Raw genomic sequence first — 128,194 nt, 5'->3', positions numbered from 1 at the left:
CTGAAGGCCCCTTGCTAGACATACAGACACCTGCTCTTGGTAAGAACACTGCACAGTCAAGAGGTGGATTGTCAAACATCACCAACCAAGAAAGTGGAGGCCAGCTCCATTGTCCTTCATTATTTTTGGGGGGTTGTACAACAAAGTGACCGTAAGACATGGAAGCCTTCCTGATATATCAAAAGCTGATTTGGCCTTTGAGATCTACAATGGTTCAGGTTTCTAATGAATGACGGTTCACTTCATTCTTTTGTTTGCGGCAGCTCACTAATCCTGTAATCTGTCGACCTCTACTTAAATCTTTAACCTGACCTCAGACCAAAGTAGTACAGGACATACAAAATAATCAAACTTATAGCTCCAACATCAGTAGCTGACTGGCCGATATGTGGCAGAGCTCCAAGCTATAATTTGAGATGTGTAGCAAAGCCTGTCTTTTTATAGCTCTGGTTTATCGGTCCCAGTGTACATATGTCCCTGTTTCAGCAGGAAATGGTCTAACAATATTTTTACAGATTTTACACACATCAACAATTTTTTTTTAGAAAATTAACCCATAAGAACCCACGATGATACAAGTGTAACAAGCACTTTGACTGTCCCAATTGGTAAGCCCCATCCTTGGGGTTTGAAAATTTGAGCCTTCCTCAGTAATCCTCTGTGATTTTGCAGTCTATGAAGCATGGTCAATAAGTCTGTAATGTTTTACTGTGTTTTATTCTGAAAATAACCACAATTAGCAAATTAAAGGCAACATCATACAATTCAATGATCGGGAAAAAAGTATAGGTAAATCGGTATCAGAATCGTCAACATTGGACCTGTATTTAATTGTTATATATCGATGCTAACACGTGCAGCATCACCTATCCCCTAATTGGAAAGCTCGCACACTTCCTGGTTACATTCAGACTAATCACGCTTACGCCAACGTACATTCAACTACACCGACGTTTCTCTCATCAATATGTGCAGCACAACCAAGTCGTTAAAGGTCTAAAACGGGTCATTGCCGACCGACCCACAAGACGAAGGTTCTTTTTACCTTCTTGTTTATGAGATTTCGTCAGATCATATGGTACTGTCCCTTTAAAGGAACAGCTGATGTCAATCCGGAAGTAACTCTCATCAGACTCGCCTTCTTGTAGTTAGTTTTCATGTTTCCTGTGTCATTGTTAGCTTCTTGTTTAGACCATCTGTATTGTAATTAGACTACGGTGTCGTCTCCACAGCAAGAAAATGGCCGAGGGTGCCGAGGCTGATGTTGACGAGCCTTCTCGTTGTCATTTGCCTGTCATTACTGTTTCTGATCTGCCCACTGTGACTGCAGCAGGTAACTAGAATGCATCATTGCCGCCATTGTTACATACTGAATGTACAATACCCTACCGATCACAAATGAGAGACATTTAAAGCTGTTTTTATAGTGTGGCTATAACAATTAACCTTTTGACATGTAAACAAACGTTTGCTGCTCCGCATTCATTTTATTTTATTTCTGTACAGTTCTTTGATTACATATTTGTCTTACACGCTGGTAAATTACAATTGTATCAGATTACGATAAAGACAATTTACTGTGTGTTTTAATTTGGTTGTTAACCAGGTCGTAACCTCAAAGAATGGCTCCAGGAGCAGTTCTGTGACGAATCTCTGGAGCAGGATGACATGCGACTTCACAATGCAGCCTATGTCGGTGATCTGGACACCCTGAGAAACCTACTACAGGAGGATGGCTTCAGAGAGTAAGGAGGAGTGCTTTGGAAATGAGTGGGTTATGTGTATTAGATTAAATAAACAGGTTTGTTGATGGACAGTTGCTTGCAAGAGCGAGGATACTCGCAATACTATTGTCCCCTATTTGGTGGAGATACTCTTGTTGGCAAATCTGCATTTAAAATACATAATATAAGTAAATGTATCCAGTAAAGCTAGAGTGCAGCTTCATGAATAAATAAAAGCAAGAGTGGGTCATTCCAACATTCTGGTAAGTAGTTTTACTGCAGTAGTAAAAGAAACCTGTGTATTTCATAGATATTGATCCAACACAGTTATTGATCCATGTTCTTGACTTCCTGTCTGTCTCCGTGTCATTTGTGTCGTATTCAACCACGCTTCCATCAACCGCAGTTTGCAATCATAAATTCTCAGCCACAACTGTCCATAACTCCCATCACACTCAGAATTGAGTATTTACCTATTTGTATACATTTGGCTCCAATATTTTCCCTGTAAAAGTTGTCACCAACCAATCAATCATAACTCCTGTCTTTCCTGTCATTTCAGGCGTATCAATGAGAAATCTGTTTGGTGTTGTGGCTGTCTGCCCTGCACCCCTCTGCGAATTGCAGCCACAGCAGGGCACGTCACCTGTGTGGCTTACCTTATTTCTCAAGGGGCTGAGGTGGACCTCGTTGATGTCAAAGGCCAAACGGCGTTGTACGTTGCTGTGGTCAATGGTCACCTGGACTGTGTACGCGTCCTCCTTGAGGCTGGAGCCAACCCCAACGGGAGCCGTCACCACCGCAGTACACCACTTTACCATGCTGTACGTGTTGGTCGGTTAGATGTACTTCAGGAACTCATCCGGTGAGCTTTGGACTGGGTTTACGTAAATACTCAATAGCAGACCTGCACGCTCCACAAATATGGTTGGATCTGTTAGAGAACCAGTATGGTCTGTCATAAATATCGATAGAGTTGTGAGAATAAGTTTACATAATTTGGAGATTTAATAATAATACCAGGCAATGATTTTTAAAAACATGAATTGGGTGCACACATTTGTACATATTTGGGGTTTTCTCAAATTCAGTCAAAATTATACGTACAGGCTGAAATTTCGATTTAGTACATTCCTTCTTAATTCCATTCCAATCCTTTAAAAACTCTTCCTTGTAGTTGAGAATGTCTTTTAACTTGACAAAGTCAAGTTCCATTAACTTCTTGTAAATGATCATGATTGACTGCACCCAGTAGTTTCTGTGTGCCATCATAAAAATGATTAACGCACACTTGCTAAATACAGTGTTTATTTCTGGTATTAAGTACTTGCCTATATAATCAACCAGTATTTTTAATGAAAGGCAAAATGCTTTCTAAAAAGTAGTACAGTGACTAATGTTACCATGTTTCAGGTTTAATGCTGATGTCGACATGGATCATCAGCTGGGTCCCCGGCTTCCCTTATGTGCCCGCACCCTCAGCACTTTAGTGGTGTGTCCTCTCTACATCAGTGCTGCCTACCACAACCTGCGCTGCTTCCGGGCTCTGCTGGAGGCTGGTGCTCAGCCAGACTTCAACTACTCAGGGCCTGTTTGCCACGATGCTCTGACTCGTGGCCCCGCCTCCTGCCTTCTGGATGCTGTGCTACGACATGGATGTGAGGTGGCCTTCGTCCAACTTCTGCTGGACCATGGGGCCAACCCAGTCTATGTTCCCTGGAATGAGGCTGAGATGGAGGCTCCCAACCGGAGAAAGGTGGATCCAGAAGCCCTCAGGGTCTTCCTGGAAGCGAGGAGTAAGTCAAAATGAAAAATGACTGATGATATCACATTCTATTATGAAGTTGGTCTTTCCTCATAACCAAGGTGGGTTAGTTGGCTTAATGGCATAATTTAGCATATTTCGCTTAAATATACAATAATTAACTGTAGTAGCACAGGCTGCTAAAGTATACATAGTAAGAGATTGGATTAACTACTATTAATAATAATAAAAACCTACATTTAGTATTCTAGTCCTAGTCAAATGAATTACGAGTTGACTGTACAGAAAACATGGACAATAATAAACATTCATTTGTATTATAAATATAATATGCTAATATGGCATTCGACTAACTGTCTCTTTGTTTTTGTCAGAATGCCCAGGCAGGTTGACCCACCTGTGTCGCATCAGGATACGCAGAGTCCTGGGGAAAAAACGTCTGCAGCATATACCATCGCTGCCACTTCCTCAACCCATCAAGAACTTCCTGCTTCATCAGAACTAACAGCCTTGCGTCTTCACTATCGCTTTCTTACCATTTTATTTAGAATGGAATATTATATTTTTCATATACATTCAACCAACCTTTCACTCCCCCAGTCAGGGTCTTGTTTTCTTTTACTATTTATTATTGCTTGTATCTTACTAGAGTAGGGGTGGGCGAATGTTTTGCCTCGCGGGCTGCATTGCAAAATTTATGGGGGGCCAGACTAAACCATCAAAAGGTCGTCTCAAGCCATGATGCCAGGTTGTAAGTTTAAATTAAATACTTTGGAAAGAACGGGCGGGCCAGATGTGGCCCCCGGGCCGTAGTTTGTCTACCCCTTCACTAGAGTATACCGTATTTTCCGGACTATAAGTCACACTTTTTTAATAGGTTAGCTGTTCCTGATATTTTATTGTTAGAACTTGCCTTCCAAGATGACGTAATGTCCGTTTTGGTCAAGTAGTTTGTAAAATAAATTCCCAGCAAAAAATGCGACTTATACTTCAGTGCGACTTATGTATGTTTTTTTCGACCTAATTATGCATTTTTGGCCTTGTGCGACTTATACTCGGGAGCGACTTATAGTCCAGAAAATACGGTATTTACTATGTATTCATTATGCAGTGGGACCCACTTAAGTGGACAACCCATCTATGTTGACCAATTTATCAAGCTCGGTGGGCTACCGTGTTCTTATTACTAAAAAGTGCCTGCTGAAGTTGATGTTGACAAAAATAGACATAAAATATGAGATCCAAAGGGGTCGTTTCTATGAAAAATTTAATGTGTTGTTGTATTGTCAACTTCCTCATTATCGTTAAGCAGCAATATACTAACAAAAACTACTGTTTACTGACATAGCATTGAAACGCGCAAAGAGACTTCCTGTTCATTGAAAAGTAAGCTTTAAGACAAAAGTGTGGTCATATCAAACAGGATTTTTCAACACCAATGAACAAAATGCGAACAAACAACTGCCGTAGGTTCAAAAATCTTTATTTTAGCCCATTCTCCTTATGTCGCTCACAAAAGTATCAGCATTCACAAGTTTTGGTTTCAGGTATGTCAACAAGCGCTTATATCTATTTCACTCAGCCAGTCCGAGGGTCGTCGACTTAAACTGGTTCTACTGTATAAACCCTTCAGTCTCGGTTAGTTAGTATTCAATATGTCTACATTTAGTATGCATTCATTCTATACAACTTCACTGACATAAGCAATCAATAGCAGTGCAATCATGTAAAGTAAATGCCTTTTGTGTCCTGTGTTTTACTCCAACATGTGGCTTAGAAGAAGTTTACAGTTGTGACAGAATCAGAAATTCTGCATGTCTTACAAAACCTCATACGACATTGTTATTGATAGAAAAGCAAAAGAGCAACTGTCGAAAATTGTGCTTCGACTGAATATCTCATAGAATTTTGCTTTGTATACTTTATTTCTGTTCAGTAAACCAATCTTAATCTTATATTATCCTGTGTATGGTTTTATTGGTTGGTGTTCTACATGAGCAGGTTGTGAAGTTCTGCCAATGTAAGTTTATTTTTTCCTACTTTACTAACAAATGTTGTGGGGAATGAAGACTGCTATTGCTCATCATAGTATTATCTGATTCTGGTCTTGTTAATATTACCATGCTCAACAATTTGTGTAAGAAATAATGCTCTGCTTCTTCCTACTCCTTTTCAGGCAAGCTGAGCCGTGTGAGTGCAATCTTGTGATCAGGGCAGCTCCGGGCCAAATTGGGACTCAAAGCAAACTTTCATTTGGTCGTCTGGGGCCAGGATCAACATGCAGTCGCTGTCTCAAAAGGCAGCAGCTGTACCATTACACCACACCACCAGGGTCTGACAGGTGAGTGGGGGAATTTGCCATTTTATTCTGCAGGGCGCTGTCAATCACTGTGGTACTGAGCGTGGTCTCAGATACCTGTCTCTATTTTTCTATGTGTGAAGGGGGTGGGCCTGGATGTGATGTTCCTTAATTTAACTTGTTGAGCATTAATTAGCAAAAGAATACCATGCCGAAAAGAGCAACTGTCAATAATTGTGCTTCGACTGAATGTCTCATTCAATTTTGCTTTGTATACTTTATTTCTGTTCAGTAAACCCATAGTAATCTTCTATTATCCTGTGTATGGTTTTATTGGTTGGTGTTTTACATGAGCAGGTTGTGAAGTTCTGCCAATGTAAGTATTTTTTTTCCTACTTTACTAACCAATGTTGGTTACTATTACCATGCTCAACAATTTGTGTAAGAAATAATGCTCTGCTTCTTTCTACTCCTTTTCAGGCAAGCTGAGCCGTGTCAGTGCAATCTTGTGATCAGGGCAGCTCCGGGCCAAATTGGGACTAAAAGCAAACTTTCATTTGGTCACAGCAGCTGTACCATTACACCACACTACCAGGGTCACCACAGGTGAGTGAGGGAATTTGCCAATTTATTCTGCAGGGCGATGTCAATCACTGTGGTACTGATACCTGTCTCTATTTTTCTATGTGTGAAGGGGGTGGGCCTGGATGTGATGTTCCTTCATTTAACTTGTTGAGCATTAATTAGCAAATGAACCAGACCGTAAAATCACAGATCTGGTTTTGCATAATTTCACAATTTGTGTAAAAGTATGTTATTGACTGGTTATTGTATGTGGTTCACGCTCAGGTATGTTGATTAAATAAACACAATACAGCATTTTACTGGCCACTGGAATATTCTAAAATGAAAAATCTTTATTAATGAGATATATTGTTAGATATTACAGTCATTAGCTTTTCCAATTGTACCGAAACTAGTGAACAACATAGGCACACTGTATGATACTCTTCTCAGTTCATTATAAATGAATATCTGACAGGTACTTGGAACATTTGCTTTTGTTTTGTTTTTCTCCTCAAAACTGGTTCTGATCAAGCTTGTTTTATGTGCCTGTGAAACAAATTGCCCAACTTCCTGTTAGACATCTGTTGCTACAAGGTCTCTAGATGGCACTGTCCTCCTTTCAAGTGCTCACACATCTGCCTTTTTTGTTTGGTCTGCCATCTCTTTCTTCCCATCTCTTTTTCTGCTTGAAGGACTCAGCATCTGTCTCTAGGGATGTATTTAGGGCGCAGAAAACACAAACAAAACAACAACGCTGCTGGAGTGCTGAGTGAGTGATTAATGAACTACTCATTATTATACTATTATAGAAAAATGTGTTTTCCACAAAACTTTCTGGAGGGATGCCGTAGGTCAAGGAAAAGTTTGTGTGAATTCCGATAACAATGCAGAACCAGAAAATTAGTCAATGTTTTACACCAATTGCCACCTCAACAATATATTGCTACGCAGGTAACCACTTTTGCTAACTCTTTTTACCCTTATGGTTTGGCGCCACAATTTTGCAACATATTTCGACATCAACATACATAGTAGACTGCTCTTATTGACATAAAAACTTGCAACTTTGCAAACACCGGCAAAGAAGGAGCAGCCAAAAAGTATGGCTTAACTGTAAAAAAATATTTATTGTCTCTCACCAAACTGCCCCCTGTAGTGCTGGAGTGCAACTGTACATACTGAAATGTTTAACATTGATGCACTCTTACATTAAATAATTAACACAAAAGTGGAACTAGTTTACAAATGATGTGATCATTTTGGTTATTTCTCTTAGGTGCACGATTATACTAGGAGTTAAGCTCGGAGGAAGGAAAGAAATCCAAAGAGAACAGCCAAGACGGCGACAATGAGGATGCTCAAAATGGATGATGAAATACAGGTATATGTTTTTTGTCCCATTGTGATATTATTATCACATACGTATTATATTATTGAATGAGCTTGGTTATTTTGCATGCAGTACTGTACACTGTACTGTGTACAGTACAGTGTACTCAAAAGTACAAAGTACAGTGTCAACTCAAAAGTAAACTTACCAACCGAGGACTGATGTTGTAGCTCCAAGCTTTCAAGGTTATGAACCTTTCTTTCAGAAATCTTTGCGTTTGTGCTGTCAGGCGCTTACATTTGGCTTATTACCATTTAATAACTGTCATGTGCCTTACTTCTAATGATCTCATTCTGAAGGCATTGCGGAACTCATAGTTTCCCCCAGTTGCGGCATCCTTAGAACATACACACACATGCTGCAGGTATGCTGCAGCTGACCTGTTGAAATTACACCTTGAAGTCCCCCTTTTCATGGCACACATCAAGGTCAGTGAAGTTTGTCTAAACAAATACCGAGCTCCCATTTGTGAAAATCATGATGACTCAACCGAGTTTGTCGTTAAGCGGTCCAAGAAAAATAGTCTCTTTCCGTTTTGAGCTGGTGTCAGGTCAGTTCAATGGGAACGCTTGGGTGTGGATGAATGAGCCTGAAAATAATCCTCATTTTTCATCCTTGTGTCATTCTGTAACCTTGCACATGGGGGTTACCACCTCACATCCAGATGCACTTTTCCTACATGGAGGGTGTCCCACTCTATAAAGCACTTCATCGGTACTTCCTTCATCTTTATTGATCTAATTAAGAAGTACACTTGGAAATATTGAGACTTTCTAAAAATGTGCCTTAATTAAAAACCTCAAAGCGGCTTAATGAGACTTAATTTGACTGTTTTCCAAAGAAGCCGGTAATAGTGAAATGTGGCAGGAAGGATGTGAAGTGATTGCCTCTGTAATTACTCTTGCAGTCTGTTACATGGCTCTTATACACTTAATTGGTTCCCTCTCATTTGACTGATGTTTAGTTATTGTGTGTGTAATAAAGCTTGTCTGGTATGGCCTTTGCCTCGCAGGAGTAATGATGCTTTATAAACAAAGAGAAAAGTGTTCGAAAACAGCTGCAGACAGGGTTATGCCTTTTAACAAGTACTATATCAATGGTGTCAATGTCAACTACAGTACATTAGAAGTAATGATCAGGCATGATGAATGAGTTAGGCTCCTGAGGTTGAAAACAAACCCAGAATGACTGCTTCGAAGGTTCTGCTTTGGCTATTTTAATACCGCAATTAAAGTCAGAGAAGCGTTGCAGGTAGTATGGATGTACAATAACTGTTGATTACATCAGACCGCGGACAAATCATACGCATATTGAGGAGCATGCCGTCAACCAGTCACATCAAAGTGTTCTTTAAGTCTCCAATTACCCTCACATTTATGGTCTGTGGTGGGAAGCCAGAGCACCTGGGGAGGAGCAACGTCTTGTGGAAAAGCCCCGACAGGTTTAAATCTAGATCCCTCTTTCTGGGAGGCTAAATTGTCTCCAGTGCTGTTTGTACACATTTCCCAGTTAGCATACAATATGGTGCACTTGTTGTTGTCTTTTGGATGAAAATGCGTATTAGTTTTAATCACATTTTAGTAATTTGTAGTAGTTTTAAACCGGTTTTAGTTGACAAAAACTCCATGAGCACAACAAAAATAGAAACATTTGCAGTAATTTTACATTCATTCATACATTTTCTACCGCTTAACCTCACAAGGGTTGCGGGCATGCCAGCTGTCTTCCGGCGAGAGGCGGGGGCCAGCCAATCACAGGGCACATATAGACAAACAACCATTCACACTCACATTCATACCTATGGACAATTTGGAGTCGCCAATTAACATAACATTTGGAGTCTGGGAGAAAACTGGAGTACCCAGAGAAATCCACATGCACATGGAGAACATGTAAACTCCACACAGAGATGCCCGAGGGTGGAATCGAACTCTGGTCTCCTAGCTGTGTGGCCTGCGCGCTAACCACTTGGTTGCCGTGCAGCCTGCAATTTCACATCAAAAGTCAAAACATTAAGGGAAAAAAGTCGTAATTTTACAAGGACACTGTAATATTATTCGGAAAAAAATAATGTAATTTTAGTAGCTTAATGGTGAAATATTAAAGGGGACTGACAATGCTCATTTTTCGACTCTTTGTATGGAGTTGTAGTCTCCTATAGAACAGCTACACACAATAACCAGTACAGAAAACCTTTTAGATTTTTCAGAATCTGCACCTATTCCAGTTGTATTTCCTTTGATATGTACTTCCTGCCAAGACGATCTGTTTTAATATATTCCATGACACGCCTCCGAGCATTTCCACTCCGCTGTGGTTGGTCACACACGTGCTTCCTAACTATGAACCACATAAGGAAGTCCGTCCACACTGTGATGTCACAAAGGAACAGTTTTACCACGCCCCTTTCAAACCAAGTGTTTTGAGCCATCAAAATCTTTTAGGGCTAACTTCCAAATGTACAAACCTCATTATCTGAAACATTGGCATCGTTTAACATGAGAATACAACATTCTAACTACATTTATAGGTCAGAAAAGTCGAAAAAGTATAACAGGTCCCCTTTAAAGAATACAGGTGTTGAATACAGGTGTTGTTTCTTTACGTCCTATTATGAAAAACAAATAAAGCTGTCATTTTTAGAATATTTGGTTGCAGCAAAAGTTATAATGGTACAAGAATAATGTCAAAGTAGAAGCTTGGTGGATTTTATATTCCAGCAAATATGGAAACAGCTGTAATTTGATGAGGCTAAAGTAAATATGTTATGAGAAAAAATTTGCATTGCAACGTATTATTAACACTCCTGCTCCTGAAGAAAATTAATGTTACTCCAAAGAGGACAACATAAACAAGGGCATACAGTATGTTTGGATGGTGAGCCTATAGGGATTAGTTAATGGCGTCATGACAATATCCATTACAATAAACTATCCATGTTTAATTACTTCCGGGGAGTACTCATGGGAAGGATTTTCCGCCACCAAGAAGACACTGGAGTTAGGAGGGGTGAGTCCGGGCTAACTTAGTCATGGAACTAAGTCAGAGGATGTTGGTGTTGAGGTGGGGCTGGGATTCCTCTTCCTCCTCCTAATCCATGCCCCTTTCTCAAAAAGAGCCAGAAACCATTCGGCAGCTTCCCAAACCGCTGACAACATAGCCAAGCCGAAATCTCAGTTTAACAGAAGAGAGAAAAAGAGGAAGAGAGTCATTGACTGACCACCACTGTGGGAAGGCTGTAAACTGTGCTTTCCTGAGGGCTTGGGAATCCCACACCAGAGCTGAAACCTGCGGGCATGGAAAATGGGGTTCTGTCTTCTCCCAAGACACCAAACTTAAGTCTGAAAATAACATTTCATCACTTGATGAGAGGGAGTTGGCAGTAACAATTTTATCAAGTGTTTAAACATTCAAGCATTTTATGTGGATGTTGTTCCATTATAAATGTTTGGGGACGAGTCACCCCTGTCTTCTTTGTTAGTCGATACTCTTCCACATATACTCCTCAGGATTTACACACATTTCCAAAATCCATCTACAATTATAGAAAAATGGTGCAATTACTTTTCAGAAGCTTGTTCTCTAATCCCTTTGAATGCCCAGTCAAAAAATACACATACCCTCAAGTGAAACATGCATCCACCATGTGTAAGTAGTAGAAGAAGCCAGGTGGTCAGAAGGGAACCACAAATCAACTTGCACCACAAGCTTTACATTTGTGCCCCTGAGCACATGAATCTTCTTAGACCTAATGATCCCATTTACTGTCCCACATGCAGGTCTCACTCCATCAGCCAGAAGAACCCAGTCACTGCTTCAAATGGTGAAAACCTCTCCAGTAATGATGCTTGTATTATACAAAAGTATGTGTGGTGCACACTGGAAATGCATGCTTGAGGTCAGAGACAGATATGTTGATGTTTCATCAAAAAAGAGCATCACAGGATTTATTGAAGAACATACTGTACCTGCCATAGTCATAAAATCATGACTGGCCTGTTTAAAGACCCAGGCATTATCAAACAGACCTTCTGCACCATCTCCTCCACTTGGGTTCACCACTTGGCTTTTAATAATTTATATATAATGTTTAGGATCTTTTCAAAACTTCTAATTTTCATCAAACATGGGTCGCAATTTCTTGTTGCAAGAGGTCTTGCTTGTGCAGTTCAACAGTCTTGCTACACTCAAAGACAGAAAACCTTTTTACCTTTTGCAAGAGTATGGCTGCAAACTAACCTACCATGGAGCCACCAGATAAGGTTCCAGATACCAACAATTTGACAGGAATGGTGACAAACACGACTGAGTTCAAGAAATAAGTCATAGCAAGACAAGAAGGTGGTGTTTGTGTGACTTCCCCTTCTTGTCCTCCCTAGTTGCACATCGCTGTTTCTGCCAACATAGTCAAGCCATTGAAGGTTAAAGTGAAGTCTTTCAGTTTTCTATAAAATATGTTTGTCTTGATATTTTTAAATGTCTCATTTGATTGCATTATTTCATATTTTTTTCTCTGGTTTAATTGTTGGATAAGTGGGAAATAATGAGCAGTGTAGTCTTTACATAATGTTGCCAAACAAACACAGAATACATACTGCAACTTCATAGTAGGGCTGAAGCGTGTGGGCTTGGATAAATGCTGCATTGCATAAGTGTGAAGTCAACTTCCTGTTCTTGAATTTCACAGAGGAGGATGCGGCTCCTGTGGTTTCTGATGGGCTTTTTTTGTTGTTTTTTTTTTTTTTTTAGAAGGATGCGTGTTTGTATAAACTATGGGTGTAGTTTATAGGACACAGTCGAGATCTTCTGCAGGAAATGTATATAGATGTATAAAATTAAAGTAATGAGGTTTATAGGATAGCCGAGACAATCACGTACGTTAGATTTACGCCTCCAGAGATATTTTTAGTACATCTCTGCTACCCACACCCACTCAGGCTATACTGTAGTTCACCTCTTCTCCAATGAATGCTACATGTAGGAAATGATAGAGGACGCTATCTACAGCACACCACTAATAGGAGATACATATAGTATAGTTTTTAGCATGAATAAATCAATATATCTGAGATAGAGTACCATTTGCTCCTGCTGCCAAGTAGCAATTAGCTCAACCCATCTCTTTAATCAGCTGACTGGAGGAGATACCACAAGATGCTTCCTCTCTCATTTTCTCACCCACTGCCACACCCACTCATGGTGGGGGTTGTGAGGTTTTCTAAATCTGCTGCAAGTCGGTAACAGGTGGACAGGTGGTGGATTCCAGTGCAGCTCTTCCGATGTGTTAACATATAACTAAACGACATCTAATCATGTTTGTGGAACAAACTCACTTGCCTTTCTACATGTTTTCGGAGAACGTAGCCTCGGAAATATGTTTTAGATTAGCAATTTAGTCAATATTTCCTGGGAAAAATTGGGCGTGACTAATTGTTAAAATATGAGAAGATGAAAAGGAATTTGTGGCTTACTGCACACTAGCATATCTGACAAAAACAATAACTCTACATTTTTAATAGTGTTGTTTATTTCCAGATGATGTTGAGCAAATGGATTATGATGAATCACGCATGGACATGCAGCTTTATTAAACATGGTTCAGTAAATGCAAGTTCAAACTGTATGCTTCTCACTCAATCACAATAAAGATGGCAAAGAAGTTGATTTAAAGCAGAGGTGAGTTTATTTCCCTTTGGAATTAGCTGATTTGGAGTGTTTTCCAACAAGGGAACAAGAGTGGGAGTTGGCCTTGATATCTTGCCTGATGTATAAAATATGTAATATATTTTATACAGTATAATATATTCCGTAAATCACCACCTTATTGTGGTGGTGCGGTTTGGATGGCCTAGTGATCGTAGGAGCTATGTTTTGTCCAAAGTTATATACCCCTGGTAGGGTGTCCCCCAAGGAAAAACAGGTTTGAGGTAACAGCTCATACAAAGAGTGATTCAGAAGACCCGATGAGAAAAATCAAAAGGCAAGACCATACTTCTCCCACACGCGGGACACCGGGATCTCGACCTAGAGCCAGACCCGGGAGACCTGGCCCAGCCAAAAGAAGCCAGATGGGGCTGAGCTGTCAACTGATCAGCACCTGGTGATGAGTTGGATAAGATGGTGGGGGAGGATGCTGGACAGACTGAGTAGGCTCATAGTGAGAGAGTGCTGGGAATGTCTGGCAGGTCTTCGTCTACATCACCGGGGCTGACTGGGATATTGAATCCGAATTCCATGTCAGTTGCAGTGTTCTTTTGGGGTGTACTCCGGGACTTTGTCACTAATTGTGTTCATCATTTTTATGGACAGAATTTCGAGGTGCAGCCAAGGCCTTGAGGGGTTCCAGTGTGGGGGCCTTAAGATCTTGTCCCAGCTATTCGCAGATGATGTGGTCCTGATAGCCTCATCACACCTTTGGCGTTGACTAGGGCAGTTTGAAAATGAGTGTGAAGCTTCTGGGATGAGACTCAACACCTCCATATCTGAGGAGATGGTTCTCAGTCAGAAAAGGGTGGATTACATGCTTTGGGTTGGGAGTGAGGTCTTGAATCGGTGCAGAGTCTGCAGTAATTGGGTCACTGTACCAGATTGTTGTGGTGAAGAGAGAGCTGAGCCGGAGGGCACAGCAAATTTACGGGTCGATCTATGTATGTTCCCACCCTCACCTATGGTCATGAGCTTTGGGTCATCACCAAAAGAACACGATTGCTGACATTTTGTCCGTAGGATGGCTGAACCCATCCGACTCACCTACTGAGACTACTGCCCCCAAGACCCGGACCTGTGTAAGCGGAGAGAATGGATACCTGGACATATTTTTGTAAGTAAATATACAGTGGAACCCCAATTTTTTGGGGGCCTGTTTTTTTGTAAGATTTGGTTTCCCATTAAAAGTATAGTCTTGGTTTTTGTACACTGTCTTGGTTATTGGTTAAGCAAAGCATCCACATGTTGGTGTCTCGGTATCTGGGAAGAATGGATGGTGATCCTTAGACACTAATTCCATCTAGAGAATCCTTGAATCATTATTTGAACACACAGAATGATGAACAAATTTGGTTCTGTCTCCTTACTTCCTCATCGTGCAGCTCACACTGATGAGGCCGTTCAAGCACACCACTGATGAGGCGTTCAAGCACACTGCATTTCCAAGTGTGTGTGTGTTTTGTATTAGAACTTCCAAGTACTCCACTGTGATGCCAAAGAAAGTTGCAATTTATTGGACGTGCTCAGAGCAATCGGCTTTGGAGGTTCTACTTTTTGACGTCGTTGTTATTACTATTAATGTAGCTTGTCCCAGAACATCGTAGAAGGTGATGGAAGTGTATATTATTGTGTGATTATGATTAGGAACCTTCATGCTGCGGATTGATTCAAACTGTTTTTGTTTCATTTGGCTATCATAAGACACACATCGGAAATAGTCCTGTTGTTTATTAGTATGCACTGTATAAACATTTCAGATCTTGATATTGTTTTATTTATCACATCCACTTGACATGTGGTAATGGCTAACACATTTTCAGATGAAAGTGTGTGCTTGTGTTTGAGAGCACAGGAAATTTCTGACAACGATGAAATGTGTGGGCATGCAGTGGTGTGGGTGCAGAAATACACTGTAAGATGGCAAGGGTTTTATAGACATGAATTAGTCTTGCTGGGTGTTTGTTTGTGGTTGGGTGTGTTTGCGTGTGTGTGTCAAGCTCGGTGAAATGTGTCCCACTGTGGGCCTTTTCACACGTGCCTTTGTGCTTGATCCCAACACTTCTATATTGTTGTATTACTACGTCTTCCCTGACTTTGTGGATTATTTCCAGTCATTTTGGAGGCGTGATCTCTTGAATGAAATGACATGTATTTATTACCATAATAAAGAGTTAATTATGAAGGCCATGATCTGCCATGTGTAGGAAGAGTTGATGAGAATCTAAAAATGATGCCACGGGTGTTTTAGAAAATGTTCAATGCTTTTTACAGCATCTCTCTACTGAATATGGATAATACCAGTCTTCATTTTTTTAAAAAGGTTTTTCGCTTCCTCAGTTGCTCTTCCAGATACTTCACAATAATAAAACATTCTAAATTAAAGGTCATGATAATTTTATGAATTCTGCATTCCACATATTGGCTTTGAGGATATTTATATTACTGTGTGGATGAAGAAACATATGAGCAGAAAACATAACTATCACCCAACAAACAAAAGTGGCTTTCTCTCTCTGTCGCGTCAGTGGTACTCAAGACACTTTATAACCACAACTTTCATCATCACTCATCAGAGCTGAAAAAGACTCATCCAGCTGTGGTTTCTTGTTTTAAATTTACTGCCACGTCTGTACCCAAACAAGTCCTCTTCACTAGGAAGAAGACAGAAATGCATGTCAACAAGAACTTTAGGGCATTTTAATGTTCCCAGTTGTGGTTTCATACTGTGAGACATTCTCCAGATCATTATATAACCAGCAATAATAAAAAGATGTTGCAAGTGTGTGCAATGTGATCAGCTCTCAGCTTTAAATGTTTGTTTTTATGTTTGTTTAAAGTCTGTGACAGTATTTTGCTGGGTGGTCAGAGATTAACTTGTGTCTTGTGTGTGCATGTGTGCAAGCAATCACAGTTTTTCAACAATATAGTATGAATAATAAGATAAACAATATTCATTAATTAATCATACTGTAATTGAATGTGAAATAAATTAAGTATTTCCAAGCAAAAAATAGCCAAATAAACGAAAATACAATTATAAGGCTTTCAGAAGATGCATTAAAAAACGCTGTAATAACACGTATCTCACAGTGGTCACTATGTGTCAGTAATGTTACTCTTGTGTTCGATGAGACACGTAAGCACTGGACCTGATTGCCGCAACAACAGGCTTTTATTACAGCTTTGATTATCCTCACAACAGGAAAAATAATCCCAAACACAAGATAGGGTTGCAGCCATAATGCCAACTTTAAACTCAACTTTGAACCCTAGATGTTGATTGCTGTAATGATGGCTAAACTATAGTAGTCTAGATGGCTCTAATAGCATTGTGGCCTTTAGAAATAAGGAATCCGACTTCATGAAATCACTTATCGGGTCTAGAATCAATAAACCACGATAAATGAGGGGTTACTGTACACCAGGGGCCTCAAACATGCGGCCCGCAGGACACTAGTTTGAGGCCCCCGCCTTGATATGAAAGTTTAATGTTAGTACGGCCCGCGCAAGTTTGATATGGATGCTGTATGGTATCATGTACCCAGAAAAAAATATTACGTTTGATTAATGTTCATGTTAAAGGTTAAATAACTAATAGTTATATAGTTAATCGTTAATAGTTATCCTCCCTATCCGTGTGGAAGTGGTAAGTTTTTGGCTAGTTTAAAGGAAATAACTTGAAGGCTACCGTTTAAGGCTACCGTTCTGAAAAAAATAATTTGTCTACCCATATGTGGTTTCTTAAGTTTTTATTATTTGCCATTTCATTATTATTATTATATTTATTTATTACTGATTGATGGATTTTCTTTATTCTTGATTTGTTTCTTTATTTTTCATCTTATTTTGTGCAGAAAAATAAAAATTAAGATATTTGAGAACAGTGGAATGTTTTATCAGAGGTTTTATTGTAGAAAATCGGAAGCAAACACTGAAAAAGTTTGTATATTTTTCTGTTTTTAATAAATGCGTTTTTTTGGGGGGGGGAAACCTGATGCGGCCCAGCCTTGCCCAGACCCTAGCTCCAGTGGCCCCCAAGTAAATTGAGTTTGAGACCCCTGCTGTACACAGAATTTGACATGGTATTTAGTCATTTTTTAATGAACTGCACATACTATACTTGGATGTCAGATAATGACTATTAATACCTAATTCTGGTGTATGAGAGTAACACTGCAGTAATGTTGCAGTATCCATATTTTGTCCTATTCCTAACTACACAGAGGCGCACATAAAAGAAAATGGCTATGACTATCTATGGGTCATATAATATTTTGCGGAAGTGTTGTCAAATTTAACAGAAATGTGTAATCTATTCCAACCTCTAGCGTTTGTCATCTTCTACAGATGCCAAAGTGTCCCTCTCGGGGGTGAGAGGTGAGAGTTTTCTCTCATTTACTGACACAGGAGTTTGTTTTTGTGTGTGAGTTATGGACTTACTCAGCTGCTATGTTCGTTTGTGGAGATCACAAAGGCCCATACTCTGACTGGGAGACTTCTTCGAAACTGTCACACAACAACTTCTTTGTTTCAGAGAGACTTTAAGCAGACGACTCTTTACACAGTAAACAGCCCACTTTCCCCACAGCATTGCGGACACTCTAACATTTCAATCCCTGACTAAAAACTAAAAGCTCTGAATCCAAACATCGTGGTCACCAAAATCTGGGATATGTAATTCTCACTTGAGCTGCTTTTTCACAAAAAGTTGATTATTTTCTCACTTCTGGGAATTTCAGTTGTGATTCCTCCAGAGAACTTTGTGGCCGAGGATGTTATGGTTTTTCGTGCAAAATCCTGTTAGTCTTTGAAGTGTTTCAAAACACTTGGCATTGTTCAAGTGTGAGAATCTAGTGTTCTTTCTTTTATGAGTGATGCATTGTGTTGTACAATGAAAAACACAATGAAAAAGTGGTCCGTTTATGTCGACACACATAAAGGCCATTTGTAAGGGCTGTTTGATTTGTCAATCAACAGTGAAGATATTCCTAAACCTTAGATGACCCACTAAAGATGCCACAGTCAATTTTACATCATTAGAAAAAAAAATGAAGCGGCCAAAGTTTAACCACCCACGGGTGATAAAATTGATAAAAAGAATAAAGTGGAGCCTTGGTTAGTATAGGTTTTGGTTAGCATGTGTATCAAAATTTTGCATCAATTTGCAAACATTCTCCAATTAGCATACTATACAGCAGTGGTTTTCAAACTGGGGTGCACACTGCCTAGTCATTTGTCATTTTTGCAGACCAAAACAAACATGGCGACATACGGGACAAGTTGCTAGTGAAGTAGTGTTACTTTTCATCATGTTATTTCACTTTCGGGAATAAAATTTATATTTAACATTTCATATAAAACTAGAGATGGGCGGGTGAAGCTTTGAGGCTTTCCTTCAAAATGTACCGGAACAGATTCGGAACTTTGCTGCTTCACTGAAAAGCAATATTAGTGACATCTGGTGGAAGGGTGTCAAAGTCAAAGCAACTGTGTCACTAAAATGAGTGAAACACAGGTCACCATTACACATAATACACAAACAAACTCGCCAATGCTCTCATTACAAGCCAAAATAGTTCAATAGCTTGGTGGTTATCATATACATCTGCATGTAAAACTATAGTTGTAAACTATAAATACGTGTTTTGTGTTAACATTTTTGGCATCTTGAAACAGATTAATTGGATTTCTTTTGGGAAAAATTAATTAGGTTGTAGTATGTTCCAGTTAGAGTTGGACCTTCTGGAACGTATTGACGCTAAAGGTGCCACTGTACAAGGACAACAACTATCCTCTACACATCAGTAAATAAAACACATTTTGAGCTTTTATAAAATATTCACTTGAATCAGAAAATCTAACAAACCAGCATTTATGTTAAAGCGCAAAAATGAAAAAAAAACACAAAAATAATGCCCTTTGGACACCCCTACAGTAAAGGTTTAGTGTGGACACAAAACAGGACAAGAGGACAAAGCAGGTCACAGTTGGACAAATTAGGCTGTAATAAACATGGGACATTATCATTCTCCTCAGATGATGCTCAACACATGGCTTTGTTATTAATGAATGAATGTTGAACAGCGGTCTCACCGTTACTAGGCAAGAAGGGTTTTACTTGTCTTATGTTAAAAGAAGACACTGACATGAAGCGTGACGGTACATTAGAACACAAAGGTGCACTCTGACAGAGTAGAATTATGGAACAGACGCAGCTGCAGGAGCATGTTGGCGGAAAGCAGGTGGAGGTGAACTACTTTGTGGAGGAGTGAGTAACACACGCAGGGGTTGGAATGGTAGATCTGTGCATAAATCACACAGCAGCACGTGCTGCTGATGAGCCGCATCATGAGATGCAGAAGTCAAGACTTTTTTTCTATCTTTCGCTCTCCTTTTATCCTTCCTTCTCTCTCTGTGCTCAACCCTGTCTGTCTTGACTTTGATTGCCTTTGTTTCATGCAAAGCCGGCGTGTCCATAAGGAATAGATTTTCAGGACTTCTTTGATCCTCTTGTTATGATTCTTTTATTTTCTTCAGTCACATATCCTTCTCTCTGCAGAGCTCACCCGACAAGATGCTTTCAATTAAGCAGCAAGGCTGTGGATGGAAAAGGCGGCTGAGTGATGCTGGACATGCTGGTCCTTCACCATGACCCTGGGTGGAGAGGTGAGTGAGATGTTACAGGTGTGAGCAACATGCATCTGTATCATCTGTCTTTCTTCTACCTGTTAGCTTGTCCAGATGCATCCACAGAGACGTGTATGCACCTTTTGAAATATAAGGGATGCTGGAAACCCATTTGTTTGCATGCAAATATTTATGATTTAATGTGTTGTTATTGTCATATTTGGTAGATTTTTATTAGGGGTGTCGAATCGGCAATGTACAATCACAGCCGCAAGGAGAACAACCTACCCTCCACATCAAAACAATAAATAAAAATAATAAAACTGAAGCTGAAAACCAGAAAGTTGAAACTGAAAACCTGTGACTGATACGTCTGTACAATGAAAATTTATGGCCAACTTTTACTTTGGTTTGCGTACATTTTCCAGTTTGCGTAGAATATGGTCCATGTCTTGTTATGTTATTGATACGCTACATGAGTCCACCTGTGTTCTTAATGTTTTATTTTCATCACAAAAATGTCCTTTTTAGCTTGGTAATACATGGAAACTTGGAAATCAGCTCAGTTGCCCGTCTATGATGTCATCAGCAGTTGACTCTGTAGTACTCTGCTAACTAACACAGTTACTTTACAGTTGATCACAGCTTCAAAATAACCCACAATTGAGCCAAACCACGCCAGCACTTTGAAAAGAAGGTGAGAAACACTATTGAATTCAATGAATAACTCCTAGCAAAACACACAGGTAATGTCAGAGTGGATTTCGCTACCGTCTTTGTCAACAATCACATCTTCAAAGTAATCAAAATAATGTTAAATGTTGATTCGTCATTTGTGTGTATTCATATACATTTTTTTATTGATTTCCACCTGTAAAAGTCTAGTTGTAAGATGGTAAAAATTTGTTTGTGTTAACATTTGTTGGCTTTCTGGAATAGATTAATTGAATGTACATTGATTGGGTTAGAGTAGGTTTCAGTTAGTCGGACATTCCGATTAATGTTGCTAACCAAGGTGTCACTGTATTTTATTGTTCTAATACTTGTTTCAGTGTTGTTGTTTTTTTTTTTTTGCAATGCCAAGTTTTTTTTCAATACCAAGACCAAGAGCAGGCTGACAAGCACATTACGAACACAGTTGGACTCATGCAGTGTATTAATAACATGAGACGTTTGTTTGGGTATTCAGACTAGTTTCTTAGGTGCAAAGTTTGGCCGTACTATAACCAAGACAGTGTACGAAAACTGAGATAAAGTTAATAATTAATGTAATACTTTTCAGCAAAAACCAGATGGTACAAAAACCGAGGTACCTCTGTACTTGCTTTTGCCAGTAAAATAGTGGCAATAGGGACTAAAGTAAACCTCCGTAAAGAAGAGTTGGTATTGTGCAGTGGAAAAGTAGCATTACTTAACAGATTTATCCATTGTTCGTCTGGGAAATATGATAATGTTTTCACAGTTAGTATATTTATTGTGCTTTCTTTACTTCTATAAGTGTATATTCAGCAATGGCTCACTCATCGCTTTCTGGCAGCAGACCTTGGGTGGCCGATTTTCGCCTGATTTAAAACAAAAATCTGTCTTTTGTCTGAAGTTATCAGCGTATGGTTTCTGGACCTCACAGAGTGCAACAAGTGAGAAACACAGAGGCTTTAGGAAAACCTCCGTTAAGGTCATCTATGGCAGCTGGCATTCAACACGGCCTAAAATAATACACAATCCATCCCTCCTGACGGCCATCAGTACACACTTGTACAGTCATGGCAGGGTAATAACACACGCTTGCATTGACATCTCCAGACAGTGAAAAATAAACGGAAAGAAGGGGAAAAGAAGATACATAATGAATTCCAGTGCTCTGAGAGAAGGGAAAGCTGACCCGACCATCATACACAACAACATCCATGCACCGAGTATTATTGCGTAATAAAGGACTTGCAAGGCCTTCGAAGTTGAGACCTCTGTGTGTGCAGGCTCCCCAAGTGTCACTGGAGAGTTTGCGTCAGGACCCTGAAAGCAGCAGTCATTAAAATACCTTTGAGAATACGGGATGCTTATCAAATAATATGAACCACATTGCCCCATCATCCCCCCCTTGGGTAAATGGGGAGTGAATTCATGGATGGGGTGGATATCTGTACTCTTTTTTTTTTTAAGTGTTCTTTGATCTCTGGACCTTGAAACATATTTCTGGGAAAATGGAAAACATATACTTTAAGCACGGGAGAGCTCTAGCTTCTGTATAGTTCATAACCTTGTCTACACGCTGGATGGTTTGAATACGACAACATTTTGCCAGTAGATACAATAAAACCCTGAGTGTAGTTGCAGGTCCTGATTAGACCTCAAGACAAAAGCAGCACTCTGTAAAAACACCAATCATCATTTCCTCATAATAAACTTAGATGAGGATGAGAAGTATTTTCCATTGTGGTCCTTTTTTTTTCCCCAGCAACAGAAGGCGAGGGCATCAATTTATAAGATGGGAGCCAAGGTCATGCAAATCAGTTCATTCCTCCTGGTGGTGTAGCATAATATTTTCATTCTTTTACTTTGACTGCATTTGTGACATACAGTACAGTAAATTGGAGATGATGGTGTAATTGGAAACACAAGACAGTGGGCTGAATTTGAAAGACATCTCAAATTAATCAGGCGCCTTATTTTCATTCAGTTTCTGAAAATGTTTCAGGTGTATTTAGTCGGTTTTATTGTATCAACAATATAGATTTATGACATAACGCAACATGATTATTAATTACAAAACAGCAAAATTCAGTTTGTGTGGTCACTTCTTGCTATGCAGAATTTGTGCCACAATAATTTAGTCACCAAAGCCCACTGAAATTGCAGCAGTGCTTTGATTAGCGTATTTTTCCGTTGATGCCAAAAATTTACACAAAACTTTTCTTGGCGTATGCATCCTGTCACGTTATTAATACGCTGCATGACTCCAACTGTGTTCATAACATATTTTAATCACATAATGCCCATGTTCAGCTGCACAGCGGAGGAGTGGTTAGCGTGTAGGCTACGCAGCTAGGAGACCCGAATTCAATTCCACCGTCTGCCATTTTTGTGTGGAGTTTGCATGTTCTCCCCGTGCATGCGTGGGTTTTCTCTAGGGACTCCGGTTTCCTCCCACATTCCAAAAACATGTTAGGTTAATTGGCGACTCCAAATTGTCCATAGGAGGGCAGATAACTTATCTGGCTTACAGCCACATCCATATAAGGAAGCCAGCCCCTCTGTGACATCACAAAAGGTCAGTTTTACCACGCCTTTTGAAACCAAGCGTTTTGAGCCATCCCAAATTTCTTTCAGGTCTTACTTCTAAATACTCAAACCTCATTATCTGAAACTTTGGCATCATTTAACACGAGAACACAACATTCTAACTACATTTATAGGTCAGAGAAGTGCAAAAAGCACAATAGGTCCCCTTTAGTACTCCATACAGCATTTTTGGGATGATGACAAAAGATTTCACATTCAATTCAATGGTGAATGCTGCTCTGCATTAAATATAAGCTACATATCAGGACAAAACATGTCAACCTGCCCTGACAAGATAATGAAATGCTGGAACTCCGAAAGGTAATTGTTATGTGGCGTCGTATGTGACATAACAGTAATATTTCTGCAACACAAATAAACATGTTGTTAGTAATGTTCTTCATTCAGAGCATTGACGCCTTTTGTTGTGCACTTTAATCACGTATTGCATAAACCGGTCTGGAGTTCAGCAGCAGCCTGACACTGCTGTCTGTCTTTGCCATTTCCCTCTGATGTTCTCAGGCACCCCGCCCTCAAATTCCTCTCCAATGCCTCATTCCCTTTTGCGCTGGGCCAGGCTGGCTCCCCTGGGGCACATCTTCAGGAGGAAATTATTTTTCATTGCCACCAAAACAGAGCGACTCTCGCCAGTTTGGCCTTCGTCCCCAGGTTGGAAGGTCATATTTCCTTCTGCCCAAGAGGGGGCAGCTATAAGAAACCCCGACTTCAACCGTCCACTGTCCTGTGGCTCTCGAGCCTTTGTTCACTCCGCAGAGCAACACTGGGTTGTAGATCATTGTAAAGCTCCTGAATTGACTTCTTTAAAGCCATAGGACTGTCTAATCCATCTTCACTGAAGCCACTAGTGTGTTAGTTTTTCAACATAATTACCCTCAAATGTATTGTTTTTAGTATTCATACCTTTAAGGATTCTCTAATGAGCCATACATCTCCTTTCTATCACACATTTCCTGTTCAGGGTTACAGCTGTGCTGAATTCTATCCCAGGTGACACATAGTTTTCTTTTTGAACAATTCTTCCTTTTTGTCTAATCAAATTGTGTCTAAATTTAAGATAAAAATGTATGTGACTTTTGCTTTGGGAATGTAGTGACTCATTAAATTGCTTACAATTTGGTTCTCATGTGTTCAGGTGACTCAGCAGAGACTCCACTGACTTCATTGATCATCGTTGCCACGGAATGTAGACCAAAATAATTTACTCATTGCTTAAAACACAAAACAAAACAAAAAAACAGATGTTTTCCTTGTGTGCCTTTTGGGAACCACTTGTTTTAACATACATGGTGATTCTTAAGAATGGTTCCCAAAAGGCTCATGGTAACCGTTGTTGGTTTTCATGAAAGATCTGTTTTTGAAACATGAGTCACACTGGCTCATTGATTGATGAACCTAAGGATTAGGTTAGGGCTGTGGCGATTTTGAGTCGCACAGGAAATGGTCATATACACTTTGGCTTGCTCAAGGAAGTGTGCTCTTTTATTACAAAGCTAGTGTGAGCCTACAACAGCGATTTCAATCTTGCGGAATGCTTCTGGCTGCCGCAACGGTTTCAGTGTGAGCCTGTGGTAAGCAAACCAACTCTTACTCACAGTGCAACAAAAAAGTTAACACATAACATGAGTCATTACTGTTAATGTGTTGCATTAACATACTGGACACCTATTCAGCCGGTTGTTCTGTGTTGTGTAGTCCGATAACATCTGCCTTTCTACATTAAATGTACGTAAATTTTATGAAATCAATTTATAAATAAATTTGTTCCGCTTTTTTTGACTGATGACTAAACAAATATATGAAGGCATATGCATGATGCGTAGGTATTAGAAGGACATTGTGTTTTCTTCTTCTTACTTTTTGTATCCTTCTCTGTTTCATTTTGACTTACTCATTACACCCACCCACCCGTCCACCTTCTTCTACTAAATGTTGAATCACAATGAATCATTGATTCTCATTTTTTGCTCATGGATGTTTTTTTCCAGCTCCTGGGACTCTAATTTCCTGTTTCTGCTCCTGTCAACTGATTGATGTTTATGTTTAACAATCTGTTTCTATTTTCCACGATTTAGTTCTTTGCTCCTCCAATCCTCCTCTTTGTATAACACCCCCCCCCCCCCACTCCCCCCACTCCTCTACGGTCCTGCTTGCTATTGTCTTCATGAAATGTTCCAAGGTAGTGAAGGATAAAAAGGGGTTTATTTTTTGGCAGCGGTTGAACCAGTTAGAAAATGGTAACACCTCCAATATGCCTCTCTAAATCCAACACACACATCAGGTTGGAGGCTGTAAAGCCCGGGTTGATGAGCTGATTATCAGCTCTCAAAATTTCCATCTCATTTCCTATCATTCATTTTGGAAGCCATACTAGTACTACGGCATAGTTCACACTAGAGGTCGATATGTAAAGACATATGCCATGCCATGTGTTTTGTGAGTTAATAGGTCAACCATATTTGCATAGACTCCTAGAGACGCTTTGTTCCGCTTACTGGAGCAAATACAAGGTGGAATCAGTTCAAACTTTTGTTTGGGATAAATTCAAATATACCTCAAAAGCAATGACCTTATTTCCTACTTTATGAGAAAGATTTGAAGGAAGCAGGTTTTTACTTTGGTTTTTAGTATTAATTTGTTCCAAAAAGTTAAACGAAAACCAAGACAGTTGTTCCCACAGCTGATGTAAATTAAATTGATCCCTTCCAGACACACGAAAATATGATCAAAAATACATTTTTTAGGGAATAATTATAGTTTTGCATGCAGAGAACAATTTGAAATGATTATAAATGATGAATGGATGGAACTTGTTGTTGATGTGGTCTTCCCGTACATCCTAGTGAAATCGAATTCATTTGTATGTCTCATCTTTATGGAATTGCTGGGATTCACAACTTTTAACTATGCAGCAGTCACACTCAGAAAGTGTGACAGCATTGTGTCGGATGCTATTTTTAGGCACTTGATTTCATGGAACGATACAGTACTGGGCAAGCGGACATTTGTTACTGAGAGTACTATACGAATCCTGAGGAAATATAAGAATCCTGGTCCTAATGAAAACTGATATTTGACTGTATTAGTAACACCACTCTTTATGATACAATTTCATTACATTGACAGTGTTGCAGACCAACAAAATTGCAAAGTGTAATATCGGCCCCGTCCACGTGGAAACTTTCCTGGAATTTTTTTGGGGCCAATTTAGTAAATAGTTGCATCCAGACAGGAATGGATCACTGGTTGAAAAAGATGTAATACACAAGGCAGACCTACGTGTGTACACATGATACACCAAAACTAGAAGCAAGAAAAAACTTATGCGCATACGTCTTTTGTCTTTTTCCAAGGCTCATCTTCATTTACGAAGAATTGGAACTACTTCTGCGAGTCATTTTGGAATATATGACAGGAGTCAGGAGAATATTGGCGAGGGTGCGTCATGCCAGTTGAAATATTCAGATACAGTATTATGTTGACAGGTCTGGTCATGTGATGGGTTGGTGACATCATCTTTTTCGTGTCCACTGTCTACACGAAAATGACAAGCCAGCGTTTTCTAGCTTTAACATTCTGGAAGGCATTAAAAAAAAAAAGATTGTTTCAGGGCACTCAGAGAGCCGTTTCAGTGTGGATGAAAGGCAGGTGACATATTTTCTAAAAATTGATGAAATTTAGCTACGTTTTCTGGCGCTGTTGGACAGTTTTCTGGTATTTGGGGACTTAAAAGTGAAATCGCATATTGAGCTGCAGTTTCTGTTCTCACTGAGCAGTCACAAGCCTTTCCACTTTCTTGCAGCATTTGTTATAACATAATTTGAAAATAATATGCAAATTAGCCAGTGACACCATCTAGCAACATCTAGGACAGCCAGTAGCTACTTTTCTTACTCAGACGTTAGCAAGAGTGATGAAAACCAGACACTTACCAGGCGATACTCAAATGCGAGTGTACGGATAAAAACTATTTTATATTACAAAATGCTGTCTATAACCAAAGACACAACTTCAAAAGAAAGTATGTTCATAAAGCATCACAAAGATGATTCCAAAAATATAACCACACACGAACCTCAGGTCAAATGTTTATGTTTTGTAATGTAACCAATACTTTGGGGATTACAATGTGCCCTATAAAGTTGCAAAAACCACCATTGGGTACGATGTCCCCAGTTTTACAAGACTCCATCATGGCAAGCGTCAGAAGATGAACTGAACATGTTTTTCTTCTTCTTTGGCTTTTTGGCAAGACGCATTTTGGACATTTCCGGGGAAAACAGAGCATTTGGTCACGCTGGTGTTCCACTTGGCATTTCATATTCAGTTGGTACTACTGTACTGTACTGTACTTAAACTGTAGAGTTAACCAGAAAGTGGAACACATTTAAGCCATCATCCCTCGGATTGGCTGACTCGGGTCAACATAAGCGGTTGTCGACATAACTCTTATTTTCAAATGTCTAAATAGACATCCTGGGGTTGAGGTCAGGGCTCTCAAATGTTCCCACATCAAACTCATCTAAACATGCTTTTATGTAAACACTGGGGCACGGTGATGGGGGACTATGGGGTCCCATGACTGATTAGGTAGCTGACTAAGTGGCATGAGTCAATATTTTGTAGTATTTTGTAGTATAGTATTTTTAGAACTGTACACAACATAAACACACATAGAGCAACCTTTATTCAAAACAACAAACGTCACAGAACTTATTTTGCTTTAAACTCACTCTAGCCTCATTGCTAATGTGTGTTGTCCAGTGGTATGTTATGGTGGCGGAGGGGCAATGGGGGGGCGGGGGGGGGTTGGCGGCTCTCCCCCACTCCACTCATGGAAACCAGACGTTTAATTGTTCTCAGATGGTGAAGCGTTTGGTGCAAGATGCAAAGTGTGACTTAGCTGTGCTCTCAGGTCGGAGTTGTACAATATGCCAATAATTCAAAACGTGTGCACGTGTAAATGAGCGTGGCGGGACATCAGGCCGGGGGTCAGATAGTCGTCACATGGATAACATAGAACTTCTGGTGAGCGTGTTCAATTTTTTTGAGGTGTTATTGACTGTTGGGCTGTCAGTCAAACATACGAGAATGTTCAGATGTTATCAACCATAAACATTAGCATTTACTGTATCTGCACCCTAGGCAAGATTTTATATGGCGCTCCCCTCCATCTGCAATTTACGTATGCTTACAAAAGAAATGTAATCACAATGTTGTTTTCATTTACTTTAATTTATCAGACAACAGGTCACCCAATTTACATGCTTAACCAATTTCAAGAAATACAAAATAAATACCTGCAAAACAAAAATCTTGTGATTAAGTGAATAAATAATAATAAAACATCTGATATCCAAAAATTAAAATAACCACACATTAACTCTATGTATAAGCTGCATATACACTACACAATAACTACATACCAAAATAAATCATCAAAAAACTATATATATATATATATATATATATATATATATATATATATACCAAAGCTACAAATATAAATATATATATCATTTATTGCGGTTAATTGGTCCAATACCTGACAATAAGTGAATTTTTTGCAAAGTCGACAAAAAATAAATGTTTTCGTACCTGTTTCCAACCTTCTAATACAGGGGTGCTCACACTTTTTCAGCATGCGAGCTACTTTTAAAATGACCGAGTCAAAATGATCTACCCACTACAAAAATGCAAAACATCTATTTATTTTCAAATGTATTGAGGATTATTTGTACGTACAATGTATGTTGATGTACCTTACATAACCAAATGAGCCAATATTGCAAAACACACATAATTAACTATTAATTTTTTTTGTAATTACCTGAGTTTACTTTGATGACTTGCACTGAATTGAACCAGCCAGGGATGCATAGTCCGGACAGTAGCTGCTGATAGCCAGCCTCAAGCACACTTCCAAATGTTTATCAGTTATGGATAATATCCGTATCATAATATCCGTATAATATTCCATATCCGTATGGAAGTGATATGTTTTTGCCTTTTTACTTGGTCCAGCTCCTTCACTCATTTTAGTGACCATAAACTTTAGCGAGGGCTTAAAATCTAGCAATTCGCCGACTAGCTTAGCACTTTGCATCGTTGTTTACGCATGAGCGGTGACCTAAAGGTCAAAATTCAGTTGTCATCTGACTGGTTGTCCTGTATGTCAATCAAGTAACGGGGATGGATGATAGGCTGACATCGTAAGTTCTGCTGCACTTAGAGACATTGTTTGATTTGATTGGTCGCCCGAAGGGCAATATTCAGTTGTCATCTGAATGGCTGCCCTGTATATCAATCAAGTGACGGCATTGATGCTGGGATGATATTTTTTTAATGTCACGCCGCGATCGACCAGCGATCGACCAGTACCACCTCCGCGATCGACCGGTAGATCGCGATCGACTTGATGAGCACCCCTGTTCTAATACGATAACAAACATTATTAGAACCCCTAATGCCCTTCTAGTCATCTTTAGACTGGTACCCAATATAGTGGACATTCATTCATTCATGCTGCCCGCTGTGCAGCCCCTTATAATCGACTAACCATCAATTCATTGTTGCAGCTCTAGATTGGTTATTGTAATACGCCTTATACAGTGATTAAAATGGTAAGTATTACCAACTGATGGACCTAGTGCACTACTTTTTAAAAGTATTTCATTATTCACTATTGTTGTCTTAGTCAATTGAGGTATTTCCATCCATCTATTTTCTATGCCGCTTATACTCATTAGGGTCACGGGGCTCGGACTGGTCGATTTCAGGTATTTATTATAAGTCATTTGTCAAACGACTTACAAAGGATCTAGTTTTCATTGCATTGCATTACATGAAAACAGCAACATCTTTTTGAATTCGTTCAACTCCATCAGGTTACTTATTCACAACAGGTATATAGTAGTGAGAATGTTATAATATCAATAGCAATCCACACCTTCTCCATTTTTCCCTTTGCTAAGTGTATCCACCCCATCATAGACACATGGCATCTGTCACCAGAATGGACACAATAATATACTGAGAAGAAAAGAGATGATTGGATTATCAGATAATCCCCCAGTTACCCATAGAGGACATTGAAGAAGCTCTCTGTTTGCATTCTTTGCTTTGTCTCTTTGGTCTGGCAGCACTCAACAATGTAATCACCGTCTCAATCCCTTGTGCTCTATCCTCAATTCAGCTCCGGAAACTTTGTTCCATCGTCTCAATTTAGGCACCATGTCCCATCCAGCGCTCAGCCTATGAATGCAGATGAAGGCATTCCTTTTCAGTGTGAAGTTCCATCTTGGACAGAGTCCTCAAGCAGAATGGCTGAACTGGCTGAAGTTTTGTTTCCTATTCAAATCTTTACTCTGAATCAAAATGAGAAGCACCTTGATGACCAACAAAGAGAGATGAGACCATGACGGAGATAGCAGCTGGTCCTTTGGAGCCTCTGCAATGACCTAAGACACCTTTGTGTGTATCAGTGTGTGCTTCTGTTCTGGTGATTCCAGTGGAGCCTCGGTTTTCATAGGATTTGTTTTCTTGGTTATCATACAACCAGTCGGGCTAAAAAAAATAGCTTCAGAATCGAATGCCCAAACAAAGCATCCAGCCATTGGTAACTCAGTCTATGTGAATAATGCGTAGTGGTTCTTTGAGTTGAGACATTATAAACAGATTCCAGCCAAGGGAATCCTTTAATCATCTTTATTATGTTTGTGTGGGTGGTTTATTTGTTCATAGGACACACACAGAACAATGAAACACATTTGTCTCCTTTTTTCCTCCTAATAAGCAGTGTTTGCTAGGCACTGATGAGGCATTCGAGAGCATTTTGTATTTCTGAGTGTGCTTTCAAAACAAATTAAGTAAAAAATTAAGTATGGCTGCAAAAAAACGTTGCAAGTCCCAGAAATTTGATTAAAGAGGTGATGAATTCAGGAAAGACGATTCAGGTAGCGTCTGTTAACATCTGTTAACAGCAGAAGGAATGGTCTAACAGAAGCACATAACAGATAGTGAGAATAATGAATGTTTGTACTTGCTGCTGAAGTTTACAATAAAGCCCAAGTGGGGAAGTATACAAATCTAAGAGTCCACTCTGTAAAGTTTAAAGTTAAGTATTTAAGAGACAGGAATGAAACCTCTTCCGCCCCCTCCCCATTTCCCTCCACGTATCACCATGTTCACTAACATGTCTTCAGTAAAGGTAAAAGTCAAGATAAATGTATAATTTATATGTATTTTGCTTTGTTTCCTGCATCTACAACTTATTCTATGAATTATTCTCAATAAAGTGTTTTGTGTTCATATTTCTGGATGTTTTGACTGGATTTATATAACTTTTTATAAGGAAAGTGTATTCGTTTTTTGTTTTTGAATCAGTTCTCGATCGATCTTTTAGAAGAGATTACTAATGTAGATGAAGGTTCCACTGTACTTTATTAAGGATGTTTCATAAATCAGCTGGATTCATCCTGCTATTATTTTGCCTGAATTAATCAAATTTAAGCAACTGTCACATTATTGATTGTCAGAAAAAAAACACTTAACTGTACATTTAACTATATTGAATTGTACAATTATGCATGCTGGCTGCGCTGCGACCATTTTGCTTGGACCTCTGTAAGTGACAAGTTAAAGCTATTCTGATTCTGATTAATCTTGTTCGGAACGTTATTTTTATTTTTATTTTTATTTTTATTTTTATTTTTATTTTTATTTTTATTTTTATTTTTATTTTTATTTTTATTTTTATTTTTATTTTTATTTTTTTTAAAGTGTCCATTGAAGTGTCCATTCTTTTATAGTATGTTTAGATTCACTCTTTTGGTACCATTACTCTTTAGGTACCCCAGCCAAATGTGGGATCAAACCAAAACCTAGTGTGTGTATCGTTATATAATCATATAGTCTACTAAGACTAATGAAGGTCATTAGAATTAAACATCTTTGTCTTGATGAATGTAACTGTTGAGTTCAGGTCAACTTATGATGTACACTTTACACGTGCACATGATGTAAATAACACCTGTTCTCCGTGGTATATATGTGGTTTTATCAAAGTGGGGGTCACATTCAACATTCAGCTCTTTTGCAAGCCCAGCGAGAGGGACTAGTGCCCCTGTAGGGGTGTTTGCTTTGGGCCCACTTTATACTCGTGATGCTTTTAGCAGACCTGCGCCTGAAAAGCAGACAGGAATGAAAACAGTGCTGCTGCTTAGCTTTAAGAAGAAATTCTTTATATTTTATCATAGTCAACCTAAACTGTTGTGAGTGCAGGCAAATAACCTTTGCTGTGCTGGCACTGAATCAAGGCATTTCTCACATGTTTTTCATGCAGTTAGATAGCACTCAGACCACATACTAGTCAATAAAGTGCTGTAATACTAATGGTTCAGGTGACAATCTGAATCCCGATCTTTCGTATGGTCAAGGCTAACTTGTGCTCTGAGCTATCACTTCAATGTGCCGTGACACTCTGATGGCTGAGTGCGGATCAAAGAGCTGTTTGGGGCCTAAAGATTGCACTTGGCTGCTATGGATCTCTCACAGCTGCCAAGAAGGATCCCAGAGGCCCTCAGAAACACGATGATTATCATCCTTGTGCACAAACAAACTAGATGTGCATCACTGAGCAGAACCCTGGTATGAATGTCTTTTGTTGCTAGTGCAGTGAGGTCAAGAGGATTATACGTTTACACATGCATGCCTGTGTCAATGCAATTTGTAAATGCTACAAACGGTGAATAGATAATAGAGTGAAATCTCTAAAAGTGGTCATACATGACTTGGTCTACATATGATTTGTTTCTCTGAGTGTGAGTGTAAGTCGGAGCTTATACCTAGTACACCTAAGTCACTTACACTGTATACACAACACAATAAAAACATATAAAATACTATAATAGAAAAATTAAATACAAGACTAATAAATGAGGGACTCCTTATTTCCCCGAGGTTGTCTTGTACACTGGAAGGGTCGTTACAAAGGAGGGAGAGACAGGTTTATTACTTAGTTATCATTGTGCATCTATCACATGTTCAAAGATACTATTATCCTTCCTAATGTATCCATATTTCTTATATTTCTATTCATTAACAAAGCCAGGAGCAAGCAACATGACGCCTGTGTAGAATTTTTAACAGTTTATTGTACAAAAGCAGCCCTCCTGAGCTGATGAATTGTGGCGCAGACAATGAGGAGAGGCAAGCTGTGACAGGCCAGTTCTGAGCGTCAGCTGGGAGGAAGATGGTTTTGGCAGTGAGGAGGCAGAAGGTTGTGACAGGGAGGAGGACCTGCCTCTCAATGGTCCGGTTTGTCTGCTGCTCTTCATCAATTTTACAAAGCATGCAAACGGGCAAAGAGCCTTTAATGCGTTAAGCCTATTAAAAATATATGATTTATAGAATGACAGATGGGTTATTTGAACTTTTAATGACAAAATAGCTCCATTCAATTTAACAACATTTTTGTTTTCAACTTTTGGGATCAAAGTGCATTAAAGTACACATATATATATCACCCTGCGTGACTAAAAGCAACATATTTACATCTTATTAGGGGAATTATGGTAACATAATAACTTACTTTAAAGTGGTTAGCGTGTAGGCCACACAGTCAGAAGATGGGAAGACCTGGGTTCGATTCTCTCCCCATCTCTTGCTCAAAGACAGCTCGGATAGGCTTCAGCATACCCCACGCCCCAGTGAGAATAAGCAGTGTAGAAAATGGATGTATGTAATCTAGCGGATTCAGCTGGAGTGTTTTTTTACACTGAGAAATACCATCCATAGCTTAAATATGGATGGTATTTCTCAGTGTAAAAGTAGATAATTATATATAATTCCTCCACTTGCACCATTTTTTACAACAAAAGAAAAGAATGAAAAGTGAAATGTTTTCAAAAATGAGTACAAATACTGTAAGGGAGACAACAAAAAAGGAAAAATAAATAATACCTTCAAAATGCAATAAAAAGTGTAAATGCGTGACTAATTGTCATTAAATTAGTGTCGACAGAATCCAAGGAAAGAGCTTCAAAACAAAAACAAATGTAACTGAATACTTTGGGTATTAAACATATCTTTCATATTTATTTGAAACAGCAGAGAAGTTAGTGTCATGTAAGAAGAATGCTGGTGTAATTATACTTTATATTGTTCCATCATCATCTTTTCATTCATCACACACCCATCGTCATTTCTTTCTTAATCACAATTAGCAGACATCATTTGAAACGCCCAATTGTGTTTTTTATTGACACGAAACCACTTTAAACTTTGTCTACAATTAACTAACAAACCACACAATTACGACCCTTCCCTTTATTTGTTCTTACTTCTCCTCACAAGTTTCACCTGTCTTTGTTTGAGTCAGCTGCTTCTGGTGGAAAAAGAGCTTAGTTTTTGTCTTTTTCTTTTTTTCAACAACAGCAAACAGATTTGCTGTAAATTAGCATTGTAGTGGACTTGGTCAAATGGGAAACACTTGTGAGCAAACATCCATCTTTGTTTAATTACACTTCATGCACACACAACCTCACATGCAGAATAAAGCATTTTATTTGCTGTGATTACTTTGAAATGTTTTTTATTTTACATATTTACAAGTCAATGGTGGGAAACATCATTTGTGTGTTGAAAGAACATGATTATGTGGAACATGTTAGCTTTTTCTGCATTTGGCCCCTTGAGCACTACAGAAATACTCTATATGGAGTATAGTTGATCCCTGCGTTTCACATGCAGGGGTTACCTCCTGGGACAACCAGCAAATGGAAAAAATCAGTAATTGGGATGCCCATAAAATGTGTATTTTTGACACATGCTCCCTCCTGCTGGCTTGACATTGGCATTCTCCCCTTTTTCATCAACATTTGCAATAAAAGTGACTTATTGGACTTTTATTCTCACTATTATTTCAGTTCAATTTTTTCAGTTTTCTTTTTAAATAACGTTTGCTAATTTTCTGCTCATAATATTTTGACTTCATTCCGTTAAGTTTTTTCCAATCAAATTTTCCAAAAATTAAAATTTTATTTTTCCTAATATGAGGGCTTTTTTCCAATTATTGGCTATTACTATGACATTATTGTTTCCTCATAATGTTGCAAGTTCATTCTTGTAAAATTGCAACTTTTATTCTTAATATTTTGACTTTATTTTCGTAAAATTACAACTGTCTTTTCCATTCTTTTTGTTGTTTTCATGTAAATCTTGTACCTCTTTCTACAACTTTTTTCCAAAAATTTGAACTTTATTGAATTTATTGTTTTTCATAGTATTAGAATATTTTAAGAATGTATCTTTCTTTATTATTTATTTATTATTACTATATTATTTTTCATCATAACATTAACATGATTATCATAAAATACATTTTTTTTCATTAGATTACAACTTTATTCTCTAAATACTTTCTCTAAATACTCTAAATACTAAATACTTTATTTTTGCCACATTACAGTTAATTTTTTTTAAAATTTTTGCTTTAAAATTTTTTTTTCCTGTTAGATGAATGTGCCAGGCACCAAAAACATTAATAATAAAAACAGCCATGTTCCACGAATGGCCCCAGGGCCGCACTTTGGACACCCCTATTTTAAGACGATCAAAGAGCATTGATGAAAAAAATAATAAAACTATTTAAAATAGAAATAAATTTATATATATATATATATATATATATATATATATATATATATATATATATACACTATATATATATATATATACACACACACATATATTTAAAGGTTACCAAAAAATGACCGGTTAATGAAAGTGTTTTTTTTTGTTCATTTTGCCAGGATTTTGTAGCTAAAGGCGGCAACCCAAATATTAGAAACACCTTTTAATGTGACATAATGCACTCGCAATAATTAACTTAGTCCACGCCTAATATTCCTTTTTAAAGATGTTTTAAATGTTTTTTTTCCGTTGTATGTAAATAAGGGTGAAGATTGGTGTGTTTACATCACAGTTCGGTAGATAAAATAAATTAATAGAGGAGATTAATAAAGAGATTAATAAAGATTAATAAATAGAACTAATGCAATATACTGAATGGATCCAACAGATTAATGAATACAATAAATAAATACAGTAAATTAATGTATAAATAGATACAAACATCCATTCAGAGGCGCCTTATAATAAGCTGTAGTAAGTACGTAAATAGAAAGTAAGTGTTTTGTCAATATTAGCAGACTTCAGCAAGGGGGTGGGTGTGTGTGTGTGGGGGGGGGGGGATTCTATAATTGGACACGTGTTTTTCCTTCTTGTTGTCATCTGGAGATCAAGATCCTTTTGTAATTGCTTTTTTTTAAATAGCGATATGCAAGGAGGGGTAAAGAGTTCTTAAAAGGCTCCTTTCAGACTTGAGAACAGAGCAGAAACATGGAGGCCCTGGAAGTATTTAATGTGCAGTTTGAGGCACCTCACCACTTGTCCACCATCAACAACAACCTCCCGGCGCAGTGGCAACATCTACATTGAATGATGGAGGACGTGCTGTTTGATTTAGAGCAAGATGGTGCCACAGATTTTGCCTTTTGGGGTCAGATGGACCAGAACATTCAGTTCCAAACTCAGCTGGACACGTTCCTGCTGGACTGCACAGCAGCCAGCGACCAGCTGTCCCCCTGGTCCTCCCTGGGCTGTCAGTCCATGTTCCCGGAGGCCCAGCTCACCTTCACGGACCTCGACGTGCAGTCCCCCGGCGCGGGAGTCTGTGTAGACACGGACGGTTTCTCCGTGGACGACTCCGTGGACGTGGCCAAGCGCCAAAGGGCGCGCAGGCTGGTGTCCCATCAGCCCTACAAGGTGCAGAGGCACGCCGCCAACATCCGGGAGAGAAAAAGGATGCTGAGCATCAATTCCGCCTTTGAGGAGCTCCGCTGTCACGTCCCGACCTTTCCCTACGAGAAGCGCCTGTCCAAGATAGACACCCTGAGGCTGGCCATCGCTTACATCGCCCTCCTCAGGGAGATCCTCATGTCGGGATGCGACCCCAAATCCTACGTGGATGAATGCATGAAGAACGGATACAAGAACCAAACCAACGCTATTTGGAACACCAGCGGTGAGCCCAGCATGCACCCAGTACCTTAATATCATAATTATGTACAATACAATAAGAACTATACGGAAGTTATGCCTTTAAAATTAGCACTTTGATTAGAAAATGTTAAAAACTATTTACACAGGTTAGTTGTTCATTATTTTATTATTAATTAATAATTAATAATTGCTGGCATAAATTATTATTATTATTATTATTATTATTATTATTATTATTATTATTATTATTATTATTATTATTATTATTATTATTATTATTATTATTATTATTATACTATCAATACTACTACAATTTACATGATACAATTTACACCACTGCAAATCAATGTATAAAGTGGCAAATGATGTATACAGTTCTTGTTAGAGTATCCATAAAAACAGATAAAAAGCTGCTTTCATACATCAGCTTTAACACAAGCCAATGTTGAAATAATAAAAAGGCTTTTATAAACACAAACTTATCAGTATCATCAACTAAAAGGTCATACAATTACAAACAAAAGGAGAAAATTGGCACTTGGCCAAGTTTAAAGCAGTGGTCCTCAATAGGTGGCCCACGGGACGCATAAGGACCCGCCAACCAAACCACTTGCATATTATTAAACGGCCCATTGACCTAATGTAATTGAGGGCCCCTGGTTTTAGGGGTGGCCGGACACTGCAAACTTTGGTAGCATCATGAATATGTTCCAGGTCAGACTCTGAAACTTATAGTATAACTTTAACCAAATCAGTTTTTCCCATACAAAAATCCAATTCATTTTTTCCAAAAAGTCAAACATGCTAACACAAGACATTTTTATAGTTTTACGATGACAGTTTTGCATGCAGAAACCAATTAAAATACATATAAATATATATTAATGATGAATAACAGGGATAAAGGAACATTTATGGTTGCTTCACTACAAAGAACTAAAGTCAACCGCTTATGCCTGACAAGATTTCCGCTTCCTGATTCCATGTAGCTCAGTTTTAGCTGCTTTATGTATTGCTGCTTTTCAAAGCAATTGCCATTTCAAGCAGTTTGCATTGTATTTGCTGCACACGTTCACTTCCAGGTGTGTTTCCTTAGTTTATCCATGCTCTTGTGTTCTTATTGCCTCCGCCGACTTAACAAATTCTAGTCTGAAGTCTCTTCATGGGACCATTCAAGATGAAGTGGCCATTCTTGGGCCCATATAGAACTTGTTAAACAGTCATTAAAATGTATCAAAACTCATGTGTTTGTCCTGCTTTTGTGTCCCTCTGCCCCCAGATCTGACAGCCCGTCTCTCGTGGATAAAGTGGGATTAGTTCAGGAGCTTGGGGTACCCCGAATGGGGTTGATCTGTCTCCATGTCAAAGGCAGGCGGCCCGCTGACATGATGGACATCTGCAGACTTCTCACTGGGTTGCACACCTCAGGCTCTCTCAAGCCCCAAGCACTCCTTTCGCCTCCGTGTCTTTGAATATTCTAATTTATTGTTGACTGGTCATTGACAGCTGTTGCCAGTGGGGCAGGGGAGGGAAGAGCGTAGGCATTGTTTCCCCAAATGGATGGCACTTGTCACCTTGGAGAGAGGGGCGCACTGGCATGAGGCTGAATGACTTCCAGGGCTGCTGCATCCAGCGTTCAAGTGTTTTCCGCCCTCTCATTCACGAGTCTTCATGTCCATGTGTGAGAAAGAGCCTTGATCATGTAAATGAGATGATGTGTTTTAGAATGTCAGGTGCAGTTTGCAAAGACACCGATATGGCTGCTTATGTACAGTTTGTTTGTTATTTATGTATTATTTATGTATTTATTGAGCTGCAGTCTTTGCTTATTTATGAAAACAAATGTGTGGTAATTTATTGTCTTTTAAGTGACAGAATTATGTTTTGCGTCTGCAGTTTTCCCTCATGATTTTGCATATTTGCAAATGCTGATACACTGACCAGAGATCACATTATGGCTGGTTGCACAACATAATGTTATCCAATACAAGAGCTGTATTAAAAATTCTGCCTTTACAAAAGAGGTCAGAGGGTATCTATTTAACAATAGTTGTATGTCGCAGCCATTCTACACAGGAGACATACATACGTACGTATTTCAGTGAGTGACCATCAACATAAGTAGGGGAGGAACGTAGATTGGTTAGCTGTCTTCAAATTGAGGTTCCGGTGCAGCAACCATCACACTGCTCACCTGTCAACCTAACACTCCAACCTTCCCTCACTTGTGAACAAGACTTGAACAACATACTTGAACTCCTTCATGTGGGGCAAGACCTCACTCCCACCAGTAGGGTACAATCCACCCTTTTCCGGCCCAGTTCATTTAACCCAGGTCTTCCCGATCTCCTGGCTGTGTGGCCTACATGCTAACCACTTGGATTCTGGAAGTTCTAGAAAGTTTTCTGTGTGGGTTATTGTGTGTAGCTGCTCTATAGGAGTCCATAACCGAATACAAAGGGTTGAAAAATGAACATAATAGGTCCCTTTTAGTACGGATTGCTTGAAGTGATCTTGGAATATCCTCGGGGATAAATAGACTGGATCTTGCACCAAGTTCTCAGACTATCTGGGTCTGTCCTATCTGGTCTGACTGGTGAGTGTCCTAGCTAGTCTTTCAACATGAACTGATGAAGCCTGCTCGGATGAGTAGCAAAATGTCTTCTAAGACAACCTGAACAGTCCAGTCTCGATCGACTCAGGTGTTTAGAATTGGAAATCTACAATTCTCCTTCTTAGGCCTTCCATGTGTTCCTTGGACTTTCCCGGTTTTATGAGTATTGGTCAACCCAATGAATGCTGTCAATCAAAACATTTTATCCTGTCAATTATAAACTACCAGTTGCAGTTGACCATGATCACAAATTAAAAGAAAAAGAAAACAGCCCATGTGCACAGGGACAACATGTAAACTCCATACAGAAATGTTCAAACAGAAATAGAACCCTTGGTCTTCTGACTGTGAGACCAACATGGGTATGAATAAGACATTCAAGCCCATGATGAGTGTAGGTACAGTATATAAACGTATGACTGCAACTGCATGTCTAATACATTATTTTAAGACCATCATGCCTTGCTATCAATGCACAAAAGTATATATCAAAAACAATACTGAGATAACATTGTTGGTGAAATACAGTACTTTTGGAATATTGTAGTTTTTTCTGTACTTTTTCTGCACCAGCCCACAGGTGAACTTGTCTGATGTATAAAACAGACCAAGGGAGTAACCAACATACCCATTCTTTCTCATGCACGTGTCATTTTAGTGCTACTAATGGGGCCCTTTGGAAACATTTAAGAAGCAGCCCAGTTATGAAAAGTGCACTTAACATAGTTGATGTGTGATGCTAATGTATTCATGCTTTGGGAGCTTTGGTGTATACTGTATATACATCTTTTTTTAATTCAAGTTAATTTCAATATGTTACAGCATACTGTACATCAATCCGTGTCAGCCAATCACAGGACACATAGTTTTGGGATGAGTACCCAGTGAAAACCCATGAAAAAACATCAAATATTGTATATAGTGAAAGTCCCAAGGACCTGTGGCTGGAGAGGCAGGTGAGGCAGGGCCATCCATGATAAATAAATTAAACATTTATCCTCACGCGGGTTGCGGGGGTGCTGGAGCCTATCCCAGCTGTCTTCAGGCGAGAGGCGGAGTACACCCTGGACTGGTCACCAGCCAATCACAGGGCACATATAGACAAACAACCATTCACACTCACATTCATACCTATGGACAATTTGGAGTCACCAATTAACCTAGCATGTTTTTGGAATGTGGGAGGAAACCGGAGTACCTGGAGAAAACCCACGCATGCACGGGGAGAACATGCAAACTCCACACAGAGATGCCCGGGGGTGGAATCTAACTCAGGTGTCCTAGCTGTGTGGCCTTCACGCTAACTACTCGGCCTATTTTACGAAATTGTAGTTGTTAATATATATAATGTATAATTCATATTTGAAATACATGTTTTAAATAAGAAATGTTACTTATTTTATTGATTAAATTATAAAATGTTAAAATCTGTCAAATACTTGAAAAAATTAAGTAAAAATGGCTGACTTTTATTATGTTCTGATCATTAAAGAAATGTGAGATGAGAGTGAGTGCACTTAGTGGTAACGGATGGTAATTTGTCAGCGTCATCATTTGCAGAAACATTTATCATCCAACATGACTTTATAGATCCCATATAATGTCTTTAATGGAGGTGTCATCATTTCATCAGAAATGTCATACAAGGATGCCCTGCTGTACTCCACCTTCTCTGAAGGTGGCTGCCGTCCTTCAAAGTGGCATCAGCTAGAGTCAGCAGCGAGTGGAATGCATTCAAGATACTTTTAGGAATTTGACTGCTAAGATTGAGAATCATATATTCAAGCTCCACCCTCGGGCATCTCTGTGTGGAGTTTGCATGTTCTCCCCGTGCATGCGTGGGTTTTCTCCGGGTACTCCGGTTTCCTCCCACATTCCAAAAACATGCTAGGTTAATTGGCGACTCCAAATTGTCCATAGGTATGAATGTGAGTGTGAATGGTTGTTTGTCTATATGTGCCCTGTGATTGGCTGGCGACCAGTCCAGGGTGTACCCCGCCTTACGCCCGAAGACAGCTGGGATAGGCTCCAGCACCCCCCCCCCCGACCCTCGTGAGGGAAAAGCGGTAGAAAATGAATGAATGAATGAATGAATATTCAAGCGCAACAGAAGGTGATCAGACTTTTACAACAAAGTATCAGAAGTAGCCAGCCAAGTACTTCACCACATACCACTGGAAATGAGTACTCTTTTTTTATGTACTTGTTGTTTGTTTTTGACCAAAGTTTTTAAATATTAACATACTTTACTCATAAATATATATGCAAAGTTTGTATATCAGAGAATAAAACACCACACTATCACTGCGATAATTCCATTGGATGAGATATAATACGTGCAGTCAAGAGGAAAATGTTGAAGGCCAGAATGAGTAAGATCCTTCCAATCTGTGGAGCGCATCAGACTTCTTTTTTTCATTGAGTTAGTTTATTGATTTAACATCCGACAGGCTTGTACTGACAAACACTGCGAGGCAGGTGTGTTTATCGTGTCAGTGTAACTCTGGAGTCTGTGCCCTGCACTTGTAAATACAATTAGTGCATCACATCCTGTTGGAACAATTTACGTGTCTGCTCGGAAAATATCTCAAACAGACCTGCCATAAGGTCACTTACGTCATATTTAGTGATGTATGTCAAGGTTTTCCATTGGAGTAAGGCCATAAATGTGTGTGGTTTTATTTAAAAAAACAACTTAAAGCTACTGTGAGGAAGAAATATATAAACATAAGCCATTTTACATTGTTTACCTTGAGCTCAAATGTATTTAAATGCGTATTTTGAAGTAGTACAAATACATGGGATCAATTATTTTTAGTGCCAAATGACAAATTAACAAAATACAAAAAAAAAAAAAATGGGGACAGGATCAAACCCATGCCTCCTGCTTTGAAAGGCAGCAGCTGTACCATTACACCACTAGAACTGACAGGAGAGGAGGTGGGTTCTGCTATTTTATTCTCTTATTCTGCTGCCTACTGTAAGTCATATTTTTTTTCCTGTAATGCTCATTTAAAAATGCGCCCCCTTGTGCAAAATGGAAATCTGTAGTGGTTACAATTGCAGTTGCATGCTATTATACTTATGAGTCAACATATTCATTCTCAAAACCTTTTGAATTTTGAGGAAAATAGCACGTTTTCATTGACAAATATATAAATCTTAAGAAATGCAAAACCCACTAAAATCAGTAGATAATAATTCTTAACAGAAATTGATATTCCTTTCAATCACGCAAGGAAAAATGTGACATTGAGGTCAGCCAATTTGGAAAATATCTGATTAGCAGCAAAACATCAGTGTAAGCCAACCACATGCATATTTACAGTGCTGGCAAGGTTTTACATATTTCAAATGATAAATCATCACCTCAAAGCACGAAAGCTACATACAAAACCTGTCTGAGAGTCAATTTTGAAAAGAACGTCTGCCTCTCAGAAGGAAGAAAAATGCTGACTTGCTCAAATACTTGCACCAAGCTCCCATCACCATGGTGACCAACTGTGTTGGCACTTTAAAAGCTGTGAAACCCTTGTTAAAGAGCTCACCTGCTTTTCTCATTACAACTCTTCACAAGCATTTCGCCTCAGTGAGTGTGTGCGAGGGAAAAATGTGGTGTCGTCTTTACAATGTGTCTTGGGGGTCCGCATTCTAGGACGTGGGGGGCGGGCATGCATTTGAAGCCATCTCGGATGAGCACTGGAACATTAAATAATTCCCTCAGAGGATTAGAAACACGGGCCTCCTGGTGATGAGGGCAAACACATTACATGGAGAGAGGTAAACACTGTCAGCCTCCCAAGCTTCTATGAGGTGTTAGAAATGTGAGCTCAGAGGGACGTCAGTCTGACTTTTAAACAGCTTGGATATTCACTTCGGGTTGCCTTTTTTTACTTCATACAGACTTAAATGTAACATCATGAAAAGTGTCACTTGCAAGAGTTCGACAATTGTACAGCATCATGCAAATATCAATGACCAGGCTTCCTAATCCCTAACCTTAATTGCATTCCACATTATTTTTGACTGTCGGAAACAGGAAGTCCATGGAAACACTGCAAAAAAGAGGTGCAGAATCTGGAAGATCTAGAAAGCTTTCTGTACGGGTTATTGTGTGTAGCTGCTCTATGGGAGTCACAACTCAATACAAAGTAACGAAAGTGAACATGGAATTTTTTTCTGTGTCAAGAACAAATATATTATTCCCTATGGGAAAATATGTTTCAGTTTTCAATAGGGCTGTCAAAGTTAACATGTTAATGCTAACAGAATGTTAACAGAAGTTTCCTTTAACGGCTGTTTTTTTTTTTTTTTTTTTTTGACGCGCTCCTCCTCTTGGACCCTCAGCCCACACCTCAGTTTGATTGAAGCACATTCCTAGGACAAATCGCAGCTCACATTAAACATTCAAAAACTAATATAGTTCCAAAATTGATATCCTTTTTCATAAAATGTGATGTAATTATCAAATCCTTTACTACACAGATATTTCCCATACTTATTATAGATAAATAGATATATTTCTATCTGCAATTAAATGTGATAAATTCTGAGTTAACTGTGAACAAAAAGGTATCGATTAATTAATTAATCAGGATTGATCACAATCAAATATTTTAATCGATTGACCGCCCTAGTTTTCATACAAGTTTTTCAATGGATCCTTTGGTACTGTGGCACCACTGTATATCAAGGATCCGTTCCATTCAGACCACAATGTAGGGGTGTCCAAAGAGCAACATGGGGGCCTTTTGTAGCAAACATTAATAACACAAAGCTGACATACAATACCTCTGTTTTCAAACGCTCCAATTTTTGCCAAAATTATGCATTGTTTTTTTAAACTATCGTACAATATTACACATAACAAAGTAATACATTTTCCCTGTATTTTATCATTCTGAGGAATCGCCACAATCTTGCAAGCTGTACCCATCATTACCTGTCCTATTTGTCCAAATGTCCTTCAAAGCACTGTATTTAAAAATACAAGACGTGAGGATATTTTTGGTGACACAGGTGACAGTGAGTCAGTGACAGTGGACTGTAAAGCCTCCCCTTTGTTGACATCCGCTGATCTTCACCCTGCTTTTCCGAGCACAATCAGCAGAATCAACAATGCCGCTGTTTGTCTAGTCGTCTTCTTTTAGGCCTCTCCCCACCTCCAAAGGGTCTTGGGGCTCAGATTTACCTCACAGTAGCTCAACTCCACTCAAGCCACCTGGCTGATATGTTGCAATGTGAATGTGGACCCAACTGCAATACTAACCTTGGCACCAGGGTCACAAGTGCAGAACTAATTACACTAGGTTATTTGTGCAGGAGGCTGCACCAACAGCACCCAAGTGCACAGTCCCTTGTCATTTGTTCAACAAATTCACTCTCACCCCATCAACAAGTCCTGCACTCCTCCCTCCCCCGTTCCCTTCTCCCTCTCTCCAGTTTGGCTGAGGTAAAGTTCAGATCCTGGAAGCAGGACATGCATAATGAATATAATTGCCTTATAACCAAGATAATTGTTCCAGAGACACTGTTTTTTGTAACTGTCATGTCAATAAAGTGTATTTGAGCTGAGATTGGTTCCAATGCATCTCTGTGCATCCTACGTAGTATTTACATTAGCTTTTTTGTAGCAGCTAAACAAATGAAATTTTTCAGTATGCATGCCTATATTTGCCTGCAATGTATTTCTTTTCCTTTGTTATCTTATTTTGATATTATGTATTTATTCTTAGTGCTGTTGGGCTTGACACTGCTGAGGATGATGGAGGAAAGCCCTTTGAGATGTATTTGAAGTGCCATATAAACTAAAAGTTCTGCAATTTTGGTAGACATTTCATGTGAATGCAGGCAACACTGACGCCAACTTCTAGTGCAGCACTTGCAATTGCTGGGAAAAAAAAATACTTCTTCTTCACAGAGTGGTTTTAACCAAACATGTAAACATTACTGCCCTCTGCAGCCCATACCCTGAACACCAGCTCTGACCTTAGCAGGGTTGCATCCCACATCGTCCCAAATGAGATGCCAATTATGTCAATGATCAGTTATGAGATGTGTGAAATATGAACTTTTAAAAATTGCCCATTCATAATCTCACAGAGGAAGAATCTCTCGGATGGTGACACAATCAAGACCAAAATGTACTGGTATTGGTACTGGTATGGTGAAGGTGACTGCTTGGTGGAGGGTTAATCTTGATGTTACGTACAGTATTTAGGGATGTTGGTGCATGTTTATGCGTGTTTAGGAGATGGGGGTTATTCTGCCCTATCCCTCCAAATCAAAGTAAACACTGACAGTGGGGGTCCCTGGTATCCCAGGCCCCATTCCACACAGGAGACAAAGCAGCGAGCAGTGAGTCTGCATCACATTAAACAAAGCCTAAACGCTTCAAGCTGCTACACACTCCCAATTAAAGCTTTATGAAAGGGCCCCTAATGCGATTTCAGAAACACCTTGTCATCAGCCGCTAGCAGGGAAGTGTGGCCATGAATGAATGCTGCTCCCGCAGGGTGGTGTAGTCGTCTATGGTTTTATTGGCCAATATGTACCTGCCTTTTGTTTCATGTATTATGGAGGCCTCTCCTCAATGCAAACTCCTTTTTTATCATGACTGCTATTGTTAATTAACTGACAGTTTTGCGAGTTCATATCAAAGGAAAGCTGGTGGCGCAGTTTATGAGCGTACAATTAAAGACTAAAATACACATTTTTGTTTTTAATTACAGTATTGTTCCTCGGACATGAGGTAATCCTTTTTAACATCTTGCGTCAACGGATCTCAGAATTAGCTTTGCAATCAAGGCTGACGTGCGAGTTGTTGATCTGGACCGACTTGTGAGTCACACTTTACTGGAAACGAATGCGCAGTAAAAAAAAAAAAAAAAACATCTCTGTTTGCTTTTTGCTCACAAATTCTGACACCAAAATGCCTTTGCGAACACGAAGCACAAAAGGACACGCAAACTAAGACCAAATGCTTTCTCAATAAAAAAGGAAGTACACAATTTGTGTCTTGGCTAAAATTGGTTAGAACTGACTTCAAATAAACAAGTTCAGAAGAGTTTATAAAACAAACGTAAATTTCCAACCTCAAAGAACACAGTAATACCTTGTAACAAGAGTATTACCATGATGACATGTACAGGTATACAAATTATAGTACCAAAATAAGCAAGCACATTCTTGGATACCGAAAACTAAAATTATGTTAAAACTAGTAGATCTTAACTTTTGGTTGTCAAAGTTTTTAATACAAACTATTTGTTTTTGCACATCAGTTTGTTGTGTATGTTAACCTGTGGTAACAATTTGTTGGATATAATTTGGACAACCAAAAGTCAACAATCCATTACTCCAATTGTACTAATTTATCAGTTAAAAACAAATCACACTCCTAAGTTAGTAAGTCAGATCACATATATTGTGGTTATACTTTATTGGGTAAGATCATAAAGTATAACTTTATGTTTGTCTATATGTGCTCTGTGATTGGCTGGCGACCAGTCCAGGGTGTACTGCGCCTCTCAACCGAAGACAGCTGGGATAGGCTCCAGCATACCCCCGCAACCCTAGTGAGGATAAGCGGTACAGAAAATGGATGGAAAGCTGACTTGTTGAAGTGTGTTTGTTTACGGTGTGTGGTTGCGGTATGGATATAAATAGTTGCTCTAATAGCTTCTGTGGGGCCACAAGTAGCTTAAAGAGTGATAGATAGTGTATTCCGAAGAATGAGAAGCAGCTGGAGGCTTCCTCTGCTGAACATCTTTGGTGCATCTTGAACCACTTACACACACACAGTGGAGAGGGCACGCATGAAGAGACAGGTGTAGGTAATCAGGTGATAACGTATACAGCGCTCGGGCGCTCACATTTGCAAGAAGACTTTAGATCCTCAGGCCAAGATCATTTGGGGTGAGCGCCACAAGCGTTTGTTGCGGGGGTTGAAGTCCAAGTGGAATCGAAGATTACTGATGCTGGCGAGCACATGGACAGTAAGATTCCACTCATCACACTCTAACAAATCATCTCTTCCATAACGTCACTCACATATGCAGAAGCCTCTGTGTCAAGTTCAAAGTCTTTCCAGAATCATCCTGCATCCCTTTGCCCTCTCTGGAGATTTTTTTATCCCTCCTTTCTTTCTCCCCATTTATCTCCTCTCCATTTTCTCATCTTTCAACATCAAGTCTGAAGCTCAGGAGCATCTAAGTCTAGACGTGTAAGATGGAAGTACAGTGTCCTCTGGTATTTTTCATCTGACGGAGCATTTCGTTTTCCGCCATGTGGTCTTTTTTTTGCTTTTCGCTAATTTCTATATTTAAAAAAAAGAAATCCTGATAAAGTGGTTAGCACAAAGGCCACACAGCTAGGAGACCAGAGTTTGATTCCACCCTCGGCCATGTCTGTGTGGAGTTTGCATGTTTTCTCCGGGTACTCCGGTTTCCTCCCACATTCCAAAAACATGCTAGGCTAATTGGTGACTTCAAATTGTCCATAGGTATGAATGTGAGTGTGAATGGTTGTTTGTCTATATGTGCCCTGTGATTGGCTGGTGACCAGTCCAGGGTGTACCCCGCCTCTCGCCCGAAGACAGCTGGGATAGGCTCCAGCACCCCCGCGACCCTCATGAGGATAAGCGGTAGAAAATGAATGAACGGAATCCTGAAAAAAACTTTCCATCACTATCAGGATTTTATCTGAGCCACAGAGACAACCTTCTCTCTGTCCCATCAACACATGGAGTTACTGTACTGACACCTATAGGTGGGAGGACTGGATGGTTTTTGGTGTTCTTAGGTTTTAGTTTTCCAAAAGGTTAGAGCAAAAACTCTCCCATTGAAAATAGTGTAATAGTGTAAATCTACTGACAACAACATGATATCTGCACATACACATACATTACAAGAATTTACATTTTGGACATTTTTTTCCAAATCAAACTGCATCCTTTTTTTTTGTCTTTGCCATCAAGATAGCACACTGAGTTCACACTTTTGCCAAGATTTTGTCTTTTAAAGATTGTGGTCAGCTAATCAGCTTTCACTTTAATACTTGTTTGCAACAAATTGCTTATTTAAACATTTACTTGTCTCACTCCCATTTCTTGTTTTTACATTTTGAAGCTCTTTACAAAACTCGCTCAGCTCAACAGTGCAACGTAAAACAAATCTTGCAGTTTTTTAACTGCACTCAAATATTTGATCGGGAGTGTATCTAGTAATATCCAAAATAAAAGCTATGGTATATTAATATTCTGCCTTTACAGAGATAAAGTTTCTGGCAGTCTGTCGTATGATATTGAAATTAAATATTACTGTGATCGTAATCGTAGTGGGGTAGGGCGATACTGCAAATGTTGGTGTCATTCAATATTATCCAATCAAAGCAAACTTTGTTTATCAAGTCTTTTTCCTAAATATAAAATGCAACCAAAAGCTCCTTAGAGTAGTAAAAACAATGCACCCGATAACCTCCCTCCCTCCCTCCCTCACACACACACACACACATACACACATATACTCACTCTGAGGAACGCTGGAAGATAAAAGTCATAAATAAAATGATAATAATAAAACACAGACATTGTAAGCATGCTGATTAAAAGTAGAGCAATAATAATAATCTAACAAAAATAATGTACTTTCATGTATTTAGTTTTTTATGACATGTTGTCTTTTTTCTGTATGTTCATGGTTGCCCAAATCTTGCTGGCTACAAAACAAGTTTAAGTTTTTCTAAGATGATTGAATGATTTGGGGGATTTGGACTTCCATTTGTTGAAGATTTTAGTCAAACTTATTTGTGATGCATTTCATCGACCTCATATCAATACGATGCTGATGAAAAAGGAAAGAGGCACAAGCACCCTTAAGGGCCTTGAACTCGAACTCTGAAGATTACGGTCAGATTCCAATGGCTGAATTAGATTAGGGATGCATTTCAATCAGTGTGAAACACGAGGAAATCTGTCATTCTCATTATTCACAGCCTGCCTCTTTGAGTAACACTTTGCTTACCATTGCCGGCCGGCAATGTGGATGGAAAAGCGGAGGTTGGGGGCCCCTGCTCTCTCATTTTGTTCTTGGACGTGAACACAGTATCTCAGAGACACTGTGCAGAACCCCCCTCCCTCTCCATGGCATGGAGGGCCTCCTAGGTGTCCAGCAGGCAGGACTGCATAGTGCGTACTCGTGGAAAGTTGATGTCCTCTTCTTTTCGTGCAATGGACAAACAAGCAATGTTCCTTACTTTCATGGTTGCATACTGTATGTGCATCCTGCCTGGCCAAAACCCGAGCTGTCAACTTGTTGTCCAGCGCTGCTCTTAAGGAGTCAGGGAGTGAAGTTTACCAAGGTATTTTCTCACAGCTGCACCAGCTGGCATTCGTTACAGGAAACATTACCTGCATAGAAAAGTAGAAGCAACATTTGGGCCATACTGCAAAATTTGGTACTGAGCCAATGACAAGTAGATACAGGGCCTGTGCTACAGATGCCGATACTCTTTTTACATTACATTTTTCCAGATCATTGAATGATTTTGCATTGGAGCTTACTTATAAACAATTTAACAATATGTAAATATACAAAATAATAGAATTATTCCCCTTGATTACATACAATTGTTTGAGCAAAGCAGAGCAAACCTCAAATACAGCAAAAAAAAAACATGATTGCCTTCAAAGGCCTCCCGTGTCCAAGTTCTTCCCTGAGCTGATTTTTGGGTTGTAAAAATAATACTTTAAACATGAATCTTCCACACTTTCCACATTATTGATATTTTGATCGATCGGTGTAATATGGAGATGCATTCAGGACCCATTCAAAACCTCTGAATAAGACTTCAAAAAATTTCCAGCATGTCCCCTTGGGATCTTTAGAGTAAAAAACGGTTGCAAAATGTACATTGTCCATTTTCCCTGGATGTCTACTGTCAAGATCCATACATTATTGAGATGGTTTGGTCGAACTGATGTGAAAAGTAGAGTGGAATTCATCTCCATTGCTTCCCCGTGTACAACAGCTTGATGAATAACTGAACTCAATGATAGACGTAATGAACACAATGAAATACGTAATATAGTACCAGCAAAAAAGAGCAGTTAAATGACCACCAGATTCGAGTTACATCCCAGCATCGTATCGACAAACCTCAAGAGTTCAGTCAGCTGATTCGGACAAAGTGTGCATATTGGCAGCAGATGAAGTCAGCCTTTATATAATGCAATCCATGTGTGCTGCTCTTTGCAGAAGAAACATGACATGTCAGATGAAGAGGTGGACCTCTGACAAACAGCATGGCTGCATGGACACCATCCACTGGAGGTAAATCTGCAGACGTGCACGCTGTCCTCGGTTAGTTTAAGGCCACTTCCTGTTTGACTTCCACATTATAGGTACCCTGAGACCTGATAACAGCAGAGATCAAGCATCTCCATTTTCCTCTTACCTCAAGAATGCATGTGGAAAGGAGTCTTATGGGTCTTTCTCTCCCTTTAAGACCTTTAAGAGCATTTATTTACATTACTTACAAACAATATTTCATCTTTTGCTGTATATATACTATATATATATATATATATATGTATATATGTATATTTCATTTCATTTTCTACCGCTTTTCTTACAAGGGTTGCGGGGGGTGCTGGAGCCTATCCCAGCTGTCTTCGGGCGAGAGGCGGGGTACACCCTGGACTGGTCGCCAGCCAATCACAGGGCACATATAGACAAACAACCATTCACACTCACATATGGACAATTTGGATTCACCAATTAACCTAGCATGTTTTTGGAATGTGGGAGGAAACCGGAGTACCCGGAGAAAATCCATGCATGCACGGGGAGAACATGGAAACTCCACACAGACATGGCCAAGGGTGGGATTGAACTCGGGTCTCCAAGCTGTGAGGTCTGTGCGCTAACCACTCGTGTATATATATATATATATATATATATATATATATATATATATATATATATATATATATATATATATATATATATATATATATATATATATATATAATTGAATATTAAGCTCTCCTGTGTCCCAGGCGTATTCTCTGAGTTTATAAACAATATAACAATATGTACATTTAATAATATAAACAATGCAACAATATAAACAACACACGGGCCTCCCATTCCTAGCCAAAAGTCACTTTAAAAATATCTGTCAAATACAACAACATGGTGTGAACACCAAAGTCGAATCCATAATAGCTGTTTTTGACTGCAGTTGACTTGACACAAGCTCCCCCTCCAACCCCAAAAGCCCTCCCCTTCCACCCTCCACAAGTATTTAGCATCCCAAACCAGAGTAAGGTTTCCAAAAAAATTAGGAAAAACTTCCTGCAAGAGGAGGAGAGGCATGCCAAGCTTCAGTTTGAAGTCCGTCTCCTTTTAAGCCAAGGCGCACTTCGAAGCGCGCACAGTCCTCCAAGTTCTCCATCTTGACGGATACATTTTCCTCACCACGGCTTCAAAGGTGGACACCGTTTTCTCCTCTCCACCCTTGCATTTCTTCAAGAAAGAAATGGAAGAGGGCTCCAGTTCCCCGGTGTCCCCGGTGGACAGCCTGGGAAGCAGCGAGGAGGACATGGACCGCCAGCACAAGCGCTGCACCAGGAAGAGGACACCCAGCAAAAAGTCCGCTGAGGACAGCAGCAGCAGCAGCGGCCTCAGTCCGGGGCCCGTGAAGCGGCCCAAGAAGCCGAGTCCGACCGGTACGCAGTCTTACGAGGAGCTCCAGAACCAGCGGGTGCTGGCCAACGTCCGAGAGAGGCAACGGACGCAGTCTCTCAACGAGGCCTTTGCGTCTTTACGCAAGATCATCCCCACTCTGCCGTCGGACAAACTGAGCAAGATCCAGACGCTGAAGCTGGCTTCCAGGTACATCGACTTCCTGTGTCAGGTGCTGCAGAGCGACGAGATGGACAACAAGATGTCCAGCTGCAGCTACGTGGCCCACGAAAGACTCAGCTACGCCTTCTCCGTGTGGAGGATGGAAGGCGCTTGGTCCATGTCTACCTCCCACTAACATCTGCGCACCTTCAAGGATGCCCAAAGCGGTGAGTTCCACACAGATGACGAAGCCAACAGGTTAAAATAATATGATAAAATAAAAGAAGTCCTTATGTAAAGTATAAGTGACTATCTTTATGATGTTCTGTGTACCCTTGCTGCAATACGCTACATTTTAATTCTGTCCAGATTAATTAATTCCTAGATTAACAATAATGAAAATGCACAAACTCAACCGGATCTTGTTTTGCTTTTTTAATTTTTAATTCCTATTTCCTACCATAAATAACTGGGCTGCACCAAAATACCAAAAATGCAGCTGCGCTTTGCTGTGTGCACACCACAGGAATGAGCATGAAAGTGCTGCACAATAAAAAAACAAAAAAAAAAAAAAACAAAAAACACAGGCCCATATTAACGGGGGTAATTGGGACATTTTGTTTTTTGTATTTTGATGTTTAAAATAGGAAAAAAAACCCATACACAATGTTGTGCACAAAATGACAGAAAAAGCTATTTTTGGTGAAAATTAAGAAAAATATATTTAAATAAATGTAACCTGAATTAATAGTGAAAAATATTAATTAAATACAACTTAACTTTAGAGGTTCCTCAAAATATTTTCCCCCCCAAAAATTTTGAATGTGATTTTTGTTATCAAAATTTAAAAAAAACTAAAAAAAAAACTAAAAAAAATATATGAAATGCCATACTCATTTCACCTTTGCTTTTCTTGCAGACTGTCTGAACTCTCCAAAATCAAATGGATTATTGAGCAGCCCACAAACCTGAGTGGCATTGAGACGTAATGTGACACACACACGCACACACACACACACACGTGTGCATTGAGGAGTGTGTGGCTGCAGATTGACCACACTGCCTCTGGCAGGCTGTTGTTGAGCTGTTGAAAGAAGAAGAAGAAAGCAAAGCGCTGTGGTTGAGGATGATAGCTCGGATATTCCAGCAAATCTACATGAAGGATATATATTTTGTTCCCCAAAGACTTTAAAACCAAAGTATATATAAATGAATGCATATTGTACATACCTGTGTAAGTGTGCCTATAGCCTGCAAAGGGGCCAATGCATCATTCGCAGACATTCTCTCTTTTTGTACATTTGTGCTTATTTATTAAAACATATTTTTGAACAAAAAGTAGTGTTTTGTTTCTTCATCTGAGTAGCAGCTGCGGCTTTGTAAGCACGTGTCAACAAAATGTATTTATTTGCAGGACTTTTTTGGATCCTGCCTGATAGCTGCAGTGTTATTAGCTTCAAAATACCCGCATGGTTGTTTCCTGCAGCGTGTAGGAAAGTTGGGGGGGCGATCATAAAACTCGGCTTCATTAAGAGTGCAGGAAATTCGAGCCAGTTTCAAACTCGGTCATATAAAAAAGCTTGTCTGCTTGAATAACCGGTAATCATTTCAAATGCCTGTGGGCCTTTTAATGAGCTGAGAGCCCCAAACAACCAAGATAAGAACAACAACGTTGGCTTTGCAATGAATTTAACTCTTAAAACATTTTTCTTCCCAGGCTTTGATGCAATCTAAAAACCGCTGTGAAAGGACTTCATTGTTGAGGTGAGGCCGCTGGTGTGACTCAAAGTCTTTGCTTTCACAATTATCTCAGATCATTCAAAGTGGGTTCATTGTGACCCAATCGCCAGCAGGGATCGACACCTTGGAGATGCAATGAGCAAAAGATACATGGATGTTCACTCTTCATAGTTGAGGGTTGTCCAAAGGGGTGGCCAAGAGCTGGCATTTTGTTTCTAAAAGTACAATTAAACAAGAAAACAAGCTGGCAAAAACACCAAAAATGTGAAATGTAAAGAGAGAAAGTTGAAATGTTATTATCAATTATTTAATAAATATTGCATTTATGACATATATACATGAAAATTTGCATTTGTTAATATTTAATTTAATTAAAAAACAATTCATTTTCATTTTTAATATTTTTTTTAAAACATAGCCCTCAATAGAAAGCTTTATTTCCTCCAATATTGTTACATACAAGCAAGTCGATCAAACCCCGCACTTTGTACCATCCACCTGTTTGTGGTTCTTTCAAATCCACATCAATAATAGTTGTGATATATTTCCATTTCGGGTCAATTCTGTTGTGTGGATTTGTTGTTGCATTGTGGAGTTTGTTTTGTGGCCATTTGCAGTCACGGTGTGGCGTTCTTATTTCTGTTCTTGTTCTCTTTCTTGGCCACTGTACAAAAAAAGAAATGTATATTCCAATGTCTAGTCTTATGTGAGTATTATATACTAAGTGTGTATAAGGTCCTACAGGAACACACATTTCTAACGATGAATGTCATAAGTCCGTCTTACGATGTGTGAAACATTTACACGTGAAAGGATGTTCCAGTGTCGACTTTGGCGCGGTGGTCTAGGATGCCGCCGGATGCCCCGCTTATCCGTAGGAGCCCGTTTGATACCCACTCATTATCCCGAGCCCTCACAGCTGAGCAGCATACAATCACCCGGGGCCACTGCTCTGGTGGGGCGAGAGATCCAGATGTTTCCTGTAAAATCAGACGGAAAAAGCTACAAAACTTTAATTTGCAGTAAAAAGGAGAATAAAGTAAAGGTTTACATTCTGTGGCCCTCAAACAGCATTCTGACTTCATCGGGGTTAATAGCAAATATTACCTTTACACCACAACATGTTGGAATGGTTTGGCTTGCCAGCACATGGAATGGTTCATTAAAACTTTATCATTACTTTGCATGACAAGCGAGGTTATACACCCTGAATGCAAACATTAGATTTTGATTCCAAAGTACAATCACGTCACAACGATGGATCACATGTGTCTGTAGTAGCTTTTGTGTATTTATAAAACTTGTCCAGCAGGCATACTGCTGCGTGTTCCATCGCTTTTGCAGGAAATGGAAGGAAAAATTCATCCATCCTTTATGTAGCCTGTGCACACATAAGTCACTTCGAGAATGGAAAGTGTCTTTCTGATCAACCTCTGACGGTGTCCATGGCCTCAAACCTCGGAGGCCTAAATTTGTGTCTATATGCAGAAAACGCTTCTCACACATTAGCAGGATTTGCCAGCCGAAAATGAATGGATTAAGACGTGAAGCAACACATTCTGGCTAGTGCTGAACAGCACATCTTTTGTTTTGAACACTACTACACACATGAGGAATTGTGAAGGACAGGACAGTAACATAAAAGTACTTTATTTTCCATTACCGTCATCCCTTTTAGCGTATTTTTCTACACTTTGGCGTACTTAGACTTTATGTGTGAAGGATGTACACTATTAACACTCCATTTCTCATAATCATGTACTACAGCATGGCATTGCATTTTGACTGCCAAATTGGAACCCCAAGCAGAATTCTATCGTCCTCACTCTGGGCCAAAACAATAACAAATTAATCGACAAAAAAATTTCCAGGGCTGCGGATCAAACCCACAACATCTGTCATAAAAGGTAGCAGCTGTATCATGACACTGTCAAGCAAGTCCACACATGTACCATGCAAGAACGCTCATAAATATTTAGATTATGTTGATTTGCTTGCATTTTATATCAGCATTATATATGCAAGTAAATGAGAATTTGCTGATGAGAAATACTGAATGCGGTTTTATTTTCATTGCGTTGAAATCCCTCGTTTATCGCTGTTAAGTGGTTCCAAACTTGACCACGATAAGTGAAATAGGAGTCCTTATTTATAAAAGGAACAATTATTATAGTTAGACGACTTTCATTATGAGTGCCCTGTAGGGCAGTGATTTTCAATAACTGTGCCGCGGCACACAAGTGTACCGTGAGAAATTGTCAGGTGTGCCGTGAGGAATTATTCAATATCACTTTTTTAATTAACATGTATTCATAATTTTCTGCAAATACGTATTATGTCATTGTCGTGTGTCATTGATGTAAAGACTGGCAGAGCAATGTAATATTCGTCCGTGTGGCAACACGTAGCTGATTGCCTCATTCCTCTAATAGACTTAGTGATGCACGTGAGAGGTAGTGGTGACATTTTGTAACATTGTTAGTTAAATTAGTATGCAGATCAAAAGGATCTGCTGTGGCGAGTCCGTAATCACGAAAAAGCTGAAAGAAGCAAATAATGTTGGTTATTGGTGTGCCGCAAAATGTTTCCAACATAAAAAACGTGCCGTGGCTCAAAAAAGGTTGAAAAACACTACTCTAGGGGAATATATATAAAATACAAAGACTCCAAATAATCCAAAAGTCAAACCCACTGCACACTCAGGACTACATTTATGTGCATTTGATTAATGTGATCAATTCTCTTGTAAGTAATCATTGACAAATGATATCTTGCACTAAAAAAAAATCCAATGGGATATAGTCCACAAAGTCAGGAAAAACGCAACAAACCAGCAGTAAAGCAGTGATGCACGGGGCGGGTGTACACCAGTGGGGGCAAGGAGAGTGAGGAGGAAACACGCCCAAGTCCAGCATAGTATGGTACGCCCCAATTTAAACATCAGTGATGTTTGCCGAACAATAATTACAGTTTTGCAAGCACGGAGCAGAGATGACATCATCTCAACTGGGGAATATTTTCAAGGCTTGTTATAAAAGCAACAAGCAATCAGTTGCATAAACAAAACAATTCCTTGTGCTTTTAGGTTAGATTTGTGTCTGCTAGACAATTCGTTTGTTTTTTTTTTATTGCATCAGTGTGATTCTTTTTGGCTGCAGAACTTGCTTTCAGTTGTGGGCGAGCAAACCTTTCCCCTCAGCTCATTAGCAGCCGTGATGGCACAGAGGTCAGCAGAGTTCACAAGGTCACACTCGCTCAGGAGCCGACTGGCTTTTGTTTTTACTTTTCCTTCACTACCGTGTGAGACCACCCCACAGAGAAGGTGACAGGAAATGAAGCCAAGAATAACATGCAGAGTTACTTCATACTTCTGCTGCTGTACTTGAATCAGGAGGCATCCAAAATGCACTAAAATATTGGGACACATTGTCCTTTACCAGCAGGAAGTGAATATAGAAGAATCCACAAACTCATCCAAACTCAACCTTCTTTCATCAATTGGGTTCCCATCCCCACTGTCAAACATGGAGGTAGAAACATTCTGCTTTGGGGATGTTTCTTTGCTAAAAGTACAAATGGCCACATGCCGTCTACACTGTCAGGAGATCTGGAAGGTCTGTTTGGGCATCTCTCTTTGAAGTGTGCATGTTCTTCCTGTGCATGAATGTTTTTTTTCAGGTGGCCCATTTTTTGCCCACATTCCCAAAAAATGCATGTTAGGTTAATTGGAGACACTAAATTATCCTTTGGTATGAATGCGAGTGTGAATGGTTGTTTGTCTGGCTGGCTGGCTGGCTCGCCCAAAGCTGAGGACAAACGGCATGGAAAACGAATGAAATGTGATAATGGCGGATTGCCATGTAGACGAGTAAACAGCTTCTATCTGAAAACAGTGACTTCATTCGCCCAGCCGCATCACGTGACCAGAAGTGAGTGATGTTGACAAGCCAACATAATATCTGAATATTTCCACTGGCGTAACTTACCCCAGTTGACATTTTCTCTTATCCTCCAAAATGACTCGCAGAAGTAATTCCACTTCCTTCTCAAAGATGGACACATCTTGGAAAGCAGAAGAAGATGGACTCCTCCTTTACATAGCTTGTAAAAGAAAATAAATGACATGTTTTTAATGTTCTCTTTAAGTTGTAAGAACATTTATCACCCAATTTATACGCTTAACAATTTTGATGTAAACAATGTAAACAAAATTATGATATGTATATATGGAAGATGGATGGGAGTTTGCCCAACTGGTCTACATGTATTCTGGGAGTAAAGGGTTGCTGGCATGCTACTATGTGCCATTTGGTCCTTGTACTACCCAGTAGTTTCTTCCGTAGGCTGGCTAGACTCACCCTAAGAGAGAGAGTGAGGAGCTCAATCCTTTAGGCTCAGAGTACAGCCACTGCTCCATCACATCAAGAAGGAGGTAGAGGTGACTCGGGCATCTAGTCCGGACGCCTGCCTGGTGAAATGTTCCAGGCATGCCCAACTGGGATAATCTGATGGACAACATCAACAAGAGGACGAGAGTGAGGCCAAAACAGGGAGGTTTCTAAACCTTGAAATGAAGCTTGATAAGGTGTCACGAAACAGAACACTTATTATAATCGCAGTGCCACCAAGAAAATGACACAATTAAACACATAGGACAGCTAGTACTATGGGGAATAATAAACAACCATTTTAACACTAAACATGTAACTTTTTCCAAAAACAAGCACCACAAAGCATCCGGCATCACCCAGACTCGCCCTTCATTGGCGCTCAGGTAAATTGAGTTTGTGACCCCTGAACTAAGCAAAAAAAAAAAACAATGTGATTGACTTGCTGTGGTGACCCCTGATGGGAAAATCCAAAAGCCAACTATCACACCATTGTGATTCAAATACTGAAAGTAAATAAATTCCTTAATGGCTTGATGCAGATCTGTTCTTTCTTGGCCTCTGCAGCAACATTTTTAAGAAATTGGATGCCCCACTCGGGCATCTCTGTGTGGAGTTTGCATGTTCTCCCTGTGAGTGGGTTTCCTCCGGTTTCCTCCCACATTCCAAAAACATGCCAAGTTAATTGGCGACTCCAAATTGTCCATAGGTATGAATGTGAGTGTGAATGGTTGTTTGTCTATATGTGCCCTGTGATTGGTCCAGGGTCCAGGGTGTAATTTTATATATTGTATTAATTTTTTTAAATTTAAAATTTACTTAGAAATTTTATTTATTTATATTATTTATTTATATATTTATTTATGTATTTAAAATTAATTATTCTAATCGTATTTTCTAATTTATAAACATGTAAATTGTGTGACATGTTATCTTACAAGTGAAAGACTACAGTGAAAACAATGCTATTCAAATCTGGCCTCGGGTGCCACTTTTGAGTACTCGATAAACATTTTTTTTTGTCAAACCGGAGCTAAGAGCTTCTTTTGGCTGTAACAATTTCCAAGTATCTTCAAAGGTTTGATGTCAGTGCATGTGTGAAACACCAGACTAAACTCTAAAACAAGCGAACATGTGCAGTTTCTCAAACATACTATGGATCAGAAGCTGCAGTCACACCGGTGGAATGTACACTGGAAAGAACAACGCTGTCTGCAGACTACCTCGTGTCCTTCTACGCTGTTTCATTCAAAGTCTAGAAACAGAACATCCGTGTGTTATTTTCACATCTGTGGGACTTGACTATTTTTATAGCAATATCCATTCATACTGTCCTATATACACCTATTCCACGCCTCTTTGTTGATGATCCAAAAGTGATTGTAATGACTAATCTGTAATTAGTTTTGCTGGCCAAAGCAGCATCACTCATTTAGACACTGGAACCTGAAATTAAAATGTGCTGTGATGAGTCCAGCTGGGTAGATGCGGCCTCTCTATGCACACGTGTGGCTGCGTAATGATAGAGAGAACTGACAACGACAGACGCTGTGAGAGGATGAGCGAGGAGAGATAGATGCCGCAGACCAGAATGTCACCGTGAGGAATCAAGAGGGGGGAAAAAAAGATAGGGAGGGTTTTTTTTGGACCGTAATTCACTCCTTTGTGACATTTCAGTCGTTTGTTGTGGGGACACGGCCACCGTCTTTTAGGCAGACCTTCAGGAAGGAGGAAAGTTCAGCTGGCAGGGCTCCACCTTTTCTCTGACCTGACCTTGTGGTCGGGTCACGGGGTTACACGTCTCTACATGGTAGAGATGATGGATGTGTCCACACGTCCATGAACTAAAGGTCTGCTTGTCTAAAGCATACTGCATGGGGGGGCCATAAAGTGGGCACATTCTTCAACACCTTTTCAGTGTCTGGATGAGTGCAAATAGAAAGTGTCTTTTTCTCTCAAGGGTCTTCATGTTTCTTTGCTTTTTACACAGTGCAGTGTCCCACACCGGACTAACTCCTTTAAACAGTTTCAATGGAAGTCAATCCTGATGCATTAATTTTTTTTTTTTTTTTAGTAAAAATAGTGTTAAAATTAATGGTTGACTCTAAATTACCATTTGATCTCATATTAAATCTACTAAAAGTATTCCTCATCATCCAAATACTGTACAGACCAATTATTTGTTTTCTATGTAGTATAATGGAATAATTGTATAATTGAATTAACAAATAATTCCTGATTAATGTGATTTTTTAAAGTATATTTGAAGCCAATTATAACTGTGAATGATGGTCTGCTATTATTTTTTTTACATACAATTTCATTTAGAGTTTTTAATATTCAAATTGAGGCCAATACTTTTTTGGCCCTAATCATCCTTCAAAATGTTGTACTTTGCAGGCCAATTAAAAAAAACATTTTCAGACTTAAGCAAACTGGCTGCAAGAAAATTAGCTGCAGGCCGCAAATGGTCCCCTCCAGTTTGGACTTTGGCCTTTGGATCGATTTACACAAACTTTGTAGTGCACAATTGTTACTGTTACTCTCCTAATTCACAGTTTAAACAACAAAGCAGTGGAATGTGTGTTTATTTGACAGGAGGTAAGGCAGAATTTGGTTTTATTTGCTTTTGAAATGTTGTCTTTGCGTTAGTTCCACCTCCAACAGGGATTCTCGTGTGTTTGTTTGAGGACAAGCTCAAACCTTTGACCTTTCCAAATGGGTGGCTCGTCCCTGCCAAAGCTACTGAATGGCCTCTATCTTTCTCCATGGATAGCAACAATATGATTTTCTTTGCCTTTTGTTCCCCTCACGCCTCAAAGCTTGTAAACTTTGTACAAGTAGACCAGCATCAATGATTATTTACCTTTTTCCCTGAGCTTAAATGATAATGGTAATGGTTTTATTTGATTTGAACATGCATCAGATTACAATTGAGTGCATCCCATAATCAGTTCACAGTTCCACATGTCCAAAAGGAGTAGGAAGAAGCAAAGCTTATTAAATCCTACTCCTCCATCTGGTACGTTTACAATCAGTAACTGTTACATTTGTTCACTTCCTGCTTTCCTAATATAGTTTACGTTTTTTTTTTTTTAAATTTTGCTTTGTTCCATATTGAAATGTTTTTTGCCACCTTATGTTGTATATTTGTAATATGAGGCTTCCGGCTCATATTTTCATCTATTGTGATTATAGGCACTTTTTGCGACCTTTCTGTGTTATTATATTCAAGAATGGTCACCAGTAGATGGGTTTGCTATCTTAAAGTCATCGTGACACCAAAACACAAGTTATCTTATCTTTTGATGTGCAAAAAAACATTGAAAGTCATATTTCCTGTATTATATGTGTGCTTGAATGTTGACAGACTAGACAAGGAGGTGCATTGTGAAGAACCCTCCCACCCAAAAATGTCTGTGGCCCGTGACTGTGTTTTGATGAGTCCGGTTGTTGGAAAATGTCGTGGACATGACTGAAACCAAGATGGCTGTGGTTCTGAAAACCGTCAGAGCGGCCGTTTGAAAATCATAACTTCATTTCACTCGTATTTTATAGCTGTTTACTGGCGGATGACAGCAGCATGGCAAAAACGTTTTGTTTAGTGAATACTTTGTTGATTTTTTTCAACATTTTTTGGTGTCATGAGTATTTCTATTTGTTCTATTTGTTTTGTATGTGGCCTTCGGTGGACAATGTTTGGACACTCCTGTGTGAAGGGATTTTTAGTGTTGATTTTATTTAGGTAACTTTTCTACTTCATTGCTACAGCAGCTTTTTGTAAAAAACGGACTTCAATTTCAATATTCTGTGTACTGGTATTGTACAGTACAGTTTCTCTTTCAATATTTGCCATATACGATGAATCGTTGTTGTTGACATAAACAGATCCCACTGTACGTGAACATAAGCCCTTTGTCTGTGTAATATGTGGCCTTTTATTGTGGCCAGGCAACACACCTGTACAATAATCTATACATACAATACAATAATACTTACATATAATTCCACAATAGTGTTGTGTAATCAGCATGATTATATGCCACACCTGGTGGATAGATTATCTCGGCAAAGGAGAAGTAATACGAATACAAGATAGTACAAGACACTGTGCAGCCACGACCTCGCCCCAGAAAAAAGAATGTCAAATAGAAAACAATATGGATAGAACTGACAGTAGGACTTTGAGCGCTTGATCTTTGTGCTGATATATGGCAGAAGAAAGACAGACAGGTACAGTAGACATACTGCATCCAGACATAAGGATCATGCAGAGAAAGAACTAGAATCAGTGCAGGCTGCCTAAAAAAACAGGTCCCGGTCCTGACTGGACTGAACTTCAAAAGGATCACAACACAAAGATATGCTTCCTCGTAATTAATGGAAATTATAAGAAAATGAATGTTGCCCTTTTGTATGTGTGTGTGTGTGTGTTTTTGGACATTGTTTTAAGATGGACCGCGGAGCCAGGCAGACAGTTTAGCCAGACAGTGCTAGTTTTGGCTCCGTTGGAAAAAGTAAATCATTCAACAGAAGAAAACCCAAGTCTGCTGCTGTTATGATAACTGGCACTGCTGTGAAAAAGGTTCTGGGAATATTGAGGAATGGCTTACAAAATAACATATATGCCCCCAGTATGCAGTATACACACACCGACACACACACACACTCACTCTAGGGATGCTCCAATTGATTGGCCACCGATCAGTGTGGGCCAATTTCCATGAGGTGTGTGATCGGCATACGCTGATAAATGCCTTTCATTGCAGATCTCAAAAGCCAGTAACCCGTGGCTCGCACTGTTGTCGCCCGTAGTAATCCCTGCTTGCAGTGTAGTGTCTTGCCCTAATGTGGAACTGTGAACTGATTATGTGATGCACTCAATTGTAATCTGATGCATGTTCAAATGAAATAAAACCATTACCATTAATGTTGTAGGTAGTGTCCTCTACCCACTTTCCTTCATATTGTAAGATGAGATTTCTTTTTCATGACATTTTGAAATGAGGACATTTCATTTGAAGAAGGGGAAGAATGTAAGATGAGATTTCTTTTTGTGAAGATTTGTTTTATTTGATAGATGGTTTTATTTTATTCTATGACTTATTCAGACAAATGATTTAATTTCCTTAAAGGTAAAATTTAAATACCAGAGAGTTCAAGAGTATGTGCTACATAATTTGATGCACCTCCCCTTTAAGCTCAAGGATAGTCACGGGATGTAAAGTGACCAATCGTTTTCGCTATGTTGAGAGTGCAAAGTTGTTGTTGTCCTCCTGACCATGAAGAGATTAAAGTAAGTGAGAAACGGAGAAAGGTTGTCCCCGTGCTTTCCTTAACCCACGCCCGTGAGTATTCCAGCTTATCAAGTTAAGGCTGGAAGAAGGCAGCGTTACAATATTTTGAATAAAAAAACATTAATATGGCATTTCAAGATCAAACACATGATGCAATCTGGTGAATTTTTGAGCAGTGATCATCAGCCAAATGGTAGCTGAAGCAGCCAAATAGACGGAAAGCACTCACCCATATCTGTGTGGCAGTCAGAAGTCGAAGCAAATAACCCCCAAAATAATTGAATGCATTGGATGAGATGACCAGCATCTCCAGACCTTAACTAGAACTGTGCCTGTGGTCTTCCATTTCCTCACTAGGCTCTTCAGAGTGGAACCTGACAGCTGAAATCGCAGACCTAGCTTTTATATATTTCCCCTAGACCATGATGTATAACAATATTTACACTCAGCTCATATGATGTTTTGAGGCTACCATGTTGCTACTCTTCAGCTAAGATGCAACTTGCAATTGAACACCTTGAATACCCTTTCTCATGATTGGCTTCACCAATGCAGGTCAAGGTGTATGCAGGTCAAGGGTCAATGAGCTTACCAAACAAATTTTGTTCCAATAATTAGTGTGGGTGACTACATTTATGCACCTGCCTACTTTTGTTTAAATAATTATTGCTCACTTTCTGTAAATCCTATAATTTTCACTTCACTTCTCATCTATCACTGTGTCCGTCTTCTATATGATGTATTTAATGGAAATTTTTGATTCCAACAAACAGTCATTTATAAAGGGAAATCCTAAACTTTTTTAAACCACTGTACTGTTGTTGCGATTGTTGTTATTACTATCTCCGTTATCATTGTCGTTGTTATAATTTCTTTTGTTTGTATTTTTGTATGGTGTATTGGTGTTTCTTCTCTTTTTTATTGTTTTCTGTGGATTTTATTTGTCCTTGGGTGTTGTGGAGTTGGATTGGGGTGGAGTTGGGGGTGTCGTTTTGTGTTTTCTGTCCTTTGTTTCATTTCATAAATAAATCAGATGGGTCAAGTTCATGAATTGTAAAATTCAAATTTAATATTGTCTCAGGTTTCTGGAATTACTAAAATGTAACAGGTGGCATATAAAATGCATTGTTTTCTACAATCAAAAGTCTACAGACAAGAACATTTGGAAAAGTACAAATACAGTAGATCCCGGCTTTTTGCGGGGGTTACGAAGTGGCACGAACAAGCGTATGGCAAAAACGGGGAGTAGATAACTGAAAAATTTGCATGCCCTTCATGCTCTCTGCTGCTTTATTTGCAATAAAGCTGTCTGTTGTGATTATATGATTCAGCAACATAACCCTCTGCCACTGTGCACTCAGAAGCCAACAAGCTAAATGCTCAATCCGGGTTCACATTGGAAACGATAAAAGTATTGGTATGCACCACTAATGAGTGATGATGTTTGAGGATCGATAAAACAGATGGACCGTGAGTTACAGTCCAGCATTTGGTTGTCAGGCTTCAACGAGCTAACCCTGCTCAAGTCAGACGATGTCACGTCGTTCCGTCAGTTCAGATAAAAACTACAAAAATAAAATATATTTTTTCCCCGCATATTTGCGAGGATCCACTGTATGAGCGTGAATATGTGAAGCAGGATTGGTGGGTAAAGGCAACAAATATCTGGTGCCACAGGAATGAAAATGTCTACAACTTGTCATCATAGACCAAAAGATTAATTCATAAAAAGCACAATCAAACAACAAACTGAAACCAAGGACTGCAAATGGTGCCTTCAGTGACAAAGGGCCTACGACACGTAAGAACGCATTCATACTTGTTATAGAATATAATCATTTCTTTTCATATATAACTCTACTATGAACAGACAGTAAATACACAATTGTATACAAAGTAGAAACATTTCCCACAAAAACCCTCAGTCCACAACAGCACGTTATTTTTCCAAATGTCAGAACCCTCATCTGTCGCAATGTAACACACACCAAGAAGGCAATATAAACAAAATATACAAAATGATAAAAAATACAAACTCAACATCACTCAACATCCCTGCAAAGACTGAGAAAAATGGAAAGAATGTCATTTGTCATAAGCATGTGGCACGAATATTGAGGGCAGTCATGTCCAAAAGTCCAGTAAACAACAACGAATGTCACGATGTGTTTACTGACAATATTCATTAAGCCTGTGATGACAATGTAGGTCACACATAGGAAAGAAAGTAGCTGCCCAAAAAATGGAATCTACAAAATAGCTACAGACTGTTACATCATAAAATCAAAATAAATGAAATTCTGTATTTGTTTGTTGATCTAAATTTTTTTTTTAATTCTGGGGCAAGGACAAAAAAACCTCCCCAAAACATGGGAAATGTGCTGTGAACTGCATAGACGTACACACACCTGCCACGTGCTCTAACACCTGACATTTGGGGAGCAGATGTCCAAGCAGCTGTGCTTGTGCGGCCTTGCTGCACCCCTCTGGAAACTCTCTGGTGGTTTGGTCCTTGTTATTATGGAAACAATGTTGTCAAAAACTCACATTTCCATCCTCACATGTTGAAATATTCACGGGGGTCTCTTTTTAACAAGATGTTGACATTAGGTGAATTGATAAGTGACATTCTACACAATGCAAAGACAAGATTGTACTTTTCACAGGTCTTACAGTACATGCTACTTGACATTTGCCCAACTTAAATGTAGTTTGGGGATTTTAAGACTGAAATGGATGGCTGGATTTCACCTTCCAAGATTAGATACAAATGAAACTGAAAGGAGAAATGTGCTGCAGGGCATTAAAGGTAAACATGCTAAGTCTGTGCCACTAACATGCACACATCTTGCGGACATTTTAGATAATAATGCGGTCGGATTGGATTTAATTGAACCTGTTTTAAGGCATACTGTACTCAAACTATTCATACTAGTTGAATAATAGCAAAACTAAAGGCACAAATGCATTTCTTTAACGGTCAGTAATTCCGGAATGAGAAAACTTACAGACATGGGAATGGAAAATGTTCCATTCTTTCCAATAGTTTGAAAATTCCATCCTTGATGCAGAATCAAAATGTGATGGATGTATTTGGATGGATGTGTGGAATATTAAAAAAAATACAGCAAAACACAAACTGTACATGTTTTTGACTGGCATTCTAAAAAGTACCAAAGAATATGGATTTAGTTTTTGAAAAGTACTGGCACTAAATGTCGAAATGATGGAATATGAAGGTAGTACTGAGTAGATAATATCGCTGTTTTTGCTAACCATGCTGCGCACAGTTAATGAGAGAATGCACCAACACAGCGTGTCCACTTGCCCACCATCGCCAGACAGCATCTTGGCATGACAAGAGCACGGTTGCAGTAGTGGTAATGCGATGAAGATTGTGCTGTGTGAGTACACTCTCATACAAAGTCTCAGTGCTCGAAAGCCAACAAGGCCTCTTTACAAGAGACCTTCCTCTTCCATCGGTTCCTCTTCAGCCCTAGAGAGGGAAACATACATGAATATAACTCTCTTTCAGAGTATATAACATACACATGTACAGTACCTCACAAAAGTGAGTACACCCTGGATGAAAACGCGTATTGAGGAGTGCATTATTTTCTCAACTCTCTTGGAGTTCATCAAAACAAGGCAGACTGCCAGGAATCCTCTTCCACTCCTCTATCACGACATCTGATGGATGATGTCTCCTTGCACTACTCCCATCTACTGTTTGAGGATGCACCACAAATGTTTAATAAGGTTTAGGTCCATCACCTTTGACTTCGGCATCTTCCACAAGGCAGTGGTCGTCTTGGAGGTGTGTCTGGGGTCCTTGTCATGTTGGAATACTGCCCAGTGGGTGGCTCAGTTTACGAAAGGGAGGCATCATGTGCTCTTCTTCAGTATGTCACAGTACATGTTGGCATTCATGTTTCTCTCAATGAACAGTAGCTCCCCAGTGCCAGCAGCACTCATGCAGCCTCAGACAGGGGACCTCCGGATTCATTCACGTGTCTAAATTTCAGACTCAGTAAATAGATGTGTATCATTGTGAAAGATTAATTGATTTTCCAATTAATTGACTAACTATTTTGGTATTTGATTAGTTGTTTTTTTAATGAAAATGAAATTGATCAACACTTTTGCCTCTTTTCTGATATGTTGTGGGCGAAACCAATAACTGTGTGACAGTTCATATTGATTTGATCCATTTAGAGCTTAACCGATTAATGCATTAATCAAAACAACAAGCGTCAGATTAATCGACTAAGAAAATAATCATTAGTTGCAGATGTACTATCATGTGAATAAATTATGAAATTATTGGTTTGTTTCATTCATAATTTCCAGGAGATTATAGTTAGGTAATGTATATAACCCTTCTCATAAGAAGGGTTGGAGGAGGCCATTCAAATGTTTTCCGGGATGCGTGGCCTACTGTGGGCTCTCAAATAAGCATCTTAGAGCAACTTCCCTGGAAAAACAGATTAATCCATTTCTTTTTTCTCTCCAGTTATTCATAATTTAATCTTTTACAAAACAGAATAGTGGTAACAACACAAAATATTTTTCCGTACTTCAGTTTTTTTCCATTTTCCATACTTGCATAGGAACCCTGCCCAGATCATGACACTCCCACCATCATGCTTGAATGTGGACAAGACACACTTTGAATCAAATAGTTGATCGTGGTCTCACTGACAGACTAACCTCCCCATCCCTTCAGTTTCCGCAGCGATACTGGCAGCACTCATACATCTATTTTCCAAACACAGCTTCTGGATATGACGAAGAGCACATGCACTCTTCGGTTGACTATGGCGAGGCCTATTCTGAGTGAAAGCTATTCTGTATGGTCTTGGCCAACATGCTGCAGCTCAGTTCCAGGTTGTTGGCAATCTTCTCATAGCCTAGAACATCTTTATGTAGAGCAACAATTATTTTGGTCAGATCTTCAGAGAACTCTTTGCCATGAGGTGACATGTTGAACTTCCAATGACCAGAAAGTGTGAGAGCCATAACACCAAATTGAACACACCTGACCCCCATTTGCACCTAGTCACATGATACCAGGGAGGGAACATGGCTAATTGGGCCCGATTTGCACATTTTCACTTTTGGGTGACTCACTTTTGTGAGGTACTGTTATTTTGATGCTATGAATTCTGTAACTACCAACTTTAAAATGAATAAAGAATACAATTATACTTCATGCTACCAGTTAGTACCACCTACTTCTCTCCAATGTGCTTGTTGGCAACAGATAGTGAAGCCATAGCAGAGACAGTCTCAGCCTCCTCAGCATCACGCCTTAGGGATTCGCTCAAAGAGCATCCAAGCATGGAGGCCGAACGTTGTAATGAGCGCCAGTATTTACCTGCCACCAAGACAAAAACAAATTAACTTTTTTTGTGTTCGTCTGTAAGCCTTTTTGTACGTGTAGACTAGCTACTTTAACATGTTATCAATCAAGTACATTGGCAATGATGAAGGAAAAGGAAAACAATGACTCACTGTGAGCTTCAAGAACTTTCTCCATTGAGTGGACAGCATTGGTGTGTGGTCTTTGATGCAACACATCATCTGAGATGGGCTCCAACTGAAACAGAACAAATATAACAAAATATTTCTGTGTAAGAGCTTTGTTCAAATCAGTTCTTGGTTTACTGAAGTTATTAGAGACGGTTGCGGGGTCTGCTTAAACGTTAATGACTGGGAGCATTGGCTATGTACTGCGGGGGAAATAATTATTTGATCCCCTGCTGATCAAATAATAATGATGTTATAATGATGATCAAATAATGTTTTCCTCTTTGCAAAGATATGAACAGTCCATTACAGTCTGGTTGGTGTACCTTCACAAAAAATCAACAAAAAATGACAAAACAAACATTAAATTCATTCATTCATTTTCTACCGCTTATCCTCACGAGAGTCGCGGGGGATGCTGGAGCCTATCCCGGCTGTCTTCGGGCGAGAGGCGGGGTCCACCCTGGACTGGTCGCCAGCCAATCACAGGGAACATATAGACAAACAACCATTCACACTCATATTCAGACCTATGGACAATTTGGAGTCGGCAATTAACCTAGCATGTTTTTGGAATGTGGGAGGAAACCGGAGTACCTGGAGAAAACCCACGCATGCACGGGGAGAACATGCAAACTCCATACAGAGATGACCGAGGGTGGGATTGAACCCTGGTCTCCTTGCTGTGAGGTCTGTGCGCTAACCACTCGAGTGCCGTTCTGCCCAAACATTAAATAAAGATTATGAATTAATTTGTATTTGTTATCTGATCTGCAGGCAAAACGTGACTTAGTACTTGGTGAAAAACTCATTGGTAAGGTCTGACGTCAGATGTTTCTTGTAGTTCAAAGACTGTGCTTATCTCAGGAGGGATGCTGGTCCGCTCCTCTTTTTGTTTCCTTGGTGTCTGTGGTCCCAACTTTCCTCCATTGAAGAAATATGAATGGCTGAGTGAAGGGAATAATTAAACTACTTAGTATGCTTCACACACAACCAGTTGGTGGGGGCCTGAATTGTTGCTAATTTGCATGAGATGAAATACTAATTTCACGCAAACACATACAAATTAAACCTCAATCAGCATGGGATTAATTAATTTTTTCCCTCACTGTAAGTGAGATGTTGCGTGGCAATTTTTAGACATTGACCAAAGTACCAACTAGTAACCTCAACTGAACCTTCAACTGTTGTCTCCAGGTCACGTTTGAATGTGAACCGCAGGCCAAGAGGTGGAGAACAAACTGAAGTTGCTGACACAATCAAAAAATGGGCTGCAGTTTCACACCTCAAGAGACCTACTACTTTATGACAAAAACTACAATACAGTCTTTGTACTGTGACCCACCCCAAGGACACACACACATGGAAACTGCGCGCACACACAAAGCATACATGAAAACTCTGGACCGCTCACACACACACACACACACACACACACACACACACACACACACACAAGGACAGCACAGTTAAGCTAACAACACTATCCAAACTGTAGGTCACACAGCCTTTTCTCTCAAAGCACCTTCCCAACTCGGAATCATTTAATTTCCCCTTTGGCAGACACAACACTTTTGTCACTCATTTCCAGTCATGCATCCCGATTCTAATCAATCATGACCCCTGTGGACATAAAAATAAACCAACAGGAGCAAACAAAGAAGACTCTTGTGCGGATACTTGGAAGTTGGTATGCAAGAGCCAAAAAGAAGAGGGAAATGTCAACTGCTTTCTTCAGCCAGGTCAGAATATTTCTTTTAATTTGAACAAATAACATGTGGGAGGGGTCCTTTGGGGAAGAAGGAAGAGGCAGTGCAGGGAGAAGGATACTTTAATCCTGCTGTGTCACGCCAAGCTACATCATGCATACAGGAATAGACTGGGTACTGGACATTGGACACACATAATGTGTATAATTCATATCCAATTATTAAATATTTGCCTGAAAATCTTACTCAGCATTAAAAATCTAAGTAGGTTTGCTGTCATTCATTTATTCCACCGACATATTGATTCTCACTGTAATCCAGGGTGTGTATGAATATGGGATGTGTCATTTTGTTTGTAAATACAGGAGGATTGAGTTTTTTAAGGGACCATCCATGGGGCTCCCCTAGCCTAGGGATGCCTGTTTTTATTATATAGACAGTTTGACAGGCAATAATAAAGGCAACAATAACTGAACGAAGGCAGATTACTTAATTTGTAAAAATTGTACTGCAATACAGCAACATTATATTCACAACTTGGTAGAACAGGCAATCTAAACTCATTCAGTCCTAGCCATTTTTCAAAAGCCGTCCCCGTTCTTGAGCTATATAGAGATGGTATATACCAAAAGAAGGATTAGACTCTCATCTTTCATCAGAAAAAAGCTTGTTTCTACCTTTTTGTCCGTGCTTTAGTAATCAGTAGTACAACATAGGTAAGTTTCAGCAAAATATCAGTTCTCAACAAAAAAGGGAGAAAAAAAGGCTTTAATATTATTATATTATATTATATAGGCTATTAATATTTCACACATAACATTCACTTTGACACAAATTTAGCCATATATATTTAGCCAAATTAATAATAAACAACGATGCCACAAAATAAACAGCACACAAAAAATGTATGTTTCATATAAAAATTATTTTCACATTTGCAGCTGAAAAGTGTGAGTGTACGTTTATGCACAGTTGTGCACACATGTACATGTGTTAGAATTTCCCTTCAATGCGTAACCTCCTTCACGCTACACGGCGAGATGCCTTTTCACTTCCTGGTTGCATGGCGAGCTCTTAGAAAATACCCTTCTGCCACCTTGTGGCCGTTTTTTTCATCTTAAAACTGCACCAACATTTCCGCTTCTATTGTGGAATTGCATCATCACTTATTTTTGCCTCTTGCGCAAAAAAAACTAAACTAAAAGATGTATTGGGTTGAAAAATACATATAAATATGTCTTTGGTAGCGAATGAGTTAAATGGCAAAACAGTATCCAATGTAAGCATTTTGTAAAGTTATAAACAGTGTATATATGCTATTGTGTAATCATTATTGTGAGATGCCAGAGTCATGCATATTCGTTGGAACTTTCAGTGCTAGTTTCTAGAAAGTAAGAGTGAAGTTGTAACTGTGCATCATCCAAACCAAAGCCTGTTTATGATATGTTGATGTCATCCATCAATGAAGCGCCCATATAGCCATCACATGTTGTGCAACCTCATTTTAAAAAACTTTTTTGCCGAATGTGCCACTCAAGTCAAATTCCTCCAACCACCCGAGAGTTTCCCTAATGTTCTCTTTTCTGAGCCTTCAGGCAAAAGGCAAAAACGACACACAAGCACCCCAGCCGGTGAAAGCCAGACTAACCCCGCTTGTCTGAGCTCTCCGTCAAACGTAAGGTCAGGGGTTCTCTGGGGTTTTGTGGCATTCACTTCAGAGAGGGGTTGCCTGTCTGCTTGATTGGCAGCTGGGCCTCACGCTTATAAACTTTAATGGCTTATGTCAGGGTCCTCCAGGGGCCCTCACCTGGCAGGAATGGCAAACGCATACGCGCATACATCGTCCACGGTGACATCAATTCATAGTTGATATGAACTGAAGTCGGAGTGGGGAACAATGGTTTAGCGCCACCATATGACACTATTTTTGGAGTGACTGATGTGACTAGCAAACAAAGCTGAGACGTTACGGAAAGCCACAAGCTAAGAGGAGTGGACTTAGGAGGAATGTGCGCCGGTATAAACATTCCACGGGGAGGCTGAAACGAAAACAGTGGAAAAGAGGAGGGATTTCACTTGTTCAGCAAAACAAAGGTGCACAAGGCATCCATTGTTTACTGTTGTGGTGATGTACATATGTTACCAGTCACCAAAACCTGTTGATTATGTCATGCTAACTGAGCAAGGTAATGGTGTGTGTTGTGTAGACCTGAGGATCTTTTCCACTTGGGACAGAGCCTTGCAGCCGAGTTTGGGGTGGGGGGTGGAGGTGGGGGGTGGAGGTGGGGGGGGGGGGGGGGGGGGGGGGGCTGAAGTAGAATTGTCAGGTGAATTTAAGCGTCTTACTGTAACTGGAGTGAAAACATGCTGAAAACCGCCTGGACAGCTGGGAGCAATTAGCATATTAGCCTGTTGTTTATCAAATAATTGCTAAGAACCACGTATTTAAATGGGGCCAACATATGTTGGCTAGCAATCATTAATTAGTCTGAAGTTCACAGTTGAATCTTGCCGCTGCCAATGCATCATTTGTAAGCTATTTAGCTAGAGAAGCTTCACAATTACGCACTGCACTGGTTGGGAGGTGGAGGGGCAAGTAAAACACCCGTAAATTCTGATTATAACATGGCTAACAATAAAGATGCTAACCGCATAGAAAATTGATAAATAGATGAATTATTCAGACAATTGCCAAACACCAAACCTTGAGTAGAGATAGTTGTAATGGATCAGACTTCAGATAACACATCTTAATTTATTTGATTAAAAATCACAACATGTAAGGCTCTTAAGTGCTACATTTGAAGCGCCATCTATTGGATCTGGTTAGTCATTGACCCACCTGGCCCCGATGTTGATGTACTGTTCCAGCAAAGTAAAAAAAATATTGCACTTGCCAGAGTTAAAAAAAAACAAAAAAACAACCAGACCGCTAGCTCAATACACCATTGACGTTTTCCAGCTACATTCCACGTCCATTACGGAGACCTTCGCTGATATTATGATAACGACGGCTTGCTTCCTGTTGTTTTGATATGATCAGGGACATTTTGAGGCTCTCTTTGGTTGCCATCCACTATCAAAGCTCCAGACAGCTGAACGATCTGCCTTTTATCACAGCTGACATCACTCGTTGGCTTGGAGTCAACTGGTGGGAGTCAAGAAAGCTATGGGTTTTGGCGAGTTGACATTGGGTTAATTTGCATTGGTCATGGTTTCACTTTTCTTAATCAATGTTTCTTAAAGGTATTCCGTAGAATGTCTTCTGTTGCATATACGCCATCAATGGAGAAAAAAAAGCACCTAATACAAAGAATGCAGTGAGCCTTTCCAAAAACCTTAGTACAGTCTATAGACTAAAATCAAACACCACCCCCCCCCACCCCCCTTTCGACTTTTAAGATGTGAAAGGTACACAGGTCCTTCAAACAATACATAGTTTCCTCCCTCTCGACTTCAAATGATTCTTGCATTTCCCTGTACTATGTGATCCCCAGGTCTGGGCCGACCCCACTGAAAGAGGTGTGAGTGTAACTGTTTTCAGATGTGGACCAATGGCGGGGCCCTGGGTGCACGGGTGAGCATCCTGCAGGGCTGAGGCAATTGACGCTCAATGCCTCCTGCCTATTTTCGCATTTTCAGCTCTCTGTGGCACTCATCCAATGACCTCCTTCAAAAACCCTGCCGCGTCTGGTGCTCCTCAGGCTGCTGAAACCTTAGATGCACACCCCCTGATCCACTTCATTTGTTTTTGCAGCAGAGCAGTGGCACGGGAAGTCCTCTGTACAACTTTTTGGAGAGCAAAAAGCCAATGCGCTGCACCATTGTCATGGCAGATTACCTTCACCCTTTTTTAATGAAAACTAAAATATGGGAAATTTACGATAAACTATATAAACCAGAGAGCGATGGGAAAGAAGGTGGAAAAAATAGTTTCCCAAGCAAAACAAAAGAGTTGACAGGAATGGTGGGTGTAAACATACTGTAGATGGGTCATAGATGACAGTCGATACTGCACATATTTATGTACATTCCATAAAAGTTGTTTAACAAGACAATCCAATGAATACTTTGGTATATTTTGTATGGCATTTGTAAGTTATCATAAGTTTAGAAAATAGCCAAGTCCCGAACTTCTGCCAAGTAGGATTCAATATTAATAAATTGAATATAGTTGTAGTTAGAGCATACAAAACCTGTTTACAACCTTAAATTTTTTTTTACATTATACATACTACACACATACACCCCTGACTATATTTGACATGATAAGCAATAAACATACACTTTGACAGTACAGCTAACTTTCCTTACATCACATTGTGCACTGATTGTACGCAGGCTATGGTATCTCTGTGACACAAGAACACACCATTTTACCAAGGTGTCAATGTGTGTGTGAAAGGGATTGCCTGATTAATTGCTGGCCAAGAGAGATGGTAATTATCCGGTTGTCTGGTCCACAATTTGCATGAAGTTCAAGACCATCAATACAGCTATGCATTAACTAAACATACTGGAACCTTGTTGTGGGTATAAAGGTGGTTATTGATGACAAGTGGAGGGTTATATGTAGTTTTAATACAGTGGCTGTCTCAAGTATTCCCATCTTTCATCTTGGTTTGTTCGGTCCAGTCTTGGGTTTTTGAACTTTACTATGAGAGCAAATAAACCAAACTTAGTTTGAACCGGACTGAAAATAAGCATAGAGGTTGGACTAGTTTCCATAGAGAGCGGACACCAATACTTTCCACATCCATCTCTCTCTAGATACATGCATACATATACTAGATCTCAATATCTCTAAATCTATTGAAGTGCCAGTTGGGTCTTCAATCTGTCTTCTACCACAGGACAGTAGTTGTTGAACAAGAAAATAAGTTACATAATCAAGAGGGAGAACATGAGCCGCTGCAAGAAACCAACCTCCAACCTCTCCATCAGCTTAAAGAAAAAGACGAGGCGGCTTCAACAAGCAATTCCGTTGGGAGTCATGAATCACAAATCACAGATGTTCAAATCCAGAGTCCAACCTACACACTCCCACAATTAACCTTCTGCCTGTGAGTGTATGGAGGATAAGTGCGTGTACGTGTGGGTGGTGCTGACTTCCTGTCAAAGTGAAGAATTCGATATGTGTGTTTGACTCCAACAAACGACTTTAACGTTCTTCATTCTCTGTCTTTCTTGCTGGTCAACATACAGCATACTATTTCATGTGGCTGGGCTAAGAGAAATGTATAGTGTACAAGTAAATATGACCGCTTATGAATAATATGGGCCAATATTGGCATAACTTTTGATATTGGTTCATGTTGTTCTTTCTGCTGAATGTAATATTGGCATGTAAGTTAGAATACCTCCATGCATCCATTTTCTAAGCCAGTAATTCTCACTTGGACCATGGCCAATCACAGGGCTCATATAGACAACAACCATTCCCACTCACATTCATACCTATGGACAATTTGGAGTCACCAATTAACCTAGCATGTTTTTGGAATGTGGGAGGAAACCGGAGTTCCCGGAAAAATCCCACGCACACACGCAACTTTTTCTACAACTTACATTGCAGTATTTGCCTGAAAGAGCATCTATTATGCTCAGAAAACCTTTAGATTTTGCATAATCTGTACCTATTCCAGCCGTATTTCCTTTGATTTGTGCTCCCTGCCAAAACGGTCTGTTTTAATTTATTCCACCCATGGCCCACCTCTGGGCATACCCACTTCACCGTGACTGGAGAAGTGCTTCCTAACTATGAACCATATAAGGAGGTCCTCCCCTCTGTGACATCACAAAGGAATGGTTATACCACGCCTTTTCAAGCCGAGTGTTTTGAGCCATGCCAATCTTCTTTTAGGGCTCACTTCCAAATGCGTGAACCTCATTATCTGAAACTTTGACATCGTTTAACATGAGGTAAAGCGAGGAAAAAGCATGATAGGTCCCCATTAATGTCTTATTTAGCAGTTTTTATTCGTGAAAGGAAGCTCAATATGTGCATAACATGTACATTAGTTTGAAGGAAGAGCTGTTGCTTATAAGGCTGGCATCAGTAACAGAAATGAAGTGCGGGACGATATCCATGATGTCCATACAGTGGATGTGCATCATTTGTCATCTCCTGGGATAACTACTACTTCTACTTCTACTAATATGCAAAGTGGGTCTGAAGACATGGATCTTCCATCTTACCTCATTACCAAGCAGAGCAGAGACGCAGGCTTCAGACGCATCACAAATGGCTGTGAGGTCATGACCTCCCTCCAGGGCAAGTACCAACCGACCGCCCGCCAGGCCCATCAGCTGCCTGGTCAGGTAGCCAAAGCCTGGACACACAGGAAATGACAGCAAGGAGAAGGAAAATGTATAAGTCAGGGAGGGGTGCAGTGTTACTGAAGCTCTTACTTCCTTTTTGGATGTTGATCAAAGAAACAAGAAAGAAAAAGGGGGGGCTCAACATAAGTTAAAAGAAGGCGAGGAGACAATCAAGGACAGGAAGAAAGGTGGATTTATTGGAGTGCTAAAACATACCATAATATGAGGCAGGTTTACTGTAATGTTAATAGTTATATTTGGCCTTTTCTTTTCTTTTCATTTTAATATATGTATTTAGCCAAACATTCTACTCCATCAACTGTACCCCCATCCCATTTTCCTGTAGTCCCCTTTATAATGGGCACTGGCATCAGATTACAGCAAAATATGAAAAAAAAACATAAAAAAAATAAAGTAAACAATTACCGCACCAGAATAAGGTCATAAATTATGTAAATGATATTCAAACCCGGTACATTTTGTTAATTGATCAGTACTCACATTTGGCAGTCAGTTTGTATCCACCCAGTGGTGGAGCATGTCCTTCCACTGGATCAAAACCAGAAGATACCAGAACCACATCTGGTGCAAACTCATTGGCAATAGGCATCACTACAGTCCTACAAAAACAGAAATAAATAAGATATTTTATGGAAATGGGTATATTTTATCCTATGTAATGCTGCTTATACTATATACAAATACTCGAGTATCGTGATTTCATATTGACACCAAAGATAACCTGCTACACAACATATAATATGAAGTGAAAGTCTGAAGTCAAGTCACTTTGAATAAAGTTCAGCCAGATGATAACTTTTTCTATCATTTTTTCTCTCAGGTCGTACTTTTCCTTAGGATTTCATTAACAGTTATTTTTGGAGTTGCAGGATCTCTATTCATGTGAAAAGGCAGGCTGAGCGATACGGCTACTGACAAGGCCAAACATAAATTCTTCCAAGATACACAACATTTCCTGAGAAAGCTGTCACTCCACCCTTTTCTAAGTGCAATCAAAACCACAAAATCCGGATCAGCAAATGATGAACAAAAAAAAAGAAGAACAATTTATGATATGCCTATTTCATGGGGGGAATATTGAAGTTGGTCACTTCTATAATTCTGTTATATAACTCTTGCCAATTGAGGTAATTGTCACTGTTGAATACACTTAAGTGTACACATATACACACGCGTAAAGATGAAAAAGCACAGTCTCTCTCTTTTTTTTATTACTTTTTTAACCACAAACACACACAAAATGAGCATCTGTTAAGTACGATGTACATGGTAGAGAAAGTTACCACATGTGCTTCTAGAAACGGTCATTTAGAGAATTGGGAAGCAGTAATACAAGATCCTTAAGGAGCACCAGGACAGTTATAATTGCATGTGTGTAAAGTACAGGAGATACTTATAAAAGTAGATGGGTGTGGTGAATGACAACTGTGTACAAACATGTCATGTGGCTTGCAGTGGGGGACTTTCGCGGACAATGGCTGTTTTTTTATTGGCCCGCGGCATCTTGAAAAAATCTAAATAAAAAAAAAAACAAAACACCAACAGCGAAAACGGAACCAGTATGAATATGCGCATCTTCAAATTATACCATGAATGTGATAACAGGTACTATTTTCTTGATTAGTATAATGGTTGGACTGATTGTTCTCTTAGACTTACATAAATGTTTTGGGGGTCTGGCGGATGTGTTGTATAGTGGTAGGGCGTGAAGGAGCCCCACAGGGTTGCAGTGCAATGCAGTCACCACGGTGATGGTTTGCTATTTGTAGGTGAGACGCGTGTTCTTACTCTGGGGGCTACTATTTTTCTTGGTTGTTAACCAGCAAATTATAACCCTTAACTGAGCAGACCACACCCCCCACCACAACATAACATTCATATCTACATGCAGCTGGAAGACGGTAGCATTAGAAACCTTCTGGATACACAGATTGCTTGTTACCGTGAATCTGGCAACGTTACAAAATAAAGTGTAGAGAAGATTAAGTATTAGAATGGGTGATCATAGCAAGAAAAACAGAAACAATACCACAAAGAGAGACTGAAGACCTTTTGAAAACCATTTTGATGTCAGCTGACTGATGTCATGTGACATCGACACAAACCGAGACTAATAAATCAGACAGTTTGATACCGATTCATGTATAGTTGTTCACCCAGTAAACAGCTGTGATAAAACAGTTTTTCCTCTCAGACTAATATTTGCATTAATGTGTGAGTCTAAATGGCTAGAGTGATGTACGTATAATGCCACGAATAAACATAAGATGGTTCATTAAACATGCCGAGTCAAGACCTACAATGGCTCAATACTTTGCAGGCAGGCCCAGGAAAGGTTACTGGTCTCGGAAATAAAGGGTACAAGTGGTTGACTGATCACTGGTGCCTAACCCTAAACCAGTTCTATACACTAATGTCTACAAATGTATAATATGAAGAAATAATTATAATTTAGGAACCATTATTCAGATAACCCTGTAATATTGTAGTGTTAATGGATCATGCATTATGAAATACCACAATAATAATCCCTTTGAATGGTTAATTCAATCAGGCCCACTTAATAAAAGTGGAGGGTGCAGCCAACAAAAAGTTAAATAGTAAAGCTTGAGGGCTTCCCCCTCCGTTCATAAAAAAGAAGAGAACAGGAGACGTGAGAGGGAATGAGAGTAAAAAAAAAAAAACCTCACACACGCACACTTCAAAGCCATGTCATCTGGCTCTGAGGAGAGCTGTTTTGAATTAAGTTTAATTCTCCTCCTCTCTCTCCTCCTGATGGTGAACGAGCAAGTGAAAGGAGGTGAATGAGAGTGAGAGAGAAAGAGACAGACAGAGAGGGTGTTTCTGGTATTCATTAGAACCAATATTCATATCTTTTTTCTCTGAGCTTTCTTGGGGCTCAAACGTGATCCCCTGCTAAAGCAACGTGGCACAGGCCGGCGGTAGAAGGAGACTCAGGCTGCGAGGTATGCATCCCAAAGAGAGGGCAGGAAGACAGGATTGCAACATAGTTGAACAATACTGGAGTTTAGAGAAAATAAACTGGTCTAATGATTCAGAAATTGCAACTACTCGTCTGAAAATTAGCCAGATTTTATTAGGTTGGAGCAATCGTTTGATTCATAGAGGTACAGACTCGAGACCACTGTATCGAACAGTTGCACACCTAATATACACATGGCTATTTAGTATCAGAGCCACTTGCATGCGATAGTAATGTGTGTGAAAGATCTATGACCGGTGAGAAAGGTTTGTTCCTGTCCTCCGAGGCCTATAAATTGTCCAATAATGCAACTGCCTCCAGAGACTAATGGGGTCTCGGCCTATACACATCCAATTCATGTTCTCCCTCCCTGAATCTGTTTGGCCTTCTTCCAAGGAAACTTGTTGCAGTAAGCAACCCAATAAACATCATAAAAGTGCATCCATATGCTAATTCATTCAGATGGACAAATACTGACATATATGAAATTGGTTGCAGGTGTTTCATAATTGAGTATATCTTTGACTTGGGTGACACAGTACACCTGCCTGATACGACTAAGAGTAATTGGTGCATTTATATGTAACATATGCTTTTGGATGCATAAATGTGACCAAAATGTCTGGACATATTGGACACATCTGTTTTTTGACAGTGGAATATGACTACTAATTTACTCCAATGCAGTACAGTACAATGCAGTACAACTGTGGAGGTGGACAGGTGATGACTGCATCACTGAGATGCTATCTGTTTTCCCCATTCCATGTTTTCGTCATTGTACTACTCACATAATGTATTAATACTGTACAAAAAATGTCAACTATGTGTCTATGGTGTGTTCTTGTGAGTTTCACTTTAATCTCCATTATGGCTCGTGTGAGGCTGACTGTTCAGGTAGTGAATGTGAAAGTGAAAAGTAAAATTAAACTAGGCATCATAAAATGCTCAAAAAGTGGCGACATCAACACTGGCTGCATGCACAGTCCACTCCGCTCAAATGTCGTGACCTTTATCTAAGATTGTATTCATGAACCCGTGAAATATTGTAAAAATCGACAGTGATAAGCAGCATAGCGGCCTCATTATTGAGACTTCCTCCTCTCAATATGCCTGTATCTCCATCCTTTGCAACGCCCTTGTTTAATTACATTCATTCATTGAATTCTTAGATTGAATATTTTTATTACTGTATTTTATATGTCCTTCATGTGTTCTGTGTACCATGTAGGTGAGACGTGTTCATTTTGGTGTAAATCTAGTTTATAGTTGTATTTTATTCAAGCATACACAATATGAGCACATTCTCATTAAGAGGAGAGATGAAGATCACAAAGGGGTCTGGCGTGCATTAAGAAGATATCCTGCGCTTCCGGGAGATAGCGTGCATAAAGCGTCTGAAAGACAGCAGACTGTTGGTTTGATGTCTTTGGTTTGGGACAGATGGACACAGGTTTGTGGACTAATCATTTTCAAAGAACGCAGGAACCAAAATACTTGTGCTGTGCACTTTGTGTAAGGTTATAAATACCCTAAGACATAAGACATAAGACCAAGCATGTGTTACAGGAGGACCTAAACCTATGTGGATGGCCGGCTAATTATTCCCTCATGCTTTCTATGACAAGGAACCAATTCAACAACATTCACATTTTTGGTCCAAATCGCTTTCTTTCTGAGACAGATTCTTACCTGAAAGCTGCAAGGTACTCTGCATCACCCATGGGAGGTTCAAGTCCTCCAGTAAATGCCATGTTCACATTGAAGCCCGTACCGGGGCCGCTGCCAACCTAAAGTAATCCACAAACACTTCAGTCGACTAAATAATAATAAAGACATACAAAGGCGGCTGGTGAACAAGTGTGTCACACTGGTACCTCTTCGGGGGCTCCACTTCCAGGGAAAAAATTACCGTCATCGTATCGATGCAGTGACAGGTAAAGAACATTGGGGTCAGTGTAGAAGGCCTGCTGGGTGCCATTGCCATGGTGAACATCCTGGTTGTATCAACAAATTTGTATATTATAATATAGCAGTTAAAAAATATAATGCTGAAGGAACTGGCTGACAATATTGAGTTATTACTGCAACTAGTGTAAGGGATAAGCATACTGTATCCAGACATTAGTCTTGAACCATGACAGGTGTTACTTTTACATATATATTGCCAGTCCATAATATCACTTATTTACTTGAAAACACTTGCTAAAGAACATAACAGGTGCTGCAAATAATACAGTGTGGAATATAAATGCAGTGTCCACCACTTGTTATGGGTTCCAAAAAGTGACAATGTGGTGCCTATTAAGACTTGTGTTCCTTGTGTTTCTACATAAGAATGTTTTAATACACTTGAACCAAAATGTCCCCGTTGTCTGGTGGCAGCGTGGCACGACAATGAGTTGGCGAACAACACTCCACAGACACAGACAGACAGAGGAAATGAAAAGGCCCTTCAAAGGTTCCTGAGAATAGCCATGACTGGCCAGGGACGCGCTCCACCTAGACACAACCACGACTTTGTCATACACGCTTCAAAGTACTTTGCACGACATGTCCTTCAACTATGTTGCGAATCATCTATTTGTGATTTTTTTTCCTATGGTGACACGCTAGACAACAAATAAGGGATAGTTTAAAGACTTTTAGAGCAGCACCAGAAGATTATCAGTTGACATTAACAGTGTAACTATTAAAACACAAGACAATAAAATAAATAACAAACTGTATATTATAAATGATCATAATATAATTTGAGTCATTTCACGTTTAGCGCAGTTAATTTGTTCCAGATAAGTGGATTTCTGCAAAGTAGGATTCCTTATTCATGAATAGCATATTTTCGTATTTAGAGCATAGAAAACTTACTTACAACCTTCTAAATATGGGTTTTAACATTATTAGAACACCTCAGATATTAACTAAAACTCCTGTAGTCAGTCATTATCAGTGTAACATTACTGACACCTAGTGACCAGTGTAAAATACTACATATCAACAACATGCTTTTGAATGCAGCTTCCGATTGCCTTATATTTGTATGTTACTTCATGTAGCCATCTTTAAAATGCTTCATTTTAGCCAGAAATATGTGGAATTAAAAATAAATAAGCATATTTTTTACATTTTTTTGCCTTGATTCTACACTAAAATGTCTAATAATTACAATAAGAACAATCAAGAAGATGTGAGCTATGACAAAAGTCACCAAAGTAAAGGGAGAACAAAGGTTTAAGAAAAATCCAAGTGGCAAAAACAAAACGTTATCAGACAAATTCATTAGTTTATATAGTTTGTGCACATTAATGTCCAATATTGCAATAAAAAAAAGAAACAAGCGGTTACACTGATTCTTTGCCACATCATGATTCATCATGTACTTTGATGATAATATTATATAAATAGACATGCACTGTCCAATTTTCACATTTTCGTTGTTGTCCGTGAATCATGGCTGGTGGTTTTGTAACACGCAGGCCACTGTGTTTTATGTGGAACTTACCCAGTCCACAATGAGGATCTTGCTGACACTGAGCCTCTGCTGCAAGAGCTTGGCTGCTATGGCCACCGAGTTAAAGTAACAAAATCCCCTGAGGATGGAGACAAGTGAGAAATTCACTTCATTTGGCTTTCACACACACATAATCAAAACGTTCTACTCTTTCTTAATAACACGCTTAGTAGCAATACAGTATCTAGACAATGGAACCTGGCAACCTCAGAGCAGTTGGAACATTGTGGGATATAGGCTTGGTTATATTTGTGATGTACTTACATAGGAGTGCTCTCCTCAGCATGGTGTCCAGGTGGTCGCACCACCGCAAAACCATTCTGTCAGAGAATGCATAAGTTATTTACACAATTCACTAGGACCCTGGCACACACATTATGCATGCACACACACACACACACAGATTTTTAAAGGCAACTGTTTAGGGGAAGGCTGCACGGTAGAAGAGTTGGTAGCGCACAGGCCACACAGCTAGGAGACACAAGTTCGATTCCGTCCTCGGCCATCTCTGTGTGGAGTTTGCATGTCCTCCCTGTGCATGTGTGGGTTTTCCACCCACATTCCAAAAACATGCTAGGTTAATTGGTGACTCCATATTGTCCATAGGTATGAATGTGAGTGTGAATGGTTGTTTGTCTATATGTGCCCTGTGATTGGCTGGCGACCAGTCCAGGGTGTACCCCGCCTCTCGCCCGAAAACAGCTGTGATAGGCTCCAGCACGCCTTGAGGATAAGCGGTAGAAAATGCATGAATGAATGAATGTTTTGGTGGACTCCCACTGCTACATGGGGACATTAGATAAATGTCCAGGGTGATGCTAAGCGAGGCAAGATGGACTAATGGTGTTGAGCCAGCTGCTGTGGATTAGTGGCTGGTCGGGAGATTACTGTTGAGACAACATCACCAGCTGCCTTTAAAGTAAATTGTAGAATGTAGTATGGACATGGGCGTATAAAAGACACTGGTTACTGTGTGTATTTACTATATGTAGTGGGGAAATACCTATGCAGTGAAATGTTGCTAGAAAAATAATAAAAAGCGAGTGGTAAGGCACAGCTGCAAGTGTGAGAAGAGACGATTTATGGCATCCTGTGGAGTTCACAGTTGTTGGTGCAGGTGGAATTTGGCTCTGGAGGATCTTCAGATGACCATGTGCGTGTGTGTAAGTGTGTGTGTGTGTCTGTGTTTGTGCATGAATGTGTTAAAATCAGGATAGGTCAAGGGCAAATCCATAACTGAACTTTCACCCTTGTCATGCACATCTATAACCCTGAGAGACTCTTTTCTCCTCTCGAAAGTGTGCGTCCACGGTCCATTTTCTTATTGGTGAAAACAGCAGTAATTTAACAATAATAATATAATATTATGACTTTAAAAATCCATCCATTCGCTATGCTGCTTACGTATATGCCCTAGAATCGCGGGGGTATGCTGGAGGCTATCCCAATTGACTTTGGTCGAGAGACAGGGTACACCCTGGACTGGTCCCCAGCCAATCACAGGACACATATAGACAAACAACCATTCACACTCACATTCATACTACCTAATTCATACAATTAGGAGTCCTCAATTAATCTGACATGTTTTTAGAATGTGGGAGGAAACCGGAGTCCCCGGATAATGGGGAGAACATGCAAACTCCATACAGAGATGCCCAAACTGAGAATCCACTTGTCCACCATGCGGCCGAGTTTAAAAATATTCAAAAAATTACAATATTATGGGCACAAAGAAATGAAAACACAGATGTAATTTTACAAGAATAAAGTCAAAATATTGTGAGAAAAAAGAGAAAGGTGTATTTTAACAGGAAAAAGTGGCAAATTTATGTGAATAAACTCGTTATATTATAATAAGAATTGTTGCATAGAGCTGAAATATGAATGCAAAATGTTTCCTTTTTCAAGTCGCAATGTGAGAAACAAACAAAATAATAAAGTTTGAATTTTTGTCGGGGAAAAGTTTGAGTATTATGGGAATTAAGTAAAAATATTATGTGAATAAAGTCATAATATACAGCTGGGATAGGCTCTGGCACCCCCCGCAAGCCTCGTGAGGATAAGTGGCAGAAAATGAATGAAGGAATGAAGTCATAATATTACCAAAAGAACAAAGAATATTGTGTTTAAGGAAAAAGTTTAAATATTTGGAAAATAAAAAAAATGGAAAAAATGGAAAAAAAAAAAGCAAAGAAGCTCGAAGTTAATAATACTAATATTATCCCTTTCACCTACATCACAAACCTGAGATGCAGTTTTTTTTCATGATAAATGTCAGTGGCCCTCTTTTCATTTTTCAATATGTGGCCCTGACTGGAAAATTCCAATTCACTGTGGAAGACCAGACTATTATACTAGGAATCTATCCGGGCTGCACAGTACACTACTGTTTCTTTGAGAAGAACAATTAGTCTGCGGTATGTGGGTGCTAAGCTAATGCTAAGTGTGAAGTCTGCTTTGCAGGTGGCTGCAGCGTCGGGCCAATAAAACCAGCCTGTTAGTCTGGACCCGAAGCGTCTGCAAGGGCCCTTGCAGCGTGGCAACCTGCTGGGTTCAAACAGCACGTCCGCAGACAAAGGAAGGCTGGCTGGTAGGCACCACGGGACAGGGGTGGCTCTGGTAGTGGATTGTATTCTTTTCTTTTCTTAATATGTACAGTAAATGCCATAGTTGAAGATTGTACCTCAAATGATTTATGATACTCCACATGTACAATGAAAGCAATTAGATTGACTTTCCTTTTACGTATACACTGATTGGTGACCTGTACAATATGTTATACAATGATTCATTTTATTATTGTGCTTGCATATTGCATATTGACATTGAATGCCATCTGTACTATTTTTGTTGTTTATAAATGAGGCAGATAAGGGAAATTTGGATCTTGAAAGAATTAAAACAGGAGGCAAAATCCTGTGAGAAAATATGTGAGTAAATCAGAAGAATCGTACCATAATTTCTGGCATGAAATGAGCCCAGTGGCTTATACAGCGGTGCAGCTAATCTATGGCTATGTTGTAATCTCCTTTATTTCACAACTTCTATTAATGAACTATTAATAGAAGTTGTGAAATAAAGGGTATACTCTGCCCCTCATTTTTCATGAGCCAATCATGAGCTATCAGTGCACTCACAGCAAACCTGTCAACCAGTCGGAAATTGCCAGAGGTCATAAGTCAATACAACAGTCTGGCGCATCTTGAAAAAATGCTAAACTCATAACACAGCAATTTAACACTCAAAAGGTAGACCTAAGAAATATACCAAACCAATACAAGTTTAAAATAAATAAAAAACTATGTCAATGTCCCAAAATGCATTGCATTCAAGCAAAGCATCCATTGCTACCTGCTGAGGTGCTGCATTGATGTCAGCCTTCCTCTGGGCTTTGGGCTCCTCTGGTGGACAGAGACAGTATTACAGTGCCATTGACCCATCAATTCATTTTCTATGCCGCTTGTCCTTCAATGAAATGCTGTGCTCAGACGAAAAGCATTATGGAAAAATGTTTAAAAAGTTTTTTTTTTCATTCATTAAACTTTGTATTGAGTGATGACCTCCTTCAATTTCCGATGGTTGTCAAGACTGTCATGAGTAACACGAAAAAACTTTTTGCTGCATAGAAATGTAATATTAATGAATACTTTGCTTAAAAATGTCTACTAGGGAACCACTAATGTCGTTATTATAAGCAATTTCAGGGTCCAAGATTGATATAGCAGCTATAAAAAATAATAAGTCAGTCATAGTAAGTTTCTCCTGTGACGCATATCTGAATGAATTAACCTTCAGTTCTCCTGATGCTACTTTGAAGACCAGCTCCACCACAGAACCAACTGCCAGACGAGCCGCGCTGGATGAATGGACCTCATTCCAGATGGTGTCACTGTCCACCTGCAAACAAAAACACACGAGAAGAGTTGAGGAGACTTTTCTGTTTTTATAATTAATGATTGATTATCTGATAATGTTTTGGCTCTTCAGAGTCCACACAGAGATGCCCAAGCAGAGGTTCGAACTCAGGTCTTGTCTGACCTTCGAAACAAATTAATAACAAAAACCGAGATACATTGGTATTTAATTCATGAACATTAGCAGGTTCTGATTCCTGACTAGCCCAAGGTGTACCCCGCCTCTCGCCCGAAGACAGCTGGGATAGGCTCCAGCACCACCCGCAACCCTTGTGAGGATAAGCGGTAGAAAATGAATGAATGAACAAGCCAAGTGGAAATAAGAGGCTAGCTGTATCACTAACGGGTTGTGGGCAGGAATTCTAGGCCTCATGAAGAAAAAAAAACCACATTGCCAAAATGCACCCCCCCATGGATCATGGGGCCCTACATACAGTGCGTATTGTTCATGTAGGGAGGGGCAGCCCTGTGTATATTTCTTTCACCAGTTGAATCTGAATAACGCTGAAGGCCGGACAACCCTCAGCCCCAATCCCAACACCACAACACATACACACCACATAGCCTTGACAGATTGTATACAGAGTGATGTACGTGATAATATACACGGCCTCCATCAGGCGGGGCCGATAAACACAGGGAAGAGAAGCTGGCAAAGGAAAAGAAGAATGAGGAGGAATGTGTGTCATTGTGTTTGGACTGTGCACATGTGCCGTTGTTGATGCCAGGGTTCTGTTGCGGCTTTCAGAAGTAAACTCACGGTCCTTTGACTATGAGAGCTGATGCATGCCAGCTATGTTGGTCTATCAGACCTTTTCCTGAATATTTTTAAATATTTGACTTGCAGAGAGTCAGATGACACTCATCACCTTCAGTCAGTCCATTTAGTAAAAAATGTGATAACTTTGCTTTTCTCTCTCCCCTGTGGTTGGTTTTTCCGGCCTCCAGAGATACGGTAGACAAGGGCACCATTGCGCCTTCACATTTACTGTATCTGCTCATTATTGACAGTCACTGTTGTCACCATAAGAGCATTACTGTTGTTGATACGGATGTTGTTGTGATCCTCCCCAGTGAGGAAACCCCTCTATCCTGTTTTTTCTAGTTACCTTACAGTATGTTGTTTTACTGTCTCCAACTGGTTGAGACAGTCAGCCACCCCACAGAGCCTAGGTTCTGTTTGAGGTTTCTTCCCCTCATGACGGTTTCCCTTTAATGTGTTTAATGCTGCCGATACCGATAATCCAAGAGTGAAATCGTCCAATACCGATCACATACATGCAGTCCAAATGTTTAAATGTACTACTGGCTATATTAGGGGTCACCAAGCTTTTTTCTTGTGAAAGCTACTTTTTACTAAATGAAAATGGCCAAGAGCTACTAATTTCGGTCACATTTTTAAATTTTTTTTAATTTCAAGTCAGTATGCTTGTTTTACCAGAGCATTAACAAAATGCTGGTATCCACAACTCAAGTTTTGTATTTCACAATGTATTTATTTGTAGTCTTCTCACATTATTAACTGAACACCTGAATGAAAACCACCTATGCTGGGCCCCTCCAGCTGCATCTGAATCGCAGATGCAGCCAACCCCCTCTTTCCGGCACTTGTCCGTCAGCTGAAATCAGTGTGCACAACACGCGTTTCAATCGCGCTGCAAACGCTCACTTGTCACGGTCCAATTAAGCTGTGCGCCCACATTGGACAGCCGAACTAAGGAAGTGTCGAGACTGACGTGCACACTGTGCTCTCACGGAGTCAGAAGTGGTTGCAGTGGGTATGCGCGTTGCATGTCATCCGGAATCTGACACAGCCCCATACACCATTAAAGTTAGTGTCTGAATGCTCCCAAATCTGCACTGAGGCTTGCAAGCAGAGCGGGTTGGGACCGGGGCTTTATAGCCGCTGCCTGATGGATGATCACATCGCAAGCCTCTAACTCACCACACCCTGCCAAGGGCTCGCCCCCAAATGCCGCCACCAATCTAAAGCTTTTAAAGGGCCATGCTGGAGAGACATTTTTGAGGCCCGTTTTGCAGGGTGCAAAACTTATATCACTCCCGATATTGATGCCATCCTTTTTCACTGATATCGTCTGATACTGATCGTTGGCCGATCGATCGGAGCACCTTAACTTAAAAAAATAATAATAATATTTTTGACTTTATTGTCATAATTTTTTTAACTTTTATTGTAGGTTTCAACTATCTTACAACAGACACAATAATCGCTAACATGGCTACTGTTGCATAACCCATACCAAGCTAAAACTCGAAACCTCCAAAGTCACTTCTTGTCACAACACATTGTAAAAGATGTGGAGGGCTCTAATAATGTTAAAAAACGCATTTGAAAATAAGGAATCCGACTTCACAGAAAGTCACTTACTACGGTTGAGCCTGAAATCAACCAACGGCAATAAACAAGGGATTACTGTATGTTGTTTTGCCTAAAACACAATATATTAAGGACATATATTCACAGTTGAGAGGCTGAAACCGGAGGATGTTTACATTTTGAAATGAAAACAAAAATTATCAATACCAGAACAATTGTTGATTAATCGAATAATTGATGAATCACCACTTCACCAATTAATTATTGCAGCTCTACTAGACTTTGCCTCCTCTTTCATCACAGGTAGAAGGGTCAAGGCAGGAGCATCCAAGAGACATGAAACAGCACATGCATGTAGATGATACGCAGCTCACATGGGTATGCGTATGTAGGAAACTGCAAATTGTATTCAAATCAGGTTGTTGAGCACCAGCAGTAGAAGACTATGTAAGTGTGTATCAGGTACAAAAATGTGGGTGCGTGTTGTATGATGGAATGATGCTTCTCCACAGGCTGACAGCCTAATTTCAGCCCCCTTCCTCTGTAAGCGAGCGTGTGCATTTTGTATGCATGGTATGACAGGAAGACAACAATTTCACCCCATTTGCCATTATAAACAGCAGAACTGAGCCCTGGCTCTTCTTGTTCCCACCAAAGCAGCCATAAAGGCCTACAGAAGGGAGGGGTGATGTTTAGGAGAGAGGGGCTGAAAGTTCTTGGATGTATAGAGAAGTCGGAGTCAGCTAGTGCAAGTCTGCGAGTACACATACACATATTTACACAAACACATCCCTAAATACACAAACAGGTAAAAGCTATAGAAGCACGTAGAAAGTAGATGACTTCTAAAATAATATATCCACAAGACATACACACAACCATGTTAATGTGAATACACACACGCACCTAGTGTGCAGAAAACATCTGGTTCCAATTACAAACACAGCGGAAAGGCAAGCAACAGCTTTTGTTGCCTCTGGTGCTTGAGGGGTGGTGTTTGTGCGTGCGAGTGTGGTAAGATTGTGTGCGACTGTTTGGTGGAACAAGAACAAATGGAATTATTATTCAGGCAGGGGACACAGAGTGAGTGGGTGCATAGTACAGTAACTAAGTTTATTTGTGAACAAAAAAAAGCAGAGCAGAGCCAGTTGGATATCCTATTAGTCAATTAGATGCTGTAAAAACATAGTTTTCCACTGAAAACACTGGTGTGACTAATGGTAATTGACTTGTAATGATAGACAGACTAACACACTTATAGGGCATCTTACTAAAAAAGCAATGACTTACCCCAATGCCTCCACACGGTAACCTCACAAACATCGGACTGGCAGAACCTGACAAGGAAGACCATAAGGATTAAAACACCGGGGACGGTGCAAAAGAAATAGCAAACTTGAACATCTCTCTGGTTTTACATGCGCTAATGGTTGACCCCTAAAACTCTGTATTTGACTTTCTGACCTGTCAATCTGTCAATTTCGATGTAGCACTGTTTATATTTGCAATACAGGCGCCACTATGTGCTTCATTACAGCTTTATGCTATCACAGTTCTCAAAGTATACTAATAGTGTGTATATATATTATTGCTTTTTGGTGGTTGACTATTATTAGTAAAAAAAATACCTATTTTTGCCAATTGTATGTACTTTTGTACATAAGTATTAAAAACTCTAAATTAATTAAGTCAGGTGCGATAGGATCCAGCATACACGTGAGCCTAGATGGTATTGAAAATAGATGGATGGATGTTGTCTTTGTCTACTATATTGAGTAATACAAGTGTAAAGGTGATCATACGGATTCTTATTTCATGTCTAGAGTCCTGTTAGATTTAGAAGGTTGTAACCAGGTTTTCTATGCTGTAACTATGAACATTTTCAATTTATAAATGAGGAATTATACCATTATCTTAGTCGGGTCTGGAACCAATTAAGCACGATAAAGCAGGGTCACTGTATTGCCCACCGCTAATGGAAGCCAAGATGATCATTAGAGTTTGTCCTTTAAAATAAGTGTCATCCAAATCCACTATTTAAAACCCCAGTCACCATGGACTCATCTTGTGGTTTACCTTAATTATTCTACATCGGAGTATTGAAAATACCCCACCCTCCACCCCAAAAATAGCCAAAGTAAAACTGAACCTCCTTATTTGGAATAATTGAATACATCAATGTGTTACGCACAGTCCAGTTTCTGTCGCAGTGGGTTGGTTCCATACAGCAGAACATGGTGTTCAGAGTGGACTGTCTGTAGTTCCTCCAATGTGGCTTTCCTACTCCGGATACACTGGACACGTAAAAGACAAGAAAGACAAAAAAAAAAAAAGACAACATTATCTCTTATTACTAAGTATCTATGAGCAACCTTTATTCAAAATGTGAGGTCAAACCAATGTTCAACCATATAGTAACTAGCAAAACACTGCCCTCTATTGGTGAAATCACCACTTTACTCACTGGATTTAAAGTCTAAAACGTTTGTTTTTAGTTGGTAACCAAAACGGGTCAAAATAGAAAAGTATGAAGAACTATTAACAGTGATAATAAATTAACATGGAATTTACCAAACCAAGTCGAACAATTTATTATGTTTATATCAGTTAATTTTCAAGATGGTTAGCATGTTGGCCACACAGCCAGGAGATTGGGAAGATCTGGGTTCGAATCTCTGTGTGGAGTTTGCACGTTTTCCCCATCCCCAGGTACATTCCAAAAACATGTTAGGTTAATCGGCGACTCTAAATTGTCCATAGATATGAATGTGAGTGTGAATGACCAGTCCAGGGTGTACCCCGCCTCTCGCCAGCTGGGATAGGCTCCAGCATAGCCCTCGACTCGAATGAGTGGTATAGAAAATGGTTGGATGGAGATAAGTTTTGACGCCCATGTTCTGACATGAGAAACTGTTGGACTGGTACCGTACCAATTCTAATCTCTGTCTCCTTGACAGTAATACTAAATCCATACAGGCCACCTTTCTGAACTGTGGTCTTACCTCACAGTGTCCCCTTAGGCCTGTTTCCTGTAGGCGGGACCAGATGCTCTGAATGCGACCTGCATGCTCTGGATGAGTGTTTGTGTTACCACACATACATTGATGCTTTTGCATCAAGGAGTCATACACCAGACCTGAACAATAAACATAAGCACATGGAAAATTGATGCTGTGGGTTATTAATTTTATTCATATTTGTACTAAATGTATTATTATTGAGTTCAATATAGGTACATTGGAATCTGTAAATTACACTGTGGTTTGGATTTCTTTCCCTCTACAAACCTGTAGTAAAACGTGGCTTGGCAGTTGGCTCCTGCACCATCATGGGGAAAGATGAGGAGGAGGCTGGAGATGACTGGGCCCGAGAGAGGGGGCGATGGCCTGCAAAGCTCACTGACAATCCTGCAGCTTCCATTGAGGCCCTGTAGCTCCTCAGCTGATGGATGCGCTGCTGCTCCAGCAGCAGAGCTTGCTGCATAAACACACACAAACACAATGATAACATTGTGGACAACGGTGAGCCTGTACCAACTGTTTCTTGCCATTAGATGGCGCCTTGAGCACAGATTCACATCATGGTGAAGCTTTCTGGTTCAAAGGCACACAAGTTGATAGAATGCAAGGGAAAATAAAATGTATGTTATTTTTAAGTGCAAGTACTGCAGAGCAAGTTTAGTGGGTTGGCGAGGTGTAGTGAATGTAAAACCAGGCTTGCCTGTTCAGCAAAGCTCGCTTGGCTATGAAAGCGCTGCTGTATCACCTTGTAACTGATTCGCCATTTATTGAGAACATGGGAGTAAGAATAATTTGAGCAGAACTATAATGGGAGTGGCGACTTTTAGCATTCTAGCATTCTCTACACTACATTGCAATATTAAATATCAACTCGGCCATGTTAGCAGACGTGTATGCCACAGCAATCCTTGCATGAAAACTCTGCCCGTTTCTTCTTTTATTACAATATTTGCTGGAGGACTGGAGGAATAAGCACTCTGAGGTATCAATCAGCTGCAACAAAACTCTTATTTGTTCTAACAAAAAGGAAAAACTGTCACAAGGGAAAAGGTCGCCACAAACATGTCAACATTGCCACCTAATGGTCACAATGTGATACAACATTTGGTCATTTAGAGCAGTAAAATACCTGTATGACATTCATTCATTCATCTTCTACTGCTTATCCTCACGAGGGTCGCGGGCGTGCTGGAGCCTATCCCAGCTGTCTTCAGTGGGACGCGGGTACACCCTGGACTGGTCGCCAGCCAATCACAGGGCACATATATAGACAAACAACCATTCACACTCACATTCATACCTATGGACAATTTGGAGTCGCCAATTAACCTGACATATTTTTGGAATGTGGAAGGAAACCAGAATACCCACGCATGCAAAACTCCACCGGGGGGGGGAATCGAACCAAGGTCTCCTAGCTGTGTGGCTTGTGCGATAAACTTGAAAAAAGAGTGGCGTTGCTGCAATTAATGTATTTTTTTCAATATATAAGTGTTCGACCAGTCCAGGGTGACAGCTGGGATAGGCTCCAGCGCGCCCGCGACCCTCGTGAGGATAAGCGGTACAGAAAATGGATGGATGAATAAGTGGTAACATATCGAAATTGTGCAATGTTGAGTGTTGCTAAATGAAAAGACAAGTAGGGTATAGTTAGTATAATAATCAGTGTTAAGTTTCGCATTTACACGCTAAGCATTATTCTGCCAGCGGTCCTCCCTCGCTCGATTGGCGGTGACTGTGTTGCTTTGGCAGTAATAATCTTTTTCAAATCCCCATAACGCTCCATAATAATTACTTGCTCATCTTGTGTAAACTGGCTGGGATTGCTTTGTTTTTGAGCGGTAGTAGAATAATATGACGTCAAACGCCTCCTTTAATATGAATGTGCACTGAGCACAAAGCGGAGAGCCGGACTTGACAAGGTTAATTGATAACAACAGTTGCAGTATTGTTTATCTTTTTTGGGGAACTTTTTGGATTGTGTTGAGCTGCTTCTTGAGCACAAAGGCCGGGTTTGTTGAGCCACTTTTGCATTATACCGCCTTAGTCCAGCTATTTGTATTTCATAGTGACTCATGTGGAAATGGTAATATCACTCAGTCATTAGTTAATCCCAAGGTCATTGTATGAGAAAACAATACACAGAACTGCTGCTGATCCTGTTTTGTCTCATATAATAGCACATACAGTACTTAAATGTACATTGGGGTGCTCTTTGGACTTCATGAGTGCATCAGTCTCACCAAGCAAGCGTGTCTAGTCACACTATGGGCGCCACGGTGATAGCGAGAGGTGTGTCTGATTGAATTTGGCTGAGGACAGCAGGGATGGGCTGGACCAGACAGTTGAGGACCAAACGTTATACGTGCAAGCCTAAAGATTGTAATATTATAAAAGTAATTATATTTTGATCTAAGAGCAATTACAGCAAAGTCAAAATCAATTGTTTGCTTTTTCAACTGTTATAGTATTTGAACGCATGCATGTGTGGATGTTCATTTGGAGTCTGGTTCAAAAATAGCAGACAGGGGGTAAACATGCTGTGAAACATGACCAAAATATGGACAGTGTAACCCGTTTAAGTCAACATTCAAGATGTCAACATTCGAGATAAGCAGTTGCCGACATACTAACTGAAATAGCCATTGTTTGCACATTGTTGATTTTGCCAGAGACTTAAGGATTTTTGAACCTAAGGCAATTTGCTGACATTGTTTTCCTCCATTTGTACAAAAGTTCAATGAGCACATTTTATTAGTTGTGGAAAGGGAGAGGAAATAACAGCTGTAAAAGAAGAAAGGTCCTATGCCAAAGCTTTGAAAGTCAGTGACAGTTCCTTTCCTGTTACCTTCCTATCCTGTTATCTTCCTTTGTTTTTATTTATTTTCACATGGGAATTTTGCAAATCATGCAAGTAATAATGACTTTAACATTACACATGCTAATAGAAATGGACCAATAGTTACCCCGCAGGGGGACATAACACCAGGTCCAAGCGACAAATCTTATCTTATTTTCTGCACTTATCAGCAGAAAAAATGATAGAAATATAAACAAAGTACCCAGCCATGTACTATATTACTTTTTAGTCGGGATGTAACAAGGATACAGTCACAAAACCATGCAGTGGGGGTTTGAAGTGCTTATTGTTCCACAAATTGGCACTAAACAATATCAATGTTTACACTTTTTGAGACGAAATAAACCGGTGTTGTAATAATATATAAAAATAATAATACATTATAATGTCTACTTTCACTTTGTAAAGTGGCGTAATTCATACTGTCTGTTATTAATGCATGGACACACACTGTGGACACAAATGTATGTTTTTCACCAGGACGGCAGGGGCTGCCAGTGTGTCTATTCTGTGTGGATAGCACACAACACAAACAACACCGAATAAATGCACGACACAAGAAATACTTGCTACTACACCACAACTTGCTAAATATAGTGATCATGGCGCAAAATTGTCATCATGGATCTCCTCTTCGTATGAGATGTGTTATGAAGTGGAGTCAGTCTCATGCCCCGAGCAGACCCGGTGCTGCCATTATTAATGTTGATGGTGATTAATGGTAACGGTGAAGATTTGTGTGTTTTCATGTGATAAATCTAGTAATTTGGATGTGACCAGTGATAGTGACCAGTGACTACAATGAACTGCCTGGCAGCTGTTCATTTTCAATGGAATAAACATTCACACATCACTCCCTGATGCTGGGACACCAAGGTTGGTTGGATTGCAGGGTTTAAAGTGTGTGTAAAACTCTTAATGTACGCTTCCAACAATGCCATGCGCACTACTATTTCCATATTAAGTTTATTATCAATCATTTTGATCTTGTGACTACTACTACCCTACTTTTTAGTAGTAAGAAGTACAAGTTGGGGCCGAGGCGAGTTGGTCGACTTAGATGGGTTGGCGACATAAACGTGGTTAATTTAAACAAAGACGCTGACTGGGACACTGCATAATTCAACTGCAAATAAAATGGGCGAACAGTTAAATAGAGGAGGGTGAGAGCATCATGGTTTATTGTCCATCTGTCACTGCTCCCACTGACTTGCTTTAGAAATCCTTCCAGCATTTAGCAGTGAAAACATTTCCCTCTGGGCTTTAAAAACGAATATGTTACATAACAAGGCAAGAGTTAGTGAGATGGGATTTGTTGGGATACTTTGAAAAGCAGATTGAACTGCATTTCAACTCCCATCATACAATATGCTCTCTCAACGTGTCTCTCCAGTCTGTGCTTACCTGTCGGAACAGGAGCTCCTGTTCAGCCTGCCTCTCCCTCTGCTCCCTCTCTTCTTGCTCTTGAGGGTCGAGGGGTTCTTGTTTAATGGTCAAAGAAGAAGATGAGGAGGAGGAGGAGGATGAAAGACATTGGTGCTCCCTGAGTTCTTCTTCTGTCTCCTCTGGGTGACTCTGATGATGCCTGGATGACACGGATGTAGTGGAGCTGACAGCTGAGCCTTGATCACTGGGTTTAGACATCATCTGTGTGAGGACGATACAAAAGGAGAAATCTGACTATCCACTAAATTATGAATCAAATAGTGTTTGAAGCGTGACAAATGAAATATTGTAAAAAAAAATATGTAACTGCAAAGACATTACAGCAAGCTGTTGGTTATGGAGAGAGTTCCTAGGTGCACTGCATCAAAATCTAAACTAAAAGTAAAATGTATATATATATATACATATATATATATACATATATATATATATATATATATATATTTCAAGAAAAAAACAATTTTACTAACTAAAATTATTGTTATGATGTTATGATATATGTTATGTCTTTGCTCTTTTTTGTTTCCCCAAATAATTGAACTTTCTTCTTAAATAAGCATCATAAACTCTTTTCCCATAATATTTTTACTTTTTCCCAAACTAATTTTCAAAACATTACAACTTCATTTTGGTTTTGCTTCTCATTATAATAAGGCTTCATTAAAAATAACATATTTTTCTTTAATATTTCAACATCTACTCTTATGTGCTTTTTTTGCACTACAATGGGACTTTTTTCTTGTAAAATATGGGCTGTTTTTTTTTTCATTTCCAACTCAATTTTATTGTAATTTTTCTTCTGGTAATTATGACTTTATTGTCACATTTTTACTTAATTATCATAACATTATAACTTATTCCACCAAGAATACTGCAACTTTATAATGTTTAGTTTGTTTCTCATAATATTATGACTTTTACGATGGATATATTAGTCCTTTTTTGTTAGAATAGCACTTTTTTTCTCTTAATATTTTGCCTTCATTCTTGTAAAATTACTGCAGATTTCCCCCCTTTTTTACTTTTCTTGTTAAATTTGTAGAATGCGCTGTGGGCCTTTGCATACAGACTTAGCCCACCAGTGCCTTTTCCACTATACTTTTCCACTATTTGGTCACTACTATGGCCGCCCCCTTCTTGAAGGAACCTCAAGAGATTGACGATAAAACGCACACAGCAGCACATCAGCATTCATTGGGTCATTGAAAATGTTTTTAAAAGCTAAATGGCCTTCTGGATGCTTCCATGAAAAACTATGACAAATATGTCATACAAACCAAATACCATTTGGTTAAAGTTTCTGGTGGTTATTAACATCAGAAAACCCAACCAAAGAATTTGTTTGCTTGAAAAAGTCCTAACAGAATCCTTGTACACTATTCTAAATTAAGTAGGGGTAACTTGTCCAGGCCTGTAAGGAAAAGAAAGAAAATGGAAAAACCCTTAGCTTAAATGATAGGAGGGATTTACAAAAAAAAACACAGGAACTACAGAAAAAGGTTTGTTTTTTAAAAATGTCGGTGGGATCGAGGTCTCTGTCCCTGTCATTGAAAAGCTTGCGTAGATCAGAATTGGACTAGATCACTGTTGATGCATGAAAGACACACACACACGCACACAAAGACGCACACACTTGGCTGGCATATTGCCCAGGGAACAGTTCATTGACGTCAGAGAGCAGGCTCTTGCCTCATCCTAGTCCCTCTTTTCCAAACAAACTCAAAACAGCCATTCAGTCCTGCTACATTGGTTCTCCCTCATCCTCGCTACCTCTGTTTTCTCTTTCTCTGCTCTCTCTTTCATGCACCTTTACACCACAGGCAATAATAGCAGCCGCTAGAATGGTGACACTAAATGATGCAGTTAAACCAAATAGAAACAAAGCAGACCTATGAATCCTATGAAAACCAAGGCCCCGCTGTAAAATCTCCAAAAGTCTCAAAGCAAAATTTATCTCAATCTCTTGGAATGAACAACAACAAATATCAGGTCTGTATTGAACTACGGCTGGTAGAGTGACCTGCTTGTTTCTTTATATGCTGGGATAGGCTCCAGCTCTCCACAATCCTGGACGGATAGGAAAGGATAAGATGGAGATGTGACCAAGAATATTTGCTATTTCAGGCATTCTGGGTGTCAAATGTCAAGTCAAAAGGGATATTCCAACAATAAGCAATAGATTCAATTCACTATTCATATAATCAGAATTTTTTTTGTGTGTAATTAGGTCTTAATTTTCAAAATATGTGTAAAGAAAACAATAGCATGGATATTTCCACTGCCACTCCATGAGAGCAGTTGCGCAAAAACGCAAGTAATTTATTCAATTAATCAGTTTTTATTCTGAGTTGTCTGGACAGTATAAAAGCAAAGTGACTCAGTGTTAAACAATATATGTTCATGAAGCCAACAAGTAATTCAGTCATTTTGATCATGAGTGTACATACACACACCAACACACACGCCCACTATGATTTCTGTGAGTCACATTTCCTGGAAGACCATAGACGGAGGCAGCTTTGCTAGGAGCACAGTTGCCATGGTGACAAAGAGAACACATACAAGAAATGCTAGGAGTCTTTCTGATTGCAGGTCGTTTCATTTTGCTACTGAAGGAAAGACAGGACTCACAAACATTCAGGATTTGAACATCACTCACTTAGACATGGTTCTAAAACAAAGATGTAGCTTTTGCACATAGTTGGTCTCCAAGGTTGGATTAGAGGGCCTAGCTCATGTTGCAACATGGTAATATACAGGATCATGAAAATATCCCAGTTCTTGCATGGCCAGCATACTCACCGGACACGTCACCCATTTAACATGTTTGGGATGCTCTGGATCAGCATATATGACAACAACCTAATCAACTCCATGCGGGGGAGATGTGTTGAACTGTGTGAGGGAAATGCTGCTCACACCAGATACTACCTAGTTTTGAGAGCCCCCAGTATAGTAAATCTGCACATTTTATGTGGCCTGTTATTGTAGCCAGCCAAGGGAACATCTGTGCAATAAACAGGCTGTCTAAACAGGATTTTCATATGCCACACCTGTAAGGTGGATGGATTATCTTGGCAAAGGCAAAGTGCTCACTAACATGTCCGTATTGTGTGTGTGCATACACTTTTATATGGTATTATTTATATATGGAGTGACGGATGAAGCCATACCTTGTTGATGATGTGTTGCTGCTGCTGGAACTGTTGTTTGTGCTTTTCCAGAAACTGCTGGTGCTGCTGCTGGACCACCAGCTGCTGCAATGCCTGGGCTTGACCACACTGCTGTTGGGGTAAGGGGGCTGATTGGGTTCTACCCAATGGGTGGTGGCCTCGCACAAGCTTAGAGATCGACGATGACGGTAGTGGGAGGCCGCTTAAACCAACTAAACCCATGGGAGGAAGAGAAAAAAAATGCTAAATGGTTTTATTTGTGATATCTGAGGTTATTGGAAGAGCAATAAGCTTGACTTATAAGGATTTAGATGTAATTAAATATAAATATGAAGCAATTCCGCATTGAAATAAACCGAATGGAGACAAATCTGACTATTTTATCTTGTAATGTAGAACACTATACAATAAACTGTACAAATATACACAAGCGACTCTTTAGGGATTGGGAGAAAGTCCAATTCTGTACATACAGTACTACAGTGACTACTGACCCATTGGACTGTGGCTCTGTTCCAACAGCACCATGTGTTGGAGAAGGGGAACATGACCAGCTGTGCCCCCTCCAGCTCCCTCTCTGTCCAGACCTGAAGATGCCAAGTAGGGGGGCAAGTGGGCAGTAGGCAGGAAAGGGGAGGTTAAAGGAATGCCCCGCTGCAACGCAGACAGTGCCAGGCAACTCTCAGGATCTTGATGTCCTGATATTGTCTAAAAACATTTAGACACAAGGAGCAGAGAGGAAATATAACGCAGACATAGTTGAGATGCAAAGGAAGTCATATCAGACATACCTAAGACTGAGAAGACTAGCAATGAATAACCCTGACAAGAAATGTTATTTCTATGTCCTGTGATAAATTCCATGTTTTGGAAATGAAAAGTATGAAAAGAAACAAGAATTTCTATTGTTTATTTAATATAATATCAGGTGTACTTACATTGCTACCCGGGCATGTAGCTGGCAATCCGAGGGTAATGTTGGGCAGCGAAGGGGAGGTGTAAAGCGAGAGCTGGCTGACTGACCCATCCCTTGAAACCAACCGTTGAAGCAAGGACGCCTGCATGGAGACACACATGGTTTTTGCACTCATTAGTACGTTAGGCAGACACTTATTTATATACATACACTTGTACTCATAAAGACAAAACAGATGGGCAGTCAAGATGGTGTTACCTCTCCTGGGCTGCTGGACATGGGGATGCCATTCTCATGGGGGATGTTACTGGAGCTGGTGTTGGGGGAACTGGGACCAGAGCCCGGTGCACTGCTGCATGCAGACTCTGGGAAGAAAAACACTTTGCTACCTTTACAAATGGCTTTAAAGCTACTTTTAGTATTAGTTATGCACCTCCCTTTGATGGGCATTGCATATCCATCTTCTTTATAAATGAGCGTCATCATCAAAAACATAACACCAAAGTCATATACAACTCAATGATGCTCACCAGCAATGTCCAGGGAGCGTTTCTTTGCAGCAGGGATGGGGCCGTCTTTCCTACGCAAGAGAGGGCTGCTACGGCGCTCTGTCACCTTCTGCTTTAGTCTGGAACGAAGCTTCAGGTTGGGTTCAGATGCTGACCATACAGAAACAGAACCGGAGGGAGGATTTAAACCACAGTGAGTCAAACATGTGGCAAAAATGATTGTTGATTGTGGCACCCTTACTTGACAAATACTGTGTATTTGTAATCAATGTGTATTTGATGAATGTCGACCAACTTATCAACTTCAGCTTAGTTTGTTTACATCAACCATGCGCATAATGTTACTTTGAAATATATCACATATTCAAAATTCAGTGCTCAACATGTCTAAAAAGTAGCAGGAAGAAGCCAAGCTTCTACATTGCCCACAACAGAGGAATAGAAGTAAGGATTCACTCCAGTACCTATGTGCCCTCATCAGTGGGGGTTTGTTTGTGGGTATTTACTCTGACTAATGAGGAATTTGTTGTTACAAGAGAGGTCATCACTCTGTAGCAACAAGAGAAGCTTTTCTTGACCACAAACATCAATGTTGAGGCTTCCAAGCAATAATAAGTAATAATAATAATCACATACACTGTACATTGAAATAACATATATGTTTGGATCTGCTTTGATGTTCCATGTATGAATTCACTGCGACCGGTCAAGGGTGTGCCCTGCCTCTCGCCTCCTCGGGTTTAGACACACACATCGAAAATGTATGGATGAATTCAGCTTGGGCTGGTAGCTGCAAATGGATCCCCCCCCAAAAGTGGATTTGCGTTGTACTGTACAGCTGTAATGGCGGCTAGTCTTTGTCATTGTCCAAGCCCCAACAGAAGGAGGTTTATGCGTTCCTCCACTGGCTTCCTTCTGCTTAATTACTTGAAACTGGACAGTTTGACCTTCAACTCTTCCCACAGTCTTGAATGTAACAGATTCACTTTTAGAGTTTGATCCGTCCAAGACAAGTTTGTCCTGAAGCTGAGAAGAACAGATCATGACTTTGTCTTCGGGGGTCATGACTATGTGTCTCTATGCTAAAAAGCAATACAACTAAACCCATGAAAGCCAATTCTTCAAAACAAAGCCTCTCTCTAAGTTGAAATACAAGACACAGTGTGTTAGCGGCAGTGGTGCTGGAGGAACTGGAATTAAGTAAGTAGCATAAGTAAATGTAATGTGTTGTATGAATTTGTGAATATCCGAAACAATCAAATAATAGATAGAAATTTCCAAGAATCATTTTTGGTGACTCTAAATGCAAACACGATATTCAAATTACACAATCAGGTGGCTCGGTTGATCCATGATTCTACTTCATTGGTTCAAATTTGACACTTTTTTAAGTCATGGCGGGCTATTTTACAGTCGTAATAAACAAACAATGGCATACAAACACTCAGAAATACACATTGTGCTTGAATGTCTCATTGACTTGTTGACCGGGAACCAGTGGAAATGTTGGACACACTTAGAATATGTTACGAAGGATGCTGACTGATAGAAGAAAAGGAATAAACAACAAGAATAAAATGGAGAAGGCAGAGTCAAGGTTTGATTTGTGCATCCCTAGCAATTAAGGAATGGAGAGCCAGAAATTGGGAGTGCAGGGAAGGACAAACTACGTCCATGGAAAGCAAAGTGGAGGATTAAAGAGAGGTCAAGGGAGGCAGACTGATGAGGAAGGAGAGTGTGCGTGTTGGCCACTTGCATCCCTGAGTGTGTTATTCTCAGGACACAGTGACTTTGACGGGTGTTAATGCCGACTGGGCAAAAGCACACCAGTGTGCACACGTGCAAACACAGTCTCTACAGAGGGCCCAGACTGCTTTTATTGCTGACATTGGCACGATACTCACATCCATCGGTCTCCAGCTCTAATTCTCCACCTCCCCCTTGCCCTTGGCATAACTTTATCTTCTCTTCATTTTTCAAAACTGTCTCAGCAATACTTGTGCTAAAAAATAATTCATGAAGCAAATAAGGAATTTTCCACATTATGTTCTTCTCCTTTTGAGTGCTTTACGGGATTGTTGCTAATGGGAGTAAACATCCATGATACAAGTACTAATTATTCATTTGTCGTACATTCAGCAGTTTTTAGTCTGAATGCAACCGAGGTGGTGTATGTATTTAACTAATGCATATTCTACAGTAACCATGTAGAATAACTACTATTGGGGCAGTTATGCCTAATGTAATTTATTTGCATGACAGCTTAATGAATATATATTATTTGTTATTGTCAAATGAACAATCCCCATTTTATCTAGCATCTGCTCTGAAAAAAGCTAATAAATTATAAATAATTGTAAATACATTTAGGTAAATGCTTGTCAAAAGACCCTCCCGTAGGACGCAAGGTAAGGTGTCAGGGGAGGTGTGCAAGGTAGGGTCATGTTAGTGTCTCCATTCACGGTTAAACGATTCTGGTGCCAGCAACTGATACAATGGTTTGTACAGATTCTTCTTCTTTCTCTTTGGGCTTTTCCCTTCGGGGTCGCCACAGCAAATCAATCTCCTCCATCCAACCCTGTCTTCTGCATCTGTCTCTCTCACACCAACTACCTTCATGTCCTCCTTCACTACATCCATGAACCTCCTCTTTGGTCTTCTTCTATGCCTCCTACCTGGAAGCTCTAAACGCAGCATCCTTCTCCCAATATATTCACTATATTTCCTCTGGACATGTCCGAACCATCTCAGTCTGGCCTCTCTGACTTTATCTCCAAGGCCTCTAACATGTAATGTCCCTCTGATGAACATATTCCTGATCCTATCCATCCTGGTCACTCCAACGAGAATCTCAGCATCCGCATCTCTGCTACCTCCAGTTCTGCTTCCTGTCTTTTCCTCAGTGGCACTGTCTCTAGACCAAACAACATGGCTGGTCTCACCACAGTTTTGTATACCTTTCCTTTCATTTTAGTTGAAACTCATCTATCATATATCACGCCTGAGATTTTTCTCCACCCGTTCCATTCTGCCTGCACACGCTTCTTCACCTCCTTTTCACAATCTCCATTGTTCTGGACTGTTGACCCCAGGTACTTAAAATTCTCCACCTTCTGTATCACTTCTCCCTGTAATCTCACTCTTCCAATTGGATCGCTCTTATTCACACACATATACTCTGTCTTGCTGCGGCTAATCTTCATTCCTCTCCTTTCCGGGGGACAGATAAATAAAAAAATATTATCAGCTTCTGATAATAAACTGTATGTGCCTTAGGGGGTACATGGCAGAAAATGCTTGAAAACCAATGATTTAGGTGATATAAGTGCAACCTCAGAACCAGTGCTTGACCTCTTTGACAAATGGGAGCCCTGTGCTGCTTGAGTCATGTGGAATGAGTCATGCAGGAATTTCAGGAGGAAGATACATATGTACAAATCAATAGTTTGCTGAAACTCATCAATGGACCCTCCCAGAAATGTCAAACAGTATGGAGGTAATTTACTGAACAGCTTACACAGATAGGGACAGATAGGTGCATACAATTCAAACCATTCACCTTGTACCTGTGTTAAATTTAGAAAAAGTCTATTTTCCTTGAACCTCACATTAACATACTGTACATAGTCATCACTGTGGTTTCATGCAATGGTTGTAAACAAAGCACTCCAAAAAGATGGAGTTGACATTTTCCCCTAGATAGTGACAGCTAAGTATGCTTTCCGGTGACCTGAGCTTGTTCAAATCAGTGGCATCCATTACTGGCTGTTTACAAAACCCATTGTGATAAACATGTGGTGGGTGGAGAAACAGGTGGAATTTTTCTCATTTGTATAATAAATATTTAAATACTGTGTCCAATATGCAACCCATGAGTGGGCCATTGTGCCCATTTTGAAATCCATTATCATCAGTATTAAGAACACCAACGCAAAAAAGCCAAAGGCTACACTAAGATATGATGCATGAAATGTTACAAATATGTTTCGTTTTGCATGAGCACAAGTAAAGAAGGCTTCAAATTGATAACAGGCTAAATAGTGTCTAAAAAGCAACAGTCAACAGGCAAGGAAACAGGAGAAGGCAAATGTGGGTCTAATACAGGATGAGTGCATACGTACACAGTCTGTGTATCTAAGTAAGGCCAATTAGATGTTTGTTCCTGACAATGAGGAATTAGTGCATTGTCTGACAGCTATTACAGACAACTGCTCGTAGGTGCAATGAATTGAATCAATTCAAATGTCAAAATTGCGCGTGTGTGTCACTGTGACAGTGACCGAGAGAGTTGCATTGGCCATACAGACTTCCTGTCGCTGCATTCAAAGTGGTTCTCTGTTTGCTCTGAACCATCATAGTGAAGCCTCTCAGCTGTGGACAATGCACGCCTGTTGTAGTTTGCTGTATGTCTGAGCTCACTAGACAGGAAATAATTCTCACCATATCTATAATTTACATGAACATGGGTAAAATGGGTCACCACGGGCAAGAATGTCATGCATGACAGTGCTGCCCATCAGGGTATGACTGTCCCTGGTTCCTCGATTTCCCGTTGAACACAGTTGATTGGTATTCCCATTAGATTTTATCTATCCTTGTCCACTGTCGAGGCTCAAGTCATAATATACAGCTGCTGTCAGAAGCTTACATATGTTCACCACATTATTCTTGCACCATTACTGATTATACAGTGATTATACTACATACATCGGGGCCCGCCAGTTGTACCGTTATACCCCTCCTAGTTTGCATGAATGGTCTGTGCAGTCAAGACTCAAGACAAGCAGTGCAACAAACCCATAAATGTTTAAGGTGTAAGCTTGGTTACACGTGTGTGTGTGTGTGTGTGTTTTTTGGAGAGTCAGATTGGTATCATTACTCACTAAACTGCTCAAAGAAAAGGTCAATAATCCTTTGCATCACAGACACACTGGATTCCTGAGTTAAATTATGTGCCTCACAATTGCTATTGAACAAATCATCCCTGTAATCATGGTGCAGAGTACAGAGGTTGGCCTCTGTCTGTGACAGATACTGTATGTATCTATTTGTTATAGTGCTAAAACAGCCGCAGACAGTAAGTGTAAAAATTAATAGAAATAAGTGCCAGCAACCTCTACATCCCTTCATTCATCCATTTATTGCATCAAAGCTGGATGCTCATTTACTCTACCAAAAATATTCACACTAATCAAATCCCAAATGCTAAAGGTTTTAACAGCACTTGACAGGTTTGCCATTTCTCATAAAATTCCAAAGGAATTGTAGCTTCAGATTTTCCAGCACAATTTTCACCTACCCAAAAATTGACTTTTTCTGCATGGTCACAATTTGGCACTCACGTAAATCAACGCACATGAACATGGTGATACAACAACACTGCTGCACATTGCCTAACTTAAGTGTGCTGCAGTGACAGCAGAGTATGGAGGGTATACACAGTTTTTATTCTTACTTAAAAATGATGCCTTATCTTATTTATAAAACCATACCCGTGGTGGAAAAATACTGTATAGTATGGTAATTAGTAATCAAAATAATGTTTATGAGCAAATATCTTGCATTAAGAACAAAACTAAAATGATTTAAATCCTCGAATTAAACTGAAAGTAGTGATTAATTACCTGTTTTGCGTAGTGGGAAGTCATCTTTTGAGTCGTATGCACCTAACACTGGATGGTGGTACGCTGACAAAGCTGCTTGGGGAGGCGAGCTTTGGTCCAAAGAGCTGTGTTGCGTTTTCCTAGGAAAAAAATGAAAGGTCAATAAATTTGCAACACTTGGATTTTTTTCTGCTGGGTATAGTATATATATGTTATGCTTGACGCCCGGTTCCAGAGAGTTTTTTTTCCAAAGTACTTCCTTATATGGGCGTGCCCGGGTACAAGCTGGAATAGGTGCAGATTCTGGAAGATTTAGAAAGCTTTCTGTGCTTGTGCTATCTTGCGTAGATACGGATATTCCCCAAATCCTAATGGTTGTAGGTTGTTGGTTGTCAGCTCGAAGTTCCAACTCCCTCCGCAGATGTTCAATGGGATTAATTCCCGGATACTGGCAAGGCACCGTCAGGATTTGAATGGGCTTCATCTTGGTCATAGGTTTTGGGTCATTGTCATGCTCCACAACTCATCTTCAGGGTTCAGGCTGAGGCCAAGGGGTTCTCTTCCAAGATTCTAGAGTATATGAGCCCATTCATTGGTCCCTCAAAGCAGTGAAGTCTTCTTGCAGCAAGAGATTTTTAACCTCCACGTCTGACAGTTGGAGTTTTGTGGGGTCATATTTGGCATTGCACTGTCTATAAAAATACAGTTGATGCCAAAGAGCTCCAGATTAAACTTGTCTAATCACTTCCTTCTCTGAATCATTCAGGCATTCATTGTCAAACATCAAACGTCAAACACCCAACTCCTTTGAGATCATTAACAACTACCCCTGTGTACTTTGAGGTTGATCTCGCACCTTCATCCATACCTTACAAAGGGGTGGACTTCCTTGCCAAATAAGTCACAGTAACTGAGAAGGGAAGGTAGTGGAGCAATGTGAAGACAATTGGGGAGGGAAAAGACAGAAAGACAGAACTTTGGGAACAGCAGAGAAATGTTTCCTCAATTCTGACACAGGCTGTCCCCTCCTTTGCCAGGTTTACTGCTTAGAGCAACATTTCAAATGAACAAGAGGTTCCATTTTTCTATTTCTCAAACACTCACAAGGGTGAAATATGTTTAAAAAGAGTCAGCTGTCAATCACTGACAACAAAAAGATTTTCCAAGGCAGTTGGAGGACTTACCTTGAGGAAAATGTGGAGAAGTTAGAAAAACAACGATTCACTGTACATACAAAGTACGTCCAAGACACATGCCAACATGGCAGGGGTTCAAACTGCAGGGTGTGCCATGTTTGCAAAGTCATTCATCCCAGTAACTTTTATATTTAACATAACCCCTGTGGGGCAGGAAAGTTGCTTTGATAATGACAATAAAAGCCAGTACAGCGGACCCCTTGGCTGACTCAAGTCAACATAACCGGTTTCTGACATAACCAAAACCCAAATAGCCATCCCTTGCACATTTACTTGTGACTTTCACCAGAAACATATGCAGAATGGGCGATAGTAAAGCTGTTTACATACTGTATGTATGTACGAAATCTACGTATTCAAGGGTGACACTCACCCATACCAGTAACGTGGATCATTGGACAAACAGTGGTTTAGGTTTCGCTGAGCCAAGGCTTTCTTCTTGTTCAGGACAAACTCTTGTAGTCGCATCTTTACCTCTGTGCTGGCAACCGCACCTGAGAAGGCAGAAAAGGCACAAATGATGCACTATTTACCCAAAACACTCACAGATTTAATGTATAGTACAAGTGGTTCTACTGCTTTGGAATCAATACAAGGAATGAAAAATCTCAGCCACTGAATATGAATTCTTATCAGTGATAGTTACTTCCATGTGTCACAATGCACAGATTTATGAATAATGATAAAGTGGTTTCAGCCCAAATGACGAATACTGATTAATTCAAAAGAGTGATGATTGATTTTACATCGGGCTCTGTTTTCGTGGCGCAGCGCAATGTGGTGCAAGGTGGCGGAGCATGGCGTACCCCGTGCAGTGGTAATTTTCATCTAGCGCACCACTGTTTGCAGCCAATTTGGTAATCTGGTAGACTGGGCTGTGCCGAGATTGGCGCAGCGGCGCACTAGGGGTAGGTGGCCCCATTTGCAGCTTGGCACAGTGAAAATTTCATGACAAAACAGTGCGCCAAAGGCATGCTGAAAGCTTGCCAGCTCCCGACCTGGTATATTCTTGGTGCAGGCAAAGCACACTCGGCTCAGGCGTAAATTTGTAACATCATAAAAACAGATTCATATTGCACATGTCAGCAAAACTTCGCAGGCAGGGTTTTCAGAGTGTCACGCCCATTTCAATGCAATAAAAATCACAACAACCATTTAATGTAACCAGCATGTACATTTTTGTATTAATTGTCGCATCACATCTGATGCCAGATCAAAAAGGTCACGCATAATGGGAACTCTGACAGCAGCTGAAAGTACAATGCCAAATATTGCATAATTATATGCAAGGAGGATGAGGAGGAGATACCGAGAATATACCATCAAAGGTTCTTCTATTTGATGATGACAGAGCAGGAATGCAGGTGGATCACAAGCACGATGCCTGGATTAGCCTGCTGCTTTGTTTAATGTAATTGAAAACAGATGACATGTGTCCCACGCGCATTGTGGCCTCTGATGCCCAGTCCAGTGGGCCCTGCGCATTTAAAGGCAATGAGAGGCATTTATTTGATTACACTCGGCTGTGTTAAACCCCCTCAGGCCTTCTCTCTTTCCTCTTTGCCACTTGCGCCGGTGGGAGGAAGGGAGGCGTGGGTGCGCCGGACTGTGGTATTCACAAAAATTGAGAAGTGCGCTTGCCACACCCCGCACCTGCTCTACACCTACACCATGCTTGGTCTACAAAAATAGAGCCCATAGTGGTGAGAATATCGAGGTCAGGGTTTGCACCCACGTGCTTCAACACAGCGACGCCATGGACCAGGCAGATCACCTGATACGTCAAGCAGTGAGAAGGCCAGGACGCAGATGTGGAGGTGAAAGAGAAAGATTTGGCAGAAGACAAGAAACCCTTCACAGAGGTGCTCATGGGTCTTGTCAGAGACGGGTGGGTGGTATAGGACAAGGCCAGGGACATAAATATGATGAAAAATGATTCCACTGTCTCTCTTGTTTAGAACCACTAAAAGAACCTTCTGGAAACATTTACCAAGATTTTAGCAGAATAAAGAACTTAGCAGTGAAGTTATTTGTATTTTGCATGTGGGTGATCTAAAGTAGTGTGCTTGCAGTATTTCATGACAGCTGAGTCATTTGAACCCATGATTCAGATGTACAAGTTTTCTTCAGCGATTTGGATACACAATACAAGCTTTTCAACAAATGGCTGGGCTGTTTTACAAGCGCTTACATTTATGAGTGTTGCATCTACAGTGTTAAAAGTTGAGCAAAAACTTCTGAATGATTGTAAAACACTGTAACTTTCCATACTGCCGAGGGGCAATTCATCAATTAAGCTAGAAAAGGACTATGGAGATACTTAGCAGCAACCATTTTCACGACACTCAATGCTTTGATGGGTTTATGATATGCTAATCCATTTTTATATTCGATAAATCCTCTTCTCATTTACTGATTTGTTTAAGCTTCTGAGTGCTTTCCATCCATCACAAGCTTACACTTGTAATTTAATTTAACAAGTGGAAATGTTTAAGGACAATTTAGAGTCTCCTAACCTAACGTACATATTTTTGGAATGTCAGAACATCAAAATTAATCTTAATTAATCTGCTCACTTTCTTGTCCCCTCTCCTTGTTTTTGAGCTGCTGGAGCTTGTGTTCCCGGTGCTGCTTCTCCAACTCCATCTCATTACGCTGCTGCTCGATCTTCCTCTGATGCTCCAACAGCTCTTGCTGGTGCTTCAATGCCAATAAGTCCTGTTGGTTCTGTAGGACAAAAAGTGTAAATGCAGATAAATAGACGATAGAGCATAACATGAGCAACACAAATCGATGACTTTAAAGCTAATCGAGAGGACTTGGACAGCACTATCCTTGAGTGCAGTGATGAATAACAATGATGAATGAATACTACAGTGGAACCCGTTTCAGTCAACATCCCTTAGATCGGCTCAAGTGGTAGTTGACATAACCGAAAATATTCATTGCGTCCATATTTACATGAGGAGAATGGGTTTGCGCATTTTCCTCCAAAACCAGCATCAGAGCCTGTTACGAGATGACATGGACGTGGAATGGTTATCTGAGGGAAAGTGGCCCACCTCAAAGTGCTTATTCGCCTCTGCTCTTCAAAGTGAAGCAGTATTTGGGCTTGGGTAAACAAGTAAGCAAAAAGCACTTGATGAATAGCTACGACCAACGCAGTTCTGAGGTCATTCATGTTATTTCTGATGTAAACACAGGTTGCCTGTGTGACGCCACAGCATACTTGGTCGCAGGCAGTGACATTTGGGAATGTAAAACTACGGTTATCTGCATCCACAAACATAACCGTATTTTTCTCCAAATCTACACCTTGCTGTTGTCAGGCAATCTGGTTCAGATAGTTTCATCAAATATGCATCAAGTAAATTTTAGAAAGTATTGTATTTCAAATCATAGCATAGCCCAATAAAACATCAGAGTACTTTATTGATTTATTTGAAACAACTGCATATCATTTAAACAAGGTTTCATTAGTTTAGCTGCTTTCTACTGTACTCCAGTTAATGATATACAACACTTCAAATGGCTGAAGCATCAACGTATCAATTAATTGATCTGAGAATCAATTTTACAACCTGAAGATCTGGTATCGCAGGTATCAATGTTTCAGTATCGATCCACACATCACTACTCTCATTACCGAGAGGCACAGTAACATAAGCTAATGGAACTGCTATATCTGCCCGTGACCAAAATATACAAAATACTGTAAGTATTACATACCTGGTACTACATGGGCACAGCATGTATATAAAACCAGAAAACTGTGTTGGATATTTGTGTAGGTGTTTAGCGGGCTCTATCGGTGGACTAAGTGAATCCCATTATCTGCATTGCACCTGCATGCAGGTGTATTTGTGGGGTGTGGCTTACATGGTCAGACCAGGAAGAGGGCGGGATATATTGCCTGCAGCTTGTTCGACCACGACGAGTGCCCTCTAAACTGCTGCAAACAGCAGCTTTAAGCAAGCTAAAAAAAAGAGTGCTCTCAATCCACTCTCCCCGTCATGACCTCACCTTGATATGTTCATGCAGCTGGGCTTCATGTTGCCTCGACAGCTGTTCATGCTGCCTCTGAAACTCTGCGATAAGTAACTGTCTCTGGAGCTGCTGCTTGTGTTTGAGAGCCACCAGCTCCTGCTGCAGCTGCTGCGCTTGGTGGTCTGCAGAAAGGTTCACAAAAATTGGCATTAGAGGCTCCATAGTACAAAGTACTTGGATGCATTTTAATGACAAGACATGAAGTCAGACCAGGAATCTTCATCACTTACTAACGACTGGCCCATTGCCTGGCTCATCAGAAGTGGTGGATGTTGGTGCTGTTGGTTGTGGTTGGGGATGTAATCCATAAGGGGTCTGTTGATGGTGGTGGTCAACCAACCGCAGGTCCATAGGGAGGATAGTTGTGGCCGTGGGGGGCACCTGCGTGGGCAGTGCTGCTGTACTCACGTCAACTAGGAGACAGGAAATAAAATAACTTAAAATATTGGTTCTAAATTATTTTCTGTCATGCCCCCCTGAATGAAATACTATTGATAACCCGGAAATATTTATTACCAACATGGTTCAAGCGTGAATAAACACATTCTGCCAACATCTGCCAACCTTGTTCACTCAGTAGAAACAAATAGGAGACTTTAACACAGGTTATGTCATCTGCCTTCAAACTGCAGCTTAATGCCAGCATTACAAGTCATACTTGTTGCTTGCAATGTTGGCACACTCGGGAATTAACCCTCTTTTCAGAGTTGTACACATTGTGTAAGAGCATTAGCCAAAAAAAGACTAAACAGAAAGTGTGCCAGTGATTACAGTGATTAACATAGGCAGAAATCATCTGGTTTCTTGTGTGGTGGCAGAGAAGTTGCCCGGGAGCACATTATAAAAATATAGTTTAACAAGGAAATTAATTACAACAACACACAAAAACAACAGAAACAACAAACAAAAAATGGAAAAATTAAAAATAAAGTCAAAATATTAACAAAAATAGATATTAAAAAAGGATATAATCAAAAAGACAAAAACAAAACAATTATATTCTAAGAAGAAAAAGAAGAAAAAAAAGAAGAAAAAACATCACAAATGTATAAAAATAATACAAAAAAATAATTTTAGTAGCATGGAGTATAATTATTAAAGAAGAAAGTTGTAATATTATGAGAAACAAACAATAAATTAATTTTGTAATTTGTAGAAAACTAGGTTACAATATTGGAACTAAAAGTTGCACTATTATGGGCATAAAGTCATAATATAACAAGAAGAAAATATACAAATATTATTAGTGAAGAAAGTGAATATTAGATTTTGTTTTAAAAAGCAAAGGCCAACTTTCATATTAATAATACACTTTGTCACCTACACACAAAGCTGAGATGTTGTTTTTTCTGTGAAATATATACAGGTATAACTTATTTGTCTTTATGTGTTAATTGTAGATAGAGCCTTCATTTTTATTTTTCAGTATGTGACCCTTTGCGGCAGAGATTTGCTTACATGCATACTGTATGGGCTTACTAAGTATGAATGTATTTGTGTGCGTTTTTTCCATTTTCAGCGCAATACCGACTAGTGTACAGTATGTTTGTGTTCAAGTTGTGAAGCAACTAAGCTTACTAGTATGGGTGTCTAAATAGCAGTAAGGGATGTAGGGTGCCATGGTAACAAAAAGGATGCTCTCTCTATTAGCGGGCATACAATGCAAAATAAATGCAAGTTGTTATTTTAAGATACAATTAATGCATATTGTTTTCAGTGTCAGCAGGTTACAATGTTTTGTAGACACATTGATGACGTCTTGATTGAATCTGCTGGATGCTCAAATGTAGTACACATTTATATTGTGTCGACATTAACAATGACCACTTTCACATTAGAGATCGTGGTATTACAAATTTTGTCCTGAGGTTTCCAATACAGCTTACCTTATTGCAGATAAGCTGGAGGGTTTGCATTCTCAGTACTGAAGATAATGATTTTTAGATATTTTTGATATTGGCTTTCTTACCAATATCCAATACGTTGACATTGTCCAGCACTTAATTTCTGACACTGAAATCAACCGATACAATACAGGCAACCAATACTGGCAGCAGCTCATCAGCTTCTGTCATATCTTTTTTTATGATGTGACAAATGAATGCTGTTTGTGCAAAGTAAACTACTGCACTCTGCAAGGTAAGTTATGAAAAAAGTTATTTTAAATAGCAAAAAACTGCAAAAGTCACAACTAATAGTCAACTAAAATTGGATGTCCTCCTATGATCAGCAAAAAAGATTTTAATAGTTTTAATAAATTGACAAATAAGAATTCAATTAAATAATGCTGTCAACAATACAATTTGTAAAGCTGCACATTTCCATGTTGCACAAACATCCGTATAAGAACAAAGTGCAACATTTGAAACTCTAGATTAATACAATCAGTGAAATTATCAATTGGGCTAATTCAACACATTTCCCATTGCTAATTATTTGGCTGTGTGTATGCTAACTACGTGTGACTGACTTTATTCAATTAGATATTTGTTATAGATATCAGAAGTATGAAAAGAAGACGCCTTAACCCCCACCCACACACACAGAGACACACACTCAAATCTAGCAAGCTTGCTCTGTCATCACTCGCACACCCATGTTATTATCGGAAAAAAAAGATACCAAAATGAACCGATTTTTATGCCAGTACCATCAAACGATATTATGTTTCGTAAATTCTATTACGTGCATGTAACTTAATAGAGCTGCTAAATCATCATCATATTATTTCTTAGTCACAATGATAATAAAACTATTTAGTCACTATTTCTCCAAAACCAATTTAAATCACAGCAGCTTTCACACAAACCATAATGCATCAACACAAAAACATGAAAACATGGGTGTGCTATTTGCCATGAATACATATGTTTTTAGTTTTTAGTTATAACTGAACATAATTAAAGAGTTTAAACAAAAACAACTGAGTTGAGGCCAACAGTCTGATTATTCTAAATAATGTCCCATCATAAATTCTACATTTGTGCTTGATTTATGAACCTTCAGATAAAAGCCTCCTGTGTATCGTTCAGTTTCTCCTGATCAGAATCTGATCCACAGGGAACCACTTTGCCTCGTGCCATGCCTCCTACGTACCAGTCATCAATACCACAAAACCATTGGCAAGCATCTCCGGCCTATCCTGGATGTCCTGAGCACTCCGGTGACCAATGAGGTGCAAAGTGAGTTGCAGTTACTTGCGGGGGTAGCCAATTGCATTGTTGGGACAGTACAGTATTTCAGGGAGGGAGGAAACTTGACACCCAGCAAGGAGAGAAGAAAGGGTGCGGCAGGACCAGACATGCTGGTGCATCAGTCTGTGTGTGCTGTAAGGGTGTGTTTGTGATCTTGATCCCAGCCGTAATTAGTTTTTTGCTTCGTCCCTAAGTTTAAATAAAGCCTGTGTTTAATTGAGGTCTGGATTTTTGGGGTTTGCATGCTGGTTTGATAAGTCAAACCATAAGAAAACTAAATACATAACACTTGGTCCTACAAACACTGTCTGTCACATCAGGAGAAAACCATACATGATTGTTAAATATTCACTTCTGTTGAAGAATTCCCAAAACCTTTCTGTGGATTTTCACAGTGCAACACACAGCTTAAAGTTAACAAGAGGACAGCAGGCACATCGTAAATGCCCTCAAGGACAAATGCCCTCAAGGACAGATACTGTTGGTTTTTTTTTTAATTGCACAAACTACATGACTTTATATCTACATGTGGCAAAAGAAAAACACATCAAACATGCTATATGTACACTTCAGAATATGACTGCAGGGTTGCAGAGAACCTGCATGACATCATGTCAGACATAAACTTCAGAAGACCATCATAGCAAAAACTCTAAATGGGTTTTGTTCTTTTGTTGGCTATTTCTGCAAAAACCAAACATATCTATCACGTCGTTATAGACTGGACTTGTGCTATTCTCTTGCATGTTGACGTGGATGTCTTACTCCTGTGTGTGTCAGTGCTCCTGAGCACGGCTACTGCCCCGCCCCCTTTCGTGCATAAAGGGGGGGCAAGCCCCCATAAGCATGAAGGAAGCGACAAGTTCCAGTGTTGCCAACTTGGCGACTCTAGAAGGTAAATCTGGCAACATTTCAAACCCTCTTTGTCCTCTTTTTTTAAAAAGTGAGTAGCAAAAAATCTAGCTACTTTTTCTGGTGTCGTTGGACAGTTTTCTGGTATTTGGGGACATAAAAGTGAAAGTACCTATTGTTGTGCAGTTTGTGCATTTGCGGTTGCTTCTGAGACAAAGTAAAGTATTTTTGAGTTGCTGCTGACATTTAAAAACCCTCTTTGAAATGGGGTACTTTATTTCATATTTAGTTCTTTTGGTATTAGCTGAGGATTTGAGCATACAGTAGCTAAAGATTTGTTATAAAGAAGATTGATGATTACATTTTCCAAAAAGAATGGACTATTTTATTTTTATTTTACAATTTTGCACACACATTTGATTTTGTCTAAATTTACTTTCTGGAAAAAAGATTGGGAAATATATCATGCATTAAGATATCAGGATATAAGTTTTGGTGCATATCGCCCAGCCTTACCCCAGTCCACGGAAGATCCAATCCGAAAATAATTAAAAAATAATATCAATCAATGCATTCAAATGGTTAATCGAAAGGCAAATCAAAACATGGTGGCAAAGCCAAAAGGGATAGTGGATAGACCCTAAAAAAATAATTTGTTGTGACATCAAGTAGCTCAGGGGTCAATACAAATTGACTGAAGTTCCATCAAACTCAAGCCTAAACTTCCATGGCACTGATCAAAATTACAGAAAAAATACTTTGACATTACCATGGGTTGCATCCCAATGTATCTGCTCCTACGTGCAAAAATGGGGAGAATCGCAAGTGACACACACGTGGCTCACACAGATTTCCAATCCTGCAGACAGCACGCAAAGCCCGTAAGAAGTAAATTGGGATGCTAATTATTTTCTGCATGCAGCAAAATCTTGCACGCAGCCAGGTCATAAGGGCGAGGCAGAGAAGCAGTGCGTGTGTCGCAAGTTTAAAAGTACATTGTGTACATTGGCTCCTCCTGCAGCGGGCAATGTAGTCCTACAGCTGTACACTGTGGTTCTCTCCACCTCCCTAGATGCATGGCAGCATGGCATGCACCTTGCTGATTTCTAAAAAAACGATTTATTCAAAGATCATCAGTTCAAACAATTGTTATTGTTACCCTGAATTTCACTGTCCTTGTGGACTGGGAGGGCGCCGGCCACAATGCAGGCCCTGCTCTAACATCTAAATCTTCAATTTAAACTGAAATTTGGAAACAAGAAATTGGCCAACAAAAAGGAAACCACTGCTAAACTGTTCAAATGCTGTCATTGTGAGGAGAAGGAATGTTTGTGTGGATAAACAGACCTCTCAATCATGATGGAATCTCATCACAAACACTAGTCCGCCAGCTCCTGAAGTAAACATGCCAAAATGGTGACACAAAAAAACATCAAAAGTTTGAAAAAAAACCTTCTTAATTGCTCTTGCTTCCTCTGACCTATAAATGTAGTTAGAATGTTGTATTGTCAGGTTAAACGAAGTCAAAGTTTCAGATAATGAGGTTTGTGCATTTGGAAGTGAGCCCTAAAAGAAATTTGGGGTGTCTAAAAACGCTCAGTTTCAGAGGGCGTTGCAAAACTGTTCATTTGTGATGTCACAGAGGAGCGTGCTTCCTTATGGGCATGGCTGTAGGTGCTATATGCTCTCTGCCCTTCCCCAAGCTCTGCTTCTCTGTTTACCATACAAGCTCAGGTAGAAGTTATTGTATTTGGTGATTCCCAGCAAGAGAAAATATTTTCATCTTTCAATAGCATTTCATACGGGACTGTTTTTGTGAATATGAATGTGAAATATCCGCCAAAAAATTGCTGAAGCCAGAAGCAGCGTTCTCTCGCCGGGAAAGGTCCATTTATGTTGGACATGCTTATGCATCCATGCGGCGCCCTCATGTCTGGCCGCACCAATGGTGCCTCTGACAAAGTGTGTCTGACAATGAGTGCTCCTCCTCGGGCAGGCGAGGTTGCCACACGTCTGCTTTCTCCACCGCAACAGCGGTGCCACATTACCACTCTAGCCGGGGGTCTCCAGTATTCGAGTAGCACTGCCGTAATATAACAGTCAGGGAAACACTAGCTTTATTGGGACAAGCCTGCTATTTTACCACAATGATGAGCAGCAAAGCATCTTGGAAAATGACTTCCATCTCACACCCCTACATCCACCAAAGAGTGCAAATAGAACTTGGCTAACCAGGCCTCTATGTGGACAAGGTTATTATGGAAGTTTGTCAAATTGCAGTGTAATGGCAAGGCTGTGCGTGTGCATGCGCTGACAAGGCTCAAAATGATCACAGCTATAGTAGCTCTTGGAATAAGCATCCTGAGAATGGTGTTTGCAGTAAACATAGCTGTGTGTATGCAGCAGACAAACAGGAGGATGTACTGTGGAGCGCACAGCAGCGTGCAGTCACCTGTGAGGTAATTAGCCGAGCTTACAAGGATGTCGCCATGTGAGTGAGCGCTGAGCGAATGTATTGTGTGGAGCCAACAGGGGGAGGAGGTGGTTGCATAAGAGGACTCCACGGGCATCACTAGTGTAGACATGATAACAAACACAATGGCAACAAACATTACCACAGAAGGCATGAGCCGTGATGAGTTTAAGTTACTTTTTTTCTTTTATCCAAAACACGGATAAAAATCAAAATAGATACATTGGACATACTTTTGTTTGTCATTAGAAACTTTTTTTTAAATTTAAACTAATTCCTTGCATCCTCATCACTTTGATACTGCTTGCGATCATGTCCTGGTCAGGGTTCACCACTGCCAATTTGTATTCATTGCAAATGCTTAACATTAACAGTAAAGTAAACAACAACAGGGAAAATGTTGGAGAAAAAAAAAGAACGTCCAAAGATAATGGCATGCATTCTGTGACCACAAGATATCAACCACGAAACATCACAATGACGTGTGCTGTTTTAAGTGTTTGGTCTCATGAGGAAAAAAACAGGTCAAGCTTTCCTTTAGAACATCAACCCTGCTGTACAGATGCTACGGTACTGCAGTTATGCAAACTACCTTTGATTTACTGCTGCAGAATCTTGGCAGGAATAAAAAAAAAAAACTTTTTTTAACCAGTTTCTTGTCATTTCATTTATGGGTGGCACACGTCGATGTTGTCCACATCAAATACAGGTACTAGGTGTCTGGGTTGGAATCTTCTTCTTCTTTCTCTTTGGGCTTTTCTCTTCAGGGGTCGCCACAGCAAATCAATCTCCTCCATCCAACCCTGTCCTCTGTATCCATAAACCTCCTCTTTGGTCTTCCTCTACGCCTCCTACCTGGCAGCTCTAAACTCAGCATCCTTCTACCAATATATTCACTATCTCTCCTCTGGACATGTCTGAACCATCTCAGTGTGGCCTCTCTGACCTCCAAGGCCTCTAACATGTAATGTCTCTCTGATGTACTCTATCCTGATCCTATCCATCCTGGTCACTCCCAATGAGAACCTCAGCATCCACATCTCTGCTATTTGTCTTAAATTTCAAAATAACAGAGCTAATTGAATTCCATTCATTCCAAACATTATAAATTTACCACAGTGGAACCTTGGTTTTCAAACACTACGTCGGTTTTTGCCAAACACTTTCGCCAACATTTTTCTCGTACACAGTCTCAGCCATCGTATAATGTTGTGTGAACCAAACTGTGCTATTTTACCGTTTGGCATGTGATATTAATAAAGATGTGGACAGATGAGATTTACGTCAAATTTGGATTTAACATTTAGATACAGCACATTTAGATTCAGCATTTCAGATTCAGATTTTTTTCCTCATATTTGACCTGTATCTGATGTTTTCATGTTATCTATTTTTTTCAAATGCGACTCAAGCCTCGTTCAAGAGTAGGTATAAATATGATATGTAACCGAGTTACTGTAGTTCCAGATATTAAACCAATACATAATTGAAAGGTGTACTTTCCCATGCAAGACTTGGATAAAATATCTCACAGATATAGGTAAAAGTTCATAACATCCAACAATGATTTCAAAGTCTCCCTCTTCTGGGCTCCGACATTCACCCACACGCTCCTCGGAACAAACGTTGCAAAAAGTTCTCCACTAAATACCATAGCCAAAAGTCTTGCTCTCTTTCTTCCTAATCTCCTATGAAAAGCCATTTGGTTCAGAAAATGTTGAAATTCCACATATTGCTTCCAAGGATGTCAACAACGTGTTCAAGGACACAAACGATGTAAGATGTTGAGTAGTTGTAGTTGAGTAGTTGTTGTATATTCCCTCAATCTCCACTACTTGCAGTCTTCCCAAAAAGGATCAATAAAGATAAAAGTGATGTTAAATGTTTATTTATCAATTTTATTCATGATTTATAATTATTTACACTTTTTCTGCAGGTAAAATTATAATTACTCTATGAAATGCATTTTCTGTTAGTAATTTGGGTGTCTGGAATGGATTACTAGGATTCACATGATTTCCTATGGGGAAAATTGTTTCAGTATTGCACATTTCAGTCTGACCTTTTGGAACAAAAATAATGAAATCTGACGTACCACTGCATATACTGTAAGTGTCTGGAAACAATAAAGAGTAACTGTAGCTATTTGGCACCCGCACTGGTTTCTATGTGTGTTTTGATTAGTTGATTTAGTTATTTATTCTTGAAGCAATACAAGGAGCCATGCTACATGGAGCTTTAATACTACACTGTCAACCACTTTTCAGTTAATTATATTCAGCGTACAATGAAACAAGGACAGAATACACACCAAAACTCAAAGAAAGCAAGATAAAATTCATGTTGAATATGAATCCGGCAGAAAATACTTTCAAATGTGACCTCATGCATCACACACACAAAAAAAAACAATAACACGTTTCTTTAACAATATGCAAATTACGCCAAACAATGACATTTTTCAGACTTATTTATAAGCCAAAACTTTTGCATGCATTGCCCGAGCAAACACACATGAAGACAATAAGCTTCAGGGAGGGACAGATGCAACCTCAGCCATCTGTTCCATTCAGTTAAAATGTTGGACATCAGTACCATTCAATAAACACTGTCACAACTCAAGGCTGCACACCCACGCAGCAAATTAACACACACACAGCAACTTGTCAACAGAACACAGCTACACGGCAACATAGAAAATCAGTGTACATAATGATCCTACATCTACCGTATCTACAGTACAAACACATGCAAGTCTTTGAAACAGTTTCCTGAGAAGAGCGCAGGTCCACACATAACAACAACAAGAGCCTCTTACCCATCAGTTGTGCTTTGCTGTCCGATTGGAGCAAATGTGTGTTTGTGGAAGAGTACAGTATCGGAGGCAAAAGTGTAACTCACAGCTCAAGTCTGCTTGCAGCCCAAAGCACAGCAGACAAATCTTGTTTTCCTAGTGGGAAGAGAGCGCTTTCCCACTCAGTCTCTTTGGTTTGCCCTCCGGCTGCCTCTCCCCTCTCCCCTCCCTCTGCTGCTCGGGTCCCCTCCCACTCTCCCTTTCTCCCACTCTCTCTCTCTCTTTTGCACTTGCAACTCATCGGAGGGCAGTATCAGCCATTGTAGAGCATGTTGGCGGGTTTGGCGACAATGCAAGTTGTTGGTATCGATCCGATACCAAATAAAATCAGGAGCAGTATTGCCAATACCGATACTAATACAGATAGACCTCCATGATCCTGGATCAATTTTCCGATGTAGTCTTTAATTTGCACATCATGATGATCATAGCAAAAATATATATTAAGAAAATGTAACAATGTAAAAAAAAATACATTTTTGTTGCCAAATATGCAGAATTCTGAATTCAATTGAGAATGTCACACAAAATCAATTAAATTCCATGAATTTGAATTGGAAGTGGTATTGCAAGTAGATTTTTACCATTTAAGGAGTTACAATTGAAATTCCAATTAATCATTTTAGTGTATGCCAGAATCACGCTTTCGAGTATATTCAATACATAATCAGTTGAAATATTACTACTATGATCCCCGTGTACACTTTATATTTTATTACAGTAAATCAAATGTTTTTTTCATGGGCAGTTAAGAAGAAAAACATACATTTAATTTGATTATTACATTAGCTCTTTTATATTATGGTAGGAAAAGACTGTTTCCAAGAATGCGTTCCTTTATTCAAGTATTCAAATTGGAGGGAATTTGTGTTTAATTTTAGTGTTTTTTACAGTATTTTAGCCAAAACTTTTGTTAAATGTGGCAAATTCATCCTGTAATTGCAAATAATGTATTTGGACTTTCTGCTGTAAAAGTTTTCAAATAAATTTAAATTACTTTTTTAAAAAGCCTGGTCAGTGGTGCAAAAAATGAAGCAAGATCTGAAACAATTATTTTTACTCCTAAAGCCCTGCTAACTGATACAATCTATCAGTCTCTATCAATCTATGTCAATCTCTATGGATCAATCCATCACTAGTATTTTGTAAGAAACATTTGTTCCATCAGATTTTACCCACATTGTCAGTTTATCAGACAGACAGTGTCTCTACCCACCTTTTTATTTGGGGACTGAGACACTGCATGCTGTACAGACTCACACTTGGTGTGTCATTTATTCCACACACACACACAATTCTGGCTATCTAAAGCCCTCCTACACACCAGCAGTGCAACAGTACAGGCAGTTTTTGTGAAGCCAACTTGATGAGAATGGCACTGCCTGGCCTTTCGACATCGTAACCACGTTTTTTTTTTCATTCTTTTTAAATGAAAGGATAAATGAAAGGATGAAGGAGACATCTGTAACTGTATCTGGCATCGTAAGAGACTCGTGTTTCTGCATATCAGGTACAGTAGTACACTGGTTAACGTCATTAATCCGTTCCAGGAGGTCCAACTCAAACCAAGACAGACAGACAAAGCACACTTTCCCATACAAAATCATGTAAATCCAATTAATCCGTTCCAGACATCCAAAAATATAAACATAAAACACATTTCATAGACAATAATTATTGGTGTTTTTTGCAGAATATAATGCAAAAATAATTACAAATGACAAATAAATGGACAACTGTGTAAGTATGTGTTTGTGTGTGTGTGTGTGTGTGTGTATGTGCATGCAGCAGGTGCCTGAGCCTTGCCGTCACATTGACATACCTCTGAAATGACTCTTTGGTACATTCCATTGCCTTCCTCTTTTGTATGGTGAATGTGTTGTTACATTGTGTATTTCCCTACAACTCAGATACAAACGTCCTAAAATGACCATTTAGGGAATAAAATCTTGGATAACATAGGGTAGACTGTGTTTTTACTACGGATTATTGTGCCTTTTGAGAGATAATTTGAACCTGCAATGAAAGCCTTTTGTTCTGGTGATCAAGTCTGGTGCTTGTGTGTCACCAAACATTACAGTAACATTACCGATACCAAGTGACCAGTGTAGTTATACATTTATTTGCATTTTAGTTCACAAATTATTGAAAATGCTTAATTTAGGCAAAAAATATGGAATATGTGCTTAAATAAACATATATTTCATCTAACAATAGGCCAATGCTCAACCAAGTACACATTGAACAAGAGTTGAACAAGAAAAACTGAACCAGTGAAATGAAGCCAAATGGCTGATTTATTGAGTAATATATAAAACAAATTAACTGCGATAGAGTGAAACTGCAGGATTCAAAGCCAGAACTGACAAGGAGCAAGTATAAGTATACTTTAATCAATTCCAAATGAAACATCCAGGGGGAACCTTTGTTATGTGTGTACTGGCTGTACTGGCTATGGATGATGTGTGATGCACTTGCCCTATGTCGGGATTGGCAGCATAAAACCCTGATTGGAACATCCATAATATATGAGGGCTGTCAATCGATTAAAATATTTGATTATGATTAATCACATTTTGTCCATAGTTAACTCAGAATCACATTTAATCGCAGATAGAAAGCAGTTTTTATCTATAATAAGTAGGGGAAATCTCTTTGTGGTAAACAATTTGATATGCAACTACAACGATAATTACATAAAATTTTATGTATACAGTCAGCAAGCACATTTTTGTATTACTATTTATCTTTATACGTCCAGCAAATACAAAATGTGAGCGAGGGAGACCTCTCACACCGACACAAACATGTTTTTTGGATTAGAGTGTCAGCTCAAAAAAAGAATTGTTTATTTGTGATACTGGTTTTAAATTCTAAATGTTTGTGAGTAAAAAAAATATATAGTATACACACACATCAGAACAATTGGTCAACTACAAAAAGTAGTTGAGATTTTTATCTTATGTGTGCTTATATACATACATGTGTGCTCAGGACAAAGCGCATGCAGGCTTGTGGTTTCATAGCTATTTTTGAACTCCTGCATAGAAACCGGGAAAACGCGTAGTCTACAATCAGTAAACACATCCAAACACCTGGCATGGGTAAAAAGAACCTGTTATCAGCATGGTGTATTGAGCTGACGTCAAAGTCTTACCTAAGTTCCCTGATAAGAGCCAATGCTATTTAACATAAGCCAAAATCACACAAAAACCCTTCTTCATTTTTAGAACAGGGAGGCTAACATCAGGAAGTGCAATGACCCCACAGACACAGCAGCACCAACGCAACTGTGTGGGTAAACACTCATGCATGCCTATTAGGAAGCACAAAACATGATCAAAGATCACTGTTGATCTCACAGTCACTTCATCACTGCACCAAGAAGGAACCATAGAGTGTAATAGAGATGCACTCATCCACAGATAAAGGAGAATGGCACTCAGAAGGGGGCAAACACTCCTAAATATTTCCGTTTGATTGAAAAATCATGATGTGTCAGACAACACTGTTCCACTCTGTATTGTGTTCTCTCAGGTAATTCAACAACAGCAAGCTCCTTTCAGAGTAGCTCCATCTGCTGGATCTGATGGGCCACTATTCCCATACCCATAGTGGAAAATGAAGCAATAAACCTTATAAGTTATTAGTATGTGTTATTATGAGTTATTAGGATGAACATTTCAGTTTTTCATTTTTAATGATGCTTTTTGCTCTATTTACCCCATTGTGTGACATGACATCAATTCTGTGAATAACCTCTGCTCTTGTCGACTGTTTGGCTTGATAGCTTCCCGTTGGGAGTGAACAATGGTAATACAAAAGAGAAGGGGGTTGTTATTGCAACCGGAACTAACCTGATGCGTGGCAACAATCTGTAAATTCGAAATCTGAGGAAAAGGCGACTGATCGCACAAATCACAGCCTTAACATAATCTACAGGTTTTTTTGGGAGGTGCACATTACGCTTTGTTTTGCTTCAGTGTCATGTCGACTGGCAGAACAAGGAAAACTGAAACCAGTGAAATATGCAGAGTTATAAAAATTTGCATGGTTTAAATGAGGTGTTTAATCCTGTGAGTGGTGCACCCTCTTTTGCATGATGTGATTTTTTGTTTTTTGTGCAAACCATTTTTGAGGAGAATTTCAGCCAGGCCTTGCATGAAATTGATGCACACAAATGCTTCCTGACTCTTCTTTGTGGGTATTCGCTGGATTCTTATTGGTTGGTGCTAGTTTTCAGGCATTTTGGAACTAATTAATAAAGAAAACCAAGGTTTTGATTGTGTTTGTGAGTAACATACGTAAGACAACATGTGGGCAGCGTTATAAGGTGAAAAATGTATCCGTGAAAGATGTCTTGTGCTATTGTTTGCATCAGTCAACAAGAGAACCGAACACGACGATAAGTGAACATATCCAAGATAAATCTCACATGTCGCTATCTGCATCAGAGCCAGTGTGCGTGCGTACGCATTCAATAATGCATGTGGCATAATGATTGCAAGGCATGCTGAAGTACACAGTGTGGCAGCTAGGCAGACAGGACTGATGAATAAATAATGCACGGTATCTGCTTCATAATGTACACACATATAAACACACAGGCAAACCACAAGTTAGCTCCTTTGCTGAAAATGGGGAAAAATACTTTTATTTTGAGGCACCATGTGCTCTTTCCCTCATTTAGATGGGGGTGGGGGGTCTCCCCATCTCCTGTGAGAATCACAGACTGAGATTCCAAAACTGTGAGACACAGTGTCATTTATTATTGATTTTGGTTATTTATAATACACATTCACTCTCTTCACTCCATCTCTTCATTCACGCTCTTCCTCCATTCTTTGCACATTGTCTCATCCATTTGCCAATGTCTTTCTTCCATAGGTAAAACAAAACATGTGATCTAAATAATCAGCTGCTGTCTGTAATAAAATATCAAACATGTTTTATAAATGTATATTACAAAAATAAAATAAAAAATATCTAAGCAGTTTATTTAAAAAAACAGACCCAATTTAAGAAGAAGACGGTGCTTTGGCGAGGAGCTCTCTTCATTCATATTTTACATCGTCTTCAGTCTCAATGGTAATGCTTTCAGGGCTTGTGCCGAGGTTGCAGCACACAGAGAGAGCCATTAGCTGTCATCGATGCTATACTTAAATATGTTGGCATACCCCATTTCTTCATACGCACTTAAACTCATATGGGTGCCTTTGCACACCCATTACTACCCAGTACTACAGCTATACCTCAAAGGACACGGAATGCAGACAATAATAATCTTTTTTAAATGACTCTTCTTTGCTAACCAACACAGTTACGAAAGAAACCTCTGCTTTTCTTATTGACCACGGCGGGAAAAAAAACTAAAAGGGAGCCAAAGAAAGTTGCAA

General features: G+C 39.7%; 4 protein-coding genes across 11 annotated transcripts; 3 read left to right on the top strand and 1 right to left on the bottom strand.

The window, feature by feature from the left end:
* Window positions 1–945: 945 nt before the first annotated feature.
* On the top strand, window positions 946–31,687 carry asb1 (ankyrin repeat and SOCS box containing 1). Of its 4 annotated transcripts, none has more exons than XM_058082637.1 (10): window positions 946–1,333; window positions 1,607–1,745; window positions 2,287–2,589; window positions 3,138–3,520; window positions 3,864–7,124; window positions 7,632–7,736; window positions 20,011–20,117; window positions 23,880–24,365; window positions 24,511–26,813; window positions 30,571–31,687. In XM_058082637.1, exons 1-5 carry the CDS (start codon window positions 1,240–1,242, stop codon window positions 3,992–3,994), a joined length of 1,050 nt encoding a protein of 349 aa, XP_057938620.1. In that variant the 5' UTR covers window positions 946–1,239; the 3' UTR covers window positions 3,995–7,124; window positions 7,632–7,736; window positions 20,011–20,117; window positions 23,880–24,365; window positions 24,511–26,813; window positions 30,571–31,687. The 4 variants fall into 4 exon arrangements, with proteins under 4 accessions (XP_057938620.1, XP_057938624.1, XP_057938622.1 ...); XM_058082641.1 differs by lacking the exon at window positions 30,571–31,687 and adding an exon at window positions 20,714–20,775 and having other exon boundaries at window positions 24,337–24,365; window positions 24,511–25,119; XM_058082639.1 differs by lacking the exons at window positions 23,880–24,365; window positions 24,511–26,813.
* A 5,191-nt stretch (window positions 31,688–36,878) lies between these two features.
* LOC131135961 (pancreas transcription factor 1 subunit alpha) lies at window positions 36,879–39,156 on the top strand. The gene is made up of 2 exons (XM_058082397.1): window positions 36,879–37,461; window positions 38,719–39,156. Exons 1-2 carry the CDS (start codon window positions 36,879–36,881, stop codon window positions 38,754–38,756), a joined length of 621 nt encoding a protein of 206 aa, XP_057938380.1. The 3' UTR covers window positions 38,757–39,156.
* Window positions 39,157–52,383: 13,227 nt separating this feature from the next.
* Window positions 52,384–54,239, top strand: twist2. Its single transcript, XM_058082339.1, has 2 exons — window positions 52,384–53,128; window positions 53,821–54,239. The coding sequence occupies exon 1, from the start codon at window positions 52,594–52,596 to the stop codon at window positions 53,095–53,097; it is 504 nt and encodes a 167-aa protein (XP_057938322.1). The 5' UTR covers window positions 52,384–52,593; the 3' UTR covers window positions 53,098–53,128; window positions 53,821–54,239.
* Window positions 54,240–65,262: 11,023 nt separating this feature from the next.
* On the bottom strand, window positions 65,263–122,964 carry hdac4 (histone deacetylase 4). Of its 5 annotated transcripts, none has more exons than XM_058081535.1 (26): window positions 122,763–122,958; window positions 113,656–113,838; window positions 113,402–113,547; window positions 111,955–112,105; window positions 109,758–109,872; window positions 108,204–108,322; window positions 102,601–102,729; window positions 102,329–102,450; window positions 102,093–102,212; window positions 101,649–101,862; window positions 101,155–101,366; window positions 97,940–98,182; window positions 93,943–94,132; window positions 93,658–93,791; window positions 92,847–92,949; window positions 91,946–91,992; window positions 88,193–88,300; window positions 84,665–84,720; window positions 84,392–84,479; window positions 82,767–82,886; window positions 82,582–82,679; window positions 78,387–78,505; window positions 77,763–77,896; window positions 69,841–69,925; window positions 69,562–69,703; window positions 65,263–67,822 (listed from the first exon to the last, which is right to left on the bottom strand). In XM_058081535.1, exons 1-26 carry the CDS (start codon window positions 122,764–122,766, stop codon window positions 67,783–67,785), a joined length of 3,222 nt encoding a protein of 1,073 aa, XP_057937518.1. In that variant the 5' UTR covers window positions 122,767–122,958; the 3' UTR covers window positions 65,263–67,782. The 5 variants fall into 5 exon arrangements, with proteins under 5 accessions (XP_057937518.1, XP_057937522.1, XP_057937517.1 ...); XM_058081539.1 differs by having other exon boundaries at window positions 65,265–67,822; window positions 109,752–109,872; window positions 122,846–122,964; XM_058081534.1 differs by having other exon boundaries at window positions 65,265–67,822; window positions 109,752–109,872.
* Between the last annotated feature and the right edge of the window lie 5,230 nt (window positions 122,965–128,194).

Source organism: Doryrhamphus excisus, chromosome 9 (genome assembly GCF_030265055.1).
Source record: "Doryrhamphus excisus isolate RoL2022-K1 chromosome 9, RoL_Dexc_1.0, whole genome shotgun sequence".
Classification (NCBI taxonomy): Eukaryota; Metazoa; Chordata; class Actinopteri; order Syngnathiformes; family Syngnathidae; genus Doryrhamphus; species Doryrhamphus excisus.
Note: the sequence above shows the minus strand (reverse complement) of the source record. Positions and strands in the feature narration are given on the sequence as shown.

Excerpts from the sequence above, each read along its gene's own strand:
- asb1 (XM_058082639.1), top strand. The coding sequence starts at position 1,240 with ATGGCCGAGGGTGCCGAGGCTGATGTTGACGAGCCTTCTCGTTGTCAT. Across the intron at positions 1,746-2,286 it reads CAGGAGGATGGCTTCAGAGA|GCGTATCAATGAGAAATCTG; the intron begins GTAAGGAGGAGT and ends CTGTCATTTCAG. Across the intron at positions 2,590-3,137 it reads GTACTTCAGGAACTCATCCG|GTTTAATGCTGATGTCGACA; the intron begins GTGAGCTTTGGA and ends ACCATGTTTCAG.
- LOC131135961 (XM_058082397.1), top strand. The coding sequence starts at position 36,879 with ATGGAGGACGTGCTGTTTGATTTAGAGCAAGATGGTGCCACAGATTTT. Across the intron at positions 37,462-38,718 it reads CGCTATTTGGAACACCAGCG|ATCTGACAGCCCGTCTCTCG; the intron begins GTGAGCCCAGCA and ends CTCTGCCCCCAG.
- twist2 (XM_058082339.1), top strand. The coding sequence starts at position 52,594 with ATGGAAGAGGGCTCCAGTTCCCCGGTGTCCCCGGTGGACAGCCTGGGA.
- hdac4 (XM_058081534.1), bottom strand. Across the intron at positions 102,451-102,600 it reads ACGCTCCCTGGACATTGCTG|TGTTTTTCTTCCCAGAGTCT; the intron begins GTGAGCATCATT and ends AAGGTAGCAAAG. Across the intron at positions 82,680-82,766 it reads GAAGTGGAGCCCCCGAAGAG|GTTGGCAGCGGCCCCGGTAC; the intron begins GTACCAGTGTGA and ends GGATTACTTTAG.